The 144,179-nt window shown below is 37.9% G+C and overlaps 9 protein-coding genes and 1 pseudogene across 11 annotated transcripts; 6 read left to right on the top strand and 4 right to left on the bottom strand.

The window, feature by feature from the left end:
- Positions 1-1,498: 1,498 nt before the first annotated feature.
- LOC132631284 (uncharacterized) lies at positions 1,499-2,164 on the top strand. The gene has a single exon (XM_060346879.1). It carries the CDS (start codon positions 1,499-1,501, stop codon positions 2,162-2,164), a length of 666 nt encoding a protein of 221 aa, XP_060202862.1.
- A 7,738-nt stretch (positions 2,165-9,902) lies between these two features.
- LOC132634115 (auxin-responsive protein SAUR29-like) lies at positions 9,903-11,052 on the top strand. Its single transcript, XM_060350416.1, has one exon. It carries the CDS (start codon positions 10,228-10,230, stop codon positions 10,735-10,737), a length of 510 nt encoding a protein of 169 aa, XP_060206399.1. The 5' UTR covers positions 9,903-10,227; the 3' UTR covers positions 10,738-11,052.
- Positions 11,053-28,602: 17,550 nt separating this feature from the next.
- On the bottom strand, positions 28,603-31,236 carry LOC132632293 (omega-hydroxypalmitate O-feruloyl transferase-like). The gene is made up of 3 exons (XM_060348173.1): positions 31,133-31,236; positions 30,583-31,038; positions 28,603-29,690 (listed from the first exon to the last, which is right to left on the bottom strand). Exons 2-3 carry the CDS (start codon positions 31,024-31,026, stop codon positions 28,833-28,835), a joined length of 1,302 nt encoding a protein of 433 aa, XP_060204156.1. The 5' UTR covers positions 31,027-31,038; positions 31,133-31,236; the 3' UTR covers positions 28,603-28,832.
- A 13,062-nt stretch (positions 31,237-44,298) lies between these two features.
- On the bottom strand, positions 44,299-50,694 carry LOC132632292 (DEK domain-containing chromatin-associated protein 1-like). 3 transcript variants are annotated; one of them, XM_060348172.1, is made up of 11 exons: positions 50,083-50,694; positions 49,551-49,584; positions 48,813-48,892; positions 48,656-48,715; positions 48,390-48,503; positions 48,213-48,293; positions 48,021-48,086; positions 45,558-46,062; positions 45,077-45,174; positions 44,959-44,989; positions 44,299-44,864 (listed from the first exon to the last, which is right to left on the bottom strand). In XM_060348172.1, the coding sequence occupies exons 1-11, from the start codon at positions 50,440-50,442 to the stop codon at positions 44,680-44,682; spliced, it is 1,614 nt and encodes a 537-aa protein (XP_060204155.1). In that variant the 5' UTR covers positions 50,443-50,694; the 3' UTR covers positions 44,299-44,679. The 3 variants fall into 3 exon arrangements, with proteins under 3 accessions (XP_060204155.1, XP_060204153.1, XP_060204154.1); XM_060348170.1 differs by having other exon boundaries at positions 48,015-48,086; positions 50,083-50,693; XM_060348171.1 differs by having other exon boundaries at positions 48,015-48,086; positions 48,390-48,500; positions 50,083-50,692.
- Positions 50,695-59,464: 8,770 nt separating this feature from the next.
- LOC132632291 (beta-ketoacyl-[acyl-carrier-protein] synthase III A, chloroplastic-like) lies at positions 59,465-72,661 on the top strand. The gene is made up of 9 exons (XM_060348169.1): positions 59,465-59,851; positions 60,842-61,027; positions 62,079-62,227; positions 63,566-63,702; positions 64,949-65,054; positions 66,992-67,110; positions 70,103-70,167; positions 70,246-70,468; positions 72,147-72,661. The coding sequence occupies exons 1-9, from the start codon at positions 59,748-59,750 to the stop codon at positions 72,366-72,368; spliced, it is 1,311 nt and encodes a 436-aa protein (XP_060204152.1). The 5' UTR covers positions 59,465-59,747; the 3' UTR covers positions 72,369-72,661.
- A 2,580-nt stretch (positions 72,662-75,241) lies between these two features.
- Positions 75,242-82,746, top strand: LOC132632290 (uncharacterized). The gene is made up of 12 exons (XM_060348168.1): positions 75,242-75,663; positions 76,679-76,721; positions 76,814-77,194; positions 77,281-77,495; positions 78,376-78,693; positions 78,923-79,127; positions 80,354-80,446; positions 80,563-80,654; positions 80,801-80,918; positions 81,029-81,114; positions 81,671-81,722; positions 81,831-82,746. Exons 2-12 carry the CDS (start codon positions 76,713-76,715, stop codon positions 82,344-82,346), a joined length of 2,085 nt encoding a protein of 694 aa, XP_060204151.1. The 5' UTR covers positions 75,242-75,663; positions 76,679-76,712; the 3' UTR covers positions 82,347-82,746.
- A 3,334-nt stretch (positions 82,747-86,080) lies between these two features.
- Positions 86,081-91,352, top strand: LOC132632289 (SWI/SNF complex subunit SWI3A). The gene is made up of 7 exons (XM_060348167.1): positions 86,081-86,306; positions 86,379-86,959; positions 88,156-88,635; positions 89,240-89,397; positions 90,321-90,370; positions 90,538-90,701; positions 90,959-91,352. Exons 1-7 carry the CDS (start codon positions 86,252-86,254, stop codon positions 91,136-91,138), a joined length of 1,668 nt encoding a protein of 555 aa, XP_060204150.1. The 5' UTR covers positions 86,081-86,251; the 3' UTR covers positions 91,139-91,352.
- A 5,079-nt stretch (positions 91,353-96,431) lies between these two features.
- Positions 96,432-98,786, bottom strand: LOC132631283 (uncharacterized). Its single transcript, XM_060346878.1, has one exon. The coding sequence runs from the start codon at positions 98,784-98,786 to the stop codon at positions 96,432-96,434; it is 2,355 nt and encodes a 784-aa protein (XP_060202861.1).
- Positions 98,787-113,227: 14,441 nt separating this feature from the next.
- On the top strand, positions 113,228-117,406 carry LOC132631281 (SWI/SNF complex subunit SWI3A-like). The gene is made up of 6 exons (XM_060346875.1): positions 113,228-113,349; positions 113,529-113,582; positions 114,971-115,042; positions 116,467-116,543; positions 116,712-116,875; positions 117,127-117,406. The coding sequence occupies exons 1-6, from the start codon at positions 113,228-113,230 to the stop codon at positions 117,304-117,306; spliced, it is 669 nt and encodes a 222-aa protein (XP_060202858.1). The 3' UTR covers positions 117,307-117,406.
- Positions 117,407-127,134: 9,728 nt separating this feature from the next.
- LOC132632288 (11-beta-hydroxysteroid dehydrogenase A-like) lies at positions 127,135-130,508 on the bottom strand (annotated as a pseudogene).
- Between the last annotated feature and the right edge of the window lie 13,671 nt (positions 130,509-144,179).

Here is a 144,179-nt window from a genome sequence, read left to right as displayed (position 1 = left end):
GTTCCGCTGTGTTTTTAGTCATATACATTCAGTTATTGTGAAGATTAGCCGCGGAGCTACGTAGGCTCCAGGTGGTTCATCCGAACCCGCTCAGCGAAAAATTACTTTGTATATATAAGGTTAAAATTATTTTTTATGTGTATATAGTAGATGATGAACCCCTTGATTTCTTCATATATTTACTTCTTTATATTTTTAAACCCCCTAAATGAAAATTCTGGCCCCGTCACCGAAGGATTCCAAATAAAGTCCAACAAGTAGTTTTGCTTATATCAAATTCAAATGTGTATAAATCGGCCCTGGCCTGCATTAAACGGCCAAAGAGATTTCCAGCCTTGATTAGAATAGTACTTGATCTTTAGGGTGTGTTAGTTATGGAGGAAATGTTTCCACTTTTTCCATGTTGGTTGGTCAAAATGTATTGAAAAATATATTACTTATTTTTTTTAGAAAAATAAAATTTTCAAAATAAGAAAATGACTTAGCTGCAGGAGTAGGAAAAACAAGTTTTTTAGCCACAAGTTGATTGTCTCATTCCTACAACCACCTAACCCAACCTACCCCATCCCACCCCCGACTCCTACACCCTGTAACAATTGAAAGAGAGACGAACTGCAAAAAAAAATCTTGTGTGTATTTCCTTCTGTAAATGTATAAATACAAGTATCTAGTATTTAGGAATAAAAGAAATTCTAAAAGCCTGTACAATTTTATCTACTTTCTATTGGCTAATCCTATAGTATCCTAACGGAAATTAGCCCTTTACAATGCTCCTTCAAAGCTGTAGAAAGAGCTGTTATTTGCGGTGACATGTGGCAGTTGACCATTTTGCTCTTGTTGCCATTTAAAACTGTTTTGTCTTGTTCCTTCGATATGGACGAGAATGTGTCCCCCATTTGAGCTGAGAATTTTGAACCTCTCTTGCTCTCAATGCCTTCATTCTTTTCTTCCTTTCTTGTGAGCAGTGATTACAAATTTGTGCGATTGAAGATGAAGGAGAATGTTTATTCTCAATGATAGATTATGTAAATATTTGTTAGAATATTTTGTAGTCTGTTATTTTAGGTTAGAATATTTTGTAATCTCTTATTTTAGGTCAGAATATTTTGTATATTAACCAATGCAATGAATGAAAGGGGACACGAAAAATATTTCCTACATGGTATCAGATTAGGGTTTCTTTCTCCTTCCTCCTTCCGCTACGCCCTAGTCCCTCTTTCTTCTTCCTATTTCCGTCACCTTTCTTTTTTTCTTTTTTTCCGCCATGGCCGACGCAACTACCACTCCGGCTAAGCCCTCATTCCACCCGGCCCTCGCGGTCTCCAATATCAAGAATCACATCTCTGTTACTCTTGAGATGGAGAACTCCCAATACGGAACATGAGACGAGCTTTTCAAGATTCATGCTCGTTCTCACAAGGTCCTTCATCACATCATTCCTCCACCCAAAGGTAAGGAGAAGCCGGCTCCCAAAACTGATGAGGAAGTGGAATTATGGATGACCATTGACGCCACCGTGCTTCAATGGATTTATTCGACAATTTCAAATGATCTGTTAAACACCATCATTGAACCAGACGCTACTGCCATGGACGCTTGGGTTCGCTTGCGTGATATATTCCAAGATCATCAAAACTCTCGTGCGGTGACTCTCGAACAAGAATTCACGATGACTCGTATGGAGGATTTTCCCAATGCCTCCGCCTATTGTCAACGTCTAAAGAGCCTTGCGGATCAACTGAAAAACGTCGGGGCTCCCGTGACGAATAGCTGCCTTGTCCTTCAACTGGTTTCGGGTCTCACTGAAGCGTACAAAGGGGTTGGGACACAAATTCGCCATGCTAAGCCTCTCCCACCATTCACAGAGGCTCGATCTTCCCTTGTTTTGGAGGAACGTGAACTTGCGGCAATGGCGTCTCACGGGTCTGGTTCGGCTATAGTAGCCGCGGTCGACGATGCGGCACTGCCCTCTGAAAACACAAGCTCACGCCGAGGGAAAACAAAAAATTCCCACCGCCAAAATTCTGGGACTAGCCGAAAAAATGGTTCTAGCCGCGGCTCAGGCAGCGGAAAAATCACTGGCAGCAACGGCGGACGTGGTGGCCGTAGTAGCGGCAGTCCGCAGCCAGCGGGCTACTCTTCGCAGCAGTGGCTTGCCGGATAGTTTGGCCACTGGCAGTGGGTACCGCAGCCTCGCTAGGCTGCTGCTTCTCCCCCCTGCCCGTACCCGACGACGTCTTGGGCTCGTCCACCGCCTGGCCCGCCACGACAGCAGGGTATATTGGGCCCTCCTCCAGCCCAGCAGCTCTACATGGCAGCAGTGGCCCCTCATGGGTCGTATGTTCCAACCGACATCGAGTCCGCAATGCACACCATGACCTTGAACCCGCCCGATCAAAATTGGTACATGGATACTGGGCCACTTCTCATATGACATCCTCAGACGGTAATCTCTCGTCTTATTTTAATTTGAGCAATCAAAATAATGGTATTGTTGTGGGAAATGGTCATTCGATTCCAATTCGTGGTTGTGGTCATACTAGTTTGCCTCCCCCAAACCCCCCTTTATCCTTGCGGAATGTCTTACATGCTCCTAAACGCATTAAGAATTTAATTTCAGTACGGAAATTTACTACCGATAATTCTGTGGCTATTGAATTTGATCCATATGAGTTTTCTGTGAAGGATTTTCAGACGGGGATGGCACTAATGCGGTACGATAGTCGGGGAGATCTTTATCCAATCACCACCATCAAATATCCAACCACCACTCCATCAACCTTTGCGGCGTTGTCCTCTCCTTTTTGGCATGATCGTTTGGGTCATCCAGGAAATTCTATTTTAGATTGTCTTAGGCGTAATAAAAGCATTGAATGTAATAAATCTAGTCATTCTAGTATTTGTCATTCTTGCGTTCTTGGTAAACACATTAAGTTGCCGTTTGTTTCTTCTATTTCCGAAACTTTGATGCCATTTGATATTATTCATAGTGATTTGTGGACCTCTCCCGTGTTAAGTTCATTGGGTCATCGATATTATGTTCTTTTTTGGATGATTTTTCGAAGTTTTTATAGACTTTTCCTTTGGCTAAGAAATCCGACGTCTATGCGAAATTCTTAGCTTTAAAAACCCACATTCATACCCAATTTGAACGTCATATAAAAAATGTCCGATGTGATAATGGGAGGGAATATGATAATGGGCAATTCGGGAAATTTTGTGAGTCTAATGGGATGTCATTTCGTCTTTCTTGTCCACATACGTCATCACAAAATGGGAAAGCCGAAAGAAAAATCCGTTCTATCAATAATATCACTCGGACTCTCCTTGCTCATGCTTCTCTTCCCCCTTTGTTTTGGCATCACGCCTTACAAATGGCAACATATCTTCTTAATAATTTACCAAGTAAATTATTAGGTCATGTTTCTCCTCTTCAAGTGCTATACCAAAGAAAGCCATCTTACTCTCATCTTCGGGTTTTGGGGTGTTTATGCTATCCCCTCTTTCCTTCTACGACTATCCACAAATTGCAAGCCCAGTCTACACCGTGTGTATTTTTGGGGTATCCTACGAATCATAGAGGGTATAAGTGTTATGATTTATCATCCTATAAAATCATTATTTCTCGTCACGTGACTTTTAATGAGAATGTTTTCCCCTTTTCCAATTTACATTCTCCCACTTTAACTTGAATACCATGGTTACAAAATCCCCTCTCCCTCGTAACCCTATGACCGCCCTTCGTGACCCGAATTGGAAAATGGCTATGGATGATGAATTTGATGCTCTTATTAAAAATAAGACGTGGGAGTTGGTGCCCCGTCCACCCAATGTGAATGTTATTCGTTCTATGTGGATTTTCACTCATAAAGAAAAGTCAAATGGTAATTTTGAGAGGCATAAAGTCCGTCTTGTAGGTGATGGAAAGACTCAACAGGTTGGCATTGATTGTGGTGAGACCTTCAGTCCGGTGGTCAAGCCGGCTACGATCCGTACCGTTCTCATTATTTCATTATCAAAGAAGTGGCCTATTCATCAGCTAGATGTCAAGAATGCTTTCTTACACGGTGAGCTCAAGGAAACAGTGTATATGCATCAACCTCTGGGTTTCAGAGATCCCACTCATCCGGATTATGTATGTTTACTCCGTAAGTCCTTATATGGACTTAAGCAGGCCCCGAGGGCATGGTACAAGCGTTTTGCAAATTATGTCTCTTCTCTTGGTTTTTCAAACAGCAGATCCGACAATTCTTTGTTCATCTACAAAAAGGGGTCCGATATGGCATACATTTTACTTTATGTTGATGATATGATTCTTACTGCTTCCTCAGATTCTCTCCGATGCTCCATTATGGCTCTCCTTGCCTCAGAATTTGCTTGAAGGATCTGGGTCCTTTGAATTATTTCCTTGGCATTCATGTCACTCGCCATAAAGATGGCCTGTTTCTGTCGCAACGCAAGTATGCCGAAGAAATCATTGATCGAGCTAGGATGTCCTTTTGTAAGACTACTTCTACTCAGGTTGATACCAAACCGAAGGTGAGTAGCACATCGGGTGCTCCATATGATGACCCGACTCACTATCGCAGTCTCGCAGGTGCACTTCAGTATCTTACTTTCACGAGGCCGGATATCTCTTATGCTGTTCAACAGGTATGCTTACACATGCATGCACCGCGAGAGGCTCATATGCATGCTCTTAAGCGTATCATCCATTACATTCAGGGTACACTTGATTAAGGTTTGCATCTTTATCCATCCCCAGTTAATGACCTCCTTTCCTACATTCATGCGGATTGGGGGGGGGGGGGGGGCTGCCCTGACACACGTCGGTCAACGTCTGGTTATTGTGTCTTCCTTGGAGATAACTTGATATCGTGGTCTTCGAAACGCCAACCTACCCTCTCTCGTTCGAGTGCTGAGGCGGAATATAGGGGGGTTGCTAGTGTTGTCTCCGAGTCATGCTGGCTTCGCAATCTTCTGTTGGAATTACATTGTCCTATTCATAAGGCTACTATGGTGTATTGTGACAATGTGAGTGTCATTTATCCTTTAGGAAATCCAGTGCAACATCAGCGCACCAAGCACATTGAAATGGATATTCACTTTGTTCGTGAGAAGGTTGCGCGAGGACAGGTTCGTGTCCTTTATGATCCATCCCGTTATCAGATTGCCGTTATTTTCACCAAGGGACTACCACAAGTCTTATTTGAAGATTTTCGGGACAGTCTCAGCGTTCGTAAATCTCCTGTTTCGACTGCGGGGGTGTGATAGATTATGTATATATTTGTTAGAATATTTTGTAGTCTGCTATTTTAGGTTAGAATATTTTGTATATTTTGTAATCTCCTATTTTAGGTCAGAATATTTTGTATGTTAACCAATTCAAGGAATGAAAGGGGACACGAAAAATATTTCCTACACTCAACACACCCCATCACCACTCCATAGTCATAGTATTTGTCTAGATTATATATAAATGCTTTTAGAATAATATTTTCTACTTACTTGCCAAACGTTAGAAAATAAGTAAGAAAACCACTTACTTTAAAAAAAAAAAAAACATTTTCCGTGGAAACATTTTCATCAGCTCAAACACACCCTTAAAATGACTTCTCTAAACATTTTCCGTCTCGGACACATTGGGTACATCCTATACACGTATCATAAATCTTTACTGAATGTGACATTGGGTCTATACATTTTTGAATGTTATAAATTTTCAATCTAGTAAAAGCATTCATACCCCGGTTGACCTCTCAAAAATTTCATAAAGTGGGCTTTCTAGAGATCCCAAATAACCATTCCTAGCATAATTGCTAAGGATCCAATAAGTCCAACATTGATTCCTTCATTTGTGCCAATTGGGCAAGGAAACATTTTCATCAGGTGAAACACACCCTTAAAATGACTCAAGAGAAGTCGCTAACCAAAACAAATACTTATCATGATGACCTTAAATAAATGGTTTAATTTGTCAACTTAGAGCCCGTTTGGATTGGCTTATAAGTTGTTTTCAGCTTTTTTGAGTGTTTGAATGACCAACTTAAAGTCATTTTGTGCATAAAATAAGCTCAAAAAAATAATTGGGCCCATTTGGCTTAGCTTATCTAAAGCAGCTTATAAGCTGAAAACAGCTTATAAGCCAAAAAAATAAGTTAGAGCCCGTTTGGATTGGCTTATAAGTTGCTTATAAGCTGTTTTCAGCTTTTTTGAGTGTTTGGCTGGCCAGCTTAAAGTCATTTTGTGCTTAAAATAAGCTCAAAAAAATAATTGGCCCCATTTGACTTAGCTTATCTAAAGCAGCTTATAAGCTGAAAACAGCTTATAAGCAAAAAAAAAAAAAAAGTTAGACTACCCCAACTTATTTTTTTAGCTTATAGGCATAAGCCCATCCAAACAGGCTCTTAGCCTACCCCAACTTATTTTTTTTTGGCTTATAAGCTGCTTATTTTAAGCTCATCCAAACAAACTCTTAAGGCAAAATGTTCAAGAATACACGTGTTAGTCCATGATTTGCCAAATTCAAAAATTAAACTAACTTTAATTTGTTGATGAACTTATATATTCCCCAGTCAGTTTTACAGGTTCGAGTTTCAGTAAATTACTAATGTATACTTTACCCACTAAGTTTCAATAAATATGTAAATAGTTAGATATATGATATACTATAAAGAGCGTAAAATTAAATTATCAAGCACAAGCAATTTTGTACTGAAATTTAATCATTCCTTTGCGATCGGCAGTATATTAATTTTGGTCGTGAATACTTTTAATTAACTAGTAACTTTTTACAATTTTTTAAAAACCTATTATTCCGATAAGATTAAAGTACTTGTGAATATTATTGATGACCTCTGTAGGCAGCCTACACCAACAATATTTATTAGTAGTTTATAGACCTAATAATTCGGGTTACAAATATATATATTTTTTAAATTATTGCAGGATTCTTTAGTCTGACAAAATATCAGAACTTTTTTCCATTGTCAAAAGAAAAAAAATATTCAATGTAATCGAGACCAAGAATTCCAGTCCTTGTTGAACTCTCGTTTTTATGTCAATAATCCTTTTTTTTTTTTTAAGAATAAAAAATTTATATATCATGCTGGAAGAACGAAATTATTTCCATCAAATAGTTAGAATATGTGTCAAACGAAATTATTTCTATAAAATAGTTAGAATATGTCTCACACTATACATTTTCAATTATATATACGATAACGTGTGCACTAACACAACTGCGAAATCAGTATGTATACTTGTCAAAAGCATGAATGATGACGAATTATCACTAATTACCTCGCATGTGCACTGAAAATCAGAGTAATACCCTTAATTAAGCAACTACTATATAATTTAGAAAATTTATGCTGCTCAAATGCAGGGCCCCATTATGGAAGTGCATTTATAATTCAGAAAAGGTTCATAAATACCCCTAACCTATTGAAAAAAGCTCATAAATACCCTCTTTCCATCTTTTGGTCTAAAAATACCCTTCCATCCACCTTTTAGGTCTAAAAATACCCTTAAGGTTTGTTTTTGGCTCAAATATACCCCTCAAACTAACAAGTTAAAATTAACTCTTTTAAAAAGCCAAATGATATTTTGTAATTGGTCAATAATAAAATTTCGTAATTTAAAAAAAAATCCAGATTTAAAAAAAAAAATTGCCAATAATAAAATTCCATAATTTACATATTTTTTAAAAAAAAAATTGTGTGGAAACTTAAAAATTAAAAATTTAAAAATATGAACGAAACTGATTTTGTTTTTTGCATTTCGTGAATTAATCAACGAAAAATGTTTTTTTTTTTTTTTTGCATTTCGTGAATAAAAAAACGAAATAGGAAATTATAATTTTTTTTTTGCATTTCGTGTATTAAAAAACGAAATAGGATAAAAAAAAATATTTTCGTTCATATAAAAACGAAATTGGAAAATTGGACAAAATATATTTTCCAATTTCGTTTTTATATGAACAAAATTAATTTTTTTTAATCCTATTTCGTTTTTTAATACACGAAATGCAAAAAAAAAAAAAACATATTTGGTTGATTAATTCACGAAATGCAAAAAAAAAAAAAAAAGTTTTGTTCATATTTTTTAATTTTTAAATTAAATAATATATGTGTCCAATCACAAAATGCCATTTGGCTTTTTAAAAGAGTTAATTTTAACTTTGTTAGTTTGAGGGGTATATTTGAGCCAAAAACAAACCTTAAGGGTATTTTTAAACCAAAAGGTGGAAGGAGGGTATCTATGAGCCTTTTTCAATAGGTTAAAGATATTTATGAGCTTTTTTCGTTTATAATTAGTGCAAACATGTAATCAATCGTCATTCACCAAACTGTTCAATCAAGAGAAATGTTTAGTAATATATAATTGTCTTTCTTTTTCCTCAAAAGCGAGGTCCCAAGCTATTCATCTTAATAAAAAATAATAATTCGCTGACAATTCAACAATAACACAAGGTTTTCGCTAATGGAACTTAATTATAATTAATCCCTCTGACGTACTCCCAGACTAGCCTCCCATTATGGCTCCCCTTTGGTAATTAGCCACTCCCATTAATCATACACTTTATAACATAGAAAATTGAAAAGGATCATGACCAAGCACAATATGCTGGTTCACATAAACAATATAGTTTTAAAGTATATACACGAATAGTGTAAAAAATATTTATATAATTGAGTTAGTTAAAATGTAATTACTACATATGTAATTCTACATATCTAGTAAGCATTGATTGGCAATCTTAGAATATAGCATAACTGCATTAACCTGCTATAACATACTCCCTTTGGTTCAAGTGTCCACTTAGCCTTTTTATATAAATTTGATACCACTTTTGTCACGACCCAGCTAGGGGCCGCGACGGGTACCCGGGGCTAACCACCGAGCACCGCTCGCTCTATGACTTATTCTACTAATTTAATGCTCTTTTAATCAATTTATATTCAAATCATAAAGAAATCATCTTTCGCTTGAAACATAAATGCTTTCATAAACATAAGCTATCAAAATAATATGCACGTATATGTATATATTTGTATATGTCTAGTTCTCCAGTAGAGGCTCGTAGATACGTAGTGTGGGTTATGGGGTCTCCCATACATAATCAGGAATCAATTTTATTTTTTCAGAGTTGTCCTTATTAAGTGCTAAGTGACATGATCCCAATGTGTCAAGTTAATAGTAATATGTTCATTTTAATTAAGGATAGTTTAGTCAATATACCTATTTTTTTCTCTAGAAGTTAGTATTTTCTTAAGGGTGTGCTAAAGACTAAATAGACACTTATTTTAAACCAATGGGAGTATTAAACTATATTGATAATGTAGAAGTTATTTGCATCATCAGTGTATATTAACAGGGGCGTATGTAGCATTCAAGGTGGGGATTCAATTGAACCCTTAACTTTCGACGCGGAGCATAAATTTATGTGCAAAATTTTATTAAAATTACAATAAAAAGTAGACATGAATCCATAATTTTTTTAAATAAAATGGGTTCAACTAAGAATCCTAAAAGGTTGAACCCCTAAAATTTAAATTCTGGAGCCGCGTCTGTGTGTGTATATATATATATATGTGTGTAGTTTAAATCCATAGTTTATTACTTAAAGCGTTAGTCCATTGCTCGCGGGGCGTTGAGTACAAAGAAGTCGTCACCATTTAGGATTTAATAAAACCATATAATATATCTTTTTCAAGTAATAAAGGTTGGCTTTTTCTTCGTTGACAAAGTGCAAGTGTTATTTGAGACTGAATCTATTTGGCCAGTGAGCAACCTATGGGCCACAATTTTGTCCCCCTCTTTTGAGGCTCTATCTATTTTTCTCATCCCTTATATGGCCTTTGCTATCTTCACTATTAATAACACTTCTCCGAATTAGCTAAAGGTCAGCTATAGCTCTCGATATATAGACTTTTTCACCTTAGTTGTAGAATTCTTACAAAAGGGATCGGATGAACAATCCAACTAGGATTAAAATGAGGTTTATGATCAATTTAGCTTATGACAGAGGTTGACACCAAACCAAAAAAGGCTAATCATTTTCTTTTATTGTTTTCCTCCTCTCTTCATGTTTTATTGATCAGAAGCATCCAATAGTGCCACACCAGTAAAAAGAGTGTTGCTGCTAAGCTAAGTTGTTGCTGGGAACTCGGTAGCTTTTAGTGTGCAAAGAATTTTTGGATTAGTTGTTTGTTTATAGAGCGAATGAATAATAGCCAAATGGGAAAGGAAGAGACGAAATCTAGCTCTTCTAATTTACTAAAGAAGTTGGAGAAATATCTATCAATGAAGAAAGTAAGTGGAGCAATTTTGTCCAAGAGCAAATCATGGCATGGAAGAAACAGCACAATAGCTCCAGAAGGGTGCTTTTGGGTTTATGTTGGGCCAGAGAAAGAGAGGTTTGTCATAAAGACAAAGTATGCAAGTCATCCATTGTTCAAGATGTTGCTTGAAGATGCTCAAAAGGAGTATGGTTATAGTTATAGCCAAGGCCCAATTTTGTTACCTTGTGATGTTGATCTCTTCTACAACGTGTTGGCTGAAATGGGCAGTAGCAAAGAGATTGATGATTCAATTTGTGGATCATGCAGTACCTTATTTAGTCCTGGTAGGCGTTTGGGTAATAGCCAAATGGCTAGAGGTTATGGTTCTTTTAGGGTTCTTACCCCACCGCCAAGATTGTTCAAGCGCCTCAACTCTTTCAATAGTGGGTAACAAGTATGTCAATAGAGGCACCCAAAAAGGTCTTGATTGTCAATGAACGAAGCGGGTGAAAATTATATAGTATAAGATATCATGGTTCAAATCTCAGCAAGACAAAAAAATAGCTGTGGTGCATGCAAGCTAACTGGAACACCATTATTACAAAAAAAAAGTATGTCAATCGCAACATTTACTTAATTAGAAGCCTTTTTTTTTATTGGTTTTTATGTTTCTCTTAAAGGAATGTGGAGTTTGTAAACTGCACTTATATATGTGTGTGAGATCCACCCCAGGTGCAAATATACACCAAAGGAGTGGATCTATGTGTTGAAATCCACTTCATCGAAATTTTTTATAATACTATAAAGAAAGTAGATTACCAACTTGTGCTCTTAAGACATTATGATAATTGATAGATATGTGTAAAGATGCTTACCTGCAGAAAATTGCCTGTGGCTTGTGTCTGAAAAAAAAAATAAAAAAATTAAAAAAAAAAATATATATATATATATATATATATATATATAGAGAGAGAGAGAGAGAGAGAGAGAGAGAGAGATTGTGCAGCAAATAATAAATGGTGTTTTGGCTCTATTTTCCTACCTCTTGTATATGTCTTCGCGTCTATAGGTACATCACAAAGTCTTCTATTTTTTCTCTTCACTTGCATACCAAAATTTTCTTTTTTGTTATATATATTGTAAGATTTTTTTTTCCTTAGCCATTTATAGATGGCCACTTTCTATTTAAATTCAACGTTAGTTCAACATTTTTGGAGGAAAAGTGATTGTTAGGTGAGTGCAATGAGCATTTAAACAGGTTTGGATGGGATGAATCCAGTGGCGGAGCCACACTATGTCGAGGGTGTTCATCTGAACCCCCTCGGCGGAAAAAAACACTATTTTTACAAGGTTAAAATTATTTTTTATGTATATATAGTAGATGTTGAACCCCCTTAGGCTTCTTCGTGTGTTTACTTTTTTATATTTTAAACCCCCTCGGCGGAAATCCTGGCTCCGCCACTGGATGAATCAACAGAGATGGCTATTTTTGATACCATAATGACAATTGAAAACTAATGGGGCAAAAGAGTAAATTGGCAGGGATTAGGTGATACATTTTGAATTTGGCAAAGTTACAAATATACCCCTCAACTTTGCAATTTAGAGCATATATACCCCTCGTTACAAAAGTGGTATATATATACACCTGCCTTTACAAAATGGTGCAAATATACCCCTTCCGTTACAAAATTGTGCAAATATACCCTTTTCGTTAACGGGGGTTTTTAAAAAAAAATCATTTAGGTTATTTTTTAATTTAGAAAAATGCCACATGACTTTAAAAAAAAAGTCTACCTATTTTTTTTGAGTAGACATACTTTTCTAAAGCCACACAGTAATTTTTATTTTTATGGATCGGGTCTGGTTCGTTTAAAAAAATGGGTAGACTTATTTTTTTTAAAGTCACGGAGATATTTTTTTAAACGAACCAGACCCGACTCATCGAAAAAGAAAATTACTATGTGGCTTTAGAAAAGTATGTCTACTCAAAAAAATGGGTAGACTTTTTTTTAAATCACGTGGCATTTTCCTAAATTAAAAAATAACTTAAATAATTTTTATTTAAAAACCCCGTTAGGGAAAAGGATATATTTGCACCATTTTGTAACGAGAAGTATATCTACTCTAAATTGCAAAGTTGAGGAGTATATTTACAGCTTTGCCCTTCGAATTTTGATAAACACAAGAGCTCTCGTGGTCTTTTGCCCAAATTCCAAATTGCTTTTTGATGGCCCTTTGACACCAAAAAAAAAAAAAAAAAGTACTCCCTCCTGTTAAAAAAATAAGTGTCCACTTATCTTTTTGCATATTCCTTAAGAAAATACTAACTTTTTGAAGAAAATAGGTATTTTGACTATACTACCTTTAATTAAATACTACCTAACTAATATAATTTTTTGATTACATAAAAATTCACTTTTCTAAATAGGATAAATTTGAAAGAAAATAATTAATTCCTCCTTGATTATATAAGTTAACACTTATTTTGAACTCAAAATAAAAAGATTAAGTGGACAGTTATTATGAACCGGAGGGAGTAACACATTTGGTGACCACTATACGTACCAAAGAGATAGAGACCCATAAGCTTTGAAATAATTAATGCACATGAATTATCCTGTGGGAAATAAAATTGTCAACTGTCTTATACAAAACGTGCACAATTTGTGAGGAGAGAAATTCATTTTGTGTGGATGCAATAATGACATCAAGATAAGTCAATTTAGGTAATAAAACACAATAATCTGAAATATTAATGCTTTTAGTAGATTGAGGATATACTGCTAAGATCCTGTATTATTACATTTTCCTCTATGATGTTCTTGTCTATGCCAACTAATGTTAGTTATTTTGGCTTAACAAGTTCCATCCGGGTAGATTTGAATAGTCAAAACAACAAGGGCGTATCTTAGTAAAACTTCAATGAGTTATAACTCCATTTTCGATCAAACAAGTTAAATATTGTGGTTTAAAAAATCTTGAGGAAAAAACTGAAAATTGATATTTTTTTATAATAAAAAAAAATTCAATACACTATCGTAAATAAGAGCAATATAAGTTAATGATTTTCTTTTATTTCTTAGTAAAATATGGCAATGTAGAATTAGGAACAATAAATGTGTGTTGACATGGCTGTTTACCCCGAATTTGGATAATCAATTAAATTTGTGGGTGAGGTATAGGATATGTGGTTGTGCCTTGAATCTCTTTGACAGAGAAAACAAATATATGAATATACTATGAAGAAGCAACTAATAATCGGCGGTTTGTTATAGATTTGTATGTTTACTAATATGTGTGTTACTTGATTAAAGAAATGTAATAGAGATGACCACAATGAATTCGGATCGCACGCGATAATGAGAGAGATTTGTATATATTTCTAATACAAAAGAATGTTCTTGATGTTAAGGAGCCAACCCCTTAAAAGTGGGCAATGGCCCTTATTTATAGTGTTGCCTCATGGGCCCCTTACAATAAGAGAAATCTAAAAAATAAAGAAAAGACTCTGACTTGGATTAGGTTGGGTTAGGTTGGCCGTACGATCTGACACTCGTACGATTGACAGTTGAACGTGGCAGGGCGTTATCGACGCGTGGCAATCGCGCAACGGATCTCCCGGACCAACGGCCACGAATAAACGGACTAACGGCCACGACCAAACGGACCAACGGCAATGACCAACTCGTCCATGAAGAAAACCGGACCAAATGATGCCCTTCCTTGGCCTCGGTCCGAGCGTTCCTCCGGTTCAGAACGAAAGTCTTCATGCACGTTCTTGTCCCATTCTTCCCTCGGTTCCGGGTCTCACCGGTTTAATGCATATCCGGTTTTTACCGTATATAGATAGTCCCCACACTTCCCGGACCGTAGATTTTATCGGAGTAACGGGAAATGGATGAATCAAGAAATCGGCGACTCCGTTTGTCCGTTGTTATCTTCTCATTTTGGCGGGAACAGTTGCATCACGTCCCCTTTTCATAGGCCACGTGTCTTATTCCGGATGGTCAACTCTGACAACCGCCGTAACACACGTCGCTTCAGGTCATTCCTCATTAATTATGGGACACGTGGCTTCTCCTGGTTGGCTGGCATCGGTAACCATTCCGCTCTCATGCCTATATAAGGCTCTTCACCTCTCCATTCAAACATTTTCAACTCATTTCACTTCATCTTCACTCTTCACTGTATTTCTTCATTTTCACCGCATCTAATTATCCTCAATACCAAATTTGTTGCTGATTCATCGTTTATACCACGTGAAAAGAAGCAACTTTGCCAACATCTTTACTAGCTGCTCTTGCTTGAGTGTTGCTACTTCTTACTCTGTCATTTCTTGGACCGTCTATTCCCTTACTCTTTTTTAACTTCTTTTTTGAATCCACTCAACTCCTTTTTTCATATTTTCAAATGTCTGAAACCACTTCCCACGATATTCTCTCGGTTTCATCTCAAGGAACCGAACCTGCATCTCCAACTAAAGCAAAGAGCACCTTCGAGCCCACTGCCTCGAACATTATACCGGCCAAGCCTAACTTCAATAAAGATTTTGAGGTCGAAAAACCTTTTTCGGTATCCGATAGGGGGTTCGATGTGAGGCGATATCCCTTATCCAATACCGAGGAAAAACTCGACTTAGTCCGGGCTGATTGCGGGTGGGACACCCGTTCGGTTCAAGTCTTTGCCCCCAGGCCAAGTGAATCAGTCACTGACCACCGGGAAGGTTTTTTATATGTGTATACTTACCCTTTCACTCTCAAGCTCGACCCTCCGGTCAATCTGGTCATCTTGGACATGTGACGGACCTATGACGTGACCTTGGCACAGATTGGTCCGATCGTTTGGAGGGTCGTGGTATGCCTCCGGTTATTGGCCAACAATGCCGGGAAGGAGCTCACGCTGGCCTACTTGATACGCTTATATTCCCCGAGGTTGTTCCGGGGTGGCGTAATAAAACTCGCAAAGCGTAGCCGGAATCCATTTTTCTCGAAAATGGACGAAGATAGAGACAGGGGCTGGTTGGAGAGATATGTCCGGGTGAGGACCGCAGACATCATTCCGGAAAATTACATGCCTTTTCCGGAAACGTGGAACAACAAGCGTAAGCCTGAACTCTAAGTAATTGCTTTTGTATGTTTTGTCAAACTTCGATCCCACTTTCTCACCACTCTTCTTATTTATATTATCCAATGGATGGATTCCTCCGGTCGTCCGGGTCACTGCACTCCTTAGCCAGTATGTCCACGACGACCGAACGTGAGGCCACCTGTCACGCGGCCGATGGGTCGCCCAGAACCATGGTAATACTTTGCTTCTACCCGTGTTCACTGCATCTTCTACTACCCGTATTCATTGCATCTTCGATTTTCAGGTTTGCCCAAGGGCTCGGTGGATCCCAGACCGGAGACGGCAGCCGAACCCACAACGTCAGCACCCGAGTTCGATTTAGCAGGTGCATCTTGTATCCTTGCTGCTGCTGCTGCCAAAAGAAAAAGGCCCTCGAACAAAAAGGCAGAAAATAAAGAAAAGGGCGAAGAATGTCGTTAGGACTTTACGGGACGAAGCAGAGCCCGAGCTCTCGTCTGGAGTATCAGTGCGGTCCCTTCCGTGGCTCCCGTTCCGGAGGAGGATATCACCGCTTCACCACTTCATCCAGCCGAAAAAGGACCTTTGGTCCCGGCGTTACCCACAGGTGCGGAAGAAGTTCTTTACCCGACTCCTCTAAGGTCGATTGACTTCGTCGACATTTCAGGTGAAGCTTCTTCCGAAGAAACCCCCCTGCAAAGGGCAAGTAGATCTGGGGGGGCGGATGCCGCCGAAGCTGATCAAAGAACCGAACCGGCCCCCGAGAGCGAAGCTCCAACGATCACTGGCCCGTTGCCCGATTATGAGACTGCTGCAACTACGGAGCCCCCTGTCTTTGCCGAAGCTGCTGAGGTTGCTCCAAGTTCCCCAACTTCGGCTCCGAGGCCGGATGAGTTTGAGGACATGTTCTCGAGCACCCCTCCTGCAACCGGCGAAGCCGCGGGTTTCGGACATCTCCAGATCCCTCAAGCCACTAGGGCGGTTGGTCGGGCCATCGAATCTGGTGCCAGGGATAGCTTGGTGCGCATCTTTCCGGCCCCAAGTGTGGAGCCGAGGATGACAAGATCGGCTATGGTCACCGTCCCCGAGGATTGCAGCTTTCTTTCTCGCCCGGTGGGCGTGGCAAGCTATCTGAGGCCTCTTGTCTTGGATTCGAACAAGCGAAAAATGAACGGGGTCTTTTGGCAGTGCCTTATTAACGAGGGTATGCATGCGGGCAACCGGGTAAGTTTATTAGCCATCTTTGCATAATTTCACTGAGAATTTTAGCCTTGTTTTGTTCAAGTTTTTAACTTGCTTCATTTGCAGAGTGTGGTGCTCGTCAACGAGGCCTTTGTCCATGCCCAGCAAGAGGTAGACGACATCAAGGCCCAGCTGGATGCTCAAAGCCGAGAGACCGAGAAGTTTTTTCATCTTCTGCGGGTGAAGGAGGACGAGTTGAATCAAGCAGTAGCTCTTTCCAACCTCCGACCCGAGCTTGACGCAGCAAAGGCCGAAAATCGTCAGTTAAAGGGTGAGCTGGCCACGATGGCCGAGTACAATCGGAGTCTCGAAGCTGAAGCGATCGGCCTTAGCCGAGACAACGCTCAATTTTCCTTGAGGCTCGGTGAGCTCGAAACCACCCTCTCCCAACTCCGGAGGGAACTGGATTTGGTGAAGTCTGATGCTACGAGCTTGGCCGAGAGGAATCGGCTGCTTGAATCTGAGAGTGTCCTATACAAAGAGCGTATGACGGTATTCGAGGAGAAGGCGGAGAAGAGGGCCCAGATATGTAATGATCTGAAAACTGAGCTTAAGGAGACGGCCGATGCTAATGACACCCTCAAGGTCGAGCTCGAGTCGGCCATCCACATGCAAGATGTCCTCGGAGAGGCTCGGGATGCTCTGGCGGCAAAAATAGCCCAGGCCGAGGCCGATTTGGAGGAAGCTCTGAAAAGCGTGAAGGCCGCCGAGGCTCATGCCACTATTGCTGCCGAGTACGAAAAATGGAAATCTCGGAGGATCACCCCTGAGCAAGCCGAGCATGGCTTTACGGATCTTCCGGCCCTTATTCTCGAGGCTATAAGATTTGAGGAAGAGGCTAAGGGTGCCCTCCGGGATGACTCCGACGACTCTGAGCGGACGGTGTCCGAACACTCCGGCTCCAGTCATTCCGGATAGACTAGGGCCTGTACTTAGCCTTTTTATTTTTTGCCTTTGTAATGGTCTCCAATGTAAAACCCCTTTGTATAAATGGAACATGTATTTCCCTTGATTCTTTTCTTCGAATGAATGTTTGTTATGATTTCCGCCCGAATTGTCAGTTCGTTTTTAAGGAGTCATTTATTTCAGATTGTGCCTATATATCGGCTTTTCTCCTCCTCCGGTATATGTCGTCCGGGAATTTTATGGAGTTTTTTACCCATGGGACTTATCTTACGCTTTCGTGAATTTGGCCGTCTCCGAATCACGTCGGGCGTTGTTAGGGCCGGTATATTTCGGACACCTGAGTCTCAGCCTTAGCTAGATTTTGATGTAAAAGTCCCCGTTTGTGGGGTTAACAATTTTGGCTCGGTTCGCTATGACCTTGTTGCCTTTGTCGAATTTCGACCGTAGTACCCGGTGTAGGGTGAACTGTTTTAACAGGAAGACATTCGAGATATCGTTTATCCAAACTTTCGATAATTTTTGCATTGCAAGTGTTTGTGTACATGAGAATGAATTTTTCCCTTCCGCCTTTGCCGTAGCAAATACTAAATGGACACGATTCATTCTGATCGTTTGGTCCTTCCATCGGAACCTAATGCAAGAAGATCCGGTTCTTGGTTTTGCCATGGCAAACGTTGTGTGGAAACGATTCGTTCTGATCGTTTGGTCCTTACATCGGCTAACTGGGGTAAACTTCGGAGTGGGTGTGATAGTCCCCTAGCTCTTATCCGAGCTGCAAGATCGGGTGAGTGCTATTAAGTCCTCACTCGTTGGTGTGACTTCGGGTTACCGAGCGTCTATCTTCGTCTTCGTCGAGTAACACGTTGTACTTATTGCCTCATTAAAAACCTTGTCGGAAAACCCATTTCGGGACAAAACCGTACTAAAGAAAAGAGTGCAACACGTGTTTTCAGATTTAGATTCTTTTCTTTGCCCGGTACTCGACTTCCTGCAAAAAGGAGAGGTCAAAATAGAAAAACATGGGGGGTTCATACCTTAGCAGTAGTATCTTTTCAGATGAGCCACATTCCAGTTATTGCGCAACCGTTGCCCGTCCATGGACTCCAACTGATACGATCCTTTGCCCGTGATCCCGGTTATCTTATACGGACCTTCCCAGTTCGGACCCAGTTTTCCTTCGTTGGGATTTTTGGTGTTCAAGGTAACTTTTCGAAGCACCAAGTCCCCAACTTGGAAATGACGAAAATTGGCTCTCCGATTGTAGTACCTTTCTACTCTCTGTTTCTGGGCAGCAATGCGGACCGACTCGTTTTCGCGAAGTTTGTCCGTGAGGTCGAGTTTTACGGCCATGGTCTCCTCGTTCGATTCCTCGGTCGTATATCTGAACCGGAGAGTCGGTTCACCAACTTCCACGGGGATAAGGGCTTCAACCCCGTAGACCAACGAGAAAGGAGTTTCCCCTGTGCTTGATTTCGATGTGGTTCTGTAAGCCCATAACACCTCCGGTAAATATTTCCTTCCAGTGATGCTTTGATGCTTCAAGTCTTTTCCTCAGATTTTGGATTATTGTCTTGTTCGTGGATTCCGCCTGTCCATTTGCACACGGGTGATACGGGGTCGATACAATTTTCTTGATCTTCAATCCCTCGAGAAAATCATTGACTTTGCCACCCACGAACTGGGGTCCGTTATCACAGGTTATCTCAGCAGGGATGCCGAAGCGACAGATGATGTGGTCCCATATGAAGTCAATGACTTCCTTCTCTCTGATTTTTTCAAAGGCCTGCGCTTCAACCCACTTAGAGTCATAAACAGAATGAAACGGGCTTTACCTGGTGCCCATGGTAATGGGCCGACAATGTCCATTCCCCACTTCATGAAAGGCCAAGGTGAAACCACCGAATGCAGCAACTCCCCGGGCTGGTGAATCATCGGAGCATGTCTCTGACACCCGTCACATTTTCGGACAAAATTTTTCGAGTCTTCGTCCATCCTGTTCCAGTAATAACCGGCCCTGATGATCTTTCGGACCAGAGCTTCAGCACCGGAGTGGTTGCCACAGGTTCCTTCGTGCACCTCCCTCAACATATACTCCGTCTCTCCGAGACCCAAACACTTAGCCAGGGGACCGAAGAAAGATCGTCGATACAATTGGCCGTCTACCAAGCAGAAACGCGCAGCTTTGGTCCTTAATGACCGTGATTCTTTTGGGTCATTCAGGAGCTTTCCATCACGCAAGTAGTCGATGTACTTGTTGCGCCAATCCCAAGTTAAACCCATTGTGTTTATTTCGGCATGTCCATTTTCTATCGCCTTATTCAATAAGTGCGCCGTAGTCCCGTGGTTGATTTCTTCCCCTTCGACCGAGGATCCCAAATTTGCCAATGCATCGGCTTCGCTGTTCTGCTTCCTCGGTATATGCTGCATGGTCCATTCTTTAAACCGATGTAGTATCACTTGGACTTTTTCAAGATACCTCTGCATCCGTTCGTCCTTGACCTCGAAGACGCCGTTCACCTGCTTTATGACCAAGAGCCAATCGCACTTTGCCTCGATCATTTCGGCCCCCATACTTCAGGCCAATTCCAAACCTGCAATCATAGCCTTATACTCGGCTTCATTGTTAGTCAATTTAGCAGTTCTAATAGACTGTCGAACGGCATCCCCGGCCGGGGTTCTAAGGACGATCCCTAGCCCGGAACCTTTGAGGTTCGAGGCTCCGTCCGTATGTAGCGACCAAATACCCGAGGCTTTCCCCGAGGTCAGCAGAAGCTCTTTCTCAACCTCGGGGACACTAGCCGGGGTAAAATATGCCACAAAATCGGCCAAGATCTGGGACTTGATCGCCGTTCGAGGTTTGTACTCGATATCATATCCGCTAATTTCGAAGGCCCATTTAGTTAGTCTACCCGATAATTCCGATTTATGCATGATGTGTTTCAGGGGGTAAGTAGTTACTACACATATTGGGTGGCATTGAAAGTAGGGCTTGAGCTTTCTAGAAGCACTTACCAGTGCCAATGCCAATTTTTTCAAGTGGGGATAACGGGTCTCTGCATCCCCCAAAGTTCTACTTACATAATAGATAGGGAATTGCGTACCTGATTCTTCTCGGACCAAAACGCCACTTACCGCTACCTCGGAGACAGCAAGGTAGAGAAAAAGCGGCTCGTCCGCCTTTGGCATGTGCAACAGCGGTGGGCTAGACAAGTATCTTTTCAATTCTTGTAAAGCTCTTTGGCACTCCGGTGTCCAAACAAAGTCGATCTTCTTCCTTAGTAAGGAGAAGAAACGATGACTCTTGTCCGAGGACCTTGATATGAAATGACTCAACGCCGCTATCCTTCCGGTGATCCTCTATACTTCTTTGACGTTATTCACCACCTCGATATCCTCGATGGCCTTGATTTTTTCCGGGTTGATTTCGATCCCCCGGTTTGACACCATGAAACCTAGAAATTTGCCGGACCTTACCCCGAAGGCACATTTTTTCGGGTTGAGCTTCATGTTATACTTGCGGAGTACGTCGAAGGTTTCCTGCAAATGTTTTAAATGGTCCTATGTTTCCAGGGACTTGACCACCATGTCGTCAATATAAACTTCTATTGTTTTCCCTATTTGTTCTTCGATCATCTCATTAACTAGGCGTTGCTAAGTTGCACCAGGATTTTTTAGTCCAAAAGGCATGACATTATAACAGTAAGTCCCATATCGGGTGATGAAGGATATTTTCTCTTGATCCTCCGGGTGCATCCGAATCTGGTTATACCCGGAGTAGGCATCGAGAAAACTTAACATCTCATGCCCGGCCGTCGCATCGATCATTCTATTGATGTGAGGCAACGGGAATGAATCCTTCGGGCATTCTTTATTTAAATCCTTGTAATCAACACACATTCGAAATTTATTACCTTTCTTGGGCACCACCACCACGTTAGCTAGCCAGTCTGGGTACTTTACCTCCCGAATAGAACCTATTTTTAAAAGCTTTGTTACCTCATCTTTTACGAAGGCATGTTTTGCTTCCGCCATGGGCCTTCTCTTCTGCTTCACCAGGGGAAACTTCCCGTCTAGACTGAGCTTGTGAGTTGCTACTTCCAGTGATATACCTGTCATATCTATATGGGACCATGCGAAGCACTCTGCGTTAGCTCGAAGAAATTCAATTAACTTGTTCCTAAGCTCTGAGGTTAACCCCGTGCCCAGGTATACCTTTCTATCCGGTAGGTATTCGAACAAGATGATCTGCTCCAACTCCTCTACTGTTGACTTGGTTGCGTCCGAGTCATCCGGCATGACGAATGATCTGGGCACACCGAAGTCATCCTCTTCGCACCCCGGGTCTAACCCTGTATGCTGTGATTGCTATTTGGTGTCTGTCTCCCCGGTTGAGTCTTTCTCCCTTTGATCCGATTTTTCGGGCTGAGGTGTCGTTTCCTCGACTGCGAACATCTCCCTTGCAGCGGGCCGTTCGCCTCGGATGGTTATTATCCCCTCCGGTGTCGGGAATTTCGGCAACTGATGCAATGTCGATGGCACGGCCCTCATGCTATGTATCCAGGGTCTGCCCAGTAATGCGTTATACTTCATGTCCCCTTCGATCACATAGAACACCGTTTGCTGGATAGTGCCATTGATGTTAACCGGCAACGATATCTCCCCCTTTGTGGTTTCGCTCGCCATATTAAACCCACTGAGGACCCGGGCTACCGGCACGACCTGGTCGAGTAGCCTTAACTGTTCGACCACTCTCCACCGGATGATGTTGGCTGAGCTACCTGGGTCAATCAAAATATGTTTATTCTGAGTTTTAAAGATAAGAATAGAAATTACCAATGCATCATTGTGCGGTTGAATGATGTCTTCTGCATCCTCGTTGCTGAAAGAGATAAAACCCTCGGGTAAATAATCCCGGCTGCGTTTTTCGCGAACAACAGAAACCTTGGCCCGTTTCATTACCGGCCCTCGAGGGGCATCGGTGCCCCCAACTATCATGTTAATTACGTGCTGGGGTTCTACTGGCTCGGCCTTTCGATGAGCCTCCCTTTCCTTTTAGTGATTTTTGGCTCGTTCACTCAGCGATTCTCGGAGATGACCGTTCTTTAGTAACCGGGTTACCTCCTCTCTTAGTTGGCGACAATCCTCGGTTCTGTGACCATGGGTTCCATGGTATTCACACACCATGCTCGGGTCCCGTTGGCCCGGATCCGACCTTAGAGGTCTTGGCCATCTTACATCCGGGACACGGCCAATAGCCGAGACGAGGCCCGAGGTACTGACGTTGAAGTTGTACTCCGATATCTTCGGCAAATCCTTGTTGCCGGCGGAGCTCCCGGCATCGCTCCTGAACGAGAGACCCCGACTGTTCGACAGGCGCTCGATCCGTTTATTACCGCGAACGGAGAAATGGCTTGGGCTAACCCTTGATTTCTCCGACCTAAAGCTTGGCTTCTTCGAATGGGAATATGGCTGATACCTTTCCCTCGACGATTCGGCCTTCGTTTCGTAACCTTTCCTTGGTCTCTCAAAACTTTTGTTCACATTTATCGGCCCTGGGGGGAGCTCGAATTGATAATCCTCCACCCAAATCCTCGACTCGTATCGGTTATGGACATCAGCCCATGTCACAGCCTCGTACTCCAGCAAGCTTTCCTTTAATTTGAACGAAGCCGTTGAGCTCTGAACGTTAAGCCCCTTTGTGAAAGCTTGTGCAGCCCATTCTTCTGGAACTAGGGGGAGCTCCATTCGTTCCCTTTGGAATCGGTTGAAAAATTCACGCAGTAATTCATCGTCCCTCTGGGTTATACGGAAAATATCTGTCTTACGGGCCTGCACCTTCTTGGCACTGGCGTGAGATTTTATGAAGGCAGCGGCGGGCATTTCGAATGAAGTGATCGAATGCTCTGGCAGATGGTCGTACCATGTCAATGCCCCTTTTGACAAATTTTCCCCGAACTTCTTCAGCAATGCCGATTCAATTTCGTCTTCCTCCATATCATTGCCTTTTATAGCGCAGGTGTATGAGGTCACGTGCTCGTGCGGGTCCGTTGTACCGTCATATTTCTGGATATCCGGCATTTTGAACCTCTTCGGGATTAGTTTCAGAGCTGCACTCGGAGGAAAAGGCCTTTGGATGTACATCTTCGAATCCGACCCTTTCAGTAAAGGCGGAGCCCCCAGGATTTGGTCTACTCGAGAGTTGTATGTTTCCACCCTCTTCTCGGTTGAGTCTGTCACGACCCAACCCCGTAGGCCGTGACTAGTGCCCGATCTGGGCACCCAAACCCACTCTAGTATATAGCAGAAGCCGACAAGGCTTTATTTCCAATTTAGATAATTTTCAGAAAAATTTCGGCAGAGTTTCCTTTGTTTTACGGACAATCCCATATACCCTGCACGCAGAAAATACCAACAAAGGCCACACAGGGCCAACAGAGCAACATTTAAATATATGCGGACCGGCCGCCGCGGCGAATGGGATCGCCCAAACACAACATGAGCACACAACTGTACAGAAAGACCCCAACCCACAAACATGTCTACAGACCTCTAAACAGACCGACAAAATCATATGACGGGACAGGGCCCCGCCGTACCCATGAACGAGAATATACATATATAGAAGTGACAGACTATACCAAAAGATGGCTCTGAATAAGAGAGCACTCCAAATAACAGAATAAGGTCCTAAGCGGACGGATCGGCAAACCTGTCGTCGGTACCTGCGCGGCATGAAAACGCAGCCCCCGAGGAAAGGGGGTCAGTACGAAATATGTACTGAATATGTAAAGCCTGAATTACAGAAACAAAATCATAACTGGTACAGAACGTACAGAAAGTGAGCAGAAAATCCAAAGTATCAAATACATATTTCCAAAACATGCAGAGTGTGTACAGAAACATATGTCATATCAAATCCGGCCCCTGCCAAGGGACTCGGCAGACAGAACGTGGCCACCCTCCCGACGCTGGTGCCACAACATAGAAGAATCAGAATAGGGGCATAACCCCGTAGCATAGTATGTCATATCAAATGGCCATAGCAAATCATATCAGAACAAGCGGACATGGCACATCATACTCCACAAACCCATGTACGCAAATACCTGCCCCCTCACATCGAGGCACGGCGAACAATGCAGAGGATCACGCTTGACAACATATCCTGGCCCGGGCTCAGTGTGGGAAACATTGGGGCATCCACGAATGGAGTAGTGAGAGACTAATGCAATTTAAAAATATCATAAATGTTTTCAAAGACTCGGTGAAGCGTATCAAAGCCAAACAAATCCAATGGAGTTGGACGGAATCGTAATAGATGCAATTTAGATATCATAATAAATTTCAGAAGTATAACCTTCCTGAAGTCGTTCCGGGTGACAAAATAATTTACAAGACTTAATAGGATATTTAAAACAATATTCGTTAGGTAATTAAAAAGGGTAGTCAAACGTTTCTTTCAAAAATCGCTTAAAAGGAAAGTTTTAGTACATTAAGGGCAAAACCGGGAATAGTGGGCCCGCCTCGGGACAAACAAGGCGGCGGGCTCAAATTGTGCCCTCTAAGCTTATGGGGTCACCTAAAAAGGTTCTACAAACATTCTATGACTTTCCAAGTAATTTAGAGCAAAGTTGCATTATTTCATGCAAAGCGTACTCAAATGATTCAATTCTACTGAAGGAAAAACTGAAATTTTCTCTTGCGGATTCCGAGGGCCGAGAAGTCTTTCGAGGCCCGGATCCGACCCTAACACACTAAGGACATGCCAAGGGAAGAATTGGGGTTGCTTTACATACCTTTCGAGCTTTTTGAGCCTATCCAAGCTCACTCTCCGTTTCGTCCAAAATCTTCAAATGGTCACATTTATCAATTGTAAGTTATAGATGCTACGAATTCAATTCAACTCATATTCGTCTACCGAAATTTCGGCAGCACTTCCCCTATACATATAGCACCCCCGAGAATTCAACTCGGCTCAAAATCATCAACAACAACCCAACAACAACATCAACATCAACAACAAACATTAGAAACACAATATCCTTCAACTAGCCACCATTCTAACAAAGCGACATAACCTTCACTCCAACCTAGATCTTCAAACTAATATCAATGTTTTCACATTCATTATCAATCAAGATCATCACAATATAGTTTTAGAAATATTTCATATCGTTTCCTCAAGTTATACACACGATATACATAATATACAACTTTCCGCCAAAGTCATAACTTATTCAAAACATCTAATCTTTGGCACACATATTCACAACATGTTTCCAACTTCCAAATTCATCAATGATCATCACAATTAACAACCAATTAACTTCATTTTCCTAATGTCGGAAAATCATACTAAAACGACATAAGTTTCTACATTCCATTTCAATACAAACTTATATCATTTTATCTTCATTTACATTGCAAACATCACAATAACACACTAACACACCAAATAACATTAATTCATCGCCATGTTCCAAGAACCCTACCACACGGCCAACTACTATATTCCAACTTCAACTTCCTTTTTCAATGTGAATTCCTCCATTAACATAACTAGAATTCAACATAATTTCGACTCACCATAATTATACAACACATATACACACACGGCTATAGGCTATCTCTCTTATCCACTTTGCAAACTTCTATGTTTCCCTACAATCAATTCATCTCTACATACTACAACATAAACATGACTTTATAACCCAAGAATAAGGGGTGAATTCTTACCTTTCTTACTCCCTCTTCTTCACTTGAATGAATGGTCACCTTGAAGAATTGAGTGCTTCTCTCTCCAAATCAACTACACCAAGTTGTAAATGGACTTTGAATTAGTGAAAATCCGACAAGAGAATAATTTTTTTGGTAAGATTTTTGGTGGTTGAATTTCACTATGACCAGCCGAAACCCTTCTCCTTTCTTTGCTCTTGCTTGTTTTGTTTTTCTCTTGTTCAATGTTTCTTGAATTTTCTTGAAACTTAACCCTTTTTTATAATTAGTTGGTCACATGCTAAGTCACATGACCAACATCATGGGTTTGGGCCAAGCCATGGCATGGCCGGCCACCCCCTCACTTATGGGCCTTACTTTTCTTTCATTATTCTTGGCCCTATGACTTATACTCCATATTTTGTAATTCCCGAAACAAATTTCCAGAATTTCAAAATTGCCCTTAACCTTCCCCGACACTTTCACATTAATATTCTTTCATAACAACTCATGTGTTACATAAAATTAACTTAAGACCTTATTTTTCACAAATCAAGATTATTTCCAATTTTTCCAAATTCGTAAAAGCACGGGATATAACAGAGTCTACCCGTTTTGCCAAAGTTTCGAGCATTCTCAGAACCTCGGTGGAGGACCCAGCTCCGGACCCATCGCTCTCAACCATCCGTGTTTCATCTCTTCTGGGCTCAGCAACACCCTTCGCCTCTTCCGAGGTCGTTTTATCTTTTCCATTTTGCAACCGGGCTATCGCGATTCCCTGTTCGGCAATCACCGCTCTCTGTTCTTGCAACATTTCAAAAATTAAACGTAAGTCAATATTATCATTTGGGGCTCCCAGTTCTTTCCGGCCCTGAGTCCGGGACAAAGTAATCGAATTGTGTGTATTTAAAGGGTCGGTAGCCGGTTGGGCGGCATTCTCCTGGTCCACGGTGTTTTGATGGTCGAGGCCCTCCCTCGAATTAACGGGGTTAGGATCGGTGGGGTTTGGCAATCCTCGTGGACCGCTGCCTTTGTTTTCGACCACGATCTCGTTGTTGTTGACGTGACCAGATTGCCCACTGTCAGCCATTTAGTCCGTTTTTTCAGTGACGAACAGAAGATGTTTTCGATTTTGATGGGTAAGGTAGAGATCAAGATAAAAGACCACTATTATCCTAGCCCCACGGTGGGCGCCAAACTGTTTACTCCGAATTTAGATAATCAATTAAATATATGGGTGAGGTATAGGATATGTGGTTGTGCCTTGAATCCCTTTGACAGAGAAAAGAAATATATGAATATACTATGAAGAAGCAACTAATAATCGGTGGTTTGTTATAGATTTGTATGTTTACTAATATGTGTGTGTTACTTGATTGAAGAAATGTAATAGAGATGACCACAATGAATTCGGATCACACACGATAATGAGAGAGATTTGTATATATTTCTAGTACAAAAGAATGTTCTTGATGTTAAGGAGCCAACCCCTTAAAAGTGGGCAATGGCCCTTATTTATAGTGTTACCTCATGGGCCCCTTACAATAAGAGAAATCTAAAAAATAAAGAAAATACTCTGACTTGGATTAGGTTGGGTTAGGTTGGCCGTACGGTCTGACACCTGTACGATTGACAGTTGAACGTGGCAGGACGTTATCGACGCGTGGCAATCGCGCAACGGATCTCCCGGACCAACGGCCACGAATAAGCGGACTAACGGCCATGACCAAACGGACCAACAGCAACGACCAACTCGGCCATGAAGAAAACCGGACCAAATGATGCCCTTCCTTGGCCTCGGTCCGAGCGGTCCTCCGGTTCAGAACGAAAGTCTTCATGCACGTTCTTGTCCCATTCTTCCCTCGGTTCCGGGTCTCACCGGTTTAACGCATATCCGGTTTTTACCGTATACGATGGCAACATATAAAATCTATGAGAAGTTCTCCTTTCAGAAAAATAATTAGAGATTATTTTGAAACGATGGTCTTGCTCCAATTACTCTATTAGTTATCATCAAATTGAGCAAAGATTACCTGAAGCTTTGATCCGGTTAAGGAAGCTTCTGATGCATTCAAATACGGGGAGGTTCAGGCTATAACATGTTTGGATTGCAAGGAAAGAATTTGGCTTACCTGATGATTCTGAGTTTTTTGTGGTTTTGAAGTATCCTAAGTTTTTTAGATTGTTTGATGCTAAAGAGACTAGAAATTAGTACATTGAGGTTGGTCAAGTGATAAAAGTGCAGCATGTGATGACTGATGTGTCAATTAGCCCTCGACTCTCAAGAATTTCTCGGTTATCATAAAAGAAAAAGGTTTGGAGGAAAATCACTATTGATCTCGACGGGATGAAGATGAAAAGAATATTAAGAAACAAACAAAAGAGCATGAATTGATGCTATAGAGAAATAACAATACAAGTAACATAAATTGGACTTCACCCCTTTAGTAACATTACATATCAGCTGGCCTGAATTTCTTCTGGGGTTCAATGAATAATAACACAATGTAAAAACATAATCAATTACACATAACTCACAGTAAATATACTAGAAATTAATTTCATCATGGCAAATTAAAGCTGCAATATGGCTGTTTAGATCTCCATGAGCTCTTCAAAAGTCTTCATGGCAGAAGTTGGCAATCCAAGAAGCACATTGATATTTCTCCTCTCTTTTCCATGAGAAAGAAACAGAGAAACTTCTTTCTCTGGCAAAGCCACGGGCCCCGATACAACGGGCTCTCCCCACCCGAAATCTGTAGTATGGAAAGCAAGCCTAGACCAAGTAGTAACAAGAAGAGTAGCAGTTAAAGAAGGCCTAGCTCTTGTTGCTTCAAAAAAGTCTATAGCAGATCTCATGTAACTGTCTGTAACCATTTTAACAGCTTCTTGAACCAACTTCACAGCAACTGAAAGAGGATTTTCGACTATCTCTGCAGCATTGCATAGCGCGTTAGTTAACACGATCCCGTTACCAAAATACCCTTGTGGAATCGGAGGATCAAATCTTGATCTTCCATCTACAGCAAAGAGAAGCTTTGTCTTTTGATCAGGCTTCATTTGCAAAGCCTGAGTTCGCGCTTTCCAGACGAAAGCTGAAAGGGCTTCAAATGACGTGCACTTGCTAACAGTTCCATCTTCTTTGGCTTTTGCTTTTAGTTGTTCAAGTTTTTCAGGGTCAAAACAGAAGGACTTGTAGAGCATTTCTTCTTGGTACAGTTTAGTAGAGTCTGATATATCTTCAATTTCAGCAAACTCATTATGAGGATATTCTGGTTTTGGTGGATTTCTAGCCTTGAGTATGCTTCTGTCTAGGAATGGAGGGACTTTGATAGGTACACCTCTGGCAGTTTCACCCCAAGAATTCACAAACTCCATGGCTGCAATCCCATCAAACATGCAATGGTTCATGCACAACCCAAGCACAAATCCCCCACATTTGAACTTTGTCACCTGAATATATAGAATTATCACTTAGTATGATTGTGGAAACACAACATAGAATCTATGATTGGCTTTTCTTATTCTGTTGTTAGATACTTGTTAATTGTGAATCCAAAACTTATTGAAGATCCTAGTACATCACCCATATTGATTCGGTCCTCCAAATGAATTTTTGTTAACTTTGTGAGAAATTTTATCCATGATTTGGTTTGTTAAACATGTTAGAAAAATAGGAAAATGTAATCGAAGAAGAAATGGCTTTGAGGCGTGAAGGAATCAACCTTCCTTAAAGAGATATTGCTCCTATTCAGATTGGGGAAATACAAGCAATTTCCTTCGGGATACAACATAGCCTATGTTTATACCTGCAGATGTTTCTTATTCTACTTTAGGAGAGTCCTTAGATTTATAGAATTTGTGAGATGACTTTACAGAATAGTCATACTCTTTCACGAACAGATATGTTTGTTCAATTTAAGACCTCTATATATTACAAACTATCTAACAAAACATGGATTGTTGGTCAAGCGATGTGTGGACACTAGTCATGTGCATATCCTTGAATTGCAAAAGGACTATGCCTAGGGATGGTGAGACATGGTCAGAAGGGGGTTCAATTGAAATTCCCTTCGTTCGGAAAACAATAGTGTGCAAATAAGGTGAAAACAAACTTTTTTCATGCGCGTGTATATAGTAAGGGAAGCCTCTAGTGTAGCAGCAAAGGCAACTCCAAAATTGTTTTAGATTGCAGGTTTGAATCCCATGTGTGGCATTCTTGCAATTTGCTTTTGAATCCTTTAATTAGAAGTGCTAGCTCTGTCACTGACTATGCCACTTTTGTTCATTGAGTTCTAGTTATATAACTTAATAGAAGCATGTAAATTTCTTGTAAACTTAGTACCTGAGCAATTACGGGAGGCATTTCCAGTATGTTTTTAGCACCAGGGATGTCATAAACAAGCTTGCCAAGTGTAACAGGATCAGGCTTAGTAATATCACCAATGTCCTCTATGGTACAATTTGCTTCTGCCTCAACAAAAACTGCCCCTTCTCCACTGCAGTCCACTATAAGCTTCATTTCCTGGCTGATTGTCAATCTCCCTGCTAGTGGATAATAGTGAACAAGAACCTTTGACAATGCTTCCTTGATCACTTCAGCAGCATTCTTATTCCCTTTTTCTTCTGATTTGAAGCAGTAAATTGTTCTGACCGGCACGGCGATATTCTGATCAAGATTTGAAAGGTAATATTGCCCCTTCTCTGTTTCCACTGCTGGTGGCACCAAAGTTGGCTCTCCTTGCTTCACAATGAGCTCAGTAGCAGCATGGTTTTTTCCCTTCTCCATTGCTTAAAAATCCTGTATTAAAAATAAAAATGAAAATGTTAAGGAATTCAAGTGACATGACATGAAACCATTAGTAGGAAATAAGGTAACAAAAACTGAAAAGTACCTTAGAGATAGGAAAGTGCAGTTATTATTATGATTTTGAGGCTTAGAATGGTATACTTGTGAGTGTGGAGATAAATGACTTGGATATATATAGCTGGTGCATGAGTTGAACTATTGACTATTTGTTGAGTATTGGTTAACAAAGATGTACTATTGAAAAGGACTAAAGGAGTTGCTCCATTTTTTTATTTAATGTTTTTCATACGCAAAGCTGTCTTAATGGTGGAGGAAAAGACTTGGGCACGTTAACAAAAACAAAAGGATAAAATTGCAAAAAGAGAAATAAATAGCAATGCAGAAGGTTTATGATGAACAGAGTTGCTCTGTTGTGATAGTGGGAAATAGTAGATAGTGGTGGAGCCACTATATTCACTAAGGGATTCAAAATATATAAATAAATAAACACACGAAGAACACAAAAATATTCAACATTTACAATATACACATAAAAAATAATTTATACTTCGTATATATAGTGTAATTTTCCAGCGAAGCCCCTGACTTCATCCCTATCCAAAAATATTGGAGGTCCAATTTTTTTTTTTTTAAAATGACAATAATGGAGAAAGTTTTAAGTTTTTTTTTTTTTTTTTTTTGGAAGTGTTTGCTTTGAACAATGAGTTACAAAGGAAGATTTTGCTGTTGTCATGTGGGTGTGGTAGGCTACTGGCCCCAAAACCAAATGTTACCAATTTAGAAAATGTGGCGTAAGGACGGAAGGAAACTTTTGTATAGTTTGGTAGAGTTGGCCTCCAAAATAAGTTGATCATGACTTGGTCTAATATTTTATACTTAAAAGGAACATATTTTCCAATATAGCAGCTTTGTCATTTTGAATCCCTTTTTTGAAATATGGTCTCATCTAGAAAAGACATATAAGTAGACTTTGATCAAATCCTCCAAGCAAACATGATTGCCTTAACTTGAGGCAATTCACAATGTAATATTAGGGGTAAACTATTATAGTTATAAATTTGCTTGTAATAGAAGGTATATAAGAGTTGGTTACTAAAATGGGTAATCAATTTAGGGAAGTTTCACGTTACACGATCCAAGGGAATTGGGAGTTGGGACCCTGCTCTTTTGACTTGTTTTGTGGCTTGCATATAAGCAAGATGTAGGAAAATCTACACAGACATCCTATCTGCACAGCGTCATTTAAGGCGTGATCACCTTTTAAAAGAAATTGAATTTGTGAGGATTTTCAGTATTAAAATCACTAATATTGCAAAGTTGAAGAAGTGATTTTAGTTTGGATTGTAAAAAGTGAGTTTAAGGGCCTGTTTGGAAAGCCACCTGGTAATTGGAATTGGTGTAATTACTAGGGTAGTAATTTCATATCCTAGTAATTACACAATAGTGTAATTACAACAACCTGTTTGTTTGTCATAACGTAATTACAGTGTAATTACAAGCGTGTTGTTTGGTTGCACAAGTGTAATTACACATTTAGTTTAATTTAAAAATAAAATTTAATTATTACAAATTTAAAATTAATATTTAAAAAATATTTTCCTTTATAAATGATTAAATTAGTATTAATAACACAGTGTTTCTTGAAAATATATTAATTAATAATCATATATTTGTAACTAATATTGTAAAAAATAATTGATATATTTTTTTCAAATTAATAATATTTAATTTTAATTAATTATAAAACTTAAAAGAACACTTTTTTTGTGAGAACGTCATGGATTGAATGTTTGACAAAAAAATAATATTTATAAATATAATGCCATAACATCATTCAAATGTTTGACACAAGAAATCCATTAAATGTAAGTGAAAAATAAACAACATGCAATGTGAATGCAATAACTTAAAATTGAAAGTATAACCTAAATTCAAAATCCAAAAGAAAAAGTTTAACATAATACTCTTATGTCAAATTTCAACATTACATAAGTAAGTTCCAACGTAACTTAAGTAAATAATTCAAAAAGAAAGGGAAAATACAAGTCTATAACCTCATTCACAATGAAATTCTACTTTAATAACGTCACTCGTTATATGCCAAGTTTGTTAATGACTCATTCTTTCAAATATTAAGAGGTATAGTTTAAAAAATTAGAATAATAACACAGTTATGTTAAATAAATAAAATAAAAATATGAGCAATTACATAGAACCACAAGAAGTAAAGGTTGGAAATGAGAATAAAGGAAATGAAAAATAAATAATATAAAATAAAAATACATTTTAAAAAATAAAAATAATTAAAAAGTAAAAATAAAACATAAATTAAAATAATAGAAATAAAAAATAAATTAAAAATCAAAAGAAATTAAAATAATAGAAATTAAAAATAAAACTAAATTAAAAGAAACAAACTAAAAAATAACCCTGTAATTACACCAAATTCCCACCTAACTGTGTAATAACTTAGTGTCACACCCTCATCTTGATAGGGCATGATGGGCACCCGACTCCCTTCAGAGTTGAGCGAACCCTTAAACATTCGCTTTACGAAAACCTGTCATTTCAAAAACTTTTAAACACATGAAACTTTTCCAAATAGAGGTCATTATCTTTATACAAATTATAAAAAAACTTTCAATCAATTACGTACTTTTTACCAACTGAAATCATCTAAAAATACATACTCTTTTAACATCTATAAATGATTCGCACTTCTCGACGCCTTATCCACAGGACACTGTCTGCAAAGTCTCTAACACATACAAAACACCACAACAAAGGTACTCGACTCGGCAATACTCCGAACTGAGATGGAGCTCACCAATCCCGCTGGAATACCTTCTAGCAAAATCTTCTACTCACCTGGGTGTACCTGCGTGGCATGAAACGCAGCCCCCGAAGAAAGGGGGTCAGTACGGAATATGTACTGAATATGTAAAGCGGGAATAAATGATAACCATCGCATAATTTAGGAAAGAAGAAATCATAACCAACCCAATACCTGCAGCCTTCGTTGGAAGAAACGTAAATATGTACGCAAATCTGAAGCAGGCTTTAAGTAAATAATTGCAATCTAACTAACATTTTCAAAATAAGTAATGTAATCTAACACACGTCCTTTAAGTGAATAATGCAATGCAACACACGTGCCGCTTCCGGCAAATTAATGATGGCCCCTTCGGGCATCCGCTTCCGGCTCTATATCAATAATGGCCCCTTCGGGCAGCCGCTTCCGGCTCTATATCAATAATGGCCCTTTCGGGTAGCCGCTTCCGGCTCAACATCAATAGTGGCCCCTTTGGGCAGCCGCTTCCGGCTCTATATCAATAATGGCCCCTTCGGGCATGAATGCAAATATGCAAATGTATGGAAATCTCTTTTAAAGAAAATCCATAACATAAACTAAGGCCACGTGCCACATAGCACACTCAGACATAAACTGAGGCCATAGCGCACCCAGGCGTAAGCTGAGGCCATAGCTCACTCAGGCACGAGCTGAGGCCATATATCATATAGCACACTTAGCTACGTCATGAAGTCATCTAGTGACTTAGGCTTGAAAATCTCGCACCCCCTTCGGAGTGGTTTTTGGAAAGTCTAAATAATAAAATCTCGCACTCCCTTCGGAGTGGTTTTGAAAATCGACTTTATGTTTCCTTTAGTACAAAACTAGTTTTCTTGAAATCATTAGTAAACCACAAACACGTTTCAAGTAAATCCGAGTTAGTCTACGAAAGTTACGAGCTTTTGAAGTACGGAACCTTCTAAAAACACTTCATAAGCCATATTTCGAAATTCAAGTATTATTCATATTAGGAAAATTCTGAATAATGTTTTGGACCAAATCAAATAGGGACCTTAAGATCATATTTAAGTATCAAAATATTCATCAAAGACTTTAGTCATATCGATTTTCTTTCGAACAACATTCGGAAATATACCCACTAAAATCTTTGAACGTCATGTATATACATATCAAACCATATGGAGTACTTATGGAAATCAAAGACATCGGCCATCCTAGTAGCGCTAAGAATAGAATTTTCCTTAGAATCATACATATACGTTATTTGTTCATTTCATAAAGGTCATGCCAAAAGAAAGAAAGGTAGGCTCTACATACCTGTCAGTGACTTAGTCGTGGATCCTTTTCGCCTCGTCGCCCTTTTAGCCTATTTATATAAAAGTAACGTTATCGTTAGTAACTATATTTTCTAGTCCACAATTCTATAACCCATTTCTTATTGAACCTATATTTTAGTTTATATATCCCCATTTAGGGTTTTTTTATTATTTAAAAATCTAGCGAAAATCCGGCAGCACTTCCCCTATACATTCGCCTATCCCAAATTTTCAATCGCCCTCCTGTTGACACAGAAATACCAACAACAACATATGGATACAATCATATCTTCAATTCAACGAAAACAACATCATATTCACATCAACAAAATTCCAACTTTAACTTTCTAATCTTTTCGCCATATAATCCATGATAATAACAACCACACTACTAATTAAACTTCATTTACCATAGCTAGTTTAAATTGGCCCCATACGGCTCAAACTCCACTTCCATATCAACATACACAACTCTTGCAATTTCATCCACATCCACCAATTCATACAAAGACTAACATCTTCTAAAATATGTAGGAAAATATTAAACCTTACCTTAATAGTAGCGCCGTGAATAGTGACGCCGTGAACAGTACCCCGCCGTGAATAGTAGCCCGAACCTCTCTCTCAATTCTCTATCCACAAGATAAAAAAAATGATCTTTTGTTGCTGAATTTTTCTGGAAATATTGGGAACTTTTGTGCTGAAAAAAATGAGATTTTTGTCCCTTAAAAAGGAATGCTGAAGTCGGTTTCACTGTAGCTACAGTACTGTAGCGGTACTGTAGCGGTGCTGCGGGAATGCTGTTTCTGCATCGACAGTTCAGTTTGTAACGTCTATAATTCCCTATTCCGATGTCCTATCAATAAACGGTTTGTTGCATTACAAACTAGACTCAACGAACTTCATTTTAGGATTTTGAAATACCTTAAAACTCCACATATACTATGAGGTATGCTCCTCCAAAGTTGACTAAAACCCGTCTCGCGTTTCTCAAATTTTCGTCGAACTTATTTTCTTGAATTTGCTCGATCTCGAAATATTCTGAAATTATCCATACATGGTATTTATCACTTATTACACTAATAATGGCTATGTTCTCGTGTTTCAAAGTACTTTTTCCCGATTACGACTTACGATATCGTAATTCACCCGTTTTCTTCGTTGTTACGTACTTTCCATGGCTTGTGCCTTTCAAAGCATCCTGGGATGTCTCCGATACCCCATTACTACGATGAGGTACATCCCATACTCATGCACTGGAAATGCGAGGTATAACACTTAGTCAAACAATCAGGTTAAATTGTGTAATTACACTCAATTCCAATTACCTAGGTGGCTTTCCAAATAGGCTCTAAATCAAGTGGATGTTAATTTCAGTGTATATTGGGGCCCGCTTGGATATAAATTATTTTTGGCTTTTTTAAGCAGAAAATCAAAAACTTGCTTGCTTAATATTTTATGTTAATTTGTACTTCAAACTTGAAAAAAAAAATAAGTAAAAAAAGAAATATTCTCCTCATAAAACTTTTATATTTTTCCAATTGAAATGCACGTCAAAATACAACTTCAACTTTCAAATATCATTTTTCAATTTAACTTCAAATATTATTTATTTTCAAATACACTCAATTCATGTCCAAAACACAACTGAATGCTTCAACAGATCAGTTGTTTACCCCGAATTTGGATAATCAATTAAATTTGTGAGTGGGTATAAGATATGTGGTTAAGTCTCAATCTTCTTGATAAGAGAAAGATATATATATATATAGGTATGATATGAAGAGAGCAACGATAATCAGTGGTTTGCTCTAGACTCGAGTATCTACTAGCAAATGAATGTTATTTGATTTAGAAAACGTAGGAGATAAAGCACAGCAAATATGGAGCGAAATCTGATATGAGAGAGATTCTTATATATAGTTTTCTATTACAAAGTGTTCTTGATATGATCAAGCCAACCCCTTAAGAGGTGGACAATGCCCCTTATTTATAGTAGTGCCCTATGGGCTTCATACAATATGAACAATAAAATAATGATGAAAAAACTCTGAGTTGGATTAGGTTGGGTTAGGTTGGCCGTACGGTCTGACACCCGTACGATTGGCAGTTGAGCATGGCAGGACGCTATCGACGCGTGGCAACCGCGTAACGGATCTCCCGGATCAACGGCCATGACCAAAACGGACTAACGGCCAGGATCTCCCGGACTAACGGCCACGATCAAACGGACCAGCGGCCACGATCAATTCGGACTAACGGCTATGATCAAACGGACCAGCGGCCACGATCAATTCGTACCAACGGCTATGATCAAACGGACCAGCGGCCACGATCAATTCGGACCAACGGCCTCGGCCAAACGGACCAATGGCCACGATCAATTCGGCTATGGAGAAATCGGACCAGATGATGCTCTTCCCTCTTTTCCTTCGATCTCTGGTCTTACCGGTTCTAACATATGTCCGATTTTTACCGTATACAGATAGCCCCCACACTTTCCGGACCGTAGTTTTATCGGAGTAACGGGAAGTGGATGAATCACGCCTTCATTTCATTCTTCCTCCATTTTATTTTCTTCACTTCACTTTATTCTCTCTTCATTTCGTCACCTCTAATCATCTTCCATCTCAAGTTTGTTGCTGATTTAACCGTTTATCCCCTTTGGTTCATCGCTTGTATTATGAACGGTGGAAGTCTCGGAGGATCACCCTTGAGCAAGTCGGGCATGGTTTTGCGGATCTTCCGGCCCTGATACTTGAAGCTAAGAGGGTCGAGGAAGAAGCTAAGAGAGCCCTCGAGACTGACTCCTACGACTCCGAGTGGAAAATGTCTGAACACTCCGGATCCAGCCATACCGGATAGACCAGGGGCTGTAATTAGCCTTTTTTTTTTTTTTTTGCTTTTTTAGGGGTTCCTGGTGTAAAGACCTTCGTATAAATGGAACACGCATTTTTCTTGATTTTCTTTATTCTTTTGCTTGAATATCTGTTATGACCTTCGCCCGAGTTGTCGGTCCGATTTAAGGACAAGCAGACTCGGAGTCATTACTCCGCGTTGTGCCTGAATATTGGCTTTTCTCTTCATCCGGTATGTTTTGTCCGGGAATTTGATGGAGTTTTTGCCCGTGGGACTTATCTTATGCTTTGTGAATTCAGACGTCTCTGAATCATGATGGGCATTTTTAGGGCCGGTATTTTCCGGACACCTGAATCTCAGCCTTAGCTAAATTTCGATGTAACAGTCCCCGTTTGAGGGGTTAACGATTTTGGCTCGGTTCATTATGACCTTGTTGCCTTTGTCGGATTTCGACCGTAGTGCCCGGAATAGGGTATACGAATGAAGTAATGCCGAAATACGGCAACAATCATCGGGGTAGAGTATTTTAACAAGAATACATCTGAGATATCGTTATCCGAACTTTCGATGATTTTTGTATTGCAAGTATTTGTACAAGATACGAGAATTTTGTTTCCTTCTGCTTTTGCCATAGCTAATACTGTTTGGACACGATTCATTCTGATCGTTTGGTCCTTTCATCGACACCGAATGCAGAAGGTCTGGTTTTGGTGTTGTCGTAACAAATATTGGGGGGACACGATTCATTTTGATCGTTTGGTCATTACACCGAGACCTAATGCAGAAGGTCCGGTCTTGATTTTGCCGTAGCAAATATTGGGGGGGACACGATTCATTTTGATCGTTTGGTCCTTACACCGAGACCTAATGCAGAAGGTCCGGTCTTGATTTTGCCGTAGCAAATATTGGGGGGACCCGATTCATTTTGATCGTTTGGTCCTTACACCGAAACCTAATGCAGAAGGTCTGGTCTTGATTTTTTGAGCTCCTCCGTTTTCCATTAACCGGGGTAAACCTCGATGTGAGTATAAGTCTCCTAATGCTTATCCGAGCTGCAAGATCAAGCGAGCGCTATCAAGCCCCCACTCGTAGGCCGTGACCCCGAGTTCCCGGGCGTTTGTCCTTATCTTTGTTAAGTAACACGTTATACTTGTTGCCTCATTAAAAACCTTGCCGAAAAACCCATTTTGGGACAAAACCGTACTAAGGAAAAGAGTGCAACACGCGTTTTCAGACCTAGATCCTAACTTTATCCGGTACTTGACTTCCTGCAAAAAGAAAAAGGTTAAACATGAGGTGTCCATACCTTAGCAGTAACATCCATTCAAATGAGCCACATTCCAGTTGTTGCACAATCGCTGTCCGTCCACGGATTCCAGCTGATATGATCCTTTGCCCGTTATCTCGGTTATCTCGTACGGTCTTTCCCAGTTCGGACCCAGTTTTCCTCCATTGGGATTCTTGGTGCTCAAGGTAACTTTTCGAAGCACCAAGTCCCCAACTTAGAAATGTCGAAAATTGGCTCTCCGATTGTAGTACCTTTCCATTCTCTGCTTCTAGGCTGCAATACGGACCAACGCGTTTTCGCGAAGTTCATCCGTGAGATCCAGTTTCACAGCCGTGGCCTCCTCGTTTGACTCCTCGGTGGTATACCTGAACCGGGGACTCGGCCCGTTTATCACCCCCGCCCGGAGAAATGACTCGGGCCATCCCTTGATTTTTTCGACCTGAAGCTTGGTTTTTTAAGAGTATGGCCGATACCTTTCCCTCGATGGTCCGGCCTCCGGTTCGTAATTCATTCGTGATCTCTCAGAGCTTTTGTTCATTTTTACGGGCCCCGGAGGAAGCTCGAGTTGGTCGTCCTCTATCTGAATTTTTGACTCGTATCGGTTATGGACATCCGCCCAGGTCACAGCCTCGTATTCCAGCAAGCTTTCCTTTAATTTGAATGAAGTCGTCGAGCTCCGAACATTGAGCCCCTTTGTGAAAGCTTGTGCGGCCCATTCCTCCGGAACCGGGGGGAGCTCCATTCGCTCCCTTTGGAACCGGTTGACAAATTCACGCAATAACTCCTCGTCTCTTTGGGCTATACGGAAAATATCTGCCTTTCGAGCTTGCACCTTTTTGGCTCCGGCGTGTGCTTTTATGAAGGCATTGGCGAGCATTTCGAAAGAAGTGATTGAATGCTCGGGCAGATGATCGTACCAAGTCAATGCTCCTTTTGACAGAGTTTCCCCGAACTTTTTCAGCAACACGGATTCGATTTCATCATCTTCCATATCATTGCCTTTTATAGCACAGACGTATGAGGTCACGTGTTCGTGAGGGTCCGTTGTGCCGTCATATTTTTGGATATCCGGCATTTTGAACCTCTTTGGGATCAATTTCGGAGCCGCACTCGGAGGAAAAGGCCTTTCGATGTACCTCTTTGAATCTGGCCCTTTTAAAATAGGCGAAGCCCCCGGGATTTGATCCACCCGAGAGTTGTATGTCTCCACCCTTTTTTCGGTTGAGTCCACCCGATTCGCCAACGTTTCGAGAATTCTCAGAACCTCGATGGATGAACCAGCTCCGGAGCCATTGCTTTCAACCATCCGTGCCTCATCTCTTCTGGGTTCAGCAACACCTTTCGCCTTTTCCGGGGTCATTTTATCTCTTCCGTTTTGCAACTGGGCTATTGCGATTCCCTGTTCAGCAATCGCCGCTCTCTGTTCCTGCAACATTTCAAAAATTAAACGCAAGTCAATATCATCATTCGGGGTATTCGGTTCTTTCCGGACTTGTGTCCCGGACAAAGTAATTGAATTGTTAGTATTTAAAGGGTCAGTGGGGCTTGGCAATCCTCGTGGCCCGCTGCCTTCATTTTCGGCCACGATCTCGTTGTTGTTTACGTGACCAGATTGCCCACTGTTAGCCATTTGGTCCGTTTTTTCAGAGACGAACAGTAGATATTTCTGATTTTGATGGGTAAGATAGAGATCAAGATCAAAGACCACTATTATCCTAGCCCCACGGTGGGCGCCAAACTGTTTACCCCGAATTTGGATAATCAATTAAATTTGTGAGTGGGTATAAGATATGTGGTTAAGTCCCAATCTTCTTGATAAGAGAAAGATATATATATAGGTATGATATGAAGAGAGCAATGATAATCAGTGGTTTGCTCTAGACTCGAGTATCTACTAGCAAATGAATGTTATTTGATTTAGAAAACGTAGGAGATAAAGCACAGCAAATATGGACCGAAATCTGATATGAGAGAGATTCTTATATATAGTTTTCTATTACAAAGTGCTCTTGATATGATCAAGCCAACCCCTTAAGAGGTGGACAATGCCCCTTATTTATAGTAGTGCCCTATGGGCTTCATACAACATGAACAATAAAATAATGATGAAAAAGCTCTGAGTTGGATTAGGTTGGGTTAGGTTGGCCGTACGGTCTGACACCCGTACGATTGGCAGTTGAGCATGGCAGGACGCTATCGACGCGTGACAACCGCGTAACGGATCTCCCGGATCAACGGCCATGACCAAAACGGACTAACGGCCAGGATCTCCCAGACTAACGGTCACGATCAAACCGACCAGCGGCCACGATCAATTCGGACCAACGGCTATGATCAAACGGACCAGCGGCCACGATCAATTCGGACCAACGGCTATGATCAAACGGACCAGCGGCCACGATCAATTCGGACCAACGGCCCCGGCCAAACGGACCAACGGCCACGATCAATTCGGCTATGGAGAAATCGGACCAGATGATGATCTTCCCTCTTTTCCTTCGATCTCTGGTCTTACCGGTTCTAACATATGTCCGATTTTTACCGTATACATCAGTGACTAGTGAGTGCAGTGACATTTCCTCCTCAAGCTAGTTAGAAATCTGAATCAACTTAGTACTCTACATCCCCTTGAATCTTTTTATCTTCTTTTAGTATTTATAGTTTCAAAAATGTATGCTAGTAACTAGCTAGTAAATTCTATGTATCTCTAAATATAAAGATACTTTTATATTTTCAAGTAAATAGCATTTATTGTTAGAGCGAAGAGCTGTTATTTTCTGTGGATACTATGGACTACTAGAGTTTCCAAGTTCGAGTCATTGGAAATTGATAATTTAGAAAATAAGGTAAAGTAATCTTCTACTACAACAATAAAAATTGTATTGTCAGTGATAATATAATTAAATCCTGAAAATTGTGGTTTGTTCGGACTTTCGTTGTTCACAAAATAAATTATTTGTCAGTGGTACATCATACATGTAAATGAAGCCCCCTGGTAGATTTCCAAAAACCTTCAAATTGGCAATTGCCTTTAAGTAATAGTTTATTTCAGTCGCTGAAAAAGCAAATCGTGCTAAAAGCCTTTGCTCCAGTTGCAGGAAACAAATTAAGCGATTGCCAAATTGTCGGTCATCTACTGATATGGTCAATCCCAATTAGGGGTGGAATGAGCGATTTGGATTGAATTTGAATAGGTCAAAATATGTAGAATCAATAAATCGATCAACGCTCAATAATATTCAAAAGTTAATTGGCTGAGATGGGTGAGCATAGATTAAACAATGGGTTATAACCCAATCCCTCCAATTCTTATCAAATTCTAATCTTATGCTTATTTTCTTATAATGTGTATACCAAACCAAACTAATAAAAAAAATCACGTCTTTTATTATACTTACATATAACATATCAAATAAAAAAAAAGTTGAATTTTTTGACAAAACTTCTCATGGATCAACTTGGACTATGTACCAACTACCCAACTTGTAGATGTACTATTCGCATGAATGCCCTTATTTTGGGGTGGTCTTTAATTTTTGCCCTTGAAATTGGTGGTCTTTAATATTTACCTTTCGCCTAATACCATGAAGTTTGGGATTCGAACCCTCGCTCAGTCAAAAATTTTAAAAAAAATTGCAAGGCAGAGTTTTGCAAATCTGGCCATTTGGGCCTTAAGGCAGAATTCTGCCCATGCAAATTATGTCTTGCGAAATTATTATTTTTTTTTTATTGAGTTGAAGTTCGAACCCACAACCTCGGGTATTAGACGAAGGGCAAAACTTAAAGATCACAAATTTGAAGGACAAAAATTAAAAATACCCCAAATGAAGGCAATCCGCGCAAAAAAAAAAAAGAATTTGAACGAGTCAAAATCATTGAATTAATAAATGGGTGGGTCATTAATCCTCAACTTTAAAGATCATATTTGCATAGACTAATTTTATTACCCCTACCAGTAATAAACCTATCATTACGGCTGCCAAAGATGATTTGGAATAGAGCATTGGGACACTCTTTGGGAAAGTGGTGTTCTTTGGCAGACATAATGATAGGTTTACCACGGGGCAGGACGTTTGAGAACTCGCTTAACAATTGATTGAAGCACGTCAATAATAATAATAATAATAATAATAATAATCATGATGATAATGATGATGATAATAATAATAGTGATAATAATAATAGTAATAATATTAATAATCGTACTAATACTAATAATAGTGGTAATAATAATAATAATACTAACAATAGTAGTAATAATAGTACTAATACTAATAATAGTAATAATAATAATAATAATAATACACTTAATTTGGTACAACGAGATAAAAACTTTGTGTTGTGGGTTGACGATTATACAAGTTTGAACAGGTTGCCTTAGTTTACTCAAATACAACTCAGTTTACTCAAATACAACTCAAGACATGGAAACACCAGGAAAATAATAATAATAATAGTACTAATACTAATAATAGTAGTAGTAATAATAATAATAATAATAATAATAATAATAATAATAGTAATAATACTAATAATAGTAGTAATAATAGTACTAATACTAATAATAGTAGTAATAATAATAATATACTTAATTTGGTACAACGAGATAAAAACTTTGTTTTGTGGATTGACGATTATACAAGTTTGAACAGGTTGCCTTAGTTTACTCAAATACAACTCAAAGACATGGAAACACCAGGAAAATAATAATAATAATAATAATAATAATAATAATAATAATAATAATAATAATAATAATAATAATAATAATAATAGTACTAATACTAATAATAGTACTAATAATAGTAATAATAATAATAATAGTAATAATAGTAGTAATAATAATAATACATTTAATTTGGTACAACGAGATAAAAACTTTGTTTTGTGGATTGACGATTATACAAGTTTGAACAGGTTGCCTTAGTTTACTCAAATACAACTCAAGACATGGAAACACCAGGAAAATACAGGAATAAGCAATTCTTGAGCAAACCCTCTAGCCATATGAAGGTTTTTTCTCTCTTTTTATTCAGCAGTACAGATGATACAAAATCTTAGTCATTCACCATATCTAACATCTGGCAATCTGGAATTGTTCTAAAAATAAAAAGTACAAGAAGCTCAAAACCCATGATTATCAGCAAGCAACGGGAGTAAGGAAATCCTAAGGTTACATCTACAGATTAGCTAATACAGAAATGCCTATCTTACAACTATCCTATTGAGGCCACTATCTGCATACCTTCAGCTAACAGTATACCTTCTCACTTACATGTCTATACAGAGGACAACATGCAAATCAGAACAATTAACAAGCTTGTATCGGTAGCAAATCTTTCTACTTGACTCGTAAATCAAGCATCACTGTCATCACCTTCGGATTTTTCTGCATCGTCATCACCTTCCGATTTTTCTGCTTCGCCATCACCCTCTGGTTCCTCATCATCTTCTTCCTCATCACTCATGCTATTTATTACTTCAGTGATTATAGCCTTCACCTCTGCTTTTCTGTGCATCAAATCCACATCAAAGTGGCTACCTGTGACGAAGCACCAGCAACAAGGTTAGAAAATGAGCGATCAGTACAACAGAATTTAGAATAGCAGGTAGAATGAGCATTTGAAAAAACACACCTAGTCGCCTGATAATATCAGATAAAGTTGCCTGCATTTTAAGTAGTGCAAAAAGCCTAATCAGTCCAGAGTAAAACTTGTACTGTGACTTTTTTAATAGTAAAATAGTAAGACTTACAGTGTTAAAATCCACTTCTTTCAGAATATTTGTTACTTCTGCATGCAATTCTTCGTTGCTAGGCTCTGCCTTGGCCTTCTTTACACTTTTCCCTTTTCCTGTTCCAAAAGGTTCAACAGTCAGAGAAGTGGAAGATACCCAAAATTAATCAGAGCATCTGTTTGGCGCAATAGTAACCATTCTATGTATTCAGATACTGGATGATCATTGACATTAAAACATCGTTCCCTAAATGGCACATCGCAATACTGATTTCGAAAAAGGAGAAGCTTGATCACTGACATTAAAATATGTTCTCTAAATGGCACAGCACAATACTCATTTCGAGAAAAGGGAGAAAGCCCATAGTGTATCCTAGAAATGTTAATCTTCACGGCAATATCTCAAAAAATAAACCTGAAGATCTTTACCTTCTCACAACACAGAAAACTTGAACACATATATTACATTAATATTAACTGAAAAACAAAAAGTTACACACCTTTTTCAGAAACCTTTGCAGTAGACTTGCTTGATTTTTTCTTGCTTGAAGAATTTTCCTTCCCAGATTCACTTTCTTTTTTACTTTTCTTTTCAGCTTTTTCTTTCTTGGGTTTAGATGTTGAATCAGCAGCAGAAGCACCTTTCTTGGAAGCTGAACTTGAAGGGTTAGATTTTGATGAACTTTTCAAGGACTTGGCAGGGCTGCCCTTTCCCATGGCCTTAGACTTCTCTTCCGCTTTACTCCCAAAATCCTTCTTCACACTCTTCTTTGAAGAGATCTTCTCATTAGACTTATTTTTCTTGGGTTTCTCTTCCAATTCCTCTTCCTCTTGCTTCTCATCTTTCTCAGAACCACTCTCTTCCTGATCACTTCCTTCTTTAGGAGCTTCATCATCATTCTCAGAGTCATCTCCACTGTCTGATGGTTGTTCATCATAAGCTTCTTCTTCCTCAGTTTTTGATGACCGCTTGCGTTTTACCCCAACTTCAGATTTCTGATGCTTCTGCTTTGAACATGACAAAGAAGTCAGACACCCTTTCAGCGGTCAGGATTATGACAGGCATTTGCATAGAAGTAACAGCAAAATAGTGATAGGAGATAAAGAACTGTCAAAGCTCATGGGATATGAAGTGTTTAGAAATACTGATAAATACATATGCATATTCTTCATCCCTTGCCAACAAAATACTTCTTAATACAATTAAATGCCACCAATAATATTTTAAATACTCAAACTGACTGCTAGACAATGCCCATAACACTGTGAGGAGCAGACCTTAGCCTAGCTTAACTACCCATATTACAAAAGAGATTGACACCATGATAGCATCAAGGACAAGGATGAAGTTTTGGAAGCTCCAAAAAGGTTATTATCAAGATCTCAATTTAAAGAGTTGCAATTCAAGGTTGCTGGACTTCAATGGGAAATAAAGAAGTTAATTGTGACGGAAGAGCTCAAGACTAACGGAGATGAACTGGCCAAGCATTGCAACTATTTTATGGTTCAAAGTGCGGGCGGGCGGGGGGGGGACTGGGGGGGGGGGGGGGGGGGGGACTGGGCAAGGGAAGCCTAATATAGGTGTCTAAATCAGCCCAAGATAACAAGGAAGACGCCTAAAAATCAGCCACAAATCAAGGTGCTTTCCTTAATTATAGGCGACTAGTGGAGTTAGGATTCCTAAGTCGAACTTTCCTAATTCTTTTCTTAGTTTGTTAGAGGTGTTTACTGATTTATTAGGAAAATCTTTAATGGCTTCCTACGTAGAGTATTTCTTTATTTTTTCTTTTTCCTTAAGGATGTTGGACTTGCTTTATAAGATTGTTCAGGTTTTTGTCCTTTGTCTCTTTACATCATCTTGGCCGCCCTTAGGCTATAAATAGGGGTGTCTGACTTCTTTGTCATGTTTACATTTAAATTATCATTAATGTAATTAAGATGTTCTATTCTTGCACTCTTGTGGGTAGCTACTCTTGAATTTATTCTCCAACATTCAAGAATTTTTTTGATGAGGTAAATTTTTTTGGAGAATTCTTTTGAATTTATTCTCCAACCTTCAAGAATCAACTTAAGGTGGTAAGTTTAAATCCATCAAATCATTTTAGTTTAATGTATTCCAAAAAGGCGGCAACTCTTGGCTTAATGTGTTTTGTATCTAAGTGGGGTCAAGATTCATAATCTATATTTGGGGTTATGCTCTATCAAAGTTAGATTAGTTAAGGCTAATTGTTGAGGAGTTATTTGTTCAAAATTTAGACTTATCTTGGAGTCCATGATTAATTCTTGAATTACTTGACCTGTTCTTGAATATAGAAACTCTTTCTTGAATTCATCCTATCTTTATTTTCAATTCTTTTTCATTTCCAGTATTTTCTTTTAAGCTGCCGCATATTTTTGAAGTTCCTGAATTAACTTTTTTGAGTTCATGGGTCCGAGACGTGATTCCTGTCACACCAAATCCAGCTTGACATGTTAAATCATTTCTCTAGTAGTGAACATTTTAAACGGGAGACACATTTTAAACACATAAATTCTACCCTATATAAACAATGTAATTTTTTGCCGAGGGTGTTCGGGTGAACACCCTCTACCCCCCCCCCCCCAAGGGAAAGAGACAAAGCACATGCAAGCATTATTAACACCTCAGTTAAGGCTAGTATTTGTCAATTTCGACATGCACTAAAATCCATAATATGATTACAAGATAACAATGTTTCTTAACCAAAGTCTTGGTGACACTAGTAAGCACGACCCTTAAATTTATCTTGCTTCATTTTCATTCTTTCCTAAAAAAACATTTAGGTCCATTGGAATTGTTACTTATTCAAAGCTCGGAGAAATTAATTGCAGAACCAAGTATCAGTAACAGCAAGTTCTAGCTAATCAAATATTGTCATCTTGAGTATGCCAATTGGGATGATTGCCTTAAGAAGAGAAGAACATGATTGAGAGTTAACCTTTACTTTAGTGTTATCCGAGGAACCTGTGCTTTTGGTAGCTATGCTCTTCCTCTTTTGCTTCTTACCCATCTAACATCAAAAGAACACAAAAGTTACAGCTTCATAATTATAAACAAATGCTTACATGCAAAGAAAGTTAAAGACAAAGGCAAACTCCTCAACACAGGAAGACGCTTAGCAAAATCTACTATATACCTGTTCCTTATCAGCAAGCAAGGAGTCTGTTGTAGGATGAGGAGATTCCAGGAATTCTAATAATTTCACTGAGAGCTCATCCTGAAAATTGACACAAGTAACACGACTGATCAGAAAAAAATAGTTAGACATTGCTGCGGTCAGCAGCAAACGGAAAGACCCATTTGCAGAACATACCTTCTTTGCAGCAGATCTGCTCACTGGAATGTTGAGGATATCACAAAAATCCAGCAGCTTTTCCTTAACACATTTGTCCAACTTCTCTTTGATTTTTCCCCTTTGTTTTTCCTGCTTGACAAATAAAGTAGGCAAAAGATAATCTCATTACACAATCAATTAAGGGATTAGTCAGTAACTTGATTACAACAATTTCCACATGTAAATAAGAAAAGAAAGCACAAGGAAGATTGGATCACAATAGAAAGGAAATAGAAGCAAGATACCTCATTTTCAACCCAAACAAATCCTGAAAACTGCCCTATGTTTTTCTTCAAACTATGTACCTGAAAAGGCAAAATGCACAGTTGAAGCTGCAAAACCAAGAGAAAGCATCTCAAGTTTTAAAGCTCAAGAGTTTGTAAGTAAGAAGATGATGATCACCTTTGATTTCTTGCCATAAAGAATATAGTGAAGCATTTGCAGGTTGTCATCAGGTTTTCTCTTGGATAGTTTATAAGCCACTGAAGTTTCAAAATATTGGAGATGTCAGAGACAAAAATAGTCCGTATCAAGCTTCTGTATCATGCAGCTATTGACAAGTAAATCTTAGCATCAGACTCATAACATAGTAGCAAACTTTTTGATAAGATTTATTTTTTTATTATGCAAGTAAACACTGATTTACCTGAACTCGGTTCTTCGTGGTTCCTGCGATTTACAATTTATACGGCACTCTTCCTATTTTGGCTGTTCTAAATGTTTGACACTATTCCCTTGTTACACTACTTCCATAAATTTCAAGAACAAACGATATTTATTGCTGAGATATTAACTTCCATATACAAAATGCTGATATGGATTGGAATAGGGTGGTTTGATCCACTTATATTACAGTTCATCCACCAAACTCTTCAACTACTAATTTCAATATTTCTTCCACTATTACTAATATACACAAGTCAAATTAAAATCTTAAACTCTATGTCAAATCAAATACCATCACATTAAAAAAAAAATGAGTATATCAGTCAAATTTCAGCCTTGATGATATTCACCAAGTAATGACAAATTACATCCTAGATGATATACATAAGGATATACTACTTGATTTAACTTATCATTAAACAGTAAATAAAGCTAACCCTGGAAAAGCAAATTTGTATACTAGTAAGATCTTACCATTCGGTATCTCCTTCAGCTGAGTACCACTACCCTGCATTTAATAAACACACTGATTCATAAGAGGAAATTCGTATCGTAACCAAAATTGTAAATTAAACATGTACAGGTAATACTAGTCAAAAAAACACACCTAAACTATCACTTCTTGACGAGTTTCATACCTCAATTATTCATTGTTCTCTTTACCTACCTAAACTATAACTCCCTTCGCATTAAAACACACCTTGATGCAAATTTGGTTAAGTATCCATTGTTCCCTTTAGCTACCTACCTAGCATCGAGCTGTGTTTTAATACAAAGGGAGTGATAGTTTAGGTAGGTAACAGAAACAATGGATATTTGAGGTATTGAACTCACGAAAAAACAATAGTTTATTCTCTATTTGAAACCTAAAAGCTAAAAAGAGGCTGTTGAATGCTATTATTTAGGCAGTTGTGACGTAAACAAAAAAGGAAGACAAAGAAACACGTCCTTGAATTTGATCCAAGTGAAAAATGACAAATGGATAACAGAACATCGGGAATTATACCTTTCTAATTGACATGGGCTTGGGCGTTGAACTTCTAGCATCCGAAGAAGCAGAATAGCGCTCCACAGTTTTCCTTTCCCTCGTCGGTCTTGAGATTGGTGTCTTGGGCTCTTCCTCACTCTCCTTCTTCTTTCCCTCACTCTTGTTTTTGCCCTTCTTCACTAGCTTTTCTTCTTCCTTTTCCTTTTCCTTTTCCTCCTCCTCATCTGAATCTTCTTTTTCCTTGTCTGCTTCTTCTTTTTTGTCTACTTCCATTTCATCTTCTTCCTCTACTTCAGCAGTCTGTTCCTTTCCTTGTTGTTGTTCCTCCATCACCTCATCTGGTTTCTTATCATCTAGGGTTTCTTTTTCAGACGCCATGGAACAGCAAAACGAGTGATAAAACCCTACCCTGACTGGGGTTTTTGGTTTTGGGGGAGAGAGAATTGCTCAAGTTACAGAAATGTTAAGGTGGGAAAGGCGGGCGCTAAAAATACTAACAGTTTGGAACCTCCAAATTTTTGTTTCGGGATTGCAAAAAATTTCTAAATTTTGGGAATTCCCGGTTATGAAACGGAAATTGCCCGCCTATACATTTTGCTTTTTCGGCGTATGGGCCCCCGCTTCCGGATACATTTGCAGGGTCATTTGCACTTTTATTATTAGTAAAACCTAGACCAATAACTAACTTTAAACAGTTTCTAACAAGTTATAGTTATAAGTTGAAGATTTATAATTCGTAGCTGTTTTTTACTGTATTTCAGTTGTATCTCGCCTTTTTTAAATACAGCGTGGCTGTTGAATAAAAAAAAGGCTATATTTATGGCAATAAAAATCTTTTCAAATTATATGATAATTTATATTAATGGTTTCCATGATTTACGCAAACCTCGTGAGATTCCATTACAGCTAATGTCTCTCTATCAAAATCACTCCATTCAAAAGTTTTTTTTTTGTTTTTTTTTGTATTCGGTTGTATTTCGCGTTTTTGAAATACACGAAAATACAAAATTTGGCAGAGTAAAAATAGGTTGTATTTATGGAACATATTCTCTTCTTTCATTTTAAATGGTAAGTCAAATTAAATCAACCATGTATCACGCATGACGGCTGAAGTTCCATAACAACCCATGTTTCTCTCTCCAAATTACTCCATTCCAAACTTTTAGAAATACTTCCAAATACAGAAAAATATACACTGGAATACAATTAAATATGGTTGATTGTTTAAGAAATATAAAATTGTAGTATGCATATATACAATGGAATACAATGAAATGTATTAAAAGATGTTTTGTAAATTAGAAATACATTGAAATATAGCGAAATATACTGAAATAGTACACTGAAATATACAGAAATATACTGAAACAATACATTGAAATATAGCGAAATACACAGAAATATACTGAAACACCACAATCACAAACCCTACCGAACCACCACAACAACTGGAAAAACCCTCCTCCTTCCTCCGCCGCCTTTCTTCCGATCCACCATCCTGCTTCACTCCAAAAACCCTACCGAACTACCACAACAAACTGGAAAAAACCTCTTCCTTCCTCCGCCGCCTTTCTTCGATCCACCACTGTCCTCTTCCACTCCAAAAACCATATCGAACCACCACCAAAAACCATTAATACATGAAACATATGGAGTTCATATCTGAAGAACTAGAACCTTAAGGTTTTTTACGAGTTTGGAGATGGAGATGGTGGTAATAGTGATGGAGGTAGTGGTGGCTCCGGTGAAACCCACTTCTTTCTCTTTTTCAGATCTGAGTGTATTCTCAGATTTGGGGTCGTTCCACCATCGTCGCTGCTACCTCATCATCATCAATAACAGAAGCAATGGCAGCGGCATCGACGGCTTTAGCAGCCGCCGGAGTAAAGTCATGGTTGTTATTCGACTAGGAAGCAGCAACAACGACGTTGCTACAGTTTCTACGAGCTTTAACACTCAATTGCCTCACGAAGTTTGGCTGAAGGAGAAGAGAGGTCGGAGATAGAGAAAGGGAGGGAGAGAGGCGGCAGTGAGGGGAGGGGGAGAGAGGAGAGAGATTTTTTTTAGGGTTTGGAGAAGATGATAAATCTTAAATATGTAGTGAGGAGGAATAGAGAGGTACGTGTATTTCAAAAGTTGTTGGACCAGTTATGAAATGTAATTTTGAAAAAATAAAGCTACAAAAATTAAATAAAAAATAAGGTAGCTATTATTCATAAATAAGTCTTAGAGATAGCTATGACAAGTAAATTTTTCTTATTATTATTTGTGCTAGTCTTTAACTTTTGTCCTTCAAATGGACGGGTTTGTAATTTTTTTTCCCTTTAAAATTGAACTTATCCTAGAGTGGCATAAGTTAAGCATTGTAACATCGACAAGTTATGCCAGCATCATTAAAAGCCTTATGCTCCTCTATGCATAAGTTAGATTTAGAAGGACAAAAATTAAAGACCAGTCCATTTGAAGGACAACCATGCAATCACTTTGCATAATAGGATATTGATTGTTATTTCACTTTGGAAAAGTTACACATTTAGCCGGTCGGTCAAAATAATTAAATTTGCTAACGGAATATACAAAAATATATATATTATTGTGTATAGAAAGATATATATTTTATGTATGTTTATGTTAATATATAGAGATACATATTTGGTGGACGCCTATTTATGTTCATTTTCTCTTTTACCTTTTGTCCTTGTATAGAGATTTAAGTGAAATAGTTCGGGTCACAATGTATGTCAGTTAATAAAATTATTTGGGACAGGCATAAATTTGGTAAAAATTGTTCATATAGTTCTGTCAGATTGATAAAATTAATCATGTTCAATAGTTATGATAGGCCGATATAACTTGTATAAGTTGTTCACACGTATTACCGCATTCATAAAACTTGTATATGTTGTTTATATGTTTCCAAGTTTTGACTGATTAGCAAAACTTTGTGCTATTTTCATTCTATCTGTTTCATTAGATTGTTAAAAAAATCACAACTATTGACGCATTGACAAAACTTGCACCGATAATGTTTTATTGATACCGCTCATCACGAAGATCTTAATTTTGATTTAAAAGAGCATAAAAGTATAAAAGAGCATTTTTTGGCTCATGGCAACTAGAAGGAAACTTATTGGGATCTTGGCTTAGCTAATTGTCGAATAAAAATAAGTGTGAAAAGTTGAGAAAGAAATATGATAGTAATAAGAATGGCCTTCCAAAGGGTAAAGGTAAGGAGACGGATTGTTAAAGATCAATCGTAAAGCTTCATGACATGTAAGATGATTTCAAAACCTCACATCTCCTTCTACACATCAGTTTTTCCTCTTCCTAACACATTAGCTGAAAAATAATCAGACGTCTTCGGTAGGGCTGCATATCGGTCGGTTCGGTTCGGGTTTCAAAATTATCGGTTTAACTTATTGGTTATCGGTTTGTAGATATATTAAACCGTTAAAGAACCGTTAAAATATCGGTTAATGGGTTATCGGTTAATCGGTTGTTGTATGTTATCGGTTCGGTTATCGGTTTAACCGTTAAGATTTCACACAACAAAAAAATGGCTTGACCACAATATGAACGGTGACTGGTTAAAATTGAGGTAACTGGCAGGTTTATCCCGCTTAATCATGATTTATAATTGATGGGTTTCAACCCACAAAAAGATCAAGAAATGGATGTAGTTCCATATATGACTTTTCTTCATTTGAAAACTAATACTGTTAAAAGAAGGTTATTTTGCCACCATCTTTCAAAAGGTTAGATTAAATCACTCCTAACCCATAAACAGAACATAAACAGGCAGTAGTTGAGTTTAAATCTTAACATACATCATATGCAAACACAACCTGAGACTTCTATATATACAGAACATAAATAAGGCAGCAGAGCATCTTAAGTGTATAACCAACAAAACACAATACTATGTTTCAGCCTTAATATTATCAAGAAGGCAGGTTGTTAATCATCTTTACATTTCTCCATCATTCTACGGTCTGCATCTTTATAGGGGTTAATAAACTACCTATGAACACCAACCCTATTGACAGGACCATAATTAAGCTATAGATTAGAACTTAGAAAACAATCCATAGAACAGCTTCTAGTGGGCACTGGGCAGCAGCGACAAAGGCAAAACAGTGCACAACAACTTAGTTAAAGGGTAGAAGTGTAATTAATTAAATTGTTATCGGCTTATCGGGTAACCCGTTAACAAAAATGGTCAACCCGCGACCCGACCCAATAAGCCAATAACTCAAAAACACCACCCGGTACCCGAACCGGTAATCCATTAACCCGAACCATTAACCCAATAACCCAATAATCGGTTCGGGTTATTGGTTTAACCGTTAACATGCACAGCCCTAGTCTTCGATCATACTTTTCTGATTCAAAAAAATAGATAAAAAAGAAGGAAGAAGAAAAGTTACATCACTTGATATGCATTATATTTATAAATAGGGTCAGTGCCGGCTCAATGGGGAGGCAATTAAGGCAATTGCTTTAGGCCCCCCAAAATTGAGGGGTCCATAATTTGTAGTTTTATATATTATTTATATGTCATAAAAATATTATTAATAAAAAGATATTATAATTTTCTCAAATTGTAATTGAGGAATTTCATATACATAACTCAAATTTCATAACAAACATGTATCTATAAAAATGACTAATTTGATGACGATATTGATAAAAGTTTTTTTTTTTTTTTTAAATATAGTAGTATTTTTTGAGGATTGATGATTTTAATTTGAAGTCATTGTTCACTTTTAATTAAATGGATAACTATTACAAATGTATGAAATTGTGTTGACATATACTTAATGATAAATGAATTGATATTATTAGAGTATGTGGAATATATAAAAATCAAGATACTTACAAAATTGTTAACGATAAAATTTATTTTACTTAAGGCCTCTTATTATGATTTGCCTTTAGGCCACCAATTTTGTTGAGCCGCCCCTGGTTAGGGCCCCGGCCTACCCATCATCTCTATATACATAAACAATACCAACTCTGGACTTGGTAACTCCGGATGAAGTAGAGCTTACCAAACCAGCTGATACTCTGTATTGTCTACTAGGGAGATCTCTATGTCTGTCTATCAGGACCTGCATGCATGAAATGCAGCGCCCCCAGCAAAGGGTCATCAGTACGAAATAATATACCGAGTATGTAAGAATATTGAATAACTGAAACTGAAACCGATATATGAAATCAACTAAGAATCAAAGATACTCTGCTATTACACTTACTTGCTCTGACTCAACTCTTATATAGTATAATAGTATAACTATTGTTGTCTGGCCTTATAAGGCTCGGTATATCTCTGTGTAATATTAGTATATCTCTCCAGCTCATAGGCCGAGCATATCTCCAGCTCATAGGCCGGGCATATATCTCCAGCTCATAGGCCGGGCATATATCTCCAGCTCATAGGCTGGGCATATGTATAGTATATGATAAGAATCGGGTTACTTGAACAAAACAAGATTATAATGCGGAAGCGAAAATACGAAGATTAAAGACAATAATGTAAAGATAGGCGAAATTCAAGAATAAAATCCCCAAATTTCAAGATTAAGTGATAAGAACCCTAACTGGTCTTAGTATTCAAAATTAGCGGATCAAGACTAATTAAAATACTAATAGAGACAATTCAAGAACTTATATCAAAAGGTGATCTAGACCCCTATTTCGAAGAAATTAGAAACAACAATTAATATAAGACTAATTACTTTCTTTAATTTACGAATAAGAACCAAAGATATCAAGTTAAGAATTAATCTTACCTCCTAAAGAATGCTTCTTGTAGGTTTGCAAGATAAATCCATAGTCACCACACACAAAGGTGTAAATAAGAGAAACTCTCAATAATAATAATATTTGTCTAATGAAAATAACAAAATCCACCCTATATATAGGGAAACCTATCCCACATAAAATGGGATTCGAATTTTACTTTTATGGAAATAATAATAACAAAACCTAACTAGACTTAAACTAGGAAAGCATGTAAAATAATACCAAAATTCTTCCTAAATTAACTAACAAGAAAATAAGGAAAGAATTGACTTTGTTTGCTCAAAAAACCCCAACGTCCAATTCCCCATGTTTGGGCGTCACTTTTGACCCCATTTTGGACTAGAATTCCATGTCTTTTCTGGGCTGAATTTCAGCTCCTTTCTTGGGCATATTTTTGGCTCCATGCGGGGCCTTCTCTTTGGCTCTGTGTGGGCCCAATTATTCTCCTCTTAGACTATTAAATAGGTGTAGAAATAAGCCCGCGTCTCATAACTCTTGGATCATTTTTGGGCTCTTCTTCCACAATAAGCATCTTCTAGATTTTCCATTGAAGCCCATCAACCTTTAATGCAGGTATGCTACCATGGATGCTACCAGTATATCTCTCCGACTCATAGGCAGGGCATATATATAGTATATCTCTCCAACTCATAGGCGGGGCATATCTCTCTAGCTCATAGGTCGGGCATACATATAGTATATCTCTCCGACCCATAGGCCGGACATATCTCTCCAGTTCATAGGCCGAGCATATATAGTATATAATAGTAGTATTGCATATATGTATATATGTATATGTATAACCTCTCTTTCCCTTCAACTGATGGTGAACCAGTAAGAACTGGATATGAGTTCCGATAAGGGACGACTCCAATACAATTGAGACATGATAACGATAACAAGAGGCTTTACAAAACAACCTTTCTTTTATATACACTGTGAATATGAGAACTCTATGTTATGCTATTTCTTTATATGTTTGATCAAGTCTTGCTTATTGTGAATTCATGCCAATGAAAGGAAAGGAATAACCTTTACATACCTGGCGAAATAATCCGTCCAACGACCACGATAAGCTCAACTCGTCGTACCTTAATCTACAGCAACAAAATGACGCTATCGTCACATTACAAGTGGCATAACCAATGTATTGTATTCCGAACGACAAACTTATTTCATAACAAAATCGGGCAGCATATCTCCTAATTCTTTAACTTTCCTCAAGTTCATAAAAGACTCAATAGCAGCCCAAACAATTAATAATGCTATAACAAGTTCCTTAATCAACACAACAATACGACAAGCAGCAAGCTCGGTTTACGATTAACAAAAGTATAGCTTTAAACCCCTTCCTCCTTCTAAAACTTGTTAACAACAACAACCACACACATAGTCAGTTTATTCCATAAATTTCCCGCCACAAAGTACCATAAGAACAACCTCAAAACAGTTCAACAAGCAACAACAACACAACTACGATTTCCGACTTTTATTTCACGAGTTTTCAACCGTTCAAGCTAGTTATGAATTCTACAAGCTCAAATACATGAAGGAGGAGCGTGATCTTACATTATAACACTCAAAACAACTCTCCACACAAGCTAGAACTACTCCAAATCAACAACCATAAGAAGAACAAGAAATTCACTAGCACCACGGGACTTCCGGCGTCTGATTTGCTCTGTTTAGCTTTGATTTAGCTCTCGAGTGATATGGAACCACTTAGAGAGAGTTTAGAGATGTATAGGATCTGAAATTAGTGATGAATGAGGAAATAATCAAGTCTAATCGTTTTATACAATTTTAGAAACTTCCACCGCCTCAAGTGGGTCCCAAAGGGGCTGCCTGCGCGGTCACTTGAAAACGCAAATATCTCTCTACTCCGACGTCGTATAGATGAATGGTTTAATGTCTTAGAAACTCGACTCGTAGACCTTCAATTGGGTGGGTGGATCATCCCGTAACTCTAAGTATATTGAGAGAAACCCTCAGTGATGTCAGACCCAAATTTCAGTTAACTTATGAACGTAACTTGCAACAGTTTTTGCCGACTTTGTTTTACAACTCGTTTGACTTCAAAATTTAACATATGACTATTGAACACTTCAAACACCTTAACACACGACCTCATTGGAATATTAAACTCTCCTATTTTACCCCGAAAGTACGGGTTATAACATCTTTGATTCATTTAACCTCCAACCCTCACGAGACTTCTTAGCACTTGTTTTAACATATCGTTATTTTTGTAAAGGTCCTTAACCTCTCCGGCTCATGTTGATTCACTTACAACGCATTCTAACATGAAACTACGGGGTGTAACATGTGATATCCTCCATCTCTCCAAGAGCACATTGTCTACCATGAACGTAGTTGATTTGTATATATCTGCTTGAGGTTGCGGAAAAATTACTCTCATTGGCCGGATCAAGCAGTCACCTATGTATATACATTTAGCGATGACAAGTCTTTCTCTTTTCTAAAGTAATAGATGCTTAATTGCACATTATTCATGTGGCGTATTTATTGTTTGTGATATAGAATTGATGAATGTGATTTTTTTTTTTTTTGTTTTGAAAAAGGAATATCATATTGTTAGGCACACATTGAAGATGATTTATATACGACGGTCGAAATAGTGTATCTTTCGGCTCAAATGCTTACACTTTAACGTTAGGAATGCATACAACGTTAGGAGTTATAGTATTTTGAGTAGGTTAGTTCAGATCTATACTATATACAACCTGACTGAAATTAAATGTCACATTTTGAGCAAAAAGGAAATTGGTTACATAATTAACCAGATTGACCATTTATGATCCAAGTCCAGAAAAGGCCCAAACCAACTGAACCAAATAGAAGTCAGTCATTTCCCAGGCCATTCATAAAAGGTGCCGAATTAATACTCTCTTCTCGCATATTACTTGTCATGATTTTTCCCACACTAACTAAATTTATTCTATTTATTTTTTTAATCTAAGTTTAATTTACTCTATTTTTTTTTATCATATTAATCTCTCCCCATACTTATTAAAAAGGGTAAAGATGGAAAAAGATACTCTCTCCGATTCAATTTGTTTGTCTTACTTTTCTGTTTAGTTTGTTTTAAAAAATAATAATGCAATGTGAAGTTTATCAAATTACCCTTATATAATAAAAATAAATTACTTTTACCTTTTGATTAGAGAATGTATAAGGAGTAAACCTTTTGACATTGGAATCCAACAATACCAAGTTACCACGTGACTTTTTCAATCATGATTTAGAAGTTACTTTATTGTCTAAGGGTAGAATTAAAAAAAAAATTAGTCAATTTATGTCTTGGTGACACTTATTATGGGACGGAGGGAGTACAATTTTTCTTATTTTGGTAACTCTCTAATTCCAACTTCATGATATATTTAAGAATATAAGATTAAAAAATATTTTGATACATTTCAAATATATTTAATTTAAAATCACAAGACTCGATACTCTTCTTTATTTTCTTATTATATGTTGATTTTCTAAAATAATAAATAATTTTGGAGTATCTATTTTTAGCTAAGAAGAGAAGTAAAATGGAACAAGCAAAAAAGAGGAGTGAAATAGAGATACGCTAACCTATTAGTCTATTACTACCTATCAAACGATATTCCCATCAAACAAACGAAAATCGTGCAACCCACCTTGAGAGTTTTAGGACGGAGATATCTATGAAAACAGCCCTCAACTGCAAACCAATGCATTTGATTCTACACATGGACGGAAATACTTAGATAACCACAACTTTGTTTCCCCTCATCAGTTCTCCCGTCACCATCTCTCTTATATTTCTTGCATTTCCAAACCCATAAATTTGTACAGCTAATTGTTTGTTGACTTGTATTTTATTTGAGATGGCGAACACCACCATTGCTGCGGGTCCTACATTGTCCTTGCAACACCGTCTTACTGAACGTCATCAAGTACTTGGCAGGGTTGGAATTACTACTCATAATCTGTGAGTATTATTATTATTATTATACCTTTGATCCGAGATCTGAACAGGATTTATATGCCTAATTCGTGTTTTAACTCGTTAATTGTGCTTTGGTTTGTCAAGAAAGTTCACGTTTAGAAGATGAGTGTAGCTGAGATGAGGATGCTAAGATGGATGTGTGGGCTACTAGGAGGGATATGGTTAGGAACGAAGTTATACGGGGCCCGTGGCGGAGAAGATGAGGGAGGCGAGCCTAAGATGGTTCGGGCATGTGAGAAGGAGGTGTGTGGATGCGCCAGTAAGGAGGTGTGAGAGTTTGGCTATAATAGGAGGTAGGACGGGTAGAGTTAGGCCGAAAGAGAACTGGGGAGGTGATTAGACAGGACATGGCACAACTACAACTTACTGAGGACATGACCCTAGATAGAAAGGTGTGGAGGTCGATGATTAGGCTAGAGGGTTAGTAGGTAGCCTGGTGGTCTCCATAGTAGTAATAGGTAGTAGGCGTGTTGTGCCGTTTCTTCAATGTGTATTACTATCTGTTACCTCATTTGCTTTTTATCGTGCTATTTTTGTTGCCATATTTCTCTTGATACCATGCTTTTTACCTTGATATTTGTTGTCACATCACTGTCTTTTCTTTCGAGCCGAGGGTCTATCGGAAACAGCCTCCCGGGTAAGGTCTGCGTACATCTTACCCTCCCCAGACCCAACTTGTGGGACCACACTGGGTATGTTGTAGTTGTTTGTGTTGTTGGTTATGGTAATATTCAGAGTAGTTACCAAAAAAAGTTCTTCTACCCCTGGTAATGTATCTAATGAGTTTTCAAGGCTTTTACTTGTGATATGCTTTAGTAAAACAATCTCATCTTATAATGCTTTGTTCCCGCTTTTACGTCATCAAGTCAAAATGTTGAGCATATTTTCTGCTTCTGCTTTGTTATGTTGTTTATCGGTATTTGTTTGAGGGTTATTGAGTTTTTGGTACATGTAAATGACGAATGAATATAGGTTCTTTACACCAGCAGCGCCTACTCTTACACCAGCAGCGCCTACTCTAAGGAGGAGATTTTGTCCATCTATAGGCGTATTTCAGGTTGGGCAATCATCCTCTGATGGAACCTTCAACAGCGTAATGTGTTCCAGCACTGTTGAAGGCGCAGATAAGCTTTCAACTGATCAGCCTCGAGTATCAAGGTAATGTAAAGAACATCCTTTCCGATTTCTTTTCAGAACATCTTAATTAATAAGATTTTCTCAAGTGTAATTCTGAACAATTATCACGTGGCCTTTTTCCTTCTGATTTTCTTTTAAAGTTGTATTCTATTAGTTACATGAGTTTTGCCACCTGCTTTGATGTGTTTATATCCATGGTGGAATATATTGAAATATGATTTATGTGTTCTTCTTGATGCTAAATCAAAATTTTCGCGGGATATTTCGCGTTCAAAGAATCTTGATGTGGTTTTCAAATTCTGGTGCTCCATTGCACCAATTGGACAACTATACATGTGAGTTTCTGATGTTGCTGATTGATTGTGCTTTAACTGTCAATTGTAAGGTTGAGCTCATTTTTACTAATATGCAAGTGAAGCAGTCTTTTGCATCGTGCATGGTGGCTTAGTATCTTAAAGAACCTATGAAATAAGTTACTCTAGATTGAAAACACAGTTAGACAAAGATTTCGAAGCAGCACTATGAGCAAAGCGCGGGGCACATGAAATTCTTTTGATTAGCAGGGACTAAAGAAGTTTACATGAAACAGAAGACATGGACTTGGCTAGTATGGGTTGGACACCTGCAAATTGAGCTCGTGAGAAGGCAGAACTATGGTGCCACTGTCAAAAACTTGGATCTATTATATTTTGAGAAAGCACAATGTTTTGGTGGATAGTTATGCCTGCTTGTAGAATCAGGCCTTTTATTTCCTTTGTGGGTTTTATTTTCTTGTTTGCGAAAAGGAGCCTGTAGAGAAAGTTATCAAGTTCTGCCAATTTCTAGCTCCCTCATTGATTCCAACTGGAGATTATGAAAAAGAAAAACTCATATAAAGAAAGAGGGTACAATGGCTCCAACTGGGTTTACTTCTTTCTATTTTTGTTATATTCGAGTGCCATCATGGTGTATTTCATTGACATATTAAAAATGAACTCTGATTTTCAACAAGCAGGCTCAAGTTTGTGTCAGAGCATTTCAGCTGAATCTGTGTTCCGTCATTCTTACCTTAATATTTTATTTGCTTGTTCAGGCTAGTTTACAGGGGCTGCAAGCTAATAGGATGTGGCTCTGCAGTACCAGCTCTAAAAGTATCCAATGATGATCTTGCAAAAGTTGTTGATACTAACGATGAATGGATATCTGTTCGGACAGGAATTCGTAACCGTAGAATTCTTTCAGGCAAGTCTTTCTTTGAGTTCATTGCTTGTTAACTGACTGGATTCTGTTGTATTAGGTTCTAGGGGGGGAAATTAAGCACCCAAGGGCTCTGGTATAGTGGTAGCTGCGCATCGCGTGATGTGTGGATTAGGCGCAAAAGCCCGGTATATAAGTGGAAAAGGGTACAGGTGCAGGCCCATTATCCACCAAGTTTGGAACTGTGCATAAGTTGGCCTTGGGGGATTTGTCGGTTATAAAAAAATAAATAAACTTGATCCCCATTTGGGAGTGTGGTGCATCCGAAAAACAAGTAGCATGAGAAAATACTTTTTGGTGAATAATTATGATGTACATTTAGTTCTAGAGTTTTTATCAAAAGCACTTTGAAACTCCTTTCGGCCTAAATTCTAGTATCATTAAAAAGATAATCTGCCCATTGTCAAATTAATAGTAATTCTAATTGACATTAAGTAGTAAATGCCACAATAAATTTTCTTTGTAAAGTGATCCTCCCAAACATCAAGCGTATTTCTAAAATAAAATTTATAGGAATGTTGGTACAAGCACTACATGAAAAAGTACCCAGCCAAAGCACCCTCAGAGGGCCCTAGTGTAATCTGTTAATTGCATATCCTTTTTCTTTGGTATATTTCCTTTCAGCCATTTCCTCAGAATATTTTTTGATAAGGTAAATGTTCTTTGATAAAGCAGTACCTAGAGATTACTGCAAAAGGTTACAAAGTTCAAGATTACATCATCTGCTACATTAATACAGAATCAAGCGCTTCCGTAAATTCAGACGACTAATCACAGTATTTTCTCTATGCCAGCAAAATAAGCTTTGCAAATATCCAAACTTTATAGAGGCAATCATCTCCTTTCTTCCTTAACGACATCTTCTGTTTCTCTCGTGCCACACTGTCCATATGACACATAAAGGAATTAATCTCCAGATCTTCTTTCCATTCTTTAATACTTCATTTTACTGTACATACTACAAATTTAGGTGATAAGATTGACATATTTTTATAGAATCAAATATTTTCAGGAATCATGATGCGTGTGAGTGTTCTCTTTAATTTCCTTTCTTTGAATGTTTGTAGAACATAACCTTATTGTTTACTTATTCCAAAAATAAAAGAGTCAACATTTAAATTTTTGTGCATACACACGAATGGCACGGCAAAGACCAGCCACATGCATTAATTGGTTTGTGGTGTAAATGATTTAAAATCAGAAATGCCTTTTGTGTAATGGGGGGTCAAATACCTCTATTGAAAAAAAAAGATGGAAAAAAATGTATTAAATTTTTTGTATTTAATGTAAATCAGCCACAATCTGATATATGCTTTTATACAGGCAAAGAAAATTTAACCGAGCTGGCTGCAGAGGCTGCAAGGAAAGCTCTTGAGATGGCAGAGGTTGGTCCTAATGATGTTGACCTAATTTTGCTATGCAGTTCAACTCCAGAGGACCTTTTTGGCAGTGCTCCGCAGGTATAACTTGCTAGAATAGTGTCATTATATTTCCGTACATTTGATACTGCAACAAAAGTCACCTTTCTAATGGTATTGCCTGACTTCCGCAGACCATTCAGAAGAGAACCTGCGATAGTGCTTTCTTTATTCCATACCCATAACATGAGCTTTTGAGTTTAGACGTTTATTCTCTTTGCCTTCTGCTATATCCACTTTATAGAACATAATTTATGTGTAGTTCTGTGTGGATGATACTGTTGTTTATTATGCATTTTCTCATTCATATGCATATCAAAAAATGATTGACAACTTCTGAAATTAATTGTGTTTCATTAAAGGTCATGGACAACACTTCTACTCCCTCTCTTCATCAAAAAAACACTTCTACTCCCTCTGTCCCAATTTATGTGGCACCATTTCCTTTTTGGTCTTCCCCAAAAAGAATGTCACCTTTCTATATTTAGAAACAATTTAACTTTATGAGATGATTTACAACCACACATTTATATAAGGCTTGTTTTGGACCACACATTTCAAAAGTCTTCCTTTCTTTCTTAAATTCCGTGCCAAGTCAAATGGTGCCACGTAAATTGGGACGGAGGGAGTATTTATTTTGGCATTGTTGTTATACTTGAGTGTCACCATGCATTTCCTTGAAATTATGTGAAACGAAGAAAATACAGTTATGATGTAATGAGAGCTGTACTCTTTGTGTGGTAAAAGGTTTGAGCTATCCCCAAATTGAAAGGCCATTTGATGGATGATCCATCATCTTAGCATGTTATTTTTGACAAGGTAAGATAATTACTGTGGCAAAAGGTTGCTACTCGGGAAAATTAATTTGAACCTTTTCCCGCCATCATGATCCTACATCAGACAGTCCATATAGAAGTTCAACTTTGAGCCAAATGCTTGGCTCATTTAATTGGTGAATCCTTCAGAACTGCCTGGTTTTGCTGGTCACAAGTGACTGGCCAGCAATGGTGTTGTTACTGCTAATTTGTCCTTCTAATTACTCGCAATAGACTTCTGTTTCCTGCAAAGAATGTGTTTGCTTATTCAAGTTATTTTGGTTCTTATCTTTTTCAATGCTCTAGTTATATCATGCGTTTCCAACTGACTTGACTTTTTAATTCTGATTTCCCAAACTGCTTACCCAAATTAACTAAGTCACTGCTCCGTCAAATTATACATTTTATCATGTTCTCTTCAGAATTTTCTTGGGGACTCTATCCATTCTTGTTTGGTACTTTTCTTTACTCAGATCCAAAAAGCACTTGGCTGCAAAAGCAATCCATTGGCTTTTGATATTACAGCTGCTTGTAGCGGGTTCATGTTGGGTTTGGTATCTGCTGCTTGCTATATCAGAGGTAGAATTTTGTAAAATTTTCTTTTTGATAATTAAGTTCTTTGTAAAGTTTGCCATATAGGGATTGAATGAACCGGGTAATCAATCATCTTTTACTGGATATACCTTAGTGATCTGTAACTGAGGTTAAACAATTTACTCTGTCTTAGATTCTTAAACAATGTTTTGGATGATTAATTAGAGATGATCTAAGGCTTGGAAGAGAGATAGAATATTTAAGTTTTTTCTAAGAATGAGTTAGCATTGGCTGTCAAGTTGTAACTGGGATAGTTATGCCTCTTGGAGGATTTCCCCTACTATTTCCCATAAAGCCTGTTCTGATTACTTCACTTTCTTATTTTAAGATCTCCTACCTAAGATTAACTCCTTGACGAGTTTTAATTAAGCAATTGTCTTCTCACTTGCAAAATCTTATATGTAACTTAAGTGTTTCATCATTTTTTTTTTTGTAATTGCCTTCAAATGTCACGGGAGCTCCAAAACTTGCATTGGATGAATTAAAGATGTTTAACACTTCTAGATGGACCAGCGTTGCAGTCCATGTTCCAGGAGAGAGATCGATTTTCCAGCTGAATCCGATACACATGTTTAATGTTTCTTGAGGATTTAACAATGATCAATATTCCAGAAACACAACATAGCTTAACCAGCAAGAACAGTGGAAACAACACCAATGGATGGCTACTTGGTCCAGCCTGTGGTGGCGTGGCCACACTTCTTCCCTAAATGCTCTGGACCTACCCAGTGTCTTTTTGGTTACCGAGATCGCCGAGGGTCAGTGGGGCACGGTTTGAAACTCGATAGATACTGGGGCCCCCCTCTACCTTCCCCACTTAAATACCGAGCCTACCCAGTTTTTTTTTTCTTCCTTCAAATCCATTCTTTGTCACTGCTGTTTTTTCACTTGAATTTGGTGATATGATGGTAGCTGTTTGTCCTATGCTTTCACCATTCAACTTCTAGGACCCTGCTCAGGATTGTCTAGTTCAATAGATGTTTTTAATGGTTTCAGAAGTACAGATATGTTGCTTCTGCGCTAGAACTTCAAAGAATCAGATTTGCCATGTTACTGAGGAAATTGCTTGATCTCCGGTCTCCGTATCCTAGAGATTAGTCACGGAAGTGCACTATCTGACTAATAGAAACAATGTGAACAAAATTTAGACTCGTCAGTTGCAAATAGAGAACAAGCAAATGCCTGATTTTTTTTTTGATCAGCCTCTAGGTGCAAATACCTCATTTCTGGATTATTGATGAGCTCTCTTATTCTTAGTGTAGAGTCCTAAAACGGGAGGGCAATGTTTACTGCTCTATACCTAATTGGAGATGTAATGCTCGTTTGATGAACGATCTTATATGTTATTAGTAAGTCTAACAAAGTCCTGCTAACGTTCAGTATCACTAGTTATGTGAAGAAAAAAAACGATAGATCATTATCGTCAACACTTGAAAAGTGAAGTTGCGTTCATGCAGTTTGTGGATACTGAAGAGTGAAAGACAAATAGGAGGGCAGCTTTTCTAGATAAAGAATTGGAAATATATTAGCGATACTGAAATATTAACTCCTTGGATAAATCCTTTGGGAATATGGTTTAATGAGTAGTGGCCTTAAAGTTTTATTCTTTGCCTTAATATTAGTGGATTGCCAATACCAACATAAAAAAAAAGGGCAGCCCGGTGCACTAAGCTCCCGCTATGCGTGGGGTCCGAGGAAGGGCCGGACCACAAGGGTCTATTGTACGCAGCCTTACCTTGCATTTCTGCTAAAGGTTGTTTCCACGGCTCGAACCCGTGACCTCCTGGTCACATGGCAGCAACTTTACCAGTTACGCCAAGGCTCCCCTTCTGGATTGCCAATACCAGCATAACTATGATGTATTGATTTATATATTCATAAATATATGTTCTGCTAAATATTGAAATTCCGCTGTATTGCAGGTGGTGGTTTTAAGAATGTTCTTGTAATAGGGGCTGATGCTCTATCTCGCTATGTTGACTGGACAGATAGAGGGACCTGTATTCTCTTTGGTGATGCTGCTGGTGCTGTAGTGGTGCAGGTATGATAAAGTATTAAAGGAGAATTTAAGAATCAATTAGTATGATTTTTAGTTATTGCAGTTTCTCCAATGCTATCCTCAATTTTTTTTCCCATTAAGTAAAAAGAGGGGTGAATCCTCTTTACTGGTTTAAGTACCACTATATTCTTCTGTACTCTTCTTGCAGTCTAAATTCGTGAAGTTCTTGAGGATTTTTTTCCTTCACCGGGGTTGAGGTTGAGGTTGAGGTTGGGTTGAAGATATTCATATTCACTGGACATGTATAGAATTAGAAAGGTCTCAGCCTCATCTCCATTTGCATTGGTTTAAATATTATGTAGGGCTGATTTACACAAATATCCACTTCTGTGGTCTTGTATTTAGAAGTTGACCACTTTTTCAAAATATACCAGTGATCTCAAGTTCGAAAGTGGCCACCTGGTCTGATGTTCAAAGTTCAAAACTAATTTCCAGACCACAGGTCTAATTTTGACAAAAAGGGTCAACTTCTTAATAGAAGGGCACAAAACTGACCACCCGGTGTAAATATGTGTGTTTTGCAACGAGTCTTGACACGATACATTTTTTGAGAAGGAAAAGAAACGTGAAGCTTTTTCTAATTTTAACAAAAAGGGTCAACTTCTTAATAGAAGGGCACAAAACTGACCACCTGGTGTAAATATGTGTGGTTTGCAACGAGTCTTGACACAATACATTTTTTCAGAAGGAAAAGAAACGTGAAGCTTTTTCTTTCATAGTCTAAAGTTGGTTTTCTTACTTTCTCTTTCGTATTTTGGGAGTTGTAGGTGCTAAGCACTAAAGCAATTGACATTACTCTGGCTTCGTGTCAAATACTATGACTTCATGTCTCTCTTTTTTTTTTTTACCCCTTTATATTTTAATATAAAAACTTTTACTTTGAGATATTTCCAATGTGTTGATTTTCCGACCTTTTCTGAAATTTCTAATTCTTGACAATACATGTGTAGATCTTTTTCTTTCATAGCTTAAAGTTGGTTTTCTTTGTTTTGCTTTCGTATTTTGGGGGGTTGTAGTAGGTGCTATGCACTAAGGCAATTGAAATTACTCTGGCTTCATGTCAAGTACTCTGGCTTCATGTCTCTTTTTATTTCTCCTTATATTTTTCTTTAAAACTTTTAATATGAGATATTTCCTATTGTTGGCTTTTCAGACCTTCTTTTGAAATTTCTTATTCATGAAATGCTTATCTGTGGACCATTCCCAGGGTTTTGGTCTAGTGTTGAGAGCGCAATGTGTGATGTGCGGATTAGGCGCATGTCATGTATTCCCCTGCCATAGACAAAAGTGTGGTATTTAAGTGGAGAAGGGTAGAAGTACTGCCTCACTATCCCCAGAGTTTTGGAGCGTGTGCCACTGGCCTTCGAGGATTTCTCAGTTATTAATAAAACCAATTTGTGGACCTACTCCAGCCAATTATTTACCCAAAAAATGTACACTGCCTTAACCATCTCATAATGGAAAGATTTGCCTGCTGTGCAGTCTAGAAGTCAAATTCTACGCGGTGTTGTTGGTACATTGCTCTGTGATTACTATGGTCAACAAAAGAAAAGAGGAAATTTGAAACTTGTCTCTATAACTTTAATACACAGTCATTTGAAACATTCACGTCGCAACTGAAATGACTACAAAGAACCCATATGACCAACGGAGTGACTCTCAATTGCTGTAACCCCTAGCGGAAATCTTGGGCAGTTTTATGTGTTACCCTACTCCCTCCAGATTTCTTACCAACTAAGTAATTCCTTGTTTCTCTATAAAATGTTAAATCTGCTTCTGCGAAGCTTAAGTCTACCTTTTAATTTACACATCTTCTATTTGTACCAAAGAGAATACAAGTTCTAAACGAGGGTGATTGGTCAGAAGGAATTCCCGAAAAATGTGACGATAGGTTATAAGATTGTTTGATGTTATTTTCTCCACTTCAGCTGGTAGTAAGTGGATTACCACAAATAAAAGTGGTTGAAAAGCCAAGGGGAGGACCAGAACGGTTTGAACTTCCCAAGAATTCTGGGAAGGGTTGGTGACAGACAGTCATAAGAGCGTCACAAATATGTGGAGAAAATGCTGATGGTGGAGTAAGAAACAATTTTTATTTTGTTTGGATAAAAGGGCTGGTTAAAGGCAGTGGTTTGCGTTTGTGGGGCCAACCTTTCGAGCTGGCGGCTGGAGGTGCCTCAATTGTTCACACCTGTAAGCTCAGGCGTGGTCGGTGGGGTTGATGTCACTCATTTCCTTTTTCCCCTTTTCTCTCTTAATTAGCTTAATCCATCCAGTTAACCATGTTTTGGTTGGTGTATTAAGTTCGTAATGACCATGTGTTAGATATTTATAGGCCGGACAAGTAGGTTAGAGAGTGCCTCCCTGGGATTGGTCTCAGTCAGCCAAGGATTTCTCATGCTGTTGGGATAGCCGTCTGACCTGCAATTTGATTGGATTTGGTGTAAATTTTGAAATGGTCAATTAGGACCAGTTCCCCAACCTAACGTTTATTTCAAAATGATTCAACATACTACATGGATATTTTTTTCCGGTGTGTTCCAAGCCTGATCATCTGTGCACTAAGATGGATAACTGAGGGCAAGATCAGTATAGGCTTAATAATTCCTACCACTCCCAGTTTACCTGTTTGGTATTTTTTTACCTTGATGGCGATTGAAGGTGGCTAGGCAACGATAGAACAGAGAATGTTCTTGCATCTTTGCAAATCAATAACTGGTTGGGGTCTTCAACCAATCTAAGCTTCTTCGCTATAATATACTCTTGATATACTTCATAGCTTGAAAGACAACATAGATGCACTATTGATTGAGGAGCTTTTCCCTAGTGAAGAGGTGTGACCTTGCATCTTCTTCTTGTGTTAACCCATGTTCTTGAGGCCTTGGTTTTTGTTATTGTTCCTAGCTAGTGACTGTGTTCAATGCTGTTTTGCAAATATCAGTTTCTCAAAATTTACATAAATCCACTCTTGTAGGCCTGTGATATTGGAGAAGATGGTTTATTTGGTTTTGACTTGCATAGTGATGGTGAAGGTCAAAGGTATATACTGTAACATTTAGGAAAAGTTCACCTGCTTTCGTCTTTTAGAGGCCACTAAATGATTGTTTTCATATTCAGGCACTTGAATGCTTCAATCAAAGAGAATGAAACCGATCATGCATTTGGTACAAATGGCTCTGTTATTGGTTTTCCACCAAAAGGTTCCTCTTACTCTTGCATCCAGATGAATGGTAAAGAGGTCTTTAGATTTGCCGCCCGTGTTGTGCCGCAATCAATTGAAGCAGCTTTAGAGAATGCAGGTTTTCGTAGTTCCGAAATTGATTGGCTGCTTCTCCACCAGGTATAACTTTCTTTGGCACAAGTTTGACTGAGTCAGTCATACCTAAATATTGATTGATGACCTTTTCTTAGAAGCTGTTATGTCTGTGACTGAATGAATCTAATGAAATACATTTATGAACGATTAGTGAAAAAATGCACTAATACTTTTGATTTCCCTCCTCCTCGTGTTTGTAGGCGGTCAGGGGCAGTTGTTAACATGCCGACCGTTAAACGAAGAAGTACCCTGATTTTAAAAAACAATTTTGACCCAAATATTGCCGGAATAATAAACTTGAAGTATAATAATTTGTTCTCATTTCTCAGCGATGAAACAATTTAAAAGGCACCATAAAGCTCAACCTACAAAAGTACAAAATTTTTGTATCATGCAAATCATGGTTAGTGCTCCTATCATTATACTTCATAGTTATATTGGATCCTGTTTGCCCATATTAAACCTCAAACATGCCGAAAGGTGTGCGTGCCTAAGGGATCGACCTTTACTTATATTACCACATAAATTCAATTGTACAATTACTCTATATTCTATCAAACAAAGCATATGAGATTGGGATTAGAGTTATTTTTCTAAGCTACTAGTGGATGTATGATGACTGCCTGAGAAATGCAGGACAAAAAGAACAAATATACTAACCATGGAAGTTTGAACAGAATATACATAAATATGATGCTGCCAGAGCAAGATAACAAGAGCACGTCTGTCCTGCGCCTTTCCCCTATTTACTTTTGAATCTGAGTCAGAAAAAAAATAGATAAAAATTATGCATATATTCTCATTTTCAAGTTGCATTAGTTACTTGGGTTAAGGTACACTTTGCCGCCTCATCCTTTTCAGGGGAGGCACATTATTTTTGAAATTCGTCTTCAACTCGCATATTTGTGGACCAAGTGACCCCGTAAATTTCACATGCATTAGGAAATCAAGTGTAAAAATGTGTTTTCCTTTTAATCTTTTCTATACTATGTTCATCCTTGTCATTTGTATTGGCTACACATTTTCTGGAAGCTTTTCCTGATTGCAAGCAATAAAATAATAACCGAGAAGAGAAAAGAAAAGGAGAAGAATAGTCTCCAAAGTTTACATGAGTTGCCTGTTATGGGGACGAAGAAGTGCAAAAGAGATTTTTCTTTATGAATGATTGCAGGAGAGGTTAAACCACGAAGAGAACGAAAAATTTAAAAGAGAGAAACAGAGGTATAGGGGGAGAAAAAATGATTGGTGTAGCACAAAATGAGTATTTTGATTGAAGAAGAAGAAATAAGTAAATAGTAGAAAAAAGAACAAACACAAAGTAAGAAAGAAAAGAGTAAGCTGCTTGTTGACAAACCTGCAAACTGTCATGTGTTTGTAAAAGCACAATATGGTTATATTTCCGATTGCTTTATTAGCTTAACCCTTGCTTAATCTCTATGATGCACAATATTCTGATTATCCCAATTGCTTTATTGGCTTGTTTAGCATTGTATGACATAGAGAAACTCATTTCATGTTGAAGATAACATGGATAAATCTTTGAGCATTTTGAATCCGACGTTCCTTTCAAAAAAGATTTTCTTACAATTTATTGGCAAAGACAACTTGAGATAATTCACTGAAAGTTTCTTAATGCTCCTTACTAGTTATCATCCTGCATTGACTTAAGAGAAGCAACTTATTGGCAATGGGCTACATGCAGGCAAACCAAAGGATTCTTGATGCAGTAGCAACACGTTTGGAGGTGCCATCAGAACGTGTCATATCAAATTTAGCAAATTATGGCAATACGAGTGCTGCATCGATACCCTTGGCACTGGATGAAGCTGTTCGAAGTGGGAAAGTGCAGGCAGGCCATGTCATTGCTGCTGCTGGATTTGGGGCTGGACTTACGTGGGGCTCTGCAATACTCAGATGGGGGTAAACACTTCTGTGGAGTTTGGGGCTGGTCTCGCATCTGGATTCTGCAGTAATCGAATAGGAATGAAACCTCTCAACGTATGAGTAGAGCTTAAACATAGATGGAAAGAAGAAATGATAAGGTCGCATTTTCCTTTGTTTAGTCGTAGCTGATTCTGTAGGCTTCAATGGCAGAATCTCCTCTTGGTCTCTCGTCGTCGCTGGTTATCTTATGTATTAATTTTTCCTAACGTCAATAAATTATCAACATTTTGCCCCATTTTGAAGTTACTATTATTGAAGTGCATGTATTCTGCAGATTTTGGCTACAATTTCTGCTCACTAGGCTTATGTCTTTTCCAGTTTGTTTACATTCAGATTGGATTTGAGACGTGAATGCAGTGCATTCATGATATAATTCTCCGTAGGTTGTTCCATCTTTCGCTTAGTGCTAAGAAAACGCGCTCGAGTCATCACAGTGCAAATTTTGATGTGTCAGATTCGAAGTAAAGTTTTCTGCGTGACATAATAAAGAAATGTGTAATATGGAACAAGCGTCATGAATACTTTAAAGACATGATAATTTATTATGACCTGTTCGGATTGCATCACTCACAGTGATAAGCCAGATTTTAGAGAAGGAAAAAAGGAAAAGAGGATGAGATATGGTTATTTTAGTGAAATTGACTCATATATACCACTAAAAAAGAAAAAAAAAAAAAGGCACCCCCGTTTTCGTCAAGCTCCAGTCACCTTCAACTAGGTCATCTATATTCAAGTATTCAACAGCAAAACTCTGTTTTTTGGTTAATCTCTAGTTTCATTTTAGCAGACCAAAGTGACGCTTTCACTCTGGGTAATCTTTGTGCTTAATTTCGTTTGGTCATCTGTCAATGTTGTTTCAATGAGTTTTTGTGTTCTCTGGAACCAATAAATCCCATCTTCGTCAACTTCCAATGGTGTCTGCAAAATTTTAGTGTTTTTTTTTCCTTTGGCTGAATACGTATGCAACCCCTCAAACTTGTCTCATTTTTCCATTTAGACACCTTTAACTTAACGTTGTTCCTATTGAACACTTTATCTTGTTAGAAATTGTACCTATTGAACCCTTTGAAAATAGTCGGCCCTAAAATCTAATGCGTGAAGTATACACGCACATGACATGGAAAAAGATCAATTGAAAAAAGGCATGTCAGCAAAAATTTAAAAAACAAAGAAAGAAAAACGTGGCTCTTCTTCTCCAGCTTGATTGGAAAGGAGGTATGGAAGGATAGGGGGTGGAAGCGAATTTTGATGAACCCCTTTCACAAAAAGTATTAAATGCTTTGAATTTTCTTTAACACAACCCAAAAGCTTACTCAGTGGTAAGGTGTTTTCATCTAGTTCGTCAGTTCGACTTGCATTTCAATTTCTTTTTGCTTTCTGAAAAGGTTCAAATATACCCTTAAAATATTCGAAATTGAGCAAATATGTCGTTCGTTAATAGTTTAGCTCACATATGCGCTTAATGTTCAATAGTTGGTCCAAATATGTCCTTAATTTAACTGGAGTCCCCAATTAACCTAAATAACTTATTAATAAGCAAAGAGTAGCTAAATATGCCCTAAAAGTATATGAAATTGAGCAGATACGCCATTCGTTAATAATACCCATGAATGATAATCAAATCCAATTTTCTCATATTTAACCAAGTTTAAGAAATAGCTTTTTTGGATGGCAACCCCTTTCCAACCCAATAGCTTTTTTTTTATATAATATTGTTTCTTCGTTGAAAAAATCGAATCTTGAGGATTGCCGTTGTTCCGGAAAAATTATTGACTCAGACAATATAGTTAAACTTTTAATAAAAGCCCCGCCGTTTTTTTTTTTTTTTAATAATAACATGATGGAAATGATCTCGTCATTAATTTAGGACACAAGTATAGTGTGGAAAATACATGAATCGGTAGTAAAAACCCCAGGAAACTGAGAACAAAAATATATTTATAAATTATAATTTTCATCACCGAATATATGAACGTATGTTGTATTGATATATTATTTACATCATAAATATGTAAAAGAAAATAACAATATTAACTTAAGCTAAACTATTTACCTTCTGACTTAGAAATGTGCTTGGCTTTATTGTTACACAAATACAAGTATAAAAGAAATGTTAGATCTATGCATGTTAAAGAAATGTTAAACTATTAAAGAACATATATCTACTCAATTTTGCTACTTTAAAGACATATTGACCCTTTTCCGCTTATTAATCAACTAATTAGGTTAATTGGGGTTCCCAATTAAATTAATGACATATTTAGACCAAATATTGAACACTAAGGAAATATGTAAGCTAAACTAGGGGTGTGCATAGTTTGGATAAACTCGAAATCCGAACATTTTAGACTTATATTTTGAAATTTTCAGATTCATCGGATTTTTGATTTAACTTTTAAAACTTTTGGATTTTGAATCGGATTTCGGGTTTGGAACTTCGAATTTTTGGATATTCGAAAACCGAATTACTTATACCTTATGTTTAGCCTACCCGACTATCCATTATATATTAGAGCATTACCTATTCATTATACATCAATCCATATATTCAAAAATATTACTAAGTTCAATATGTTTAAATTTGTTAATTTTAAAGATGATTACTTTTTATATTTTAGTTTTATTTTTATTGTCAGTATATTCTATGTATGGGATGATTTTACTAAATTGGACTTGTTAATTATTAGGACTAGTGTTTTAGTTGCATTTTTGGTAATAATTTTATTGATTGTATGAGTACTATTTATATAATTGTGATAGCAATAAGGACCTAACTATATATTGAGACAATTTGATATGAATATTTTATTCGGTTGTTCATTTTGTAAGAAGAGGAAGAAGAAGCAATTCAATTTCTAGGTTGAACCGAAAATCCGAATTATCCAAATCGATTTATCTGAAACAGAACTTAAAAAATCCAATCCAATACGAACATATTTAGATCGAATTCGAATTACATTTTGCAAATCCAAAAACCGAAATTCTATTTCAAAATGTGTTGAACCCAATCCAATCGGACCGATGAACAGGCCTAAGCTAAACTATTAACAAATGACATATACTTCTCAATATCAAATACTTTAGGGGCATATTGGACCCTTTTGTTTTGCTTTTTTAACTTTAATGTTTTTTTTTTAAAAAATAAATAAATTTCAGATAGAGCTAACGATGTAGTTTGGCGCTCCTTTTAGTTGTTTTTCAAGAAAGCGTATAAACGTACAATGCCCTAATTTTAGTGCCAAAGGAAGCAAAACTTTGCTGGTTGCAAAAGCATTGTAAGTTCCCTTCTCTCTCTCTATTTTTTTTTTCTTTTCAGAGTTCTTTGCTGGTTTGTTTTTTCAATAATGAACTAGTTTGGTTTTTCTGAGATTCTATTAACCTTGGGTTCTCAGTTTTAAGCGTTTGTTTTCTATTTCTTGAAATCTTTGTGTTTTTTTTTTTTTTTTGTTGTTGTATTCATGTGTATATTTCATGTATTTGTCATTTGCCTCAGTTCACTTCGTGTAATATCTTTAGAGAATTTGATAATGTTTAGTTTATGTCGTCATCTATCGAGTTAATTCCCTGGATGATCATTCAAGTTTCGAGAATTGCCTATTACAATCATTTTTGTTTCTTTTAGGACAATAAAATCATTCAAGTTTCGAGAATTGTCTATTACAATTATTTTTGTTTCTTTTAGGACAATAAAATCATTCAACTATTACTGTTTTCCTCAACAAATAATAAACACCACAAAAGCCTCATTCCCTCCTAGTTTGTAATATCATGTCATATTAAAGTTCTAACTTTTCAATGATAAACCTATTTAACTCATATATACATCATATCCGTTTAACCCAACCATGTCTTATAACTGAAAATGACCCGGTTAAAAAGACCCAAAGACGACTGTGGATAAAACTGGTAAAAAGTATATCTCGACCTTCTCAAGTTAACAAATTGTTAACAAAAACTATTTTCCTGACCCAGTTTGCTAAATGTGAAGCTCAAAAACCTTCATGAGATGCCACTACTTTATAGTTTATACTTCCTCCGGTTCAAAAAGAGTGTCCGCTTAGCCATTTGGACACCCCTTAAGAAAATACTAACTTCCAGGCAAAAATAGGTAATTTGACTAAACACTTAATAAGGGCAAATCTGGAAAAATAAGGTTAATTCTTTCTTGATTTGGTGAGTGGACACTCTTTTTCAACCAAACAATAAAGGCTAAGTGGACACTTTTTAGAACCGGAGGGAGTACTACTCATTTGTGTTTTTAAGCTGTTCCTATTATTATTTCTATTGTAGGTTGATATCCTTTGGAACAGCACTCTTGAATTCCATGAAGTTTGTAAGTCTCTTCCCTTCTCTACATATTTGCTTTGCCTGCATATTGTTAAGAGTACATACTGACATCATGTTCATGGATTCCAACATTTGCAGACATGTTTAAGTGAGGGCAAGGGCTATTATTTCCCACCATGCCACATAGTTAATATAAGCGGTTTCCGGGTGTTACTTGACTGCCCTTTAGACCTTTCAGCACTCGCCGTCTTTTCTCCCCTACCAATTGTTACATCTTCCCTGCTTGATGAAGAAACTTCAAATCATAGAGGCCAAAGTTCATCAAATTCGGAGTCTATAAGACGGGAAGTTGGAGAGTCTCTTGATTCCAAAATTTTGATACAAGCTGAGCCTTGGTATAAAACTGTGACAAGCTTGCAGCTTTGGAGTATTTATTCCATAGACGTGGTACTAATCTCAAGTGCAATGGGTATGCTAGGGTTACCATTTGTTACCCGCCTCAAAGACTTCAGAGCAAAGGTGATAGAAAGGATATTTTCTTGCATTTATAGAATACAATTAACCTTATGCTAGTGAATATCCTTTTGATGTGGTTATCTCATCAGATATATGCAACGGAAGCAGCTTCCAAACTAGGGAAACTGATGATGGAGGACCTTGTTTCCATGCATATGGAGTTGAGACAATTCTATGGACCTGAAGAGTCTGGTTGCCCTCAATGGATGACATGGGAAAAACTTGAACTACTACCTACAGCACTAAAGGATATTGTTTTAGGCATTGAAGGGACAGAACTTGGTGGATGGATGTCCATATACAGGTAATACTTCTTATTTCATTTGATACAAAGATCTGTTTTTGTCTCGTTTCTTGTGGATTATCGTTGAATTTATTCCAATTCCAAGAGCTCAGATTGAATCGGTATTGCCGATTTGATCCAAGCTCTTTTTTCAATAAGCATTCTCAATATTATGCCTTGAAGAGGACTCGAACCTTCACCCTCTTTAGCACGAGATTTTGAGTCTTTGTGTCTACCGTTTCACCACCAAGGCATCAGTTTCAGTCGATTAGCGTGTTCAACTTACTAGAACTACTCTGCTACTTACACCTGACTTTTTAAATTCTTCTTGTGCTTTTTTTTTTTTTTGGGGTAAGATTGACTTGGATGTAAATTTTCTAGGTGATACAAACACGTAGAAATGACGTATCTTAAAAAATGAGGAACACATGATGCGGGGGTCTCATAATTTTTTTCACCAATACAAATATACACTCATTTCATCCTAAATTAGTTATACTAGTTTAAGTCAGTCAATAGTCTGCAATGATTTATATGAACTTGGGGAGTTGTGTTTTTGCAATTGAATTGTCTGCTCAACAGAGCAGACATTACACCGGGACATCAAAATGAAGACTTTCAACCTGGGATGGGAGTGGAAGTATGCAGCAGAGTTCCATTTCAGCAACATATATATACTTACATGTGGATGCATATTTTCGAGTACAAACTTACTGACTTTGAAATGGATTAGAAGTTCTGTTACGAATTGGACTATTCATCCCACAGTCTGAAAGAAAAGAACCTGTTGCTCGTAGCCAGTAGTCAAAAATGAAAAAGGAAGCAAAGAAACTTTGAAGTTCTATGTGTTTGTTATGGGATTGATGTTTATTGATCTGCACAAGTAATGAGAAAATTTCAGTGCAGCTGATATCAAGGATTGCATGGAGAAGGTTCAATTCCTTAAGTATTTTGAAGAAGCCTGCTATAATGGCTCATTGACCATAAAAGCATTCAGCTCTGGTTTGGAGATAGGTGCTTGTAATTGGAAAATTCTAAGTCCAAAAGGAAGCCTTACTTATCTTTCTGGCTCAGTCTTTGCATCAATAACTGCATCCAGTTTCGATTACAAAGCTCTTGAAGGAAGTGATGTTCTATTATATTCAGACTTCACAGCCTGCAATGATGTTGACGGTGAAAAGAACGACTTCCCTCCTGCTGCTGCCAGGTCCTATCCATGGTACATTCCTTTTGTATTATTCAAGAAGATAATACATATTACTGAAGTTCTCCGGCATGCATATGTGAGATAAGATAATAGCTATATGCTTTTTCTTTTTTCCTTTAAAAAATTATCTTCTCCTTTTCTCCATTCACTTTTTGGTTCATTTTTTATTCATCTTTCTCCATATCATTTTCATATTTCCTGGAAGGGAAATAATGATCTTTGAAACTTGGAACGTGTGCAGTGATACCGGCAGCGGTAGGGAAACTGAATCCTTGATTGATTCAGATGAGTACTCAGAAGAGATGGAAAAAGTATCCTTTGTATGTTCACATGCTTTGAATTCTATTAATGATGGAGGTTCAGTCCTTATTCCCATGGGACGTCCCGGAGTCATGTTGCAGCTACTGGAACACATATCACTTTTGCTAGAATCTTCAAATTTGAAGGTATGGTGTAAGATTGCATATATGTGCATGTATACCAATTCTTCAACAAGTGCCTAGGTGATTGCTGATCTAATTATACCTTATAAAATAACACCATGTGATTAGGTGATTGTCATATCAATTTACCTTAGAAGATCGGTATTTTGAGCCATGTGTTCTGTAGTCTCGGGGTGGGAAATGCAGATGATGCTGAGAATTTTCACCTCGAGAGGCATAAAGTGGCAGAGCACGCAAGTTATACACGATAAGGATTAGATATATTCAACTAACTTGAAAAAAATAGAGTAAGGGAAGAAAGATTGTTTGCTGCCATTTTTACAAGTTTGAAAAGAATTATATCTGGAATGAAGAAGAGTAACTTATTGCTTGAAAGGAAGCAGCTGCATTTCTAACAAAATAGCAGAGCAGTTTATTATGATATCTTTCCTGATTGAGGCCTTCTGCTTTTATGTTATAATACTAGATCTAGTGCAAAGAATAATGAATACATTTTATTAAATTGTTTAAAAACTAGTCGTTATCTCGACTTCAATTGATAAGGATGAAGCATATTTATGCACTTATATTAGATTTTTTTGCGTCAACCTTCAAAATGAAGAAGGAATAAAAGGAAAAAGAAAGAAAAACATAACTAGATATTCACAAAGAATCCCGCAATAAGGAACAAGCAGTGTGGTTTACCTTTGCTTTTTTTTCTTTTTCTGGCTGATAAATCTATAAAAGTTTCATTGAAATTTCGGGCTAAAATGCTCATAGATAAGAAGTATATTGAAAAGTAGAAAAACTCCATCAAGATACAATTCTCTGTGAATGTCACCAGTCTCCTAGACATAAAGGAACCTCATAGGTGCACCAAAAAGATAGGGATAAGAGGGTATTCCTCAACTGTGCAAAGTCACTTTGTACACCAAAAGAAATAAAGGAGTTGCCTTTGCTTTCAATGTTACTATAGTACCAAAGGTGGTTTTCTGATGTGTGAAGGAATGAACATAGAGAGATTCTTGTCTCCCATATATTATATGCACTCGTGGATTATTGCCATCCATTATGCAAAAAGTTATAATTTGAATCTGTTTCTGATCAATACGCATGGACAAGAGTCTTCCACTTCTTAAGTTTTGGTTCGATTTCATATCTAGTAAAGTACATTTAGTTGTGGATACCTAAATTTTCTTCAGCTGGAATATGTTTTTCATGTATTTAAACTGGATTTTCCTGTGCTGTAGGTTCCTATATATTTTGTTTCTTCTGTGGCAGAAGAGTTATTGGAATTTTTCAATATCATACCTGAATGGCTGTCCAGTCAACGGCAAGAAAGAGTACTACATTATCTTATCTTCACTATGAACCTTGTGGTTTTAATCCTTTGCTGTTAAGACACAGTTGAGCAATTAGAGATAACGTGTTACTTTTTGTTTTACGTGTGGATCCACAGTTCTATGCTGGGCAACCACTATTCACTCATATTCAGCTGTCAAATGAGAAAAAGCTCTTGGTATCTCCTGCAATACATTCATCGAAATTCCTGTAAGATATTCCGTCCCCTCGTTTCGAGATATAAGCTAAAAGAAATGGGCATAGTAACCTGCTTAATAAGCTTGATGCGGACAGTATTTTGGCTTTACTACACTTTTTCTATCCTTTTACATCTTTTGACTTCATTGTTGTCTCAGCACAAGTTGGCAGGAACCTTGCATAGTATTTTGTCCTCACTGGAGTCTGCGACTTGGCCCTGCTGTTCATCTCCTTCAACGTTGGTGTGCAGATCCTAACTCGTTGCTTATTATGGAGGTGCCTACCTGCAATATGTTTTTTTCATATTTTCAAATCTCATCCATCTGGTTGTTTGACTAATGTCAGGCTTGACTATATTTTTATGGTCAATGCATCACATTTCACAGGAAGGAGCTGATATCAATTTGACTTTCTTGCCTTTTAAGCCAATGTCAATGAAGGTCCTTCAATGTTCATTCATCTCTGGAATAAGGTAAGCATACTCTATTTGATCCCTTATCTCAAGTGAAGCAGACAACACCTGTCTGGCATTTTAGCTCTTTGTACTTTTGGTGTTATATAGGTAGTTTATTCGCTAAATTTGCAAAAACTAGGATTAAGAGGTGCCTTATGAAAAAGAAAGCAGATAAAAGATGCTCGTTGAAAAGGGTCCTGAATGTTTGATCTAAAGTCACTTCGCTTCTTACCATATGATTATCTTTTCTAGGTACTTTAATGGGGAGCTTTGTGAATTAATGAAAAACCATTAGATGCCCAAGGTTGTGCTTCTGGATAGTTTAGGAACCGTCCCCTTTAAGTGTGAGTTAATTTATCCAGTAAACAATAAAGTTAAGTACTTACTGGTTTTATTTCTTATTTATGGAGGCCGGGGAGGCGGCACAGTGGTTAGTCATTTTCTTTAATCTTTAATTATAGAATTCACAGGAGTCATTATTTATTTCTATCTCAAATAGTATAAATTCTTTGCTCTTCAATTACCATTCTGGCTTTGACTCATTACAAATACAGACTTCATTTTCTATTTGCAGGCTAAAGAACACTATACCTCTACTAAAGATATTACAACCTAAACGTGTGCTGGTAGGCTCTCTCTTTCTTTCTCTCTCTGCCCTCCCCCCTCTCTTCTGCCCTAAGTAACTGAACTATTGTACATGTTCTCTTAACTATTGCCTCTCTTGCTCATTTCAGGTTCCTGAGAGATTGAGGCCCCATATTAGCTGTTGGAACCTTAAATTTTCAGTCTGTTATTTCTCCGGAAATGAAACTGTAGTTATGCCTAAGTTGAACAATTATGCAGATATGGACATTGCCATGGACTTGACTTCTGAGCTGATCAATTATACAAAACTGATACAAGAAAATAATACTGCAAGATTAAAGGGAGAGTTGCTCCTTGAGCAGGGAAAACATCGGTTAGTTCTTGGAAGCAAGCAAGTGCTTTCTTCACAAGATAGGCCACTGCTATTCCTGGGTAGAGTTGAGTTGGACTCCCTTCTGATGGCTTTAAAGAAGATGGGGATGAAAGCAACTGTACAAGATGCCCAGAGTACTGATGGATCAGAAAATGTATCAACTGTATGTATCTCGGAGCCCAATGAAGCCTTGATAGTGATTACAGCAACACGAACCATGATAAGCGTTGCTGATGAGACTACCGCTTCCCTGATTTCTGAGGCTGTTCGTAGCACTTCAATTTTTATCTGACAAACGATGGCCCTTACATATATACCTAGATGCCAATGGTTTAAGAAAGATTGATCAATTTACAGCTTCGAGGAGAAAATGATTCATTTAACTGGGAATGGGAGCTGGGAGTTTTAATGAAGAGGAGTCTTGCAGCGTCCTTTTCCCAGTCAAGCATTGCCCTGTTGCTAGATACTGGGAAAAAAGAGAACGCGTATTCTCTAATATTTGTGATATAATTTTGGTGGTACCTGTACTTCGCGCCAAAAAAACAAAAGATTTTCTTAGAAAGTAGATTTCCTATAAACAAAGTTGGAAGAGTTGTTTATACCAGATAAGTAACCATTCGCGGCTTGGTGATTTAACAATTGTGCCAATTCTTTGATGTCATTTTTACAATTTTTTTCTTCAACGCGTTAAATCACTGAATGATGAGTTAACGTACTTGAACCTGTCTTTTTTCTGGTGAGCTCTATTCTAAGTGAGAAGGCTTCCGTGGGTCGCTTTCTGCATAAAACACATCCAACTTCGTAAAAATCCAACATTTGAATATGTAAAATTTAATTTTCTTACTCTATTAAACAATTAAAACATCAATTTCCAAATTGAAATGGGAGACTTAAATGATTTTACAACTATACTTCTGAGTCTTGTCATTTCCCTTTTAAACGAAAAAGAGTATTATACTGTGTTGGGTGAAAGATATAAAACCACCTCTTTTTACTAATTTGAACTAGGAGTAGTGGAGTACAATGATAAAAATTGCATTACGTAGCGAGCACCCTTATTCAAAATAGGGAAAAGGGTCAAATATACCCCTTTACTTTCTTTCATAAGCTAATTTTACGTCCGTTAGTGAAAGTGAACAAAAATACCCCACCTGTTATCAAACTTTACACCTATACCCCTATTTGGATGGAAAATCCCAAATCTGTCACACCCTGAACCATGGCTTGGGCGAAACACGGCACTCGGTGCCTTACTGCATGTGACTGAGCAAACCACATGGCTTGCTGAATCATCATGAGGCATAACATGAGCGGAATATAACGTGAATGCATGATGAGCCTTTATAAAACGTAGTAAGTCATAATACTTAATAAAAATACTTGTTTAAACATAAGTGCGGAAATAACATAAATGAGCCAAAATGGCTATACGACTCCGAATGTCTGACATAACATAACTGACTTGTCTAGTCTATGAAACCTCTATCATGAGTCTGACCGGAAAACCTGCTTGCTGGGACAAGGCCCCCAGCATACCTTAGATGCATTACTAATTATAAAACAAAGAGTTGACTAAACCCCGAATGAGATGGGGCTCACCAATAAGCTGATACGAGTGTTGTCCTACTGAGCACATACGTCGTCCTGCAAATCAGTACCTGCATCATGAAATGCAGGCCCCAGGGCAATAGAAAGGGGACGTCAGGACTTTGAATGTACTGGTATGTAAAGCAACTGAATGAAATAACATGGGACATGAAATAATAATGATAGGAACTGAAACCTGGTCATGAACATGAATACATATATATAACATGGTAAATATATCATAAGTAGGGAGAGCAATAACTTATAACCGATCCATGGTCTGGTGCTTGCGTCCCGCCAGCAGAACACTCAGTCCTTGCCAGGGAACATGAGATTTAATAAAATATGAAAGGATCCGGTCATTATGAGAGATCGTCCGGGACATGGGTGGAGCGATCCTCATCCTACGGTGGCTACGTAGTTTCAGGCTATCTGAAGCCTTCCTCGGTAATTAAAGCAACTCTCAAAATCATGAGCATGTAAAATAAGTGGCACTTGCTGCCCATGGTTTTCATGAATATAACTTACTTGTACATAGATATCATAAATTATAGCTTGCTTGCATGAGCTTGTAAAACATGTATAGTATTTTCTTGAAAATAGCATAATATATCATAAACTAGCATGCATTAACCCATGGAATGAGATATATGGATTTTTCATAGATTACAGACAGATTCTTAATAATCATAAAGAAATATTAAGAACTCAATGATGGAATTATAACAATTCATACATAATATAATCATGGACATGGACCTAGGGTTATCATGAGCATGGTATAGAAACCCTAGTTTTCGTAAAGAATCATAATTTATGGATTATGAGGCGTGGGGAAGAACAATGATGTTCCCACACGTAGATAGTAACTCTACATACCTTAGTCGCTCCAAAACTTGAATTAAAGACTTGAGCTTTGAAGAAGATTTCCAAAATCTTGAATTCTTGAACCTTGAGATGGGTTTTCTTGAAAACCCTAGTTTAGGAATGATGATTTCTTGTTTAGATTATTAGAGTATATGTTAGAATTGAGTTGGAATATAGAGTAGGCTTAACTTGGTGTTCTTGATGATGGAGGAGGGTAGGAGGTCGTTCTAGGGCTTGAAGGAATGAAAAATAATGATTTGAACTGATATGGACGAATATATACTGTTCTGGAAAATTGAATTTTACGTCCAGTAAAGTACTAGCCTTATTTTGAAATACGGGCCGTATTTTGAAATACGGTCCATATTCCGTATGGACTGCACTGCTTCTCTTCAGTAAAATGGCCATAACTCTTTGCACAGATATCCGTTTGACCCCCATAATATACTGTTGGAAAGGTATTTCAAAGCTCTACAACTTTCATCAAGGAAGTTTTCCAAATTTCAAATACGTTTTGAAATACGGGCCGTATTTTGAAATACGGTCCGTTTTTAACAATGTAGCCTCCAAATGTCAAATTTCAGAATGCTCATAAATCTTTGGTACCAGTTTACGACTTGAAATACGGGTCGTATACTGAAATACGGTCACTGTTCATGGGCGTAAACCATCATCTTACAACTGAAGAGGAAATTCCAATTGTCATATTCTTTATCTGGTTTTCTAAGTCTAGGATCATGGTCAAATCTTAGGTTAAATGTACGAGGTGTTACAAAATCAAACCCAATTTCCAATTTCCTATACTGGAGCATTTCTTCCCGGAGGGGATTCGATGGGGGATGTGTTTAATTGGTGGGGCGGGGTGGGTCAACAAAGGGAATGGGTAATTTTAACTGAAATTGGAGATTGTGTTTGATTTGGGGTTTTTCATCCAAGTAGGCTATCGATGTAAAGTTTGGTAATAGCAGGGGTATTTTTGTTCACTTTCTCTAACGGAGGGTAATGTTTAGCTAATAAAAGAAAGTAGAGGGGTATATTTGAACCTATTCCCGTCAAAATATATTCTGCTACTTGTTTCTCCTTCTTTCTTTAGACCGTCGTGTCAACTTTAGACAATTGGATCTAAAATTAAATTTTACCAGATTGAACTGTGTTAACTTCAAACCTAGGTTTTGGTAGAGCCTACGGGGTTGTTAGGTAATGCTGGACAAGCATAAATGGTTCTGAGAAAAAAATCTGGTAATGCTGGACAAGCATAAATGGTTCTGAGAAAAAAATCTAGTATTGCCTTATCGATTGTTTAGTTACTAATCCTGGAGTAGAATATACCAGGATTAGAAATGGTAAATATACTCTTAAAGTCCCTCAAATCCTTTTCTACTAAATAAGGTGGAGGTATTTTCGTAAACAAACAACTCATTCTTAAAAATTATGTAATGCATGTTATTTATATTTTTAATAGAAATAATACGAGGATAACTAATCTGAGCATAACTAAATTCAGACCAAACGACCCTTAAATTCAGACTTGAAGTTTGGAACTTTCAGATTCCACGGTCTAAACTCTAAAGTTGATAAATAAACTTCGACTATATTTTAAATGGGGGTCCTCTAAAAGGGTTATTTGTGCATTGCCCCCATTACAGACTAAGCAATACTTTATTGGTAGCCAGCCCTGGCTATAAGATTTGTGATTTAAGGGAAAGGTAAATTCTTGCACTTTGGATTTTAACACTGCACCTAATGGACTCAACGAACGAACCTGACCACGACCTTTACACAATCCCAAGTTACACAAGTAAGTATAACAACCCACAACCCCCTTTTTATCTCTGTATTATTTGTCTATCTCTAATTTTGTTCTTTCAAGGTTGGTTTTCTTGGCAAAGCATACACGAAGTAGAGAGGCTATCACTAAGAGAATTCTTTGATGGGAGTTCAATTACAAGGACACCAAGAATATACAAAGAGTACAGGGACTTTATTATTACATCTTACCGTGAGGATCCGACCCGAAGGTTATCATTTACTGAGGTCAGGAAATCATTAGTGGGTGATATAAGTGTGTTACATAAGGTGTTTACATTTTTGGAGAAGTGGGGTTTGATTAATTTTGATCCTAATAATGCTGAATTGCCTGTTGATGCTGTGGTGGAAGAAGAGGATGATAAGGAGGATGAGAAGTGGAGGATTAGGGTTGAAGAAGGGGCCCCACATGGGGTTAGGGTTGTGGCTGCTCCTCAATCTTTGAAACCCCTCGTGCCCGTGAGGGAACCGGTGATTATTGGTGGGAGGGGGAGGGGTGGTGGTGGTGATGGGGTAGTGAAGGTGTCGCCAATGGCGTCGTTTTCGGATGTTTATGGGGAGTTGGTGGAGGAGGGAAAAAAGGAAAGTGTGGTTTGTGAGAGTTGTAAAGATCAATGTGATTCGGGTCATTATGAGTATAGCAAGGTATATTCTGAGTTTTGTTGTGTAGTTTCTCTTTATTGTTTGCTGTTTTCGTTATTTACTTGATTACTAGTTACTATTCCATTTGTCCCCATTTATTTGACTGGGCATGAGTTTAAGAGATAAGGGAGGACTTTTGAAACTAGTGCTCTAAAATAAGTTATATAAATTTCTGTGGGTAAAATGAGAAGTTTAAAGTTGAATTGTTACTCCACTAGATATATAAAGATGTCATTCTTTTAGGGACTAACTGAAAAGGAAATAGTGTCACATAAATTGGTACAGATGAAGTACTATGTTTTTATCGCAATATAGCGATGGAACACAGTAGGTGTTCAAGAAATATCCTTTTGAGCTCAAAATTGACACAAGAATGGTATGATCAGGAATTCAGCATAATGTGGTAGATCACTTTGACTAAGTGAAATTGTATGGATGAGCACTCAAAATGCTTTTCTGTAGCACTTAGATGAGCTGCAATGTTTAATTAAAGTGAAAACGGGTTAGTGGATTTAAGTTGAAAAATTGGTGGGTTTAACTTTTAAATTAAGTGATATATGTGGCAAATCATAATAAGTCACGTGGCTATTTTAAATTGCAAAGAGCCATCAAGGTTTGGGTTGTTAGTTTGAGGGGTATTTTTTTTTGAGAATGATAACATAGTTTGAGGGGTATTCTTGAGCCAAAACAAATAGGTTGGGGGTATTTTTAGACCAAAAGGTGGATGGAGGATATTTGTGAGCCATTTTTCGTATGTTAGGGGTATTTTTGACCCTTTTCCGTTGTTTATATAACAAAAGACAAAAAAGTTGTTAGGAGATCTATTATGTTTTAACCTCGACCCAAAATACTCTCTGATGAGACTATCTTTATTGATGTTTGGTAAATTATTAGAAAAATTACAAGGCGCTGACTCTGCTAATCATCATAGAATTAAGAACCCCTAAATAGACCACGTTTCTTTGTTTTGCAATTGCTTGTCAGTTTCTTATAATATTTTTAGATCGGGTAATAAATAAGATGTGTATGCCGGTGGATTGATGAGTTGTCGGGTTGATCGGTAGCATTTGTCTTGTATATAATTAAGCTACGAATGCTGCCAAAAAAATGAAAAATAACCTCTAAATCTACAAGATGCTTGAAAATCGGTATATTTAGAATAGTAGCTGTCTTGATTGCTTTCTCTTTGTTTATGTCAGGATGCGAGCATTAATTTATGCGAGAAGTGCTTTAAAAGTGGTAATTATGACAAGAACAAATTGGCAGATGAGTTCAAGTTAATAGATGGTGCGAGCCCCAAAGCTGCCTGGACTGAAGCAGAGACTTTACTTCTATTAGAATCTGTACTGAAGCATGGTGATGACTGGGATCTTGTTGCTCAAAATGTCAAAACAAAGAGTAAACTGGATTGTATCTCAAAGCTTATACAGTTGCCATTTGGGGATCTTATGCTTGGTTCTATTCATAGAAAGCTTAATTTTTTGGACAAAAATGGTGAGGTAAGTGGCGTGGATCAAGCTCAACCTGCAATAAGTGAGTGTGGAGAAGCTCCTGCAAATCAACCTCACGAGCAGAACCAGGAGCATCAACAGAATGGAGATGCTGAAAGCGAAACCCCTCCTCTCAAGAAAATACGGAGGGCTCCGGTTTCAGAAGCCAGTAGTTTCCTGATGAAACAGGTTCACATTCTTCTGTTACTGTGGACTATTTCTTTTACGAGTCAGCATCGTTGCCTTTGTGTCTAGTTGATCAATGATGTTCTATTTGCCTAGAAAATTAAATGGAGCAAATAGCCCAATGTTTAACACGTGACTTCATCAAAAAGAAATGCTTAAAACAGGATAATAGGGAGTCCGCGAAGGAAAACATGCTATATATGGCTGTTTTGACTGTTTTAAACATTCCCAGATGGGAAAAGAATTAGATTTGCGGTTTGATAAGTAAATTGTTGAGAAAACAACAACAGCAACAACATACCCAGTGTGATCCCACAAATGGGGTCTGGGGAGGGTGGGGTATACGCAGACTTACGCCTACCTTGTGTGAGGTAGAGAGGCCGTTTCCGATAGACCCTCGGCTCAAGTAAAGCGTTTTCAAAAACATGTTTGACAAATACAAGAGTAAAAGCTATTGTGAAAATACTGTAGAGAAGACAAGTACTGAAGCAAAAATAGAAGCAAGTTACTAAAACGTGATTGGAATTTGCTCCTGAGGTCATCTTTGCTTAATTCCACTTTCACCATTTATTAGTCTTGTAAATGATTGGTGATCTGTACTCTTCAGGTAGCTCGCATCTCTGGTGCTGTTGGTCCACGTATCACAGCATCTGCAGCTGAGGCTGCTGTTACAGCCCTTTGCTATGAGAATCAGTGTTCAACGGACATTTTTGATGAAGATGATGATGGATTGGGATCAATTGCTGATATCAGTGAGACAGAGAGGTAATTAGTACTCCCTCCGCCCCTTTTTCGTTGGGATAACATATAATACTCCATCCATTTCAGATGATAATTTTTTTTTTTTTTATGACATGGGAACCCGCAGCCGCTACCCTTCGGGTGCGCACAGGGTAAACCCATCTCCTGTGCAATAGCTCGCATTTGATAAAGTAATTTTTTTTTTTGAATAAAGGACAGTTTATCTGTCTCCTTTGCAGAAATGGTTACTTTTAATCCAAAAGTACCATTCCCATTATAAGCTATTTAGAACATGTGAATATTTTCAACTTTCTTCTCCCTCCGTCCCAATTTATGTGAAGGTGTTTGACTCGACACGGAGTTTAAGAATGAAAGGAAGAATTTTGATATTTGTGGTCTAAAACAAGTCAAGATATATATGTGGCTATAGATCATCTCATTAATGGTAAAATGGAGTCTTCTTTGAAGGAAGAGAGAGGACTGATCGGGTGAGAAGTCCGATTGATGACTGACCTCTCTTCGGCCTATGAGAGGTAGTTTAAAGTTAAATTGTTACTAAATATAGAAATGTGTCATTCTTTTTGGAACTGACTAAAAAGGAAAGTGTGTCACATAAATCAAGACTAATAATGTATAGAGGGTAATTTTGAGAAGTACATTAGGACCTCCTCTTTTCTTCAATTGTTTTAAAAAGTGAAGGTTAACAAATAATACGGGACAGAAAGAGTATGTAACTATTGACTTGTTGTGCAAATTTGTTCAGTCTCTGTGCAGTTCATCTTGTATGATTCCCTGTTATGTATGTTCAGCATTCTTATGTTTTTGATGTATGTTCGGCATTCTTATGTTTGTATCTTGCTTTCGTTACGTCTTGGCTTAATTATCATTACACAGTTCTAAATTTACTTTGACTCCTTTAGCATGAAAGTGAATTGTCTTATTTACAGGGCGAGTCAAGTTGAAAGTGCTGAAGGGGAGGATAAGCCCGCCAGATCAGGTATTTGGCATGATATGCATCATTTTGTCTCTTTAACTTCCAAACAGTGTATCAGACTGTAGCAACTGCTAAGAGTTGGTTCATGGTGATCACTGCAGTCATGTATTAACATGTAGACATGGTTATGATCTCTTTTTATTCACTTTGTGGTTCGATTGTGTTTGCAGAAACAGAAGTAGCAGTCTCTCAGAGAAATACTATACCACTAACTTTACGTATGAGGGCCGCAACTGCAACTGCTGTAGGTGCTGCTGCTGCTCACGCCAAATTGTTGGCCGATCAGGAAGAGAGAGAAGTAGAATATCTGGTTTCTACTTTGGTTGAAGCACAGGTGAGTTTATGGTTTGGTTTATAATAATGGTGAATTCAGAACAAGTTTCATGGGAAAAGGAAAAAAAAATGGAAAAAGCCTTCTCGAAAATGGGAAAAAAGACTGAAAAAGGGGTTGGGAATTGGACATGAAACACTTCTGCTTTATTATTTTCTGCTTCTGTACATCTTCGCATTTTCTAGCTTCTTAGGTTCATGGTACTTTGGTTCTCTTATCTTAGGTTGGCTTGGCTTATGTTTGTTTCTACTTATACGTAGGTGAAGAAGTTGCAACGCAAAATGAAACATGTTGACGCTCTGAACCTGATGATGGAGAAGCGGCATGGCCAAATGAAGGATTTAGAAGAATCTTTAGTTATGGAGAGAATGGACATCTTGCAGAAGATATTTAGTGCCGGGGTATCTAGATGGAGGGATCATGCTTCAGTCAAATCTTAAAGTAACAGCATATAGCTTGATGTTTCTTGATGAATATCATATACCATGATGTTGTAGAGAGATCATCATTAGTTTGCTTCTTCAGATATTCTCTCCTGATGATGATAGTCAATGTGTGCCTGATTTATATTTCAGATGCCTTTACTGTTCAGTACTTCACTTGAACTGTACTGACCTTCTAAGTTCCATTGCTACTATATCACTTGTTTAATCATGGCGAGCCTAAATGAACTGGATAAATATTTCAATTGTGCACTTTGGATTATTGGGAGGGTAGCTCTGCTGCTGCGGATCAAGCACGATATCATTCAAATGTTGGCTAGAATTATATTTTCCACCTTTTTTGGTCTTAGTTTGAGTTATGAGGGTAATATTTTGTTGTGAAATAGGAACAGAGAGTTTATTGTCAAAGTTACGCTTGGCCGCTTTGGAGCACCACAACAAGAAACGGAAAGAGCCAAAAACAATGATAATATATTGATATAAAACCGAACAGGCAAAGATGCTATTGATCTAGACCGGCACTCAGATTCTGCTGACCTTCAGCTTAAGAATTTGTATGGAAGTTTTTCCCCGAGCATACAAATTCACCGCCTATGGTTGACTGGCAATTATTAGCGATTTCGGCTCCATACAAATGAGTTGTAGCCTGCAATCCGAACTGAGGATGGGTTTTTGGGTTTAGCTCTCACCTTCGCTGAATCTATCCTTTGTCCCGGCCATTGTAGCATGGATAGACTGCTTATTATGTGAAGCTGGGATAACTTCCTTTGGTAATTGGTAGTGAAAAGCTTCAAGAAAGCACCCTAAAAATAAATAGATCAGAGCTGAAAAAGGGATATGAGCAACTTCTTAGCTTGCCTATAATACAGCTTACCCATCGGATTAACTCACGCATCTTCAGCTTTTGAATTTATCCTTTTCCTTTTTTATTTCTATTCATAATTATATTCTTCAATGCAAGTCTACAGCAGTATCTAACAAAAGGATCAAACAGGAATATATATATAATCAAATAGGATGAACCAAAAAAGAAATAAGCAGAAGCACTTCTTGCTAACAAAGCGGATCAACATTTTATTGAAAGTAGTCGTTTGATTACACACTAATAGATTTACCGAATTGTGACTAGCTAGCTTTCTGTTACACTGGAAGTTTAAAACCCAACAACATTAATACGCCTTCCTTCCCTCTTTTCATGCAATATGAAGAGAAGTTGGAAGGAACCTTATTTTAAATACTACTTCCTCTATTTCATTTTATATGACAATCATTTTTCCACTGCCATATAAAATAAAACGGAGTATTACTAGCTGATAACAGCTTCCATGCATGGCTGGTTCTTAATTTGAAGTATAAAGTATTATCCTAAGCAGATGCAGTATTTTCCTCTAGGCCCGGTGGCACAAGTTGCACTTAGGTATTTGCCCTTCAATGCTTTCTTGCATGCACCTACACATTCTGGAACTGTGCATGGATTTATGTTAATCCCAATTGCACTCTCCACAATCTTTGGAGCCCAAATTAAGAGCCCAATTGCCGTAATCACCATTATTAGCACAACTCCACTCTTCTTCATTGCCTTAACTTTCACTAATTTGATTAACTTGCTCGTTTTTTTTCTCTTTTCTTTCCTAACAAGTACTTGCATAGAGATGAATTTTCACGTGTATTTATAGTGAACATTTTGTAGTCCGATGATTTTCCATCAAGTAGGTAACCCAATATTTAATTGCATCCTATAATATTGTATTCCTCTCTTTAGTATAAAACAAATAAATTAAGATACGAAGTATCAACATCCCACTAGCCATATATCTTTATTAATGTTAATATAAGCTCTGTCCAATAAGGAATCAACGTTTTGGCGATTCCTTTGTGCTTCTGTTCCACGTATGACGTACCAGTTCGGTTTTTCTGGTGAGCTGATGGGACCCTTGGGCAAAATTAAAATTGTGTTTTGTGTATTAGGCATAGCAAACTGTCCAATCAGTACAAGTGAATAAACGGAAAAATCTGTTTTTGTGTGTCTTTTGCAAATTTGGAAAATGAATTGGAGCACCACTACGTGTTATGATTGCAGGAGTAAGAAGAGAGAGCACTAATATAAGATTCAGGTGATTACTTTCTTGATTATGGCCCATAAGATACGGACTAGCTTAAAAGCAAAACTGTATCTTTTGAGTTTCTAAAGTATGAAAAATGGGATATGAATGAAGTAGGTGTTATTTGGTAGTTCGTTGATGGCGTCAGAGCCGAATCTAGGATTTCTATAACATGGGTATACCACTAAAAAGAAAGAAAAAAGAAAATATTAAGTGAGAATTGATCCTTATTCCTCTGGATAAGCAAGTCACCACTAAACCAAGTGCATCATTTAGGCCATTTGTTTGCATTATGATTAAGCTACATTTGAATGATTAAGATGTTGTCTCTCGATCTGAACGCTGAGTGATTAAGATTGTTTGTTTTTCAACATATGAATGTGCATAATTTATTTATTTTTAAACATAATAAATATGCATTTTAAATAAAAAAGTAATTAAATATAAGAAACAAATTATAAATTTAATAAAATAAAATCATTATTTGATTAAAAAAATGAAACATTTACGCTAGTGATGATGGAGATGGTCTGCAGCGGTGGTGGTGATGGTTGGTCCTAGTGGCTAGTAATGGTGGTGGTGATAGTTGTGATGGTGGAGGTGGTTGATGTTGTAGTGACTGGCTCGACGATTGGTAGTGGTGGTAGTGGTGATGGTGGAGTTGGTTGATATTAGAGTAGTTAATGGTGTTGGTGGTGGTGGCTGAAGAGTGTGTGGTGATTGACCATAATGTTGTTGGAAGTTGGAGGCAATGCTAGTTGTGACGGTGGAAGTGGTTGGTAGTAGGACTTGGTTATAGTGGTGGCGGTAGTGGTGGTGGCAGTAAATTTAATTATAACGATGGAAGTGGTAGGTGTGGTAGCGACTAAAAATAGTTATTGGCAGCGGTGGTGGTTGTGATAGCAAAGATGGTTGATGGTGGTGGCTGGTGGTTGGCAACAGTGGTGGTGGTTGTGATGACGAAAGTAGTTAGTAGTGGTGGCTGGTAGTTGTTGACAGAGTGATGGTGACAATTATCTACACAAAAATACTTTTTAATGATATTAAGATTTCGTTCAAGATCTTAATGATTAATATATATTCAGACCAAATAAGTGCTTAAATCTAAATGTATATAAATGCACTTAATGACCTACGGTTCTGAACCATTCAGATTCAAACCTCCATTAAGTGCAAATAATGTCTTTTCAAATCTAGTCGTTTTTAAGTATGGGTGCCAACAGATAATATTAGATCAACTAATTTAGTATGCAATTATAACATTATCTTTTATTTGAAAATTTTCTCTTACAACTTTTAATTCCAAAAATAAGTTGAAACCATCAATATTATAGTGATTATTATGCCTTAAAAATATTTAATGATAAAACAAGTACTTTTCATATCTAAGCGCTTAATAATCTAATTAGATGGGCATGGAAAATATTTACAATGTTCACTGAAAGAATTGAAGAAAAAGGGGTACAAGTCAAAATTGTACACAAAATTGACTCAAGTTTATAAATTAGGTGAATTAGACAAATGAAGTAGGATGTAACTACAATGTTATTTGGCTACATCCTCAACGACAGTTATTTCGATCATATTTTAAAATAGTAGTAGCTGTAGCATAAACTTTGAAAAATTGTGAATTTGTGATAATGATTTGTGAATAATTTGGCAACAAATAAATAAAAGGATTCATTTTTTTTTTTGGGAGCAAGATACATTTATCACTCATTAGAAGCACAGAATTATTTATTTTGCATGCTACTGACAGCGTTTAAAAATTAAAAAGAAGTGGTTAATTGACAAACTTGAGGTCCTGAGACTATATCTCCCTGACATTGTAAAAGAAGGTCGTGACACGATGGTAAAAATTTATCCGTACTAAATGTTACTTCAAATCATGGATACATACTATATATGAATATACATAACTATTATTTAACCAAGGTTAACTAATTTATATATTCATTATATTAAATTACTTAACTACAATAAATTGCATGAATTTAATGTAAACACCCGATGCGGATATTTATCGGGACAAAAGGAAATGTGTATAATGGAACTTCTTTTCTCATACCACTTATACCAAAAGAAAAAAATTTCTAATCTAAAACGTAAGAAATGCTTTGAAAGCACGCAGGCTGGTTGATAAACAAATTATAACTTGCAATGAAACTGAGAGGACTCCTCCTTGATGATTGGTCAAACATCTTCCTGCATCTAAGTTTTTTTCATTTTTCTTTTCCATAATCATGATAATCTTCAATATATTTATTAAACGAAGAAGCATTAATTCTTACTAACATTTCGATCAAAGACAAGAAAATTGTCTATTTTATTAATTACACATTAACGAAGATTTGCTGAATAGCTTACTCATTGGAGGACTAATTCAAAGTTGTTTAAGATTTGATATTTGATAATCCCTCCATCCGTTTTACTTGTCCTGTATCTTAAAACAAATGTCCACTTTTACTTGTCCAGTTTGGAAAATCAAGAGAGAAATTTAACATTTCATACCTATTTTGCCCTTGTTATTAGTAATTGTTGAGTTGGAAACTTCAAATAATTGTTAGTGGTTGCACAACTTTTAAAGTATGTTTAATTAATTTCAATCATTAGAAGGCTTAATAATAATAAGGGCTGATATAGTAATTCTCTTTATGACATCTGATTTATGGATTGAGGAAGTAGGTTGTTTAATTAATGTCTAAATAAGATTTATAGCCAAATTCAAATAGAAATAGATTTTTTCTCTTTCTAATGATATTAGATTAATAGATTTTTAAATCAGAAATAGAACATTACTTCATTGATGAGATTCTAACTATTACATTACGGAAACCCAACATGCCCTCTTTCCCTTCACATGATATGAAGTGATAGCATATAGATCTAGTCTTCATGTGTATTTATAGCAAAAATGTTGTGGTCTCATGATTCCACATTAATTAAGAAATCCTGTTTGTTTAGCCAAATCCAGCTCATCAGAGGCGGATCCAAGATTTGAAGTTTTCGGGTGCCATGCGCCATTGAATCAATTTAGGCTTCGGGTCGGATAAGAATTATTCATTTTTCGGGCTTTGGTTCGGGTTATTCGTCTTTTCCGATGAAACATTTGTTTATAGCAATATATAGAAGAGAAAACCATAAAAGTTCCACTAATATTACTAATATCATAAATATCCATCATTCATTTACAATTGTCCTCGACGAGGTTTCATCTTCTGAAAATGATCAATGATGACATCATTACTTACATTTGTAAATACATCACGCTCTATGTAACATACTAAACAATCATTCAAATATTGATCACCAATGCTATTCCGCACTTCATTTTTGATCCGCTTCATGGATGAGAATGCTCTCTCCACAGTTGCAGTTGCAACAGGTAAGATCAGAGTTAACTTCACAAGTAAATAAACAAGTGAATAAGTATCCACAAGATTTGCCTCAACCAATGCTTTTGCCAAATCACGAATTCCTTGCAAGTTAGAGAACTTGGGATTACCACTTCGCATATGAAATATGAAAGTATCAAGTTGGTAACTCAAATCTCGAATTCGTACTTCATCAAACTCATCTGGATAACACTTTGCTAAAGTCATGATTCTACCTTTATCAAAATTAGCAAAAGAATTGATTGGATTCAAGCTACCCATCCCAAGAAGCAAATCACTACTCGCTACATCAAAACGATCATTAAGCTCTTCAAGTTGCACATCAATCACGGCACAAAAGATTTCAATACTCAAGTGGTGTGAATAACAAACACCAGAAGACTTACGCTTTGACTTTCCAGGAAAATAAGACTCATCTAACTTGGGAATCAAAATATCATGTTCATCACAAAATGAGGAAACATCATCCAACAAAGGCTTCCATCCAGTTTCCCTCATATCTTGCAATCTTTCTTTTGCAATGTTAAGAAACTCCACCGCATTGATAATATCTTGATCCTTTTTTTGTAAAATCTTGCTCAACTCATTTGACATTGCCAACACTTTCAACATCAAGTGAAGCATAAAAACAAATTTGAATATTTTAATCTCAATCAAAAGATATTTTGCTTGATTTCTATCACTTGAGGTGGAACCTTCATGTTTAATCACTTCAAGCACATGAAAAATAGTTGAGAAAATAACAATAAAGTTATCTAATGTTTTGAAATGCGATACCCAACGAGTATCACCTGGTCTTTGAAGTCTGCGCGTTTGATTTAGTCCTCGTCCAGTATGAACTTCACCTGATTCAAGTAACTGCTCCAACTTTTCAGCTTGATGATGACGAATTAAATCTCTACGCTTAAAAGATCCTCCAACAACATTCAACACATTAGTAACATGATCAAAAAAGTCTTCAACATCCCCATGTTTTTTAGCAATAGCTACAAGTGTTAATTGCAATTGATGAGCAAAACAATGAATGTAATATGCCGATGGACTATCTTTCATAATCAAAGTTTTGAGACCATTTATCTCTCCTCTCATATTACTAGCTCCATCATAACCTTGTCCACGTATTTTAGATGGACTTAGTGAGTGATTGGAAAGCAAAGAGTAGATTTCTTTCTTTAATGAGCATGCCGATGTATCACTAACATGGACTAGACCGATAAATCGTTCTACCACCTCACCATTCTTATCAACATACCGCAACACGAGAGTCATTTGTTCTTTGTGTGAGATATCTTTGGACTCATCCACTAATATACCAAAGTAATCTCCATTCAAGTCTCCAATTATAGCTTTCACCGTTTCTTTTGCACAAGCATTGACAATGTCTTTTTGGATCATAGGACAAGACAAAGTATCATTTTGTGGAGCATTTTCTAGTATCACTTTTCCCACATCCGGATGTTTGTCCCCGTGCCATCGTAAAAATCCTAGAAAGAAGCCTTGATTTGTTGAAGATTCACTTTCATCATGACCTCGAAAAGGCAACCCATGATGCAAAAGAAGTCTTGCCACATCAATTGAGGCTTCCAAACGCATTCTATAATCATTTTTTTCCTTCTCGGAATGCTTTTCAAGAACAACTTGAATTGATTGATGATGATTTGACAAATCTAGCATCTTCTTGAAACATTTATCATGGACGCTATTAACCTCATCAACATGCAAACAAAATCTTTCAAGAGCCCTATTCCAACTCCTAAAACCATTTTTCGTATAAAACTCAGCCGCACTTCCATGTACAAATTCATTTTTGAACAAATAACAACATAGACAATATGCGGCATCTGTCTTCATGCTATACTCCAACCATTTAGAATGTGGACCTTTGTACCAATTTGAAACAAATTGACGACCTCTATTTCCTATTTGAGTTGAAGGAAGTTTTTTAAGCAAAGGTTGACAAGGCCCTGTTTGAATATAATGTCTCCTCATTTCATCCTGAATTCGAGGGTTATATTCGGCAATGGGTACCCTTTCTCCTGGATCGGCTTCAAGCGATCCTAAATTGAGCTCATTTATAAGTTGAGAACTGTTGGCATCCGTACTAGAAATTGGTTGAGAATAATTGAATTTTGTGAGAAACTTATCCATCGCAATTCACAAAATCGGAGCACTTCCTACAAAATAAAATTTGTATTCAACTCACAGTTATGAAGCACAGAAGCTGTAAGTAAATTTTCTCTGTAAACATGAAGGAATCACTTAAGTGCTAGTTTTGTATTTCTATTTGCACAAAGTTTTAACAAGATATATATCAGATGCAACTCATTACAAAATCCAAAATGGATAAAAAGTACTTTATGAACCTAAAACTCAAAGAAAGCCTTGATAGTTGATATCACTGATTCAATGTCACATTCAAATAAATGCATATTAGTTTCCTTCAAGTCCACTTGCAGTCTTGCACACAAATCCCATTTTCACATTCTGCACCATAAATCTTCTTTTAATGTTTATTTCTTTCAAATGTCCAATAGACAAAAAACAAGTAAATAACTAAAAGAAACAAAGAAAGAGAGACAAACAGAGACATACGGCAATGGAATTTGGAGAAGGTACTGCTGTACTGATTTTGGAGATGAAGGTTCTTGGCAATGGAATTGGAAGGTTGCCGTACTGATTTTGACTTTGGAAAGGGGGAACCCAAGAACTAGGTTTATGTTTCTTGATCTGATGAGAGAGAAGAACTTATGTTGTAAAGTTTATATATCTAAACAAAAAAGTAGTACTAACTAATAAGAAATAAAAAAGCTAAAAAGTAGTAACTAAATTACTAATAATTGAAACTAAGTCAACACAAATTATTAAAAAGAAAAAGAAAGAGATTAGAATTGGAACGTGGCTGCTTGCTGATGCTGTCTATATTTAATTTTTTCTAAAAAGAAATGTGTAGTTACGTGGGTTCGATCCCGCGTATTGAAGGGCAGAAGTCTGGCCCATTCACCACTGGCACTACGGCATGCCTTTGTCATCAGGGTGGCACTTTAATATTTATCTATACATTATGTATATATACCTATATATATGTACAGTTTCGTCCGAAGCTTGCGGGTGGCGTGGCATCCCCACGCCACTGAGTAGATCCGCCCCTGCAGCCCATGATAATGTAATCTAGTCCTTGATCTATCTATTTGTATTTAATGTAATCTAGTTTTTTTTTTTTTTATATATATATATATATATATATATATATATATATATATATATATATATATATATATATATATATATGAATATGTATATGTATGTACGTGTGTGTGTATATATATTTTTGGCCAAAGTCATAAGCGGCCCCCTAAACTTGTCTACAGATTCCTCATGGCTACCTAAAACTAAGCTTGTTCCAATTGAACACCTAAACCCCTCCGAATTTGTAACATTTAGACACCTCTTTTACAATCAGCAAAAAATATAAAATGTGTGTATTACACTCGCGGTGACGTGGCAAAATGACCAATTAAAAAATGACACGTGGCATTGGGTCTGTCCAAAATAATTATAAGTAAAAAAAAAAAAAAGATCATCTGCGCCCCCCCCCCCCCCTCCCAAAACCCCGCCAACGCCACCCCACCCTACCATTCCCCTTTCTTCTTTCTTCCTCGAAGTCGTAGAAACTACCTCATTACCCATCCATCCATCTCCAAGCCATGTCCGTTCACTTCCAAGATAAATCCCCCTCTCCCCTTTCTTCTTCCTCCCTTCCAAGCTCTAATATTTTAATTTAATGTCTGATAAATAGTTTTGTGTATGGTGAGAACCTAATTCTCTCCTATTCAACGAAGGTCCGTTTTATTGTAAGTCCATGAAATTGATTTGAGGGTGAGACTGAGCTAGTGAGTCTGTGAGATAGAATCCGAAGAATGTTCAAAGGGATAAACCCAAATCAACGGAAGTTATCTTCACCTAATTTATCGCCGGAGATTGCCCCACCAACGGACGTGTCCGACTATATCGCAGTTGTTCTTATCCACGTGAGGGTTCGTGCCTCCTGTTTCGAGTAGGACTCTTATATTATTTAAACACATGTATCAGCTCCATTAGAGGGTATCACAATCTCTACAATACATCATAGTTGCTAATAGAAGTTCTTCTTCGTCAAAAACCTTTGCCCCAGTATTTCATCATTTTGTTCCGTTCTAAGCTTTAATTGTCCGCACAACAGTCCGAGGAAGGAATCTCCCCAATCGAACCTAGGTCTTCTCCCACCGGATTTACCATCCCGAACTCAGGCTCTTTATTTTATTTGCTTTTTTGCTTTGTTAATTCTTTACTCGTATTCGTTAACTCTCTACATTTGTTATTAAGCTTAAGTCATGTATCCTTTAAACCGCGTACAAATTCAATTGTTGCTCTTTTAGAGGTAAACAGTTTGGCGCCCACCGTGGGGCTAAGGATAATAGTGACAGACTTGTATAAACGACTTTCACTTGCTTTGTTCGTATTTGTGATTTCAGGTTACACAATGTCAAACCCAAGCCGATCTGTTCATCTTAACGAAGATGAATCCAGCGGACATGACGCCAACCTCAACGGGGTACCACTCAATAACGCACCCGCCCTCGATCCGATCAACAATCAACCCGTTCAAAACCCGCGTGTTGGTGCGGACAGGCATGGAGCCTATGGAGGAGAAACGGAGGAAATTAACTTACGTTTGATTTACAATTTATTGCAGGAACATAATGTTACCATGCAACAGCAACATGAGGCCATCGTTAGACTCCAAAGGGACCTCAGCAATGCGCTGACACCAGATCCGGATAGAGTTTCTGACCAGGTTCAAAGGGAAGTCAAGGTTGGTGAGAGCCAGGACAGGCCGATCGATAAGCAGTCTGATGTAGTAAGAATGCTCGAAGCCTTGACTAAACGAATGGACTCCAACGAGAAAAAAATGGATGACTACAATTCTCGGGTGGATCAAATTTCGGGAGCACCTCCGATCCTCACTGGACAAGAAACAAAATACATCGTGAGGAGGCCTTTTCCTCCTAATGCGGCACCGAAGCTAATCCCGAAGAGGTTCAAAATGCTAGTTATACTGAAGTACGACGAAACCACCGACCCTCAAGAGCATATCACCGCATATACATGTGTCATTGCCAACAATGATCTTGAGGACGATGAGATCGAATAAGTGAGCTTGAAGAAGTTCGGTGAGACCTAACTAAAGGGGCGATGCAGTGGTACTATTCACTACCCCAGTACTCCATCCCCTCCTTCGAGTTACTCGCGGATGCCTTCGTGAAGGCTCACGCAGGGGCACGTAAGGTGCAAGCGCGGAAAGCGGATATATTCAAAATCTTTCAAAGGGATGAATAGCGGCTTAGGGAGTTCGTTACTAGATTCGAGCGGGAGAGAATATTGTTACCCCCGGTCCTTGACGAATGAGCCGTCCAAGCGTTCACAAAGGGGCTCAACTAAAGGAGTTCCAACGCTTCAAATAAATTGAAGGAAAACTTGTTGGAATTCAGTGCTACGACTTGGGCTGATGTGCATAACATGTATGAGTCGAAAATCAGGGTAGAAAATGATCAGCTTGGGCTTCCACCGGGTCCGGTAAATCGGGTGAGAGGTGATAAATCGAAGAGGATGTTTGAAGCGGAGTACAATCCACCGGACAGGTACCACCCTTACCTGTCTATGAGTCTTTGTTTCAGATCCGAGAAAAGCAGGACCAACTCCGGTAATTGAGGAGACAGGTGCGTCGATCGGGGAGACAAACGGGGGGTCTCCAATATAAAACCAACTTTGCGACGACCTCGCATATAGGAAAAAATCCGAGGTTATCAGAATATTACTTCAATGTCGACCCCTCGACCGTGGTAGCAGTAATCGAAAAGATAGAAGGTGCGACACGGCCAAAGCCTCTCCGAACTGATCCCTTCCAATAGGGCCCGAAGTTGATATGTAACTACCATGGTACCCACGGGCACCAGACCGACGATTGCAGAGGTTTACGGGATGAAGTGGCTTGGTTGCTTAGATATGGACACATAACAGAAGTTTTAAGTGAACGGGGGAAGAATAACTACAAGAACAAAAAAGCCGACAGAAAAGCTGAGACGGAAGAACCCCAGCACGTGATCAACATGATCATTGGTGGGGTCGAGATACCACGAGGACCTATCCTCAAGAGAACAAGATTCTCTATCAAGAGGGAAAAAAGGAGCAGGGACTATGTACTGAACGGATTCATTTCGTTCAATGATGAGGAAGTCGAAAGCATCACTCAGCCTCACAATGACGCCCTAGTAATATATGTAATTATTTATAAAACTCACGTTAAATGTATCTTAATTGATCCAGGTAGCTCAGCGAATATCATCCGATGGAAGGTCGTCGAATAGCTTGGCATGTTAGATCAAATCATACCGATAGCCAGGATCTTGAACGGGTTCAATATGGCCAGTGAAACCACCAGGGGAGAAATCACACTGCCCGTGAGTATAGCTGGGGTTGTGCAACACACATTGATGGGGAAATGAAACACAACGCCCTATTTGGGAGGCTGTGGATACACATGATGAAGGCAGTGCCATCAACATTGCACCAAATGCTGAAGTTTCAGACCCCCGATGGGATAAAGATAATACGGGAGGAATAGTCCGCTGCCAAAGAAATGTTCGGAGTCGAGGAAGCTGTACCAAATGGGCCGAAGGCAGATACAGATGGACGTACCAATGCCTTGGGTACAAGCGAAGGGACCAAATAGCAATCACAGAACGAGGTGGCAGAGGAAGAAGATGACTTCAGTGTTCCAAGATATTCGTTTTGCCGGATGAATCCGATGCAACGAGGTCAACGGTAGAAGAACTAGAGCAAGTTGTCCTCTTCGTCCACTTCCATATTGTTTCGCATGGTCCCATTTAGACATGACAGGAATCCCACCGGAAGTAACGACTCATCGTTTGAGCTTGGATCCGAACTTCCCCCGGGTCAAACAGAAACGAAGCTAATGTCGAAAGCTAAGCATGCGTTTGTTAAGGCGAGGTAACAAAATTGTTAAAAATAGGATCCATTCGGGAGGTAAAATACCCGGACTGGTTAGCCAACGTTGTCGTCGTACCGAAGAAAGGTAACAAATTCAGAATGTGCATAGACTTTAATGATCTAAACAAAGCGTGTCCAAATGATTCCTTTCTTTTGCCTCACATCGATCGTATAATCGATGCGATGGCCGGACACGCCCTCCAAAGTTTTCTTGACGCATACTCCGGTACAATCAGATTCGAATGAACCTGGAGGATCAAGAGAAATCCTCTTTTATAATTCAATACGAAACTTAGTGCTATAACGTAATGCCCTTCGAATTAAAAAACGCCAGAGCTACCTATCAACGCCTAGTTAACAAAGTGTTCGAAGAACAGATAGGGAAAACAATAGAAATTTATATTGATGGCATGCTAGTTAAGTCCCTGGAAATAGAGGACCATTTGAAACATTTACAGGAAACCTTCGATGTCTTGCGCAAGTACAACATGAAGCTGAATCTGGAGAAGTGCGCCTTCGGAGTAGGATCGGGGAAGTTTCTAGGGTTCATGGTGTCAAATCGAGGAATAGAAATCAACTCGGATAAGATACAAGCTATCGAGAACATCAAGGTAGTGGAAAACGTGAAGGGTGTGCAAAGATTGACCGGGAGGATTGCGGCCTTAAGCAGATTCATATCCAGGTCCTCTGACAGGAGTTATCGTTTTTTATCCTTGCTCAAGAAAAATAGTGACTTCGTTTGGACACCCGAATGTCAACAAGCCTTGGATGAGTTGAAACGTTACCTGTCGAGCCTGCCCTTATTACATACACCGAAGGCCGACGAATAATTGTACCTATACTTTGCCGTGTCCGAGATAGCAGTAAGCGGCGTACTCCTCCGAGAGGAGAAAGGTACATAATTTCCAGTTTATTATGTTAGTAGGACTTTAGGGGACGCCGAAAAGCGCTATCCCCACCTTGAAAAACTTGCATTAGCATTATTGAGTGCATCTAGAATGTTAAAATCATACTTCCAATGTCACCCCGCATGTGTAATAACTACTTACCCATTAAGAAATGTAATGCATAAACCGGAGTCATCGGATAGGTTACCAAAATGGGCAGTAGAAATCAGTGGGTATGACATCGAGTATAAACCTTGAACAACCATAAAGTCTCAGATCTTGGCATACTTCATGGCGGATTTCACGCCTGCACTGATACCCGAGGTTGAAAGGGAGTTAGCGCTAACCTTGGGTAAACAAGTCGGAGTATGGACCCTACATACGGACGGTGCATCCAACGTAAAAGGGTTCGGGCTCGGTATTGTACTGAGAAGCCCAGCCGAAGATGTAATACGTCAATCTATAAAAACATCCTCGAAATTGACTAGCAATGAAGTCGAGTATGAGACTTTGATTGCAGGTTTAGAGTTGGCCCGAGGGTTGGGAGCTGAGGTCGTTGAGGTGATGTGCGACTCCCTCCTGGTCGTAAACCAAATCAATGGGACTTTTGAGGTGAAGGATGATAGAATGCAAAAATATTTAGAGAAAGTTCTAGTCGTCTTACATCGGTTCAAAGAGTGGACGATCTAGGACACTCCGAGGGAACAGAACACAGAGGCCGACGCCCTAGCAAATCTGGTCTCCTCGGTTGAAGCCGAAGGGTTAAGCTCGGGTGCAGTTGTTCAACTAATGAGTTTAGTTATTGAAAGCAATCAGGTCGAAGTCAACGCTATAAGCTTGACTCGCGATTGGCGAAACAAGTACATGAATTATCTAGTAGATGAAAAGTTGCCCTCGGATCCGAAGGAATCACGCGCATTACGGACTAAAGTAGCAAGGTACTGCATAGTCGATGGTAAGTTGTACCGTCGCTCCTTATATGGCCCTCTCGCTAGATGCCTAGGTCCCGGTGAAGCCGACTATGCGACGCGAGAGGTACATGAGGGAACATGCGACAATCATTCTGGAGCCGAACTGCTAGTCCACAATCTCATCCGGCAGGATACTATTGGGATCATATGGAAACGAATGCGAAAAACTTTGTCCGCAAGTGTGACCAGTGTCAGAGGCACATCCCGATGATACATCAATCGGGTGAATTGCTTCATCCAGTACTCTCCCCATGGCCCTTCATGAAGTAGGGAATGGATATAGTTAGACCTTTACTATCAACACCTGGTAAAGCTCGTTTTATATTATTTATGACTGACTATTTTTCTAAGTGGGTTGAAGCTCAGGCATTTCAAAAAATCTGAGAGAAAGAGGTCATCAATTTCATATGGGAGCACATCAATTCAAAGGGGCCAAGGTAAATGATTTCCTCGAGGGATTGGAGATAAATAAAATAGTGTCGACTCCGTATCACCCAAGTGCAAACGGACAGACGGAATCCCCGAACAAAAGTATCATTCAGATCCTGAGAAAGCGCTTCGATGAGTCTAAGGGTAGATGGAGAGAACTCCTCCTCGAAATACTATGGGCGTATAGAACGACCCCGAAGTCAAGTACCGGCGAAACACCATTTTCTCTTGTGTACGGCACAAAGGCTCTAATCCCGGTGGAGGTAGGCGAGCCCAGTTTAAGATTCCAATATGCCACGATGAAAGCAAACGACGAAGTGATGGCTATAAAGTTAGATTTGACGGAAGAATTGCGCGAGGCCACTTTAGTCCGTTTGGCAGCCCAAAAACAACGAATGGGCATATATTATAACCAAAGGACCAACCTTCGACACTTCCAAATCGGGGATTTAGTCTTCAAAAAGGTGACATTACATACGAAGAACCCTAAAGAGGGGAAACTCGGGCCGAATTGGGAAGGACCGTACAAGGTCACCCGAATAACGGGAAAAGGGTCTTACCAGCTAGAGACGATGGACGGACACACCTAAAGAGATACTATTGCTAAGGTACGAATTTCACTTTTCCATTGTTCAAGTTTCTTAAACCTAACCCATGCAGGTTGTGGAACAACGAACCAATATTAACGAAAAACACGTGTTGCACTTTTTTTCCCTTAGTCCGATTTTGTCCCAATTTGGGTTTTCCGGTGAGATTTTTAAGAGCCAACGACGTACAGTGTGTTACTTGAAATATTGAAGACTGGCTTCGAGCTGGGAGCGGGGACTCCGCGGTGACAACGATAGTGTTCTCTTTTTTTCATACTTCGAAGGTCAAACACTAGAGGGCTAGAGTATGACCCCATGAAATGTGGAACCAAGGAAACAAATAGGTTATTTGTAAGGGCCAAACGACCGAATGAGTCGTGCACGGATAGGTTATATGTAAAGGCCAAACGATTGAATGAGTCATGCCCGGATAGATCGTTTGTAGATAGCCAAATGACCTAATGAGTCATGCCCGGGTGGATCACAACAACTGCCCCGGGATTATGTAACTACTATGATTGCGAAATAAAGAGAACACTTCGGTTAATATTTCCATTTAACTTAAATACATCCTGTTGCTTCCGTATACTCACCTAAAAAGTCCCGAACCGAATCGGCCTAGGGGAATACGGACTCGAAATGAAAAAATATATTCATCACATCGATATGAAAAGTTGCGAATGAAATTACAAATCACCAAATGATCATATATATATCGGCCAAAATATGCCGAGTCAGTTTTTACATCGGCCCAAAATCTGCCGAACCATCTACAAAATTACATCGGCTTAACACATGCCGAGTCCCAAAAAAAATACATATAAAGTTATACTACTTCTCTCCTGAGGAGGCAAGTTCTTCTGAGTTCAAAGGGTCTTCTCCGGAGCTTTCATCGTTAAAGGCCCTGTTCGTCTTAGCTTCTAGTTTTTCGGCCTTAGTAATCTTATCATCAATACCATCGAGGCCTTATTCCTGAATCTTACGGAGGGTATGGACACGAGTCAACCACTTCATATGCTCGGCTTTGAGAATAGAACAATTGATGGCTGTTTCTACATCGGCGACGACCTGCTCTTGGATACGGCGACGAGCTACCAAGGCTTGGTCAAGTCGAGTGGTGAGATCCTTCACAGCCTCAGCCTGATCATCTGCTACCTTTTGAGCCGTTTTCAGAGCCTCACTTCGCACATTATGTTCGGCCCTTAACCTTCCAAATTCGACCTTAAGCGCATCAAGTTCTTGCCTCACTTCTGAAATGATAGCCACTCGCTCCTCAAAGGCTTCGGAAGTGACCTTGACCTCCATGGCAAGACGATCCTTGTCCATCCGAAGGATGACATATTTCTCACCAAGGACGTCAATTCATTTCCTACTCGGAGGTTCTCTTCGCTAGTAATGGCTAGTTCGGTTATTGCCACCTCGAGTTCGGCTTTGGAGACATCAAGATCGGCCTTAACAGCATTTAGCTCGGCCTTAATAACGGAGATACCCTGGGACTCCGCAAACCTCTTCTCTGCATCCAGCAGCATTGTTTTAAACTTGTTGGTTTCACGACCTTGAGCATCGAGTTGACCTCGGGCATCATCAAGCTGACTCCGCAGCTTTTAGTACATTCCTTCAAACCCCGTAGAAACCCCTCGTGTGCCACCACCACAGCTTGCATTCGATGACATTAGTAAACGGGGGGAAATTCACCTAAAAAAATCGTTGGTACATACCTGATTGCTGGCATGCATACTCTCGTTCATAAGACATAGCCACGATACCTCATCCATCTTCTCACGATCCTCCTGGGATACCAAAGGACGAAGATAGTAGGCACGCCAAACGGACGGAAGAAAAAGTGAGTGTCTTCGGGCACAGTGACGAAGGTAGATCTCGTCCTCCTTGGATCGACACTCGAAGCAGGAAACGTGCCTACAAGATGAGGCCGAGAACCCGAATCAGTACTGTGCAGAGGCCGTCTCTTGCCTTAAGGAATCGGCAGGTTAAAACCCGTAGGGTCAGCCTTAACGGCATCTACTAGCGGGGCCTCACCCAACATGCGCTCAAGATCTTCCCTGACCGGGGAAGAGGTCCCGGGAAGATCAATAATGTCCACAGCTGGTTCACCTCTGGAATGATCGTCATCGATAGAGATGACATTGCCGGAAATCATGATCGGGCTCCGAGAGGATTGTTGAAAAGCAACGTCGGCTAATCCTTGTGGGAGGGTTATCGGTGGCCTCACCGTGCCGGTCATAATGGGACTAGCAGGATAAATTTGGTGCACCCAACGGGCGATCAAGAAATCATCGTTTTGGTCATCTCTCAACGTCCGCGAAGGCTCACCTCGAGCCGCGACCTGTTTCCCTCTCTTAAGGGTCTTGGAAGTAGAGGGATTAGAAGGTCTACTCCGCTTTCTACTTGGAGCCACCTCGGCTATGAGCTGTTCGGAGTCAGCCGGGTCGAACATTGAACTTCCCCTCGGAGAGGAGGGAGGAGGATCCCTCAGTTGAGTCATGTTCCATTTCACTACGAATAAAACAGAGTAAAAAAAAAGGGGGTGCCGAACAAAACTCACCCCATGACTTTTCACCACCCATCTGTCCTTCGACAGTTCGTCCCAGCATCGCAATTCGTGGGGGCACTAAGCCATGAGGTTCTCAAGCCATTCCACTTCCGAGCTTCAAGGCAAAATGAACGCATAAGCAATAGCAAAAAACAAACTAACAGGGCAAAACGTTAGAATAGCTTATGCCGTTTATTCCACTTCTCAGGGAAGGGGAGATGGCTCGGAGGGATAATCTCCTCGGTCTTCACACGGATGTAGCGTACCAACCACCCCTGATCCTTATCGTCTACATTAGAAAGTATGGGGTACTTGGCACGTTTTAGAAATTTCACGATTCCCCCGCGAAAGAAACGAGGAGAGTAAAGCCGAATCAAATGATCAAGTGTAAATGGAGCATTGACCTCGTTAGCCAAGAATCGAATGCATATAACAACGCGCTAAACATTCGATCCAATTTGTCCTAGGAATAATTCATAAGTTCGGCACATATCTAGAATGACCTCGTCAATTGGTGGGTCCAGATTAAATGTAAAAGGGAAGGTGTACACACTCGAATACCCCTCCTTATATGTGGTTATGTCTTCATCAGGGCCTGGGATCACAATCTCCGTAGGGTCGTATCGCCACTCACCGGCAGCTGGAGGTGTCGGACTCACTTCCCAATCACAGTCAACCCGAACTTTTGGTATAAGAGCCTTGGTGATAGCCGAAGGATAACACCAGACATCGTGTCCTCGGTCCGTAGTGTCTCCCTTTTGGGGCTTTTCAGGAGAAAATTCGAAATCGAAGTTGAAAGCCGATGGCATCGCGTCTTGTCCCCGGGGTTCATAGGGAACTTTGGCCTTTGCAACAGGGGCACGAGGGGAATCATATGGAGAATTTTCTCGTGATGACGATTGCCCAAAACTCATTTTGAAATATTTTTGAAACCAAACAAATAAAGTAACAAACAAGAAAGGGATGAAGATCAAGAGGCTATTTGCGAAAGTTTTCAAGAACAGGCAAAGAATCAAGGTTTGTTCTTGAGCTTTTAGGGAAAATATGGAGTTGAATCGTTAAAAAGATTCTGTTAGTAAGGAAGGAAGTGAGGAAGAAAGGAAGAAGAGGCAGAAATGAAGAGGAAAAGGAGGAAGACATATATATAAAGGAGAAGCGAAACGCTTCCCATTCGGCGCCTTTTGCCCGATTGGTCGCGAGTTGACACGTGCCAAAATGTGCCCAATATGGAACCGATGTGTCCTTCGTGTTAGTGAAATGACGTGATGCGACGTTTGGTTCTCCCGCGCATTCCCGATGAATCACATTCAAATCTAGCCTCTCCGGGAGAAATTAAGTTCGGTAATATAAATCGAGTTCAAGTTCGGTAATGGAAATCGAGCTACCATTCATGAAAACGGATCCATTAAACATCCGATTATAAAATTTTACATCGGTCTGAAACCAGAAAGGAAAATTAAGCAAACCTACTCCGGTCTAAACGACCGTACATAACTATAGCTATCGGTCGAAAGGATCGAACAAAACAAAATCTAATAACCCCGAGCACTATGCTTCATCGATCTTAGGTTCACTACTCCCCGATAAAGCCATTTTAAGTCGGTCATTCTCTGCTCGAAGACGGGCGATCTCTTCAAGAAAATTCAACGGTGTCCGAGTTGGCGGAACATCAGCCGGGGGCACAGCCTCCTCGTTGTCATCATCGATCTCCACTATTGGTGCCGAACTTTCCCTGGAGGACCCACTTCGGAAGATCCAGCGAGATCTTACCCTGGTACCAATTCCCGAACTGCCAGCTAATGCCTCCATTGTGGCCCTTCTCTTCGTTACCTTTGCCGAACTAATTGTGCTTCCCTCGGCTACATCATCGGTCTTTACTTGAGCAGCCCTTACCTTCGAAGCTTTCTTCACCGGAAGCCCTGTCACGGGTGAAACGTGATTAGACATGTATATGAGACGGTAGCAAAGAATCAAGATTAACCATGGTTCTTGCCCCTCCATCTGATCGGGCCTAAATCTATCCAGGACCGGCCTACGCGCTCAGCAGCACCCAACATAGTAGTTAACCACTCGAATATCCCCGGTAAACGCTCGGGTTCAACCGCAATCAGTTCGGGATTGAATTCTTTCGGTAAAGGACGAGGTTGGCATGTTGCAATTGGGCCGTTATCATAACGACGAATCGATGCAACCATCCCCGGTCAAAGTCATCCTCGGGGTCAATCAGGCCCCTAGGGCCCCGTGGGATCAAGTGTATAATGCCCCCACGAATGACCCGGGGAATGTAAATATGGATTAAATGGCCGAGAGTAAATGGGACTCCAGCCATATCAGCCAGAAAATGAATGCAATAAACGAGTCGCCACACTTGAGGAGCAATTTGCCCTACACAAATACGGTAATGTCGGCACATGTCCTCGATCACTTGAGGAATTGAGAGCGTAAATCCGATGGCGAATGGGTAAGTATACACGAGGGAATAACCTGGGATGTGGTGATCAATCCACACTCCCTGCCCGACAGGCAAAATCTCCACATCACTGCCTAAGTCACATTCTCGTCGAACCCTAGGAACTGTATCTTCGGTAACCAAGGATGCAAACTTCGTCACATAGTAGTAGTGATGACCAACCTTGCAATCATCCTCAAAATTAAATCGAGCCGGAGAGATTTTGGCAGCTTGAAGTTCAAGGTCAGTCATGACGGAAGGTTCGGGAGTTGGTTCGGTAGGGGATACGGGAGAGATTGGAGAGTGAACAATGTCGGTTAACAACAATGAAGGAGAAGACATCTTGAAACAAAGCCATGCCAAAGTTTACAGAAAGTGTGAAGAAGTGACGCTATGTGTGAAGAAGTGATGCTATGCATGGCTTTGTATAGGGAGGAAGTTGAAGTTAAAGAGACTTCTAGCATCTTCTAGAAACTTCTAGTAACAGTAGAATATGGAAGACCACAAAGGAGTTGTGGAATGCATGTTACCAAAGCATGAAACGACGCAACATTTACTATGCTCGAGCTCGTGACCGGTGGTTATCCGATCGCGGGCGGTTACCCAATTGTATGCGGTTACTCGATCGTAGTAGGTTTTCAATACTAGAATAACGGGGTCTCTTCGATCCATTTCCTGGTTCCACTTCTTGACTCCGAAAAATGGAGGGACTATCTGTGTACGGTGAGAACCTAGTTCTCTCTGATTCAGTGAAGGTCCGTTTTATTGTAAGTTCGAGAAATCGAACCGAGGGTGAGATCGAGCTAGTGAGTCCGTGAGATAGAATCCGAAGAATGTTCGAAGGGATAAACCCAAATCAACCGAAAGTTATCTTTACCTGATTTATCGCCAGAGATCGCGCCACCAACGGATGTGTCTGACTATATCGCAACTGTTCTTATCCACGTGAGGGTTCTTGCCTCCTGTTTCGAGTAGGACTTTTATATTATTTAAACTCATGTATCAGCTCCATTAGAGGGCATCACAATCTCTACAATACGTCCTAGTTGCTAATAGAAGTTCTTCTTCGTCAAAAATCTTTGCCCCAATATTTCATCATTTTGTTTCGTTCTAAGCTTTAATTGTCCGCGCAACAGTTCAAGGAAGGAATTTCCCCAATCGGACCTGGGGAGCATAATCCGAACAAGGATCTTCTCCTACCGGATTTACCATCCCGAACTCAGGCTCTTTATTTTGTTTGTTTTTTTGGTTCGTTAATTCTTTACTCGTATTCGTTGACTCTCTACATTTTTTATTAAGCTTAAGTCACGTATCCTTTAAACCGCGTACAAATTCGATTGTTGCTCTTTTAGGGGTAACCAAGTTTATGGATAAATAACTTATTATTTTAAGAATGAATTAATGGAGTAATGAAAGAAATAAATTTTCGTAGAAAATGTCGGATATTACAGAGGTTGGGTTTAGAGCTTGTTTTTTTAGGGTGATTTTTGGTGGAAAATAAGGGCGTTAAGGGGTCTGTTTAAGGTGTAGGGTGGTAACGATGGTTGTACAGTGGTGGCGGGTTGAAGGTGGTGCGGTGATGTTGAAGGGTGGTGTTTAGGGAGGGTTAATAGTTCTAAGGTTCAAGGAATAGGGAAGCCACGGGAGGGTGGCGACGGGGTGCGAACGATGGTGATGGGTCTGTTTATGGTGAGTAAAAAACTTGAAGAAGAAAGGAAAAAGCTATTTAAAATGAAGAGAGGGGGAGATGAGGGAGCAGTGGTTCGTGGTGGACGGACTGGAGTTCGCCGGTGGCTGCGGCGTCAGTGGAGGCAGCGGGAAGGAGAAAACGTGATGAAGAAGGAGAAGAAATAAAAATAAATGAAAAATAGGGTAAATAATGTTTGTCAAGCTCCTCTCTTGTGTGTATTAAACACACTTCGCCACATCAGCAAAAAGCATCTAATAGGTACATTTCTTAATAGTGCAGGTGTTCAATTGGAACAAGCTTGGGTTTAAGTGGCCATGAGGAATCTGTGGACAAGTTTAGGGGCTCTCTATGACTTTGACCTATATTTTTGTATGTATATGTGTGTGGGAATAAGAAAGGTGATGTGCAATTGCCCATAAGTCTTGCATCTATGTTTATTTTTTTCCTGATTTTTTTTAATTTCTAACCGGAAGAAAATTTAATACATTTTATTTATGATATTCCTTGTTATTATCATTTATTTTTATTTTATAAAAATCTCTCCCATTTCCAGCTGCTTCTGCTCTTTTATTCAACTTTATATTATCTATTATGTAAAGCTTTTGCTTTCTTTTCCTAATTTGACGGCCAGAAAATATGCATAAATTTAAAGACATTCACATAAATAATGGATTACTTTGGGCAAAAAAATTCAATTGGTTTAAATAATGGATCACTTGACTTTAAATTGAACTCATTCACAGTGGCCTTGGCACAGCCTTCTACTTTGACCATTGGGGTTACTGAAATTCAATGTCCTGACAATATAAATAAGTTTAACTAGACATCAATAACATGTGACCCCTGTGCAAACCCGGGTATCACAATGCATTTTCTAGCAAGTGGGGAAACGGGTACAGAGAAAACCATTACTCATATCACATAAACTTAAGTTCAATCTAAAGTCAAGTAGCCTGAAATGTAGCTGGAATTGAAACTGACACTCAAATCTATTACACCCACAAAAGAATTTAAGTTCAATTTAATCTCCATATCTTAATTGAAAATGTAGATGGTATGATAAAATTATTAAATTCATTAGTAATTGTCACAAGTCAAATCTTGTGGCATAAGTTGGCACAGAATGAGTTATGTGTATAGTAGAACCTAGCAAGTTCAACACAAAAAGTGTCGTCAACGATGCTACAAATTTGGTAGGATAAAAGATTACCGACACCGGTATTTTTGCACCAAGTAATTACTATTAATTTGGTTTAAGTCATAAGTTGAGTTGATATTACATGTACTAAATAACCATGATTTAATGATAAAAGTATACATAAACAACATATCATATCCATATCATATCATGTACTCAGTCTAGTGCAAGCAAAAGGCATGCGCAAAACAGGGAGGTTTAAGCAACTCAATTTAATACTTTTTCTCGTGCCTCAACATAACTCTTTACCATTTGCAAAAAAAAAGAAGATGATTCTACAAATATTTCTTGTTTTTTATTTTCCAATATCTTACATAAAAAAATAAAAACCACTTGCGAGATTTGATGTAAAACTAAAAGAATTGCAGTGTAACTACAACTTCAGTGGTAGTTATTTCAATCATATTTTAAAATAGTAGTAGCATAAACTTTGGGAATTTGTGAACAAATTAAAAAAAAATCATTTACAACTCATTGTAAGTACATAATTATTTATTTATTTGTGATTTGAGCAATTATGAAGCCTAAACGATGATTTAGTGACTGCAGCTATCGTGGTGCTTAAAGTCACTGCTTCAGAAGCAGTCACTTTAGGGTCAGAGACAGTTAAAATTTTAAGTTTATGAGTTTTGAATTCGAGAAAAGCACCTTATTGAATACTTGATAAGTTGTTTATACTTCCTCCATTCCATATTATTTGTCACATTTTCATTTTGCACACCCCTTAAGAAATCATAAATAAAATTTATTTTTTTATTAAGTTACTCTCATCTCTTTTTAATAAATATGCACTCTGTTTAAGAACAAGTCTAACTCAATCTTATTAGTATTTGAACAATTATAATATCAACCAATAATCACTTGTTTCAACTCTTCAAATTTATAATTCCTATGCTATGTAATTAGTATTGGTTATTTTCAAGAACACTTAGGGCCTGTTTGGAAAGCCACCCAGGTAATTGGAATTGGGTGTAATTACACAGTTTGGCCTGTTTGTTTAATTACACAGTTAGGTTGGAATTTGGTGTAATTGAGAGGGTGTAATTACACTCCAATTCTCAAGGGGGGGGGGGGGGGGTGCTCAGATTGGGTGTAATTACACCCTGTAATTACAGGATTACTTTTTAGTTTATTTCTTTTTAGTTTTATTTTAATTTCTTTTTAATTTCTATTATTTAATTATTTTATTTTAATTTCTTTTCTTTTCTAATTTCTTTTTTATTTTTTATTATTTAATTTATTTTTTATTTTTACTTTTTAGTTATTTTTATTTTTTAAAATATATTTTTCTTTTTATAGTATTTCTATTTCATTTCCTTTCTTCTCATTCCCAACCTTTACTTCTTGTGGTTCCATGTAATTGCTCGTATTTTTTTTTTTGTTTTTTTATTTTATTCATTAAGCATAACCTTGTTAATATTCTAATTTTTGAAACTACATCTCTTAATATTAGAAAGAATGAGTCATCAACAAACTTGACATATAATGAGTGACGTTATTAAAGTAGAATTTCGTTGTGAATGAGATCATAGACTTATATTTTCCCTTTCTTTTGAATTATAGGAGTATTTACTTATGTAACGTTGGAATTTGACATAAGAGTATTATGTTAAATTTTTTTCTTTTGGATTTTGAATTTAGGTTACATTTTGATTTTAAAAATATTTACTTTAGTACTATTGACTTGTTATTTCACATTGCATGTTGTTTATTTTTCACTTGCAGTTGATAGAATTATTGTCAAACATTTGAAAAGTACATTAGGACCTCCTCTTTTCTTCAATTGTTTTAAAAAGTGAAGGTTTACAAATAATATGGACAGAAAGAGTATGTAACTATTGACTTGATGTGCAAATTCGTTCGGTCTCTGTGCAGTTTATCTTGTATGATTCCCTCTTATGTATGTTCAGCATTCTTATGTTTTTGATGTATGTTCAGCATTCTTGTGTTTGTATCTTGCTTTCATTACGTCTTGGCTTAATTATCATTAACAGTTCTAAATTTACTTTACTTCTTTAGCATGAAATGGAATTGTCTTATTTTCAGGGCGAGTCAAGTTGAAAGTGCTGAAGGGGAGGATAAGCCCGCCAGATCAGGTATTTGCCATGATATGTATCATTTTGTCTCTAACTTCCAAACAGAGTATCTGACTGTAGCAACTGCTAAAAGTTGGTTCATTGCGATCACCTGCAGTCATGTATTAACAACATATAGACATGGTTATGATCTCTTTTTATTAACTTTGTGGTTCCATTGTCTTGCAGAAACAGAAGTAGCAGTCTCTCAGAGGATTACTATTCCACTAAATTTATGTATGAGGGCCGCAACTGCAACTGCTGTAGGTGCTGCTGCTGCTCATGCCAAATTGTTGGCCGATCAGGAAGAGAGAGAAGTAGAATATCTGGTTTCTACTTTGGTTGAAGCACAGGTGAGTTTATTGTTTGGTTTATATTAATGGTGAACTCCGAACGAGTTTCAGGGCTAAAGAAAAGAAATGGAACAAGTCTTTTCTGAAAATGAAAAAAAAAAAACAATGAAGGGTCAGGAGAAGTCTAAAACACTTGCTTTATTATCCTTTGCTTTTGTACATCTCATTTTCTAGCTTCTTTACGTTTATGGTACTTCGGTTCTTCCCTGAATATCTTTGGTTGGCTTGTGTTTCTTTCTACTTATATGAAGGTGAAGAAGTTGCAACGCAAAATGAAACATGTAGATGCTTTGAACCTGATGATGGAGAAGCAGCACGGCCAAATGAAGGATTTAGAAGAATCTTTAGTTATGGAGAGAATGGACATCTTGCAGAAGATATTTAGTGCCGGGGTATCTAGATGGAGGGATCATGCTTCAGTCAAATCTTAAAGTAGCAGCATATAGCTTGATGTTTCTTGATGAATGTCATATACCATGATGTTGTAGAGAGATCACCCTTAGCTTGCTTCTTCAGATATTCTCTCCTGATGATGATTTGTCAATATGTGCCTGATTTATACTTGAGATGCTTTTCCTGTTCGGTTGAACTATACTGCTTTTTTAAATTTCATTTTTAACTGTATGCTAACTTCCTTACTAGTTTTAATTGTGGACGTGCCTTTAAAGAATTGATTACGGATTACACGTGTGCACCTTGATTGATTTGGATTACTGGGAGGGTAGCTCTGTTGCTGCAGATCAAGGGCGGTATCATTCAGATGTTAGCTTGAATTCTTGTTTCACCTTTTTGGGTCTTAGTAGTTTGAGTTATGAGAGTATATATTGTTAAACAAAAGCAGATTTTTGTTGCTGCCAAAGGTCCACTTGGCCGCTTTGGAGCACCACAAGAAAGGGAAAAACCAAAAACGATGATAAAAAAGCAGAACAGGCAAATATGCTATTGTTATCTACCAGTACTAGGATTTTGCTGACCTTCAGCTTGAGAATTTATTTGAAACTTTTGTCCCAGAGCATGGGTAGACTGCTTATCATGTGAGCTGGGATAATTTCCTTTGGTAAATGGTCGTGAAAAGCTACAAGAGAGCATCCTAAAAATAGATAGACCAGAGCTAGCAAGGGGTCCGTTCAGGTCTCCTTCGCTCGATTATAATTAGGAGTGGCAAAATTAGCCCATGAAATTATGGTCTATCCATTATTAATTCAACCATCTTGATCCTTCCAAATTCAGCATATCTAAAGGTGGGCTGATTAAGCTAAGTATGTCCTTCCTCCGTCTCAAATTATTTGTTGTGCTTTCTAAAATAGTTGTCTCAAATCATTTGTCGTTTTAAAAGTTCAAGACAATTATTATTATTTCCCTATTTTACCTTAGTTGTAGTTGTTTTAAAGACTACAAACACCTCAATTATGAGGTAGTGTTATGATTATTCAAATACCAATGATAGTTAAAATCCCCTCCTAATTAATATTTCTTAAAGGCGTGTAAAAGAGAATCACGACAGATAATATGAGACGGAAGGGGTAGAGCTTAACCCTGGGATTAATGCATTTCCAACTTTTGCTAAACATCTATAACAAAGCCAAACAACTTTTCATTGAAAGTACTCCTGTTTGATTACACTAATCTAGGCCATTGGCGAACACCCACTAATAGATTTACCAAATTGCGAATAACTTTAATTTAGTACACGAGAAATTAAAAATCCAATTACATTATGCCTTTTCCTTCCCTCCTCTCATGCAGTATGAAGAGAAGTGGATTAAAACGAACCTTATTCTAGACATTAATATTACCTAACATGCATGGCTGGTTCTTAGAAGGTTATAAAGTATTATCCCAAGCATATGCAGTATTTTCCTCTAGGTCCTGTGGCACAGGTGGCACTTTGGTACTTGTACTTCAATGCTTTCTTGCATGCACCCACACATTCTGGAACTGTGCAAGGATTTATGTTAATCCCAATGGCACTCTCCGCCTTAATTGGAGCCCAAATTAAAAGCCCAATTGCCATAATCACCATTATTAGCACAACTCCACTCTTCTTCATTGCCTTAACTCTCACTAATTTGATTAACTTGCTCTTTTTTTTTCTTCTCTTTCTTTCCTACAGTGGCGTACGCAGGATTTTTCATAAGCGGTGTCGACATTTAAAGTATTAGTGAACAAATAAATAAATTACTATAATGATGTCATATTTTAAAAAAAAAAAAAACTCATATTAAACTACAAATTCAAATATCGATTGAAATAAACCTTAAATAATTTCACCACAAAAGAAAACGATGGATAGTTTCAAGAAATTCCAGCTAAAAAGCAAAAAGAATGAAAAAAAAAAATATTAAGTGAACTAACAATAATTAAAAAGAACACACAACATGTTTAATCTCCGAAAATTTCAAAGCAATTTTAAAAACTTAAAAATGGAAAAGCGTGTCAGTCAGGTTTCAAACTCATGACCTCAATGGGAATGTGGACACGCTACGCCACTGAGCTACCGGGCTTATTTCGCTAAGCAATGTAATCTATTTTATGTTAAACCTATATTCTGTGTTGCATAATATTATATATTTATAAAGAAAAATAAAAAATCCGACCAAGCAGTGTCGGATGACACCCCTCGGGTACACGTGTGTCCGCCTCTGTGTCCAATCAGTACAAGTGCATAAACGGAAAATTCTGTTTTTGTGTGTCTTTTGCAAATTTGGAAAATGAATTGGAGCACCACTACGTGTTATGATTGCAGGAGTAGGAAGGGAGAGCACTAACATAAGATTCAGGTGATTACTTTCTTGATTATGGCCCCCAACGATACGGACTAGCTTAAAAGCAAAACTGTGACTTTTGAGTTTCAGTATAAAAATAAAAAATAGGATATGAATGAAGCAGGTGTTATTTGGTAGTTCGTTGATGGCGTCAGAGCCGAATATCGGATTTTTATAACATGGATATACCACTAAAAAAAGGAAAAAAAAAAGTATTAAGTGAGAATTGTTCCCTATTCCTCTAGATTAATAACTCAGTACTAAACTAAATGCACCATTTAGACTATTTGTTTGCATTAAGATTAAGCTACATCTGAATCTGAATGCACATTTGAATTATTAAGATCGTTTGTTTTTCAACATCTGAATGAACATAATTTATTTATTTTTAAACATAACAATATGCATTTCAAATAAAAGTAATCAAAATATGAGTTTTTTTTTTATAAAGTTAGTAAATAAAATCATTATTTGATTAAAAAAATGAAACATTTATGCAATGACGGTGGAGATGGTCTGTAGTGGTGGTGGTGGTGGTGATAGTTGTGATGGTGGAGTTGGTTGGTGTTGTAGTGACTGGCTCGATGTTGACAGTCGGTACTGGTGGTGGTTGTGATGATGAAGTTGGTTGGTGCTAGTCGTTAATAGTGTTGGTGGTGGTGGCTGAAGCGTGTGTGGTGGTTGACAATGATATTGGTGGTATATTGACGGCAATGGGATGGTGGAAGTGGTTGGTAGTAGGAATTGGTTGTAGTGGTCGTAGTGGCTGATAGTGGTAGAGACAATTGTGGTGACAATAGATTGGAAGTGGTTGGTAGTAGGAATTGGTTGTAGTGGTCGTAGTGGCTGATAGTGGTAGAGACAATTGTGGTGACAATAGATTTAATTATATTGAAGTGTGACTATCTCATCTGAAAGCTTAAGCTGTTAGAGAGAGCACACTTTATTTAATTATATTCTCAACACACCCCCTCACGTGCAGGTCTCGTCTTTCTTTTTTCATGGGCCAAACATGTGTAATTCTTTTTGATAATGGGTGGCGTCGAGATTGATCTCAGGTCCTCACTTGAGATTCGATCATGTAATTTCTAATATTTAATTTATTTTTTATTTTATTTTAATTTATTTTCTTGTCTGATTTATTTTTTATTTCTATTATTTAATTTCTTTTTTATTTTACTTTTTATAGTATTTATATTTCATTTCCTTTCTTTTCATTCCCAATCTTTATTCTTGTGGTTCCATATAATTGCTCGTTTTTTTTTAGTTTTTTATTTTATTCATTTAGCATAACCGTGCTAATATTCTAATTTTTGAAACTACATCTCTTAATATTAGAAAGAATGAGTTATTAATAAACTTGACATATAATGAGTGACGTTATTAAAGTATAATTTCGTTCTGAATGAGGTTATAGATTTATATTTTTCCTTTCTTTCAAATTATAGGAGTATTTACTTATGTTACGTTGAAGCTTACTTATGTAACGTTGGAATTTGACATAAGAGTATTATGTTAAATTTTTTTCTTTTAGATTTTGAATTTAGGTTATATTTTCGATTTTAAAAATATTTGCTTTAGTACTATTGACTTGTTATTTCACATTGCATACTGTTTATTTTTCACTTACAGTTGATAGAATTATTGTCAAACATTTGAATAATGTTATGACATTATATTTATAAATATTATTTTTTTGTCAAACATCCAATCCCATGATATTCTCACAAAAAATGTATGCTTTTAAGTTTTATAATCAATTAAAATTAAAATATTATTAATTTGAAATTATATATCAATTATTTTTTACAATATTAGTTACAAATATATGATTATTAATTAACATATTTTCAAGAAACAATGTATTATTAAATAACTAATTTAATATCATTTATAAAGGCACATATTTTTTAGATATTAATTTTAATTTATTTATAATTAAATTTTATTCTTAAATTAAACTAACTGTGTAATTATTCTTGTGCAACCAAACAACACACTTGTAATTATACTGTAATTACATTAAGACAAGCAAACAGGTCGTTGTAATTACAAGCAAACAGGTCGTTGTAGCGGAAGTTGTAGCTCCGTCCCTATCTAGGATTCACTCGGTCCTAAGTGTGTTAAAAAAATAATACTCCCTCGGTTTCTAAATAAATAGTGTTTTAGGCTTTTCATTTTTTTTTCAAACTAAGTGGTGCTTTAGGATTTCAAGAAGAAATTGAACTTATTCTTTCAAAATTACCTTTATTAACTAATATCCAAATACCAATGTCTAATGTCAACTTAGAAAGTGGTAAAATTTGATTAAGGGTGAGTTAGTGAAAATACTCTTAATTTCTAGGAGTGGACAATTTCTTAAGAAGTGGGCATGAACTTAGACAACCACTTATTATGAATCGGAGGGGGTAATAACTTTCCATATTTAGATTAAGGACATCTGATTAAAAACAAATAATACTCACTCTGCAAAAAACCTTTCTTAAAGATATAAGAAGTGATATTTTGCATGCTACTGACAGCTTTTAAAAATTAAATAGAAGTGATTAATTGACAAACTTGGAGGTCCTGAGACAGAAGGGAATGTACACAATGGAACTAGTACTTTTTTCTCACATCACTATGAAAATAATTTCTAATCTAAAACGTAAGAAATGCTTTAAAAGCACAAAGGCTGGCAACTCAATAAGGGCAGTTGATTGATAAATTATACAAACTTGGAATGAAACTGAGAGGAGTACTCCCCCGATATTAGTAGCTCAGTTGGTTGCCTACTTGAATTTTCACCTTGTTGGTGAGGGTTCGAATCCCACATTGTAATCTCTTTCCCCCCTATGTAATATAAAAAATTAAAAAATTAAAAAATTAAAAAAAAAAAAAAAAGAGGGGTAGTCAGTGGCGGAGCCAAGATTTTCGTCAAGGGTGTTCATACTTTTATAACAGGTGGTGAGAAAAGAAAGAAAAGCAGCGCATGTAATTGTACTATGTTAATATAAAGGTGCAAGACTGACCTTAGTGTCCAAATCTGAAGAATTTGTGGAGGAAGTCAGAGTAGAAAAATCACAACTCCTACCCAAACCTATTCCCATATTCAGTAGTTGCAATCCCATAGTTGGCCAACCTTGTTCCTGCTCAAATCATATAAACCAACTATTCAAAAGAAATCCTAAAACAGAAACCAGCAAAATACTGCTGAATATGTCTACTAATTTTTTTATTCCTAATTTAACTTAGCCCAATTGTTGGTATTCTGCACATGAAATTGAAGATATGCATTGACTTCATTTCTCCAGAAAACCATATCAACAGTATACTAGGTCCTATGTTCAACATCAACACATGATTTAGTCTTGCATACCAAACTCAAGGTGGCACTTTAGCTCTATTCAAAGTCATTCTCAGTACACATATTCAATAATTAATAGAAAAGGCTCGTATCATTTTCATCTCGATGTAGTTGATTTTGATTTTGAGACGCCGAACTTGTTTTTGGTACTTTACGGAAATATTTCTCCAAGCTCATTGAAACTTCAAACTGAAATAACAGTTAAATGCATCACACTTGTTAAAAATTAGTCATACAAATTACTTCCTGGATAGATAAATCTACTCTAACATATTGATAGTTTTTAACAGAATTCAACCCATACAAAATAAGTTTTTACTAGCACAACATAAAGACAATATTACTGTATTAGAATTCAAGAATTCTTGAAACTTTGTTCATTCCCCCAAATAGTACTAACTACTAAGTTATTAATTTTTTAATTATATGACCATTAGTTATCTACTAAGAGAAACTAAAATGTGAAACTAACTCTGTTCAAAGAAGAAAAAATGCACAAAAGCAATTTCAAGAAATACACATCAATTTCAGAGAAAAAAGAACTAATACTATCAAAAAAATATAATATCTAACTAAAGGATAAGAAGAACTAAAGAATACCTTCTTGACTGCAATGTCTTTAATGAAAAAATATAACAATGGTTGTGGAGGGAAAAAGGGTTGAAACTTGAAAGAAAAGGGGAGAAGGGTTTTTTTTCTCTCAATGCAACAATGGCCAGTTATGTTTCTTTTTCCAAAGAGTGTAGGATAAGACAAATATTGACTAGCTTTTATTTAATGAGTAACTATTTTTTTAATTTAAAAACACAAAGTCAAACATTAGAGTTTAAACGACGTCATCCTGGCTGAATTTTAATTAATAAATGAGAATTTTCGTCAATTGTAAAAGAAGGAAAAAAAAGGTGTCCCAGAGGCTCGAACCCGCGCGCAGAAGGAGAATCTGCACACCCTTTGCCGTTGGACCATCACTGGTCAAGGTTGTTCATCAATTAGTATATATCCAAAAAAAAATATTAACCTATATACCCGGAAACTTTTTCCGACGAAGGGTTTTCATCTGACCACCCTTGGGTGGGGGTGGCTCCGCCCCTGGGAGTAGTCCTCCTTGATGATTGGTCAAAACATCTTCCGATTTTTTCTTTTCCATAATCATGATAATTAATCTTATAGTATATTTATTACTAACGAAGAAGCATTAGTTCTTACTAATATTTCCAACAAAGACAAGGTAATTATCTATTAAGATAGCCATTTAATTACACATTAACGGGGTCTTAATTAATTTGGATATCACTCAGAAATTGATTTGCCGAATAGCTACTTATTGGAAGACTAATTCAAAGTTGTTTAAGATTTGATATTTATTTGATAGTTTATTTAATTGATGTCTAAATAAAATTTGTAGCCAAATTCAAATGGAAAAAGATTTTTTTCACTTTTTAATCAAAGTAGATTTTGTACCGTTATAAATAATGGTACTTCTACCTATTTTCTTCGAATTGTGAAGAACATTACTTCATTGATGAGATTCTGACTGATACAGTACATAAACCCAACATTCCCTCTTTCCCTTCACATGGAATTAATATGAGGAGAAGTGAATTGAAATTTATAACAAAGTACATATATATCATCCCAAGCAAATACAATATTTTCCTTTAGGCCCAGTCGCGCATGACGAGCTTTGGTACTTGTCCTTCAAGATTTTCCTGCATGCTGCTTCACATGCAGGCGGTGTACATGGATCTAAGTTAATTCCAAAAGCACTTTCCACCTTAATTGGAGCACAAATTAAGGCGACCATAATCACCATGATTAGTAAAACTCCACTCTGCTTCTTTACTCTCTTAGCTTCCATGTCTTACTAGCTCTTTTTCTTATGATATGAAGTGATGCATATAGGTGAGTTTTCATGTGTATTTATAGCAAAAAAGTGGTGGTCCCATGATTCCCCATTAAGAAAATCCTACTGTTTAACCAAATCCAGCCCTTGATAATATAATCTAGTCTTAGGTCTATCTATGTATCTATGTCTGTATTTAATGTAATGATCTTGTCTTAGTATTTATCTTCTTTTTTCTTCTGATTTTTTTGAATATTTATCCTTATTTATTTCCAGAAAATTGGAAGAAAATTATTACATCTTGTTTAAGATATTCCCCATGATTATTATTTATTTATTTTCTTGAAATCTCCTCCCATTTCCACCCTTTTCTATTGTTTTCTTCAAGTGCATTTATCTATTTGGTCAAACTTTCACTTTCTTTTCCTTATTTGATTGCTAGAAAATCTACATAAATTTAAAGACATCTCATTTATGTCATTTCTCATTATTATCATTAATGTGTTTTCCTGAAATCTCTTCTTCCCTCCTTTTAATTAATTTCTATTGTTTTCTTCTACTACTCGAGGTATGAACATGTGCGGCCTATTTTTCTTACTCTTCCGATCTATGCAAGCATGACGTGACGCCTCCCAATTCATATTCTTCTGTTTTCTCTGATTTTTGCCATTTTTCTCCTTATTTTCCTTTCTCCCATTGAGTTCAATTTAATTTTGAACCTTTTATTGACCCTTACTTCACGAAATAATATAATAATAATCACATAAATATCTATTACATATTTTAGAATGGTAAATTTCAAAAGTTTTGTTTCGTTTTAAAACTCCATACCCAAATTAAATGTCGCCTAATAAAATGAGACGGGATAGAATGAAGTATGCATCGCACTTGCCGCATCTCCTGCCATGTTATTATAAGCTCTGTCCATTAAGGAATCAACATTTGGGGGATTCCTTGTGCCCTTTTCTCCACGTGTATGAGTTCTACTTGTGGAGTTAGCTGAAAATGCTTTTGTCTATTAGAATATATTAACATTCTTCAATCATATTCAAGTGATTAAAAGGGAAAATTCTTCTTTTGTCTCCTCCTTTTCAGATTTGGAAAATGAATTGGAGCACCATCCTATGTTATGATTTGCAGGAACAGCACTAATGTAGATGTCAGGGATTAGTTCTTTTTTTGGTTAAGGGACGAGAAATGGCCGCAAGAGATTCGGACAAACTTAAAAGGAAAACCATATCTAATGTCTTTGAGATTTTATGAAAGAAAATGTGGTACGATGCAGGTGTTATTTGCTAGTTCGTTGTGGCAGCAGAACTTAATGTCACAATGTTTTGGTGACCTCATTTTGCGTACACACTACACACAAACAAAAGAAATTATTGGTTTTTATTAATATTGTTTTGCTTAGTTGATGATTTGTTCGCCAATGTATTAGTAATATATTAAGAAGTGGAGTAATTTGGAGTTACTGTGATTGTGGGGTAGTAGCATATGCGGCTCCAATTTGAACTTTAAGGGTAGTTAGCTCATTTCATAATTGAGTATGGAATTCTACCGCAACTTATTTGATTAATTAATGGGTTCGAAATCACTTATGTGTCTTTTTAATTCGAGCCAAATTACTGGGTTCGAATAAATCGTAATCCAAGCTCCATTTAAAGATACCAAAAATAAAGTAAAAACTGAAGATTTCCGATGGTGCTCGACTACAACGATGTGCGAAATAGAAAATTAACCAATCACACAAGGTCGTGCAAAACTAGAAAATTGACCAATACCACATTTTAGTTTTGATCATGCAATGGTACACCATAACATCAAGAATGTTCTGTAGGTTTGATAAGGACTTAAATATTGCTCAATATTTCAGGCTCAGCTTGCTCTAATCATGTACAAGCCGACGGAACATTTATCTTTTGTTTCTCTTCTCTTCTTTGAAAATGAATAATGGTTGGAGCACCAATCTATATTACTATGATTTGCTGAACCAACAAAAGAGAGTATTATTACAGACAGGACTGAGATATGGACCCAAAATGATTCGGGCAAACTTAAACGAAAATTGCATCTTCGATATGGTATGAATCAGGTGTAAATTGGCAGTTCGTCAATATCATAAATATCGTATTCACGAACTGCTAATAGCATGTATGAGGCAGTTGTAAATGGGCTGTAAGCTATTACGAGGAAATAGAAGGGAAATCCTACTATAAACTACCATACTATCTCCTAAAAATCCTTAATTGTTTTTTATACAGTTGCACGAACTCGACTCTCTTCACCTTAGTTATATGCGGCCACATTGAGAACATTTATTTTGTTGATCTGTTCTTACAATTGTGTAGGAGTATACAGGAAGACACGCTAATACAACCAACATCAAGATTCACAATTACAAAATACTCTGAATTAAAAGCTTCTCCTGGCTAAAATTTCTAGTAACAGAGTTACAAAGATCTTAATATAGCTTCCAGTTCTGGACTGATAGAATCACTTGGTCTTAGGTTCCAGCTCTTGGATTGTTTCAGGGTACAAGACTTTCTTAACGCCAGTGTAATCCAATATTTTCTTGCTCAAAGCATCCTCGGATGAAGTTCCCGAACCAGTAAGCAACAACAACCTCAAAATCCACTCAACAACCTCCGGACAGAAAACTTTCCACAAGTAGGTGACCCTGAACCAAGCTGGCACAGTAATGTATCTCTCTCCGCGACAAGCTCCATTCACAATGTCTCTGGCACAGTCTTCTACTTTGACCACTGGGGTTATGCCCACTTGCACCTGGTTTATTTTGTAAACCCCCATATTAGTACATTATTTATGAAGTTCCTTGGCGACCACATTGCCACTTGATAACAGTAACTGAGAGGTTACTGAAATTCAAACTCGTGACGTTGTGGTTCATTGTGACATTTTAACCACAGGAACATCCCATAGAAACAAATGATTGTCTTGAACATATAAAATTAAGTTTAACTAGACATCAATACCGTGTAAATTAACACGTGTATCATGATTCATTTTCTAGCCATTGAGGGTACCGGGGACAGAGAAATCATGATTACTTATATCACATAAATTTAAGTCCAATTTAGAGTCAAGTATCTTGAATTGTAGCTGGAATTAAAACTTCACACTATAGTCAATTCGACCCACAAAAAATTGAGTTCTATCTACAGTCGACCTCCGTATCTTAATAAAATGTAGCTGGTTTTATAAAATACTAACTTCACTAGTAATAGTCACAGGTCAAATCTTTGTGGCATAATTTGGCATAGAATGAGCATGTGTATATATAGAACCTAGCAAGTTAATCACAGAATTGTCTTCAGCGACGCTAGTAATTTGATAGGACTCCCTGAATGTTTGCACCAAATCACAATTAGTTTGGTTTAAGTCATAAATTGAGTTGACATTACATGCATTAAATAACCATGATTTAATGATAAATGTATGCATGAACGACACATATCATGTACTCAGTATTCTAGTGCAAGCACCGGGAATGTGCGCGCGAGAGAGACGCGGGGGGTGATGTTTGGGAAACGAGCCTAAAAAGCAAACTTACATCCCTCATTTGAAGATTAACATCTACTTTTCCGGTCTCGTCTATGAATTTCCCCCGCGTCATTTCTGATTCAACGTAGCCAGGTGTCACCAATGTTATTTTGATGTCCCGTCCGAATTCAATCCTTAACGCCTCAAAAAATTGTGCCATTGCGGCTTTGCTTGCCTACCATGACAAAAAATAAGGGTCAAAACAAATGTAAAGTTGTCCAGCATGGGTTAAAATAGGGAAACACCAAAGTTTGTGGACTTACACAGTAAAGGCTCATTCTTGGAGTAGGCATCCAAGAAGCTGAAGAAGAAAGCACAATGATTCTACCTTCACTATATCTCAGGTACGGAACTGCAAACCTTGTCATATAAACTGAGCCCCAGAAATTGATGTCCTGCAAATTCCAAAATATGCTTGTATGAAATTTCAGAGTTTCTTATATATTAGGAGGGCGGAGTTCAAACTATTTGTAATGACTAATTGAGTAATTTCCATTTGCATATTAACCCTTGACATGAATATATTATTATTACCATGATGGATCTAACGTTAGTGATCTCTTCCGTTTCTTCAAACAGAGAAACTGCAGTCATTCCAGCATTATTAACCAGATGGTCCACTGCATGTAATAAAAAGTTTGTCAATATTAACATAATTAAAGCTTTCAAAAGCATTATAAGTAGGAGAATCAAACAAATCGAATCTCACATCGTTCAAAGTGAGTCATGGTTGTATCAACGATCTTTCTACAGTCTTCAACTTTTGAAACATCAGCTGGAACCACTAAAACATCTGGGGCGCCTAGGTTAAGTGCCGTTTCGGCTACCTCGCGTAGACTCTTCTCTCTTCTTGCAGCGATGGTTAAGCAAGCACCTCTTCTTGCGTATTCTTAGGCCAAATACTGCAAAATCAAGCATTTTTATAGCTATCAACCATCTACACCAAATAAAATATCCAAATAAAAGAAAGCCCAAAATATGTTGTGACCCTCCACATTTAATCAGAGGTTGTGAGTCCGAAGCATAAAGATAAATGTTGTGTCCAACATCAGTTTAGACTTGGATTATTTGTTCCTTTATCTGATCTTAGGCAATGCTCACCTTTTTAACTAGTTTATCCAAAGGCCTATTTCTTTATGAGTGCTTAAGTTATTTGTCTCGTTATATGATTTTAGATAATTCTCAACCTCTTGAGCTATCTTTTGAACTAACTTCTAGGGTTGAGTTAAACTCAAGATCTATTTATACTGTCCAAGCTCCAAATGTCCCCAGTGTGCAGAGTGGATCAAGTCCCACATATGTTTTTCTATATCTTTTTTTGTGCTAGCTTTTGGATTGAATAAGGCCCACAATTCATTTCTTGATTATTCTCTCTCAGTTTCAATTTATGTATTATACGTTCCGTTATAGTCTGTTAAAAAAATAATCATATTTCATACTACATATTTAGAAATAGCTTAATCTTAAACCTTTTATATTAAACTTAATGAAATGAGTTATAACCACACAAACACCTTATAACTTATTTTAGATTTATTTCTTTCTTAAACTTTGTATCCAATCAAAACATATAACCACATAAATTAGAACAGAAGGATTAAGAGATAACCCTTTTTGATAGGGAGAGGCCTAAATGACGACGTTAATCTAAACTAGTTGAAAGAGGGAATGTCGAATGTATACATCAAAGAAAATAAGTCAAGTTAATAGATAACCTCTCCTATGCCAGAGGAAGCCCCAGTTATGATGACAACCTTGCCAGCAACATCCTCACTGTCACCGAAAACGGAGCCCAAAATTGAAAGGAAGTACTTGAAAAACTGATAAGGTGGCACGAAAAGCAGCAAGCTGAAGAAGGTAAGTGGAGGAGCTACTAAGTTGAGAAATCCATGAATTAAGTCCAATAACACCATGGCTATTACTAATTACTTAGCTGTTTGGTCTTACAGAAAATGTGACAACTGTGAACTATTATTAAGCTTTGCAATGGAACGTTTATTAAGTGATATAAAGAACAAACAAAGGGAAAAGAAATAATCATGGATATGGATTGAAACGGGGAAGCGGTGTTTGTATTTGGTAGTTTGTTTGAAGCAATTCGACACGTACACTCGGTTCAAGTTGTCGCGTCACTCTTCACATGCTTATCGTTCTTGTTTAGATTTTAGAAGAGAAGACTTCGAAACTATTTTTTGTTTGTAGGATACCAATGAAATTATTTCGGCCGTAATCAAACAAAAGACGAGTGGATTGAATTACTCTGTTGTCATTTGACAGAATCCGGAAACTAACAAGTTTGTTTGGAACAAGCAGAGTTTTTTTTTTTTTTTAAGTTTGTATATTAGATTATTTAATTAATTAATATCCTAAATTGCCTCTTAAAATCACTTTTATTTTTTTAAGGACTAAAGTATCACTCAATTATCCTTTTTTTCCTCGTAATATACTAAACATCACGAAACCCACCTTCTCTCCTAAGTAACATGTCATGTCCCATTAAATTCTATTTTTTAACAATAAACGTATTTAACTCATACAAACCTATTTAACCCATCTCAACCTATGTCACCGATTTAGACCGGATTAAACAACATTCAAAGAAGCAATTTTTTACTGATAAAAAGACAAAATACTTTTCTGAAATATTGATACCTATCAATAACGATAAAGCATAAACAAAAAGCCTAACTTTCTCTACAAATTTGAGTAAAAGTATGTTTACCCTTTTCTTGCTCTAAAAGTGTGAGTGTGTGAGTTCTTGGACATAATGCCACGAACCATTTAGCATAATACTCGCTCCGTTTCATAATAAGTGGTGTTTTTAATTTGGGCACATTTCTTAAGAAAACTACTCATTCCAAGAAAATTAAAAGTGTTTTTTACTAATTTACCCTTAATCAAGTATCTTGAAAAAGAAGTACTAAATGACTTTTTAATTATGTAAAACTCCACTTATTTAAATAAGGGCAAAATTGAATGGAAAATGTTAATGCCTTCTTGATTTTGTAACACAACACTTATCATGAAACATATGGGGTATATTTTGGTGTACAATTACACATAGGTATATTATAAAATTAGATATACTTTTCCAAAAAAAAATATATAAAGAAAAAGAGCTAAACTTTGAAATCAGCATCAAATGAAGGCAAATTAGAGTTCAAACTTTAGTAGATAAAATTATTATTTAGTTGCACCTGTAATGACTGAACACAAAGTTCAATAATACTGAGCGATTACAACTGCTATTAGATCCGGTTAATAAAATATTATACCTTCATATTTTGGAGAGTTGAAGTATGGTTATTTTTATTCAATATTAAGATGTTTAACTCTAGGTTTTTGTATGCCACGAGTTGTCCTAACAATTTGTTTTCAGAAGTTGGACAAATATTAACTATAAATTTGTTGATTTTGTTCTAGCTAGTTTGGTTGTTGAAGTTTGCAAGAATTTTCATAGAAGTTGCAGAAATCTTTGGTCGCTGTCCAAAATTCCCCTACTGTAAAATAACGGGTATAAAATTGAGTATTAAACCTTTGTGTCTTTCCATGGTTCCATGCGATATAAAATCAGGTCTAACATTGCTTCTTTGGATATTTTGGTCTAAATCGGATATAAGATAAGGGTTGAGTTGGATTAAACGAGTTTCTTTGAGTTAAATAAGTTTATTATTAAAAAAAATAGAGTTTTAATGTGACATGGCATGCCACTTAGGAGAGGAGAAGGATTTTGTGGTGTTTAGTTTATTCTAACCCTCTGTTTGGATGGTGGTTTCCTGTGGTTCATTAATGTATGATTTTCTATGAAACCATATTTGTTTCTATTGTTCTTAAAATTATGTGGTATGGTGTTATAAACCCGTGGTCCATCCCATGGTTATATAACCATGAAAAGTCCTAATTTTTGTAACCACGGATTTGGTGGTTTTTCCATGGTTACGCGTTTTATTTCCCTATTATACCCCACCCTCCACCATCCACTCCACCATCCACTCCACCCCACCCCACCCTACCACTCACCCCCATCCCACCCCCTCCTTACCCATGCGCTATAGGAGCCAACATAAATCCCCAACGGGTTCCATCACTGGTCCCCTACACAACCAAAAAAATCAAGAAGCCATAGCAGGCATTTTTATGGTGGTCCCCACTTCAAATAATGTCGTTTTCTATTAATTTTCATCTGGAAAGTTTAGATTCTCGGTATATTCAAGTCAAGGAGCAAGATTCTAAGCTTGAATTTTGGAAAAAGCGGCATATAACTCAATTAAAACAACCCTACAAAAATCTTCGATTAAGGTTTTTTACTATGAATTTTTGTTATTATTTTGTTATATACAATTATATTCTAAGCATGTTTAACATTTAATCGTCATTAATTTCCGAAAAACAATTAATTTTATTTTTGTTGTTGATCGGGCTGGGCAATAGCTTTTGCTACTGTTCCCGTTTTTTTAGCTAATTTATTATTTGTTATATGTTTATGAATTGTTAAGTTGCTAAATGTTTATGAATTGTTAATTTGTTAAATGTTTATGAATTTTTAATTTGTTATATGTTTATGAATTGTTAATTTGTTATATGTTTATGAATTGTTAATTTGTTAATTATTTATGAATTGTTTAATATATTAATGTACTATTATTTGTAAAATATGCAATTATTAATTAATTAGTTTTTTATTATTGATTATGAATTGATGTTTTGTTAATTGTTTATGAATTATTATTTTGTTAATTGATTATGAATTGTTAAATCTATATTATTTTAAAAGCATGAATATATATGTTATCTATTTTATTCTATGTCAATTAGGTGACATATTAATAACACGATATTTAGATAATTTTGTTCTAAGTCAACTAGGTAACATACAAAATAAATAAAAAAATATTATCTACTAAACTTAAAAAAGAATAGTTAAAGTTCTTCTTTTAATATTTATGTTCACGGAAATAAAAATTATTATGAATTTCATAAATAGATACATTAACGATAAAATGCAAAGTTTCTAGAAAAATATGTTGTTGACTAATATAGTCTTTTAGTCTAATTTTATCATATTTGTGTTGGTTATTTGGTCAACTAAAAACATATCACATATTCAAAATAGAGTTCTAAACAAATACTACTACTGAATTTCGATTCCAAACTAATTAACTTAGAAGTCTTTTCCATCACATAATTCAAAACCCCGTGTCCTTACTATCACATATTAAATTTACTGCACATTTAATATGACGAAAGTTATTTTGAAAAATAATTTCTTTCTTCCAATATTTGGTTAGAAAGTGAAAATAATTTTTGGAAAAGACTAGATACTAAATATTGATAACAAAAATTACCAAATCAAATATTCAGATTCGCGCGAGGCAGTAAATATTTGATTTTTATACATTCAAAATAAATATTGTATTCAAGATAATAATTAGATTTTTTTCAAGTGTCTTATCAATAGAATATAAATAATATTATAAAAATCGACAAGAAATATTTGTGAAATGCACGTACATAGAGATTAGTTACAAAAAATATAGTAATCTCCGATTATGTTAATTGTGGCATTGTTACTTTATTTATTTGTGAAATTATTTATTCCATGTTAATTATTCACAAGATATAATACAACATAATTCACATATTCCCTACAAATGATTAATTAGTTTATATAATTTCTCTTCAATTTTAAGAATAATGACTAATTTAGTTTCTATAGACGCGACTCTTTCATGGATCTGAATGTTCACCCGGAGCCCGATGTTAGATCAGTATTGTCTTTGCAAGACAATCATAGGTCAGAGTTATTATGGGCTGGTACTATAGGGATATCGACTAAGCTCCGCCCCCGTAGGCTGCAGAGGGCATGGGCTTTTTTACGCGAGTGCCCCCCATACCCCCACGGTTTAGAGGTACTGTTTCGGGGCGGTATCTATCGTTGCGTGCCCGTTGGTCAGGTACAATATGATTGGGCGCTCATTACGGCCATGGTTGAGCGGTGGAGGTCGGAGACACATACCCTCCATCTTCTCACCAGTGAGGCTACGATTACACTTTAGGATGTGAAGGTCCTGTTTGGACTGTGGGTAGATGGAGAGACATTATACACTCTGTAGGAGCCTCCTCCTAGTAGTACATAGGTGACGGAGTTGACTAGGCTCACCCACTTCATGCCTGATGCCGCGAGCCAGATGTCGGGTCAGAGTTAGGTGCAGATTAGCGCACTCTGCACTTATTTGCAGGCACAGCCTCCTGTTGAGGACCATACTCGGCAAGACATTGTTGATCGTCATACCCGTTTGTACCTGCTTATTATATTCGGGGGCATCTTGTTCTCTAACTCATACGGTGCCTATGTCAGCTTACGATATTTGACTTTTTTTGAGCATCTGGACCGCTTGGGATATTATAGCTGGGGCGGTGCTGTTTTGGCATATCTCTACACATGCCTATGCCCAGTGTCTATTGACAGTGTCAGCGATGTGTGTGAATTTTTTGCTCTTCTCTAGGTAACATTTTAAGTGTGTGTTCCTTAAATGTAAACAAACCTCTTGAAACGATGACTAAAAAATCGTATATCGCTTAGAGCATGGGAGAGGATGCTGCCTTTTCAGCCCGTACCTATGTATCACCTTGATATTGACATACCCTATGCGAGGAGGTGGACGGCGAGTTTTGATCGGGATGTAGATATGCACCACAATATTCTTCCATTCCGGGACCAGCTTGATCACATGACGGACGATGCCGTAAAACTATTTAACTTTACATTATTAATTTAATTAAACGTCTTTTCTACTTGGTGATCACTAATTTGTATTTATATTTTTTGCAGCTATTTATATGGATGTCGTACGCTGCTATATTGGATGGGTTGCCGGCCTTTTTCAGGGCAGGGCAGGCAGTGTGGAGGTCGCAATGTCCATTGATACCCCTGGACATTATTGAGGACCACATGCCCGAGCACGTCTTATGGCAGTTTGGGCATACACAAAGTACGTATATCCCCTGACGTTCGTCATGAGCTCCGCCGCTACTAACGGGACGATCATGCCGCCGATAATGATGCATTTCTCGCTTTCATGGGTGTCCAGCTCCACCGTTGGCAGCACAGGTTGGGCACTTTAGTGGTAGTCGGCCATGTGACTCCCATTCAGGATTAAATGCGTTGGTATCATGGGATCACACGCCGATTGATCGGAAACTATATTTCCATCCCACAAGGAATGTAGGATACTCATCAGTCGCGGGGCAGTGTGAGGCGTTGGTAAGTTTATCGTATTTAGATTTATTTAATTGTATTAATTGTTACGTTTTAAAAATAATTTTTTTTTACTGTTGAACATAAATGCAGCTGGTGGTCGTACAATGATTACGCATATTAGGGTTAGAGCATATGCCTTACCCCGGGGTTGCGGGCTTGAGCGGAGATGGTACGGATATCCGAGGATGGTATCCGGACCGCAGGAGAGTTTAGGCGCATGAATGATCCTGTTCCAGAGGCTGAGTATCAGGCAGCACGGGGATGATGACGTGGTGCTGCCAGAGGAGGAGACGGCGCTACCAGAGGACGCGGTGCTGCTGCTAGAGGACCTAGTGGTGGAGGACACCGTCTAGTAGATGAGGTCGTTCCCGTTTCAGAGGCCGCTCCCATTCCAGAGGTTGTTCCTGTTCTAGTCCATCTGCAGTCGTTCCAGGCCAGTGGCATCTTAGGTGGACAATCACCTACGTTTACGCTGGCGCTCCTACTTGCCGAGATACTTGGGTCTTCATCTCAGCTTATCCAGAATGCGTACATGGAGGAGCGTGATGACATCAATTGGGTGGCATTACGCGCGTCATTAGGTGATGACCGGCCTGTGAGGAATTCAGACAGACCCAGGATTATTGACTTCGATGACTTTTTAATCCCGATTAGTATTTAAAATACTTATTTCGTAATTTTTCATATTTTAGGATTCGGCGCCAGTGGGTCCACAAGAGTTTTCCCCTCAGGCATTTTCTCATGGGCTTGCCGAGCCATCGGTGTCTTCCCATTTGACTGTCGAGCCACATGTAAGCTTTTTATTAAAATCAATTTTACTCAATATAAGGTGAATATCTAAAATACATGTTTGATTATTTAAAGTACTTATTTTAAATATATATGTTACTTATTATTTCATAATTTTTCATATTTTAGGATTCGGCCCCAGTGGGTCCACAAGAGCGACCACTCATGAGCATACTTATGAGCTTACCGAGTGAGAGGTGTCTTCTCATGAGACTATCGAGCCACAAGTAAGCTTTTTACTTAAAATCAATTTTATTCAATATAAGGTGAATATTTACTTAATTTTTTTAACCTTTGTTCGGACCTCGAACAACATCTCGTCTAGGAGATTACATCAAATTCAGCGCCACACCCATCTCAGGAGCCTACTTAGGCTCCCGTCGATACACAGGTTTGATTATTCAACATATGTTAATGTATTCAATATAAATAGAAAATGGTACTAATTATTATATATTTTTAGGTTCATCCTTCGGCGCCTATGGTGACAACTCCCGATGAGGAAGAGGTCGAGTTTCCAGACCCAACTCAGCCTGAGGTTCTGAGCGTGCCAGTTGGGCTAAATCCCACGAAGAAACACGTTATAGTCAAGGGTGCATGTCACGACCCAGCCCCGTGGGCCGCGACTGGTGCCCTATTTGGACACCCAAACAGACTTACGTACCAGATCGACATATCAAAGATTTATTCAAACTTAACATACGTTATTTTAAACAGATACTGAAACTAATATCATCTTAAGCGGTCGCCCGTACAGAAACATCATATCAAATCCTGTAGGCTGGCGGAATAGACATCGCCCAGATATACACACATATGCAAGCAAATGAGCCGTTTTGGCCATAATAGCAAACGGGGCCGCATTAATACGCAGATCATAATCACAAATGAACAAACATGACCCATGACCCACATTTATGACTACAGGCCTCTACAAATCATGACAGAACATATGACGGGACAGGGCCCCACCGTACCCAAATAGTCATATATATACAGAATATGTATAACAGAAGATATGTACCAAAAATATGAGCTCCGGATCAAAAGGAGTAATCCAAGTGGCAGAATATGTATTCTATACTGGAGGATCACCAAAACGAACGTCCGTACCTGCGGGCATGAAACGCAGCCCCCGAAGAAAGAGGGTCAGTACGAAATATGTACTGAGTATGCAAATCATGAAATACAGAGATCCGAATCATAACCGAAGTGAGGAGTACCGAAAATGGATACAGAATGAGTATATCAAAATCTATGCAGAAAACATACATATATATATATATATATATATATATATATATATATATATATATATATATATATATATATATATATATATATATATATATATATATATATCATGCAAATAAAAATCATGCATAAGGCTCAGGAACGTGACCGCCACTCCGACGCTGGCGCCACAACACATCATACTCCAGAAGGTTTCATATCTCCGTACAATCCCCGAACATATCGTACCATCGTAACATATCACAACACCAGAACATATCATATGTCATATCACATCATAACACCGTATATAAGCGGTACCCGGCCCTATGGCGAGGTCTCGGGAACCGTAACACATCATACTACCGAATATCACACAGTACGCACGATCACAAAACCGGCCCGGGATCCGTCGAACGATATCATAGTAGTAGGCACGAGCGGAGTAGTGCGGAAACCATATGCATATACATATTTAAATAAATTCCAAGACTCGACGAATAAATACATATGCATACTGATATTAGAAGGCTCAAGGTAAGCATCGAGTCCATCCGAATTAGTATACAAAAGTTGCGAACTTTCAAATTACAAAACTTTCGAAAAACACTTCATAGATCATTTTCTGAAAATTTAGCACCATTCATATTGAGGAGCTTTCAAATAACATTATAGGGTGCTTCAAACGAAGCCTTAGAATCATATGCACATATCCGAAATATACATATCCAAACTTAGGCCATATCAAATATTTTTCGAACCACATCCGGAAGCGTCTCGACTAGTACTTCAAACATCATAGGCATGTGTCAAGTCATATGGAATAGTTTATGGAAATCAAAGATATAGGCCATCCTAGTGGCTCTAAGAGTAGAATTTTCTTTAGAGCATACATATATGTCATTCGTTTATTTCATAAAGGTCATGCCAAAAAGAAAGAAAGGTAAGCTTTACATACCTCGATCGCTCACTACCAAATCTCGATCACTCACCAAACAAATCCCGACTCAAGTCTCGGGCTCTCCAATATGTACAATAATATTATCAATTACCCAAAAATTAGCTACAAGTACTTAGGAGTTTAATTCTAATTAGTACTTGTCTACAGAAATTTCGGCAGCATCTCCCCTATAAATTCAACATCCCCGAGAATTTAACTCGGCCAAATTCATCAACAACCATACCAACAATACCAACAACCATACCAGTAACATCACTAATCAATACAAAACACATTTTAACATTAGTAACCTTCCTTTCAACATAATCCATCAACATTCAATTCAACTACGAATTTTCAAGCCGCTATCGACACTTCCATATTCACTACCAATTTAAGATCATTCACGTGCAATTCAAAAGCATTTCATACCACTCTTGCAAAATATACAACAATCCCACCAAAACTATAATTTACCCGAAACCTCCAACCTTCGACACAACATTCACAACACATTTTTTTCATCTTCCATTTTCATCAACAACAACAACAATTTGCATCTTACAACTCCATTCCCACAATTACATAAATTATAAAAAAAAATCACATACTTTCCGACAACTTAACAACAAATCTTCCATTCATGCCAACTAGAACCATTAATCTTCCATTCACATCACAAGGCCACAACAACATAATTAACATACTAAACAATTTCAATTCATCTTCCTTCACAAAAACACCACACGGCCACAACACACACACACACACACACACACGGCTCACACACCACACACAACATCTCCATATTTTTCATTAAACTCTACTCACTATAACAATTTAAATTTTCCATAAGAAAGGAGTAGAATCCTTACCTTTTCTAATTTTTCCACTAGGTAAAACAAAGTACTTTCTTGCCTCTAAAATTGCATCACATTGAAGAGGGTTTCCGGGCTTAGTAGAAATTCAAAAGAGATGAATTTTGAACCAAAGATTTGAGCTCCAACAATTATTTTTTTCTCTCACACGGCCGAATGGCCCCTTTTTTTTTTTTTTTTTTGTAGCTCTCACTCTCTCCTTCTTTTATGTTCTTGAACTTTCTAAAAAATGAAGACTAGTCATGGACCCTCCTATATTTATTTGTCTTGCATTTAGTATCCCACATGGGCTTGGGCCATAGTTGGTTGGCCGGCCACCCCTTTAAATTGGGCCTCTATTTTTGTGACTTTTTCCTAGCCCAATTACTTGGTTAAATAATTTGTAATTCACGAAACTAATTTTCAAAATTTCAATTTTGCCCTTAGCCTTCCTCGATATTTTCGCGTCAATATTTCATGAACAACACCCATATATTAATTAAAAAGCAACTTATGGCCTTATTTCTTACAAGTCAAAATTATTTCGAATTTTTCCGAACATGCAAAAATAAATGCGGGATATAACATCCTCCCCCCCCTTTAGAACATTCGTCCTCGAATGTTGAATTAGCCTTATAGGTCTTACAAGCATTTTGGGGGAGGTTCTTTATATGGACAACACATATAAATCATTCATTAATCAACCTAACCAATTACAGAAATTTAGATTTACCTGAAGGCATAGGAAACAAGTGAGGGTACTTCTTCTTCATCTCGTCCTCCACTTCCCAGGTCATTTCCTCTTTATTATTGTTTCGCCACAAGACCTTAACGGAGGGTACATCTTTGGTGTGTAGTCTCCTCACCTGCCGACCCACAATAGCTACAGGTTGTTCTTCATAAGACAATTCCTCCGTTACCTGAACATCTTCTATGGGGAATACTCTGGAAGGATCACCAATACATTTACGGAGCATTAACACATGAAATACCGGATGTACTGCCTCCAGATCGGATGGTAAGTCTAGCTCGTAGGCAACCTCGCCTATCTTCCGAATAATCTGATAAGGCCCAATATATCGCAGACTGAGCTTTCCTTTTCTGCCAAATCTCATCACACCTTTCATAGGTGACACTTTTAGAAATACCCAGTCACCAATCTGGAACTCTAACGGTCGACGTCATTTATCTGCATATGATTTCTGTCGACTCTGAGCTGCTAATAACCGTTCCCGAATGAGTTTTACCTTATCGACTGCTTGCTGGATCAAATCTGGCCCGATCAACTTTGTTTCACCCACATCGAACCAACCAATCGGAGATCTGCACTTTCTACCATATAAGGCTTCATACGGTGCTATCTGGATGCTGGAGTGATAACTATTATTATAAGCAAATTTAACAAGCGGCAAATGATCATCCCAACTACCTCTGAAATCAATAACACAGGCTTGTAGCATATCTTTCAGTGTCTGAATAGTACGCTCGGCCTGTCCGTCGGACTAAGGATGAAATGCTGTGTTAAGACTCACCTGAGTCCCCAATCCTTCCTGAAATGACCTCCAGAAAATTGCTGTAAACTGAGCACCCCTGTCGGTTATAATAGATATAGGAACTCCGTGAAGCCTCACTATCTCTTTAATATACAATCTGGCATAATCCTCAGCCGAATAAGTAGACGTGACCGGAAGAAAATGGGCTGATTTCGTCAGTCTATCAACAATAACCCAAATAGAATCATACCTGCGTGGAGTGCGCGGTAAACCTGTAATAAAATCCATATTAATTATTTCCCATTTCCAAGCTGGGATTTCCATTTCCTGTAATAACCCGCCGGGCTTTTGATGCTCGATCTTAACTTGCTGGCAATTTGGGCACTGAGCAACGAACTCTGCAATACTTCTTTTCATACCATCCCACCAATATAAGCATCTGAGATCGTGGTACATTTTAGTGGATCCAGGATGGACAGAATACCGAGCATAATGTGCCTCTCCCATAATCTGTCGTCGCAGCCCTGCAACGTCCGGCACACATAATCTGCCTCTGTATAATAATACCCCGTCAGGTGAAATTTTGAACTGAGTCTTTTCCTTATTAAGGGCCGCATCTCTGTACTGTACCAAAATAGGATCCTCGAACTGACGTCGTTTTACCTCTTCCGTTATCGATGATTCAGCAACTTCTCGGACAGAAACCCCAATATCTCCAGAATCGACCAAACGGACTCCAAGGCTGGCTAACTGATGAATTTCACTAACTAATTCCTTCTTCTCTGGCTGCACGTCGGTCAAACTGCCCATAGATTTGCGGCTAAGTGCATCTGCCACAACATTAGCTTTTCCAGGATGATACGGAATATCGACGTCATAATCTTTCAGTAATTCTAACCATCTTCTTTATCGCAAATTCAACTCCTTTTGCTTAAAAATATACTGAAGGCTTTTGTAGTCCGTATAGATATCAACATGGACCCCATATAAATAATGCCGCCATATTTTCAAAGCATGAATCACCGCGGCTAATTCCAGATCATGGGTGGGATAATTTCTCTCGTGCGGTCTGAGCTGTCGGGAAGCATAGGCTATAACTCGACTGTGCTGCATTAATACACAACCTATCCCAATACCAGAAGCATCACAATAAATAACATACCCATCTGATCCCTCTGGAAGAGCTAGAACTGGAGCTGTAATTAATTTTTCCTTCAGCAACTGGAAGCTGCGTTCACAAGCATCGGTCCACTGAAATTTTGCTGTCTTCTGAGTTAATTTTGTTAGTGGTGCCGCAATAGAAGCAAAATTCTCTACAAATCTTCTGTAATATCCGGCCAATCCCAGAAAACTATGTACCTCAGTCGGTGTCATGGGCCTAGGCCAATTCTGTACAGCCTCGATCTTTTGCGTACCTACCCGAATACCATCTGCTCCAACGATATGCCCCAGGAATGCCACTGAAGTTAACCAGAATTCACATTTGGAGAATTTAGCATATAATTTCTGTTACCGCAGTGTGCCAAGTACGATCCTCAGATGATCCGAATGCTCCTCTGCTGACCGTGAATAAACCAGAATATCATCAATAAACACAATCACGAACATGTCGAGGAACGGCCTGAATACCCGATTCATCAAGTCCATAAACACTGCTGGAGCATTAGTTAGCCCAAAAGACATCACTCTGAACTCATAATGCCCGTACCGGGTCCTGAAAGCAGTCTTTGGAATATCTGTCTCTCGTACCCGCACCTGATGATAGCCCGAACGCAAATCTATCTTCAAAAAATATTTGGCACCCTGCAACTGATCAAATAAATCATCAATCCGGGGAAGGGGATATTTATTCTTGATGGTCACCTTATTCAGCTGTCTGTAATCAATACACATCCGCAGTGACCCGTCTTTGTTTCTCACAAATAATACCGGCGCTCCCCAGGGAGACGTACTGGGTCTGATGAAGCCTTTTTCTAATAGATCTTTCAGCTGCTCTTTCAACTCTTTCAATTCTGCTGGTGCCATTCTGTAAGGAGGAATAGATATAGGCTGGGTATCTGGCAATACATCTATCGTGAAATCGATCTCCCGTTCAGGTGGGAGACCTGGAAGCTCGTTCGAAAATACATCTGCAAATTCATTAACAACCGAAACTGACTGGAGAGTAGGTGTTTCTGCTTTAGTATCATGCACTCGAATCAAATGATAGATATACCCTTTCTGGATCATCTTCTTAGCCTTGAGGTATGAAATAAACTTACCCCTCGGCGATGCTGTATTTCCTGCCCATTCTATAACTGGTTCCCCTGGAAACTGGAAACGAACCACCTTTTTCTGGCAATCAACATTAGCATAACAGGAGGCTAACCAGTTCATACCCATAATAACATCAAATTCCACCATATCTAATTCTACCAAATCAGCCTTAGTACAACGGCCACATATAATCACAGAACAATCTCTGTATACCTGTCTCGCTATAATAAAATCCCCAACCGGTGTAGCTACCTCGAATGGCTCTATAGGTTCAGGTGTTATCCCAATTTTACTAGCGACAAGGGGAGAAATATATGATAAAGTAGAACCCGGATCGATCAATGCATACACAGCTCGAGAGAAAACCAATAATGTACCTGTGACAACATTTGGCGCCGCCTCCTGATCCTGTCGGCTAGCCAATGCATATATGCGGTTCGAAGGACCGCTAGAATCAGAAACCTCGCTATGGCCTCTACCGCGACTCGCTGGTGCTGGCATACCTCGCCCCGCAGGGCGCATAACTGAAGAAGTGGAAGACGAACCATCGGCTGATCTCGTCGGCTGAGCTTCACCACCAGAACCACCCGCCAACAGACAATCTCTCATAATATGGCCCTGGCGGCCACAAGAAAAACAGGCACCTGTAGCTCTATAGCACTCTCCTGGGTGCGACCTCCCACAATAAGAACACCGGGGCATGGGTGGCCTAGACTGACTGGGACCTCTACTCGTCTGAGAACCTGAGGGTCTGGAACTCTGGCCTGCTCCATACTGCCCTGTACCGCCAAACCGTCTACCTGTAGACTGTGTACTCCGGCCTGATGGTGGAGGATATCTACTAGACTGCTGCTGCTGAGGCTGCCCGCCTCGAGACTCTCCAGAATACCCAGTTGACCTAGCCCGCTTGGGCGGCCTCCTATCACAGTCTCTACCCGACTGATCCTCTCTGTGCCGGTC

This window comes from Lycium barbarum, chromosome 3 (assembly GCF_019175385.1).
Source record: "Lycium barbarum isolate Lr01 chromosome 3, ASM1917538v2, whole genome shotgun sequence".
NCBI lineage: Eukaryota > Viridiplantae > Streptophyta > Magnoliopsida > Solanales > Solanaceae > Lycium > Lycium barbarum.
Note: the sequence above shows the minus strand (reverse complement) of the source record. Positions and strands in the feature narration are given on the sequence as shown.

Coding starts and splice junctions, on each gene's coding strand:
- LOC132632292 (XM_060348170.1), bottom strand. CDS start 50,442: ATGGCGTCTGAAAAAGAAACCCTAGATGATAAGAAACCAGATGAGGTG. Junction 48,893..49,550: donor GCTGAAGGAGATACCGAATG/GTAAGATCTTAC, acceptor TTGAAACTTCAG/TGGCTTATAAACTATCCAAG. Junction 46,063..48,014: donor CGGATAACACTAAAGTAAAG/GTTAACTCTCAA, acceptor TGTTCAAAGCAG/AAGCATCAGAAATCTGAAGT.
- LOC132631283 (XM_060346878.1), bottom strand. CDS start 98,786: ATGGATAAGTTTCTCACAAAATTCAATTATTCTCAACCAATTTCTAGT.
- LOC132632291 (XM_060348169.1), top strand. CDS start 59,748: ATGGCGAACACCACCATTGCTGCGGGTCCTACATTGTCCTTGCAACAC. Junction 59,852..60,841: donor GGAATTACTACTCATAATCT/GTGAGTATTATT, acceptor GAATGAATATAG/GTTCTTTACACCAGCAGCGC. Junction 70,469..72,146: donor ATTGGCTGCTTCTCCACCAG/GTATAACTTTCT, acceptor GGCTACATGCAG/GCAAACCAAAGGATTCTTGA.
- LOC132632290 (XM_060348168.1), top strand. Junction 77,195..77,280: donor TCAAAGACTTCAGAGCAAAG/GTGATAGAAAGG, acceptor TTATCTCATCAG/ATATATGCAACGGAAGCAGC. Junction 81,115..81,670: donor TCATTCATCTCTGGAATAAG/GTAAGCATACTC, acceptor TTCTATTTGCAG/GCTAAAGAACACTATACCTC.
- LOC132632289 (XM_060348167.1), top strand. CDS start 86,252: ATGGACTCAACGAACGAACCTGACCACGACCTTTACACAATCCCAAGT. Junction 89,398..90,320: donor GATATCAGTGAGACAGAGAG/GTAATTAGTACT, acceptor TCTTATTTACAG/GGCGAGTCAAGTTGAAAGTG. Junction 90,702..90,958: donor CTACTTTGGTTGAAGCACAG/GTGAGTTTATGG, acceptor ACTTATACGTAG/GTGAAGAAGTTGCAACGCAA.
- LOC132631281 (XM_060346875.1), top strand. CDS start 113,228: ATGGTGATGGGTCTGTTTATGGTGAGTAAAAAACTTGAAGAAGAAAGG. Junction 113,583..114,970: donor CATGAGGAATCTGTGGACAA/GTTTAGGGGCTC, acceptor GCAATTATGAAG/CCTAAACGATGATTTAGTGA. Junction 115,043..116,466: donor TCAGAAGCAGTCACTTTAGG/GTCAGAGACAGT, acceptor TTACTTCTTTAG/CATGAAATGGAATTGTCTTA.
- LOC132634115 (XM_060350416.1), top strand. CDS start 10,228: ATGAATAATAGCCAAATGGGAAAGGAAGAGACGAAATCTAGCTCTTCT.
- LOC132632293 (XM_060348173.1), bottom strand. CDS start 31,026: ATGGAGAAGGGAAAAAACCATGCTGCTACTGAGCTCATTGTGAAGCAA. Junction 29,691..30,582: donor TGCCTCCCGTAATTGCTCAG/GTACTAAGTTTA, acceptor CTATATATTCAG/GTGACAAAGTTCAAATGTGG.
- LOC132631284 (XM_060346879.1), top strand. CDS start 1,499: ATGACCATTGACGCCACCGTGCTTCAATGGATTTATTCGACAATTTCA.